The sequence below is a fragment of the Nelumbo lutea genome, chromosome 1 (assembly GCF_056320005.1).
Source record: "Nelumbo lutea isolate HS-2025 chromosome 1, American lotus-T2T, whole genome shotgun sequence".
Lineage (NCBI taxonomy): Eukaryota > Viridiplantae > Streptophyta > Magnoliopsida > Proteales > Nelumbonaceae > Nelumbo > Nelumbo lutea.
The window spans coordinates 118,910,400-119,017,584 of record NC_142684.1 but is presented as its reverse complement, the minus strand read 5'-3'; the positions used below and the strand labels follow the sequence as shown (position 1 = coordinate 119,017,584).

The following is a 107,185-nucleotide window of genomic DNA, read 5'->3' as shown; positions in this document are numbered from 1 at the left end:
GCGAGCTGGCTGTTCTGGACTGAAGTTCGGTGTGCCTTGCGACGCCTTCACTGCTGCTTCTTTATGGGCTCTGCATTGGTGCTGCTAACCTCGGTATGCTCTGGTACTGTTCTGCCGCAAGGTAGCTCTCCTGTTTCCTTGTGGGATTTTGGGGCTGGTTGTCATGGATGGAAGGACCTTGCCTTGAGTTCGCGGCCAGAACCCCGAACCGGTTACCTGCAAGCGATCCACCTTCTTGATGCGAACGCCGAGGAAGAATGACCCTATTGGACTGAGTGTCATCGGACCTGTTTTTGATGTTGCCTTGTGAAGCAGGCAGAGTGATCTGTCCATCTTTCCTCCTGTGAGGTGAGACTTGGCTCCTGAGAGGAACTGGGACCTGGGAAGTCTCCTCACTTCGATGTGAAGATCGAGTGATGCCTGCACGCGAGGTCAATTTTGATGAGTTGTTGGGTGTCGGGGTGGAACCAGTTGCTGGCTTTGTGACAGTGGAGGGAACTGTTGCTGGTAGTGCAGGTAGAGCATATACTGCTGGTATTGCTGGAACTACTGGACCTACTGCATTTGGACCTGGATGGCCTGCACATAGTGCACCAGGTCGTCGAACTGGGATTGTCCAACTCCGGGGGGAATCACAGACGGCTCAGTGAAGGTTACGCCTACCATTGGAGGGAGTGGGGTGTTCACCTGTGTAGTATTTTGTGGCATAGTTAGTGTTGGGACCCCAACCGCAGTAAGCTGTTGATCGTGAAGTTGAGGTTGGGACCCCACATCGAAGGAAGCTGAGGTTGCCCCCCAAAGACCTTCACCTCACAGCTCTATCCGGCATGACTAGAAGAGGCCATTGATTTCAGTGTGAAGCTGTTGATCATGAAGAAGGCTTTTTGGTCAAATTTCCCACAGGCGGCGCCAATTGATGTAACGTGATCTGACTACTCCATGCTGGAGGATGATCTGGCTTCCTATCGGACGATGAGCTAGGTGAATCTACAAGACAAGATCAAAGAACCCAAGGTGGCTAACCCGGCGAGGTCACTCCGATGCTTAAGTTAGTAATCTGATGCGAGCTTAATATCTTTGAGAGGTTAGAGAGCTAGAGAGCTAGAGAGCAGAAAAATCACGCGTACCTTGTGCCCTCGGGGTTGGAGCCTTTATATAGTCGAGTTCTCGCGAGTCTTGTAGATCGGTTCCGTGATCTTTGTCATGATGGGATCCGTTTCTACTTTAATTGGGGGATAACGCTATCAACTAATAAAGCTTATCAATTTCGCCCGAACCAGGCGGGAAGGAGATAAGGCTTGTCATTATGCGACGTGATCCCGCAAGGTTCGGTTTCTGTTGGAGAGATTTTCATGATCGTCACGTAGTGGTTCAGGTCGATATCCTCGAGCTGATACTTTTTAGTTTCCAAACTGGATTGAATGCCGAAGTGCCTTGAGGCTAGGGTGACCCTGTGCTGAGGTGGTTGAATATCCGAGCTCAACTATTGCGAACTAAGCGTGTCACGCTGAGCTGTCATCTCTTAGTCAAGTTGTGTCCATGCGTCCCCTTTTTACCTAGGTCGGGCCAAATCACCCTTCATCAAGCGGCTCTGAGTGAAGCCTATAAGAAGAAGAAGTTCATGTCGCTTGATCTTCATCATTGGTTTAGAGCTCCATTCAAGCGTTGTTCAGGCATAACTATATTTTTGAGTGTGAAACCGCTCTCTCTCTCTCTCTCTCACTTCTTCCTCTCCTCACACTCTCTTCACCCTGAATCTGAATACCCTTCCCTTTAATTTTAGGGTTTAGAGCTTCCGTGTGGCTTCTATATTTGAAGTTTAGGGTTTCCTCTGGCTCACCCTATTAGGGTTTATTGGATTCGTGCTGAACAAGCTTCAACATCTGGCGGAACAACATGCTGTTTTTTGTAGGGTTTCGTCTCACTTGTTCTTGTTTTCTCTAAGTTAACAATTAATTGTTTTTATATTTATTCATAAACCTGTAAATTCATTGGTTTAAGTGAACTCTGACTGTAGGGACCTTTCCTATAACAATCTAAGTGGTTCCTCGCCAAAAATATCCGTTAGAACTTTCAAGTATGATTTTCTTTTTTTCATTCTCTTGATTTTTCCATTTTTGGAGTTATGTTTGATTTTTAGCGTTATCTATTTATATCCTTCTTTAGAATTATTGGGAACCCTTTAATTTGTTGACTAAACGCTGAAAACAACTATTCTGCTGTGTCACTAGAGCCACTAACATTTTCTACCAGATGTTCTGTTGTCAATGTGTATTTTTCACAGAACAATATTGATGTTGAAATTAGGAAGCTGAGGCATGACCTTCCACACCATGAAGTGCAACAGTAATTAAAGTGTAATTAAATTCAAGAATTTCACGTTCCCTTTCCCTCCTGCTAGCAGTCTGAGTTTTCAACCTATGTGAAATTCTTGAATTTAATTACTTACCTCTCTTTTTCAGGTGATATGCCTACTATGTGGCATAGAGCAAGAGGTAAGTGTTATGGTATTTAAGTAACTAAACATCTATGATTTTTTTCCTTATTTACTTTCTTTGTGTAACAATATTTTGTTAAGGATGTGTTTAGATTAGGGTGGAAGTGGAAATGAGTAGTGGAAAAGAATTCATGATATATGCTCCAACCGTTTAGTTTTGAAAAAATGAGTCAAAGGAAAGAGGGAGCAGGGGGTGATTTTTATATGTATTTTTCATTGAATCAATGACCCAGGGGGTTTGTTGTTTTATCAATTGTAGCTTGGAATCCATGCTGCTTTTCCACTAGTACCATGCAATGCAAACACAGCCCAAGGGCTCCTTTTTCCCTAGCTTTGTTGTGCAGCTTCTCTATAGTGTTATATACCCACTATTACCCTGAAACCTTAAATTGCCTAGCTAGTGGTATCAGACACAAGACATACCTAATGTGACACACAGTAGTATGCTTTATAGAATTAACACTAAAGCATGTAAAATGCTTTGTTTAAACAAATTATACCATAGAAAATTTATATATGTTAGAAGTCTAATTAACTTCAGTGACAAATACATATTGAGAAATAAAACTTCGATATTGATAAAATAACTAAAAATAAAACTTCACTTCTAAAATTAGATATAGAAGCATGATATTGGCACACAAATGGGGTACCTATAGTTGTATCTGTGTTCAGGATCTTAGGCAATGGAGTTTATATATGTGTCAGTATCTTACATTTCTGTGGACTTTTTTACTTGATTGACAGGTCTGGCAAGTTTGTACAAACTGTGGTGTGTGCATGGGGAAGTATTTCTGTGAGACTTGTAAATTGTATGATGATAATGTAAGTTGCTAAACCTTAAAAGTTCCTTATTCCTCTGGTACCAGTATCATTCCAATGGCTGTGGAATTTGCAGGTATGATCCTCCAACATTTAAGAGCCTTTGTTTTCAGCTATTTGTTTGAGAAATTTGTATTTTGTTTTTGTTTTTCATGGGGATGTTTTAATCTATGCTTGCTTGCAGGATTCATGGGATTTTTTTCAATGGGTGTTTACAACATTGATGTGGGATTTCCAAATTTTCACCAAACATAAGAGGTTCACATCGGCCGACGCTACACATCACAACTGTGTAGTGGGAACATCTTTCAATGATAATATGGAAGATGTTCCTAATGCACGGTGAGATGTGCATGTGGGGGATGTTTTTTTTTTATTTTTTATTTTTTTATGTGGACTTATTTCAAGGGGCTGCCGGAAAGTTCTCCCAAAGAGACACTCAGTTGGGTTAATATTTGTTTCAAGTATGAATCTCATCATAAGAATATGTATGTATGTGTGTGTGTGTGTGTGTGTGTGTGTGTGTATATTTATAATTATATATAGATTTTCTTGATATTCAGATGGACCAGGTCCAATCCAATCTAATAAATATTTTATTTGCAAGTTTCACCTTCTTATTAAAACTCTTATACTTGAACTTCACAGCAGGTTGCTTGCAAGTCTTGTAATCATTCTAATATTTTTAAATTTCTTTCAAGTATCACTGCGTCGTCTATCCCAAATAGTAGAATGGTGCACTTACCTCTTGATTGGTGTGAAATTTCCCCTAGTCATTCCATATCAACCCTAGGCTTTTATTCTTGAATTTGCTTCAGACCAAATTCTGCGTAGATGGCATCCATACTCATGCCCTGTATTCCTTGAATATGTTATTCATTATGATATGTTCTCTGAGCGAATTTAATGGTTTGCCATTTGTTTTGGCTAAAAAAAAAAAAAAAGCTAAAGCAAGTTTTAACTAAGGCTATGTTTGGTTTGATACTTTGATAGCAAATAAGTTGAGGGAAAGTTCCTAGGAAGTTTCACAACTTTAATGTATATGGTACATAATCAATACAATTTGTACTAAGATCTGAGTTTCATTTTCTTCTACTAGCATCTATTAATCACTAACTCTTTATCCATTTCAACTAAGAACTGGTAGCTTGAGTTAAGGCCTCCTTAATTGGAGCTAAGGAAGCAATTTACTTCTAGTAACTTGAAAAAGCTTCCATTGGAACATCTTTAAAACGTTCCATTGACTTCAACTAGTGCACTGCTCTGTTAAAAGCCAACCTGAATGAGAGGTTCTTTGCTTCTCTCCTTATCTGAAAATACCCTTGAGTTCCTTATCTGAAAGAAATTTTGTTTTCATGCTATCCCCAAGAAATGGAGTTGAGGGAAATTTAACCCTAATTATTTATTAGCAGAAGTTGTCCTATTCCAGAGGCGTTGGAGTTGAAAGAAAATTTTGATGGTAGTGCCATAGGAAACCCCAGTTCAGCAAGGATTGGTGGTGTGTTCAAGAGGAGGGATATCAAAATTTGGTGGGTTTTTAGTGGTCTAATGGGTAGTGCCCCCACTAGGCTGTATGTAGTAAGTAAAGAAAGAATTTAGATATTTATCATTTTCAATTGAATCCTCCCAATGTTTCCATTGACGAAGCTAGATAATGATACAAAAATTAATATTCAATAAAGCTTTAGATGAAAAAGTTAGCATGGTTCCACATTCCGTTGATGTTTCCATTCCAAATTTATTAATTGATTAACACATTTCCTCATGTTTTTCTTATAGACATGTTCTAAATATTAGGGTTTCTCTTTTTATGGTTCAGTTCGGGACTCATGATGTAGTTATTTTAAAGTCAAACAAAGCTGATTTAGGATCTCCTTCCCTTTGACAGGGTGTGGTTTATCAATCACTATTGATTTATCATGATGTGGTGTGATTTTAAAGCCAAATAGGGTGTGATTAACACATTCATGCTATTCCCATTTATCTCTATACCTGTTCCTCACTTGGATGTTAACTTGTTGCCACATTAAACAGGATTCTTCAATCACTATTGCTTATGATGATATACCAGAAGAGGGATTAAACAGTCCTCTCCGTCTTGAGAAGGTCGCAAATGATGTATATGCTCTGCTACAAGTTTCCAAATCATTCAATTATTTTGTCTCAAGTAACTTGATGTCAGTATTGTGATTATGTTTTTCTTAAATTAGAGTGCAAGTTCATTTTTGCTTAGGATGTACATTATGGTATGGTTTACAGCTTATTTATTTGTTTTTGAAAAGTTTTCATTTTGTAGGATAAGGTTATTCACAAATTCAAGTAATGTTGATTGATTGATGATACTATGATGGTGTGGTTTTCCTCCTTTTTATATGTGTTTGAAACTTTACAGAAATAAGTCCAAGAGGGGATTGGGTACCATTTGGTTTTTTCTTATTTTGAAAATGAACAAACAACATGTCTTGTCATATCACAGAAATCTGTTTGTATGTTAGATCCTTAACATTCTTCTCCGGGATGGGAAGCTTAATTGTTTACTTGTAGGTAAGTGAGCTCAGGCCTAATCTCTATATATATTTATTGGTTTCAAGGTGAAGCGAACATGTACAACTCTTTCTCTTCCTCCTCTGTTCATCATAATTAACATTGGCCACTCCACATGACATGTTCTGGCTAAAATATTAGAAATTCAAACGTTGTAAGAACGACTGTCATCTGTGGACCCATCAGCTGCTCATACTATATATGCGTACATGTTCTCAAGCATGATATATCCTCAGTGGTTGGGAAATATCAAGCATGGAGATAGATGCCATGAATAAAGCAAATAATCCATTAGAGGTTGATCATCACAGTAGAAAAAACAGAAATGGGACATGCTTGGTGTGGGAGGATCTATCTGTGGTGCTATCTAACTTTGGGAAGGGCTCAACAAGGAGGTTGCTCAAAGGGCTCAGTGGCTTTGCTAAACCTGGTCGAATCATGGCTATTATGGGTCCTTCAGGATTAGGAAAATCAACATTGCTTGACTCATTGGCAGGTAAGTTCACTCTCTACTACCCAACTTCTAATTTTCTTTCTAGTTTTGTTGGAATGAGACTTCAGTACCAAACTCTAAACTTCACAGGAGTTCACCTTGGTTCATATGTTTATATCAGTATTTTTACAAACTTGCCCACCAACATTGACAACCCTTGTTGGTTATTTCTATCAAGTTAGATACATCTTTCACCCTTAGTGTTAGATTTTTTTCTTATGTTGGTTATTTCCATCAATCTAGAGACAATATCTAGGTTATTAGATTGGAGTTTGATTTTGGCGAGACTTTGTTTTGGTTATGTTTTCTTCTTAATCTAATATGGATCACCCTTTGAGGTATTTGGGATAATCTCATTAGTCAGTATGAGGAAAAAGGTATATGAGCCAAAGTGAACTCAAGTCTAAAAGAGTCATGAGGTTGCTCCGATGGCTTAGCAAGATATGTCACACACACAAAGCGTATAACAAGGATTATTAAAATTTTAGATTCAATGTAAACAGGCTCTACAGTATATATTCTTTTACCTTAGCTTTTGCCTAAGATCATGGTATCGTTAACTTGTGGTTTTTTTGATCCCCTATCAGCATACACATATAGAAGTATTATTATCAAGGGTAAATTGCTTAAACACACAGGTTTTTTTGTCTCATTTTTATAAGGGTAAATTGTTGAAACCGCCTCTGAAGTTTCTGACCATTGCTGAAACCTCCTTAGAATTTGGTAATTGCAATCACTCTCCTGAATTTCCTACTATAATTGCAAGTAGACCCTCTATTAAAATCTTCTAACAAGAGGCATGAAAATGTCCAAAATACCCATGCAGTTACTTTTGACCAAAATGTTTATTTTCTAAATTGTATCTTCATATCAATTGACAATTGTTACGCCAAACCCTTCCAATCTCTTTTTTGAAATTGATTTATTTTTCAAATTTGTCCTTCATATCAGTCACTCAAAGGTAAAGCTACAACTTTAAACTCTCTTTCTCTCTCTCTCTCTCTCTCTCCCCCTCTCCTCTATGTATGTGTTGTTGTTCATAAAGTTTGTATTGTTTTTCCATAGAAACCAGCTCAATAGTAATTGCATGGATTTTGGACATTTTTGTACTTCTTGTTAAAGAATTCTAACAAAGGGGTTCTACTTGCAAGTTGCAATTGGTTCAGAAAGTTCAAAGGAGGTGATTGCAAATACATAAACTTCAGGAGAGGTTTCAGAAAATTACCCTTATAAAAATGAGACAAAAGTCAAACCATCTTGAAATTAAAAGCAACTTGAGAAAAACTACAGGAATGTCTTTCTAATCCGATTTAAGCCTGTAATGCTAATAGAATTGGAAGTCAAACTATTAATAGGCTTCATGACATTCATGTCCATAGGAGGCTTCCCATCCTTCCTTGAAGAAATAAGGGCAAGTAATTATGAATCTTAGTTCCATCAAGATCAAATTGTTGAAAAAGAGAAAAAAAACATGAAGTTGGTTCTATTAAGCTTGTTCAATGTCTCATTTTCTTACTCAAACATGTCTTTTATCGTGAGAGGCTAAATGGTCACTATGGCAATGTTGTATACATCCTATCTAACTTTCACTCAAACAGGTCTTTTATCGTGAGAGACTAAATGGTCACTATGGCAATGCTGTATACATCCTATCTAACTTTCTCTCCTCATTCCCTTTCTTGCTGGGAATGTCTACTACTATTGGAACAATAATCTCATTCATGGTGAAGTTTTACTTGACATGTGTAGTTTCATGTCATTAGTTAGATAGCCAAGAAAATATCAGGTTTAAAAGATTGCACTTATTTAGTTTAATTTTCTTTTCTTTTTGTGTTGCTTTTCTTTACAAGTTGTAGAGGAAGGAAGGTTGCTTTGTAAGAAGGCCCTTCAGTTCAATTGAATGATTTGATGTCTTTATTAGCTTCAAGGGTTCTCGAAGTGTGCATATAAAAAATAAGTAAAATCATAACCTTCTCATGCTGTTTTACTAGAATTCTGTCTTTTTCTTTTTCTTTAAAAAAATCTTTTACAATTCCTATACCAAACCATGTTTTGAACTACTCAAATTTAAAACCATGTGTTACGGTTCCTGCTCGAATCCCAATTATAAGTGATGCAATGCTAGTATGCCCATATGGATGCTATAGAATATTTTTAACTACTATTGATATTCCAATTAATTGCTTAGAATTCAGCCCATGTAGATTTTAGTCACTATTCCTATATTTATAGTTCAAATACTTGAATATAATTCTAATATTTATATGTTTTGATTTGCAAGTTCAAAGAAGATGTGATACATTATTAGAGACTTTGATTATTTTTTTAAGTTCTTGTGCTATTTATATGTCAAATGGATATTGTATTTGAACAATGTCTTTTGGATATTTTAATATATAATCTTTGAATTAATAGATTTCATTTTAAATTAATTTTTATCAAATGGTTTTGTTGTATTAAGCAAGTATGAAAATGCTAAATCAATAAAAAATTCAGGTACCACAAAAATGCTAGAAAAAAAAACTAAGTTGGCAGTCAATAAACCACCATTTTAGCCACAAACAACACATAAGGCTGCGGTCATTTAGCATATAAGCCGGCGGTTCAGGCCACCACCTAAAAACACGAGGGAGTTTGACAGAAACCTAAGGCGGCAGTCTTTTGATATTTAAGTCGGTGGTCTAAACCGTTGCTTGATTAATGCTAAGTTGGCGGCTCGGTGTGACCGCTGCTTCAAAGCAATTTGAACCGACCACCTAAGGCGGCGGTCTTTTACATCTAAGTCGATGGTCTTGCCCTAAGTCGACAAAGGTTTAGGGGGCGGATTGAAGACCACCACCTTAGATCAAAGCCATCGGTCTTAAGGCCTAGACCGATTTTCTTATAGTGGGTTTATCTTATGAGAATGTCTGGCAAGAGAGGATACAACCGGTAAGGTGCCAACAAGGCAACACCAAATGAAAATAAGAACTTTAGGAGGTAGATTTTTGGATAAACAAAAAAGTTTCCATGTAACTTCACCAAAAGCATAAATGAAAGATGATGAGTGAGCATTATCTACTCATCTTCCAAAAGCAACCTATATGCAGAAGATAATGTTAAACGGCCATGGGGTGTACACATCCAAACTAATGTATCCTCCAAGTTATGATCAAGTGATGGAAGTGTTAGCACCCAATTTTTGCTTAACCCTTTCACCCTCCCCTTTTGCATTCCCCCTTTGCACTCCAAAAACTTGAAACACAACTATATCAATTTGAGACTTTCCAAATTCGAAAAAACCTTCATTTGACACAATCCACTGGATAAACAAAAATCTTGATCAGACATCATCCCTAAATTTTAAAAACTATAACTTAGTCACACATCAATTTTTATGACTAAACTCTAAAGATCCATCATTCATCACGCCAACATCCTTTCTAACAGCCCCAATCTACGTGATATCCAAATTCCAACTCCTCCAAAATCAAATCCAACATATCCATCACCCCAAGATTACTAGGAAGTAATCAACTAGCGACTTCCACCATGAATCTTCAACAACCAACTACAAAAACATTAAGATTCCATTTGGATGGCCTTGAATGATTACCAAGATCGATCATATATTTCCTAGATTATAACTATCCACTTGATTCCTCACCCTAATCCATGCCTACCTACCAAATTGTAGTTCAAAACGCCCTCGTTTAACCCTCCATCAAGCCTAGATCCTATTCCAAAATCTCATTAATTAGAGGCCATCATCCATCATCTCAATTTCACATGACAAATCAGACCTTACCACTGTGTTTGGAGACCCAAAAAACCCTAGCATGTCAAATCTCACGACCAAACACCTCCGTTCGACCATTGAAAAAGTAAGATTCCATTTTGAACCCTCTCATTGATTAGAAAACCATAAGCTAAGACCATGATCTGAACTAAATCAATCAATGTACACCTTATAAAAGATCCATAACTTCCATTAGATTCAGGATGATCAAAAGTGCCAACCCACCAAATTTCATCCCAAAATTCCCCCATTTGTCCCTTCATCAAACAAATATTATATTTTAGCAAATTTCATTGATTCGAACTTGTCAGCCTTAGATCTCAATCATCTGTTTGACCGTTAAACTAAAAAGATACTATTTCAACACACTAGATTAAATTGCCACATCATTTGTCCTAACTTGAAGCCTTAAAAGTGTGATTGCTGATGTCAAACCCATTCTTGACTCATTAAAACACTTGAACCAATGAAACAATGCCTAATAGGCTTAAAAAACTCAAAATATCAAACAAACCCCTACTTAAGAACAAGAAAAGACAAAATAGCTTTAAAAAGTTTATCAAATTTATATTTTTTGCCACTGTCAACCCAAAATACGGGGCTGTAGTGTTTTGCACGCCCCAAGCTCCCATTGGACACACAAAACCCATGAAAGCCACCCCCAAATTGAAAAAAGAGTTTCACCAAATAGGAAAGCTTGACTAGGCACCTATTTCTTTGAAGAATCTTTGCCTATTTCAATGAAAGAAGTCTGCTGAGTCTCAGACACTGTAGTTGGACAAGTTTCAGACCCATCTCCCTCAATTCTCTATAAATATTGACATAATTCGAGCTCAAAGAGGGGAGGAAAGCCCAAGGGGACTAGGGAAAAAAAAAGAGAAAAAAAAGAGGAAGGAAAACCAAGAGGGGCTCCTAAAGAGAAAGAGAGAGAAAAGAGAGCTTTCTCTCAGACCATATGTTGCCTCTTGTTCACCCAAAATCCGGAGGTGCTTTGAAAATCGGATTCGAAACTCATCTCCTCTACCTTCAGGTAGAGGTTGTTGCAACTAGAAACACTCCCTAGCTCTAGAATCCATCTAAACTTCGTTATGTTGCATCCCTAGTTGTTCAAAAACTCTCGTCAAGAAACATATGAAAGGTAAGTCTTCTTTAATTTTTCTAAGTTGCTTGAGGTTCTGAAATGTTGGAGAACCATCATTTTCAATTTCTTCTTGACTGAGGGTAGAGGCAGAGAGGTGAGGGTCTTAGGGAAATCTGTACCTAAGACCCGATAACATCACCTCAAAATCAGTCTTAAGAGGAATTGAAAGCATGTTCATTCGGATTTGAGAAATTCTTGCAACCATTTCTATTTTTCACCGAAAAAAGCTAAGCCTGAACAACTCCCATATTGGGCTGCTAAAGTAGCTTGGAGATAGGGGTGCCTAATACCTTCCCTTTCCCAATCCTTAGAACCCGAAATCTCTTGGTTGTGTGCCTTTCCCACGGAGGACAGAGTCACTATTAAAGACCTAAATTGAGTTTTTAAATATAAAAATGAGGGCCCATTTCCTCTAAAAAATGGGTGGCGACTCCAACTCTTTGAGCTGGCCATAAGCTTCCCGGAGCTCATAGGGAATTGGATTGAAAGAATTAAATTAACCACTGGTTCAGTAAAGAAGTTATGCAAGCAGTTTAGGCCATGTTTGGCTTGCTACTCAGGGACTTGTTTTTTTTAATTCTTGCTCCTTTTGGTGAGCAAGAATGAGTAACATTAGAGTGTTTGTTTACAAAATTCTTGCCATTGGTCTCATTCTTTTTAGAATGACCTCATTCTTTTCAAAATGAAAATCAACTCATAACACAAAAATTGGGGTAGCCTATAGCATGAAAAGTAATCATGCCCCATCTTGCCCATTTTCATTCTTTAAAGAAACTCTATGCCAGTGGTTAGAAACCACCAGCATAAAAACATTTTTTATGAAAACATTTTCTCGAAAGAACTTATACAAAAGTATTTTTAAAATAGTACTTTTAAAAAAGCACTTTTGTGAAAGTATTTTGTCAATACTTTTATGAAAGCACTTTTACAAAACTACTTTCATAAAACCACTTTTACCGAAGTACTTTTACAAAAGTGCTTTTATTCATTCACTTTGCACTGAATTGGACCCAATTTGGTCGATTTGCATTTTAATTAGACTGGATTGGATTGTAGTAGGTGTTTGTAGTTTTTTTTTATATATTTTGTTTGGAATTTTCATTTTATTTTGGTGTTTGATTCAATTTGGATTAGATTGGACCAAATTTGGTCCACTTTGCATTTTATTTGGACTAAATTAGACTTGATTTCTATGGATTTGGTTCAATTTATTTGTAAATGGACCAATATTGGATTGGATCAAATCTAAACCAATTGACAACCCTACCGGTAAACATCTATGCTAATGATTTTGAAGACCTAGGGCGGTGATTTATGATTGCTAACACAATTTTTTTTAAGAATGAAAAGGAGCACTGTAAGGCACTTGTTAGTTTGCAAAGACTTCATTTTTCAAGAAAAAAGCACTTGGTTCATAGCAACATTTTCTCATTTTACCCAAATTTACCCTTTTTTGTCCAATTTAAAATTTCATTTTGGGAAAAAATGAGAGTTGAACCAAATATATCCTTAATAGCCAAGAGTGAGAAATTGAATGAATGAAGTTAGCCACTCGAAGACAAGAATTAGTAGAACTTGGAGCTGAATTATGAAATTTTGGGAATTCACCCATAGGTAACCAAGGATCATTAGCACAATCAATAGCCCATCCATTACCTACCTGCCATTTGCAACCCTGTCTTAATGCTTGTTGGCATTTAAGCATACTATTCCACGTATGAGAAGAGCCATATCTGATTGGAACCGTCCAGAAATTCTGATCACGATGTAAATATTTTGAGCATAAAACTTTAACCCGTAATTGATGGGTATCAGTTAAGAAATGCCAACATAACTTCATAAGAAGAGCCACATCAAACATTCTGAAATCTTTGAAACCCAGGCCACCGTGCAATTTAGGCTCACAAAAGGAGGTCCATCTTTTAACATACAAGTGGTGTTTATCATCCTTATAGCCCCACCAAAATTTCCTAGTAAGAGAGGTCAACTAGTCACAAAATGATTTAGGAAGCAGTTTAGTAGATAAAACATAAATTGGAAGAGAATTAGGTGGTGTTCGGTAGTGTGTATAAATTACGGACGGGGCCGTTTTGGTCCTGTCCTTGGTAAGATATGGCGTTCTGCTATGTGTGGACGATCCCCGTCCACAAAATAGCATGGATAGGGACCAATCCACACCACACCTACATAACGCCACTGTGGGTATGGATTGATCCGGTCCACACAATCTATCTACAATTCAGAACAGTTATGGACTATGGTGTGGTGTGAATTGGTCTCTACCATAGGGCCACACCCACCAATTTCTCATCCACACTACATAACACCCCCTTAATAGTGTTGTGAATGACAACTAAACGACCAACATGTGAAAGAAAACATTCTTTTCAATTCTCCAATCTGGATTTGGTTCTATCAACTACAATCTTAGCATCCACGTTGCAGCGCCAAATTAAGGTGCATTTTGAGTATCTGTTGCACGTTAAATTAAAATTTCAATTAATCAAAATGGAGATATCACTCAGTCTCTTGACATTTCATTGGTTATACAAGATGTAATTCCATATTTCACAATATCTACTTACAATTAAAGACTTTAACAACATTAAATTGTCACTATACATTTGAAATATCTTTCAGCAATTTCTATAGAATGCACCATGCTAAATTTCTTTATTTTACAAAAAATTATATTCAAAGTGTCGAACATTTAATCTATAACTATTTTTGCTTTTTTTTTTCTTTTTTATTCATTTTACACAAGGAGGAAGGTGATCTCCTTGTTTTCACTATGCATGTTCCACCACTATTATCCATCTTTTTCCTACTTATCACCATGTGCATCTCATGCTTGTACCATTCAGAAATACATCTTATATTACATATATAACTAATTTTATGCAAGGATGGGTAGAAACACGAAAATCCGAAATAATTTTCACTTTGTTTTCTTTCATATTTTCTACCAAACCAAAAGGCAGTTGAAAATCATTTTACCAAAAAAAAACAGAAAAAGAAAAACAAAAGAAGAATAAGAAGAAAAGCAAAAATGTAGTTTGGGGTCCATACATATGGAATTTGAATTGGCTCTTCACAAAACACATCTTACAACACATTTCAATGTGCATTGGAAACATCTCTTGTACTTGTCGTGAGGAGATGTATTGTTCCCAATGCAATGTTGGGATGTGCTGTAGGGCATTTCTAAAGTGCACTATGTAGGGAGTTAATGTAAATTCTTATGTATGATAGGTATAAAAAGGGATGGGATGAGAAAATTTGAATGATTCATTTATCTATGAACAAAAATTGTTATATGTAAAAATTGATCATAAATAATAAATCAATACCAGTACATACATCAACGGAATAGAAAACCTAGACCTTGGTCTATTAAAATTGTAGATGGAAATAATGAAGCGGAACTATCAAATAAGAAAAAACCAATATCGTTGGCTTGAAATCCTTGGAGAAAAATGTGTTCAGATCTCCTACTCACACCTCACTGCAAGTCAGGCCGGGTTAGGTCGGGTTGAGGCCAACCTTAGCCCATCCCTAACCCTAACCCAATCCGACCTTCAACCCGACCAACCCAACCCTAACCCTAACTAAATTCCTTCAACCCTAACCCAACACAACCCAACCTGAAGTCAATTTTGGGTTAGGTTGGGCCCAACCCAACCTTCTTCCCATCCCTTAAAACCTCATAGAATTTCTTGATTTTAGATCTTAACTCAACTCTCACTACATATATTAATCCTATGTTTCATTAGTATTTGTTTGTTGACTTTTTTTTTTTTTGTTCTTTTGGTACAAAGTTCAGAAAAACAAGTATCAGAAATGACTATAGTTTATTATGGGTTATGACTTACGATAGATCTTTCTTAGGCGGCAAACAACATAGAGGAGATGAAGAATAAAATTTTCAAAAAGCATAAAATAATGTTATTAAGGTTTAGTTTTTCTTATTAGAATTAAGTGAAGTGATTATCTTAAAAGAAATACATGATACTATATGGTGGGGAGCTATACAAATATCATGCATATAAACAAATCAATGTATGTTATATATTACATATAACATATATTTATATATGACATGTACTATAGAGTCGGGTTTGGGTTGGCTAAGGGGTCAACCCTAAATCAACCTGAAGTAAAATTGGGTTCATGAATTTCAACCCTAACCCTAACCCGAACTTCAACCCAACCCAATTTAACTTTTTCGGATTGAGTTAGGGTTGTTCGGGCCAACCCGACCCAAGTTGCAGCCTTAAAAATAACTGAGATTGAAAAATTTTACACATTGTTTGTGGAAGGAAGAAAATAGCTCCTACAAGGGAGACTATGGTCATGGCACCTTCCTAGCTTGCTTTAAAAGGACAATCTGATCGTGCAAGGAAGCCATAGTGTAGATAAGGTGTTATCTTGACTCGCCTTTGGCATGAATAACAATTGGACATTTGGCAATTGGCAACAAAAGTTGATGAATATGAATAGATTACCCCATTCTTTTTATAGTGTTTGAAATCCAATATGGAGCTCAAATTGTTCTCCCTCTAGGTCAATAGGTTAAATTGTGATTCCATTAACATATTAATAAAAAATGAACCTAGTAACCCATTGAATGTGTTAGATGAATCAACAGGACTGGTTATTGATTAGTCAACGGGTTCTTATAAAATAGCAAGTTAGGTGATAACCAAACCAGTTCCATGACTAGTAAACTTGTTCATGACTTGAGTAGCCCAACCGGTGGGCTTGCTCTTAATCAGGCTTGGACATGAATTTAGGCATGTAGATTTGAGTTTGGGCCTAAAACACCAGGCCTAACTTTTCTAAGGCCAAATTTTGGCTTTCTCAAAAATAGCTCACCCTGAGTCTGAGCCTGAACTTGACCTGACAATGGTTTACATAATAAAAATATGTTTTATATAAAAAATATATTTTATATGATAAATATATATGCTATATTTTTGTTCATCTTTTTTTTAAGCCATAATGACATATTCCAATATTTTTAGGTTTTGAGGTCATTAGATATAAATAAATCAGTTTTGTTGTTGAGTATTTTTTTTTAAATTTTTTGGCCGAATTCAAGCTCGAGATCTAAGCTCAATAGTTGGACTGGGCTTGGGCTCAGGCCTGAATATGTTCTATTGAAATAAAAAAGCCCAATTGAAAACTGATCGGTTTCTTTTAGATTAGTTGAAAATGGAATTGTTTCTTTGGTTTTTAGGTTAATGAAATTGAATCAATCGGTTCAACTAACCGTTTTTTTCCATTTCATCGGTTGGGTTCAGTTTTTCAAATTTTCATAAATCACTCATGCGGATGAGATCTATCTTCCCAAGAGTTTAAAATGTTTTAAAATGATATATCGATGTATGCATGCTTTTCGGGTCCACCGATACGGATACGTATTAATATTTTAATCCTTGCCGCACAAGATTTCGGTCTTCACGATTTCAACCACATCATTTCCACCTGCAGGTGTGCATAACTCAGAAGCCAATAGGAGGAAAAGAGTAGGAGAGGGAAGAGGTATAAAACTTAGACACAGAGAAAAGTCAGCATCTTTCCAGTTCAACCGACTGGTGAAAGTCTGAAACTGTAACTTTTCGTTTCTTGAAGGTGAGAACTGTTTGTTTATTGTGGAGTTCATTTCCCTAATTGTTCTTACGGATTTGGTACTGCTCCCATTACCCTAGTTAGCTAGCCTATGTTCTTCGTTGCCTGGTTTTCCTGATTTGTTATACTCACTATCTTTCGTCTGCACTTCAGAATCATCTATTGGAAAAAGCCCTAACTATTTCATTAATCCCAACATTTTTCTTTGGAAATCTAGGGTTTATTTGGGGATCTCTTCGACGTACATCTGTTTTGTCTAGATCTACGTTCTGGGTAAGCAGAGCTGGTTGGATTGGCTCTTCGATATTAGGGTTTATTCGAGTATTAAGGATTTCTCCTTGCTAGAGATCTGCAACACAAGATTGTCGGACTAAGAGCAGGTACGACTTCTTCAATTCGTTGTCTACGATATTACAATCCTAATTTAGATATAAATTTTTATCACCCTTATCAGTATCAATATTTAATTGGTAAAATCTATGATGTAGGAAAGACATGATACCGGAAAGGCTAACTTTCTTATATGTATTGCTCCTTATCTATTTCTGCTTGAATTTATTAGAGTTTCATTTTGTTAGGCACGCGGGACGTATACAACTTGAATTTCATGGAGGGACCTGGAGGCGATGCCGCCTCTGCCGTGGCGCCTATCGCCAAATGGAGAAATGATTTCTCCAGGGCGTTTCAGTACTATCTGGATAGATCTACTCCTCATCCAGTCCAGAGGTGGCTGGGAACACTTGCTGTTGCAGCCGTTTATGTTTTGCGTGTTTATTATGTCCAAGGTTTTTACATAGTGTCCTACGGTTTGGGGATCTATGTCTTGAATTTATTAATCGGGTTTTTGTCGCCAAAAGTTGATCCAGAGCTAGAAGGTTTAGATGGGGCTTCACTGCCGACAAAGGGCTCCGATGAATTCAAGCCTTTTATTCGCCGCCTCCCTGAATTCAAGTTCTGGTAATTAAATCTTTAACATAGTTTTTCTTCCATGTTGTTCCATCCCATTATGGCTTTAAGCAAGGTTTGTCTGGTTTCTGTAAATACAATGGAAAATAATTTTCTCATCCGAGCATCTTTTGATTGTTTTGCAAATAGTAATTCTTTGTTGTTTCCTTTCTGTTGAGTTGTGGCTTGAGGTTTTGAACATTGCTGTTCCAGTCATCCTTATATTGAAGTACACTTTCTTTGTTGGTGAATGCTGCTTGATATTTCTTTATTTTTTGGGATTGGTAACATCCAACTTTATTGAATTTGACTAAAAGAATAATATGTTACAAGAAGGTTGTGCTGAGCACCCCAAATGATTCAAAGCTACCTACCCATATATACATGTTTCATGTGCATATTTCCATTATATCTCCTGTATCTTGGTTCCCAGTACAATTGACTACGATTTGCATCCTGCCTAGCTAAAGAATTAGATAGACTATTGGCTGATAATTGAATTGGTAACATCCAACTTTCATTTACTTTCTATGCTGCTAAGTTCCAAGTGCATTATGTTGGAGCCAGCCTATGATCACCTTTGAATCTCCTTATATCACAATGTTCCTGTACTGTAATTAACTTAGTCTGTGTAAAACAGCTAATCATTCTGCCCTGGTTCAACTTGTGCATGTCTAGAACTCCTTAGGCCACGTTTCGAAATGATAATGTACAATGCAAAAGTGATGTACACTGGTTTGTGAGAATGCAAAATCGATTTATGTTTGCACATATGATTGTGCCTACTTTATTTTTTTTTCCTAATGGTGCAACCACACAAAGAGGAGACAGAATCAGCCAATTGCCGATTCCCTCCCCTCTCTCATCCTCCTCCTCTTCTCTCTTTCTGCACCTATCCCTCCTTGTATAGTGCCACAGAACAGGGAAGATTTCAGACTTAACACGGTAGAGAATGAGCTCTGCTTGATTGGCCACCTCTCCCCTTCCCTTTATTGTTTCTTTGTTGCTCCTCCTCATCTGCGAACCTCTGTATTTGGGAGCCATTACTCATGTCACTGAACCTTGTCTTCCTCCCACCAGTAAGCATCTACATACTCATGGAACCCAGCTTACCCTTACCTTTTGTATTGAGGAATCACAAAACACTCAAAAGTCAAAACGTGTGTAGGAGATTTATACTGGTTGGATCCATGGAAACCTGATATTGCTGTGTTCCAATGTGGAAGATGTAAACTTACTGTTTTGATGGTTTACCAATGGCAGCTAAGACTCCTCTCCTCTGGCTTGATGAGTGCAAAGCACTCATTTACAATGTAAAGTTGTAAAAAATTGTAAATTCCTGCTGGCCAACGTTATAGATATTCCCTGTAACCAAATGCTTGCAAAACCGAACCGGGTTGCATAAATGCACTGGTTCTGTGCTTGAATCGCAAACAAATGCAGCCTTAGCGTTTCTCCAATGACAAAAGCATGGTCAAGTAAATGTGATATATCAGAAGATTGGTTAAAGATATTCTAAAAAATTATGATATGCACTTTGACATATTTTCTTTGTTAATTTATGTACAATATATTAAATGCTAGAAATATGTGTAAGGTGTATATACACATTCCCAACATCTATTGTAACTTGTATATGTAGTTATGTATTAGCTAAAATATGTGAATTTAAGAAGGTTGCTGATTTTAACATGTCCCATTTTTGAAATGGGTCCATTACAAGATTGTCCAATGTGGCTGCTCTCAAACTTGAATACCCATCTCTAGCTGACGAGCGTGAGGATGGGGTTCAAAGAGCAGCTACTTTGTGCAAAAGATACTAAAGGTTAGGTCTGTGTCTAGTCCACCCCTCTCAAGACCCTGGATAACTGGGACCTTCATTTGTTAGTGGCCCTTTCTTAATTTGAAAAGGGATGAGTATTAATCCCCATCTATAGCTGATAAGCATGAGAATGGAGTTCAGGTCTGAGAGCAGACACTTTGTGCAAAACATACTGAAGGCTAGGTCTGTGTCCAGTTCACTCCTATCAAGACCCTGGATAACTGGACCTTCATTTGATAATGGCCCTTTGTTAATTTGGAAAGGGAGGAGTATTGCGGGATCCATTCTCTTTCATTTGAACTAAAAACATTTTTTACTCAAAATTTGTTCTGAACATGAGTCTAGCCAAGTCACTAAGAGTAAAAACTCTGTGCAGGAGAACAACAATCACCTGTTTGGATTTTTCTTATTCATGAAATTTTGTCTCTTGTCTGTTCAACCTTTTTGACCCTTTTCTTTTTTGGCACAAAGTGGTTGCTATCAGATTGAAACCTGCACAAAGTGGTTGCACCAAGCAATAATCCTTATATATACATGTATACAAACATATGTATATATGTATGTGCATAAAAATGCTTAAAAATTTATTTGGAATAGCATATATTCATATCCTTTAATTTTTGGTAGCTATATGCTGAGTTTTTGGCTTTTTTTTTTTACTTTTATTTTTTTGGACTTTGAAACCCTTAATATTGTTGGAGTGAACCACACTCCCCTATCCAAAAAAGTGTTTTGCATTCATGTAGTCATGTAATTTAATGTATGTTCCTAATGATTCTATTTATTTCAATTTATATTACCCTTTTCCTACAATGTGCAATCTTATACCTTGCTTGGTGAATTGTGTTTGCTGAATGAATTTTGCTTAATTCCGCAGGCTTGCATCCATTATGTTGTTTTCTTTGTGATCAATTTAAATAACCTATGATGGGAACTCTGCTGAAATTTGGATTGATGGGAAAATTACATGTTCTGCTGTTTGTTTTATTTTTTTTGGGTGCTCTTGATGTCTATATATGGTCTTTCATGTATTTTAGAAATTGAGGTCCTTGAAATGTTCTCCCAATTGATTGAAAGAAATCTATGCAATCACCATCTGGAAGAAAATGCATATGATGCACAGGGGCTGCTGCGGGGGGGGGGGGTGGGTTGAAGTGGAAACAAAATTAGGGCCTGTTTGGAAGGGCTGAGCTTAAGATTCAGCTAAGCTGGTTCAGCTGCTTTGAAGCGCTCCATATAAGCTATTCAAAGAGACTGAAGCCGTGAAGCAAACAGCCCTTCAAATGATTAACTGACAACCGATTTGGGCTCTCTGGATCATGGTTCAAACTTCAAAGTATTGATACACCTGTGTATCAACAGAGACGTATCGGTACTTTAACTGATGTGCCTTTTATTTTTTTTTAGTTTTTTTGTTCAAATTTCAGTTTTAACTATAATTATATATATTTCATAATAAAAAAGAGTTCCTGAAAACACCTGTAAACAGGGTATTGGCACTCAAAGATATGATACAGTGCGTCCCGTATCGTGCGCATTGTGTTGATGCTTTGAACATTGGTTTGGATTTTTCACCAAACATAGCTTGATGGCTGTTTGTGGGGCCTACCTTGGAAAGGCAGAAGCTGCTGTGCTACAGACCTCTCTAATTGGTACTTAACTTTCACAATGATCTCCTTAGTGTGAAAGAGATCTATAGAATTTTTTGTCCACCTATCAAGAATCGAAGACTTAATTTCTTTGTGCAGTTGACTGATAATGGAACTAATCTAAGGCCTTGTTTGATAATTAATTAGAAGTACTTATTTTAACAACCACTTAAGGTTGTTTCTTGTTTGGTAATCCACTTTTCAAATCACTTATTATGTTTTTAAGGACTTATTGGGGTGGGAATGTTTGGTAAGCTACCTTCCCCATAAGTGCTTATATTGACACAAATGACAACTTTAGCCCTCACTTCTTTGAGTCTTGTCTATTCTTTAACCTCTCAGATCTCCACCTCTCCACTTTCCTTTACTTCTTTTATTGCTTTACTTTGCCTTCATCTGCTCAATTACTGTTATCCGGCCTCCACTGCAATGACGGTGAAGCTTTATTACAACCAGAGTCGGTTCACCGGCGTAGACATTCATATCCAAAATGAAGAACAGAGAGAGAGACCAGGGAGAACAGGCTGAAGATTAACCATAGCGATCACCCGCTGGAGAACGGGCACCGAAGAGAGAGAGAGAGAGAGAGAATTTCCAAACCGACTAACCCAAGAGAGAACAACAAGCAAGCAACCGAAATCAATCAAAAACCATCTCAGATTTCCCCCACCTTTCTACTGTAGATCCCAATCTTTCTAGGGTTTCATTCTTCTTTCTCTACTTTTCTCAGAAGAACAGAGGAAGAAATCAGATATGGTGGAGAGGCAATCCTTCTTCAGTCGGTTGCTGGAGGAACTAACGGAGAGGATCCTGGCCCGCCTCCCCATCTCTGTCGTGTTCCGTTGCTGCTGCGTATGCAAGCAATGGAACTCCTTGCTAACATCCAATTCCTTCCTGGACCTATGGGGTTAGTTCTCCCCTAGAGACAACCCTCGTTCCGGTCTACCACACGCGCCACATTGTCGCTGCTTACAACCCTCGTTCCGGTCTCTGGAACAATCTCCCTCTGTACGATCGGTGTTCTCTTGACTCCTCTCAGGTCCTCCTCTTAGCGTCCTTCGGTGGTCTCCTATGCTTTCGTAACCACAATTCCGATTACCCTACCTTGATCGTCTGCAATCCTGTCACTAGCACCCATAGGGTCTTGCCCAATATGCTTCAAATTCAATACATCGATATCGTCGGCATGGTCGCCGATGGGATCACCAATTCGTACAAGATTTTGGTCATTGGAACCCCTGAATCTAATTCAAACGAGAGCATTGCCGGAGTCTATGATTCTAGAACACAGCGGTGGGAACATCATTGTTGGTTCCAGCTGGAATTCTTGTAGTTTTGGTATGAAGTTCATGCGATTTGGCATGACAGACAAAGCGATTAGCACTGTCAGTCTCGTCACTACCACCGGGTTTTTCTCTATAATAGAGATGGAACAAATATTAGGATTGATGCTTAATGTAAGAAGGGTTGCTTGGGTGATGGTTTAAGGCTTCTCGAAGAGATGGAACAATTATCAGGGACTGGTTCGAATGAATGGAGGAGGTATAACACTCGTGGGGGTATTTTAGGCATTATAAAAAATGATCAGGGACTGGTTTCTTATTTTTTGGAGAAGCACTTCTTGAAGAAGTACTTAAAAAAAGCCAATTTGAAGTCACTTTTTCAAAGAAGTACTTTAAAAAAAGTACTTCCCCACTTTTTTACCAAACACCCATAAATACTTAAAAACCACTTAATGTGTGGTCCCATGTCTTAAAAGAAGTACTTTGAAGTGTGTTCTCAAACAGGGCCTAAGTCAGAGGTCACACAAGTGCTACCATATCATTGTGCGAAGTTTGCCAACACTTCGGCTTGTATTATCTCCATCAAGTAGAGTTCATATATTTTTGTATCAAATTAGGTGTGACGAACTGGCAATTTGGTTGCTATGAGTTGACCTCTCATATGGGGGGTGGGGGGTTACATGGGACTGGGTCAGAAATTGCCACCCCCATGTAGCTTGATTTTGTTGTATTATACTTGCCAGAGGTCAAATGAGAGAATTTTAATTGCTGAAAGTTGAAATGTGATGCAGTGTTTTCAACTGGTTGTTGACCTGAACGGTTAAGCCCTTTGAACTGTGACCCGGTTGCAATTCTGTTTTGGGTTAACCCCAAACCCAATAGTTGGCCAAAAATTGTTGACTTGGTCAGAGACCTATTGACCTGGATGGCTGAAGAGACTGGATCTAGTCCCACTAAGGGTCCCAACAGCAATTGCAGCTGTACATGGGAACATCTTGCCATGAGGACAAGGAAGATGTTCCCAATGCACGGCTGCAAAGGCTGTTATGACTGGTTGTTGGGACCTGATCCAAACTCATGGTTGAACTGTCAAGCTGCTTGACTGGGACAACAGGTTACAGGTTATAAATTACATATACTTCAGTTTTATTCTTTTTAGTATACCTATATATATACGCACATTTATCTATGTAGGGTATAAGAGGGTTGCCTCCACAGAGTTGGTGGTGGTCAAGCCTCTGAAGATTTGAAGGAGCGAGAATGGTCTGAGAGAGAGAGAGAGAGAGAGAGAGAGAGAGAGAGAGAGAGAGAGAGAGAGAGAATTTATTAAATGAAATAATTTCTAGAATCTTCTTGCCATGAAATTAGGTGGCCGGCCGGTTACTTGCCAGCTGGTAACATCGATCTATGCTCACTTTGCCCTGAATTGCCTTTATAAACTGGAAACTGGGTTAGCCATTGGGCAAGATGTGTGAAAACTTCTGGAGGCTATAACTTTGTGCTCAGTGGTTGGATTGCTTTTTCTCCCTTAAATTTGGGTAACTTTTTGCAATATATGTGATGGATGTAAGACACTGAAGGCGCCTTAGCCCACTGATTTTGCGAACAAAGTGCCTTTTTGGCCTAAAATCTCAATTTTTAGCTTTCTTATAATTTATATAAAGATTTGAACTCAAACTATATATACATATATATATATATATATATGATGCAGAATATAATAATTTATTCCGAATATATATGTATTAATTATATAATTATATATGCAGAATATATAATGATATCACAGGTTGACCTGTTCAAGTGGATGGTTGAATTTACCCATGACCTGGAGGGAAATGGGTCAGCTCTGGTTTAGATTTAAAACACTGATGCGATGCTTGAAGTGGTCTGGTACTTTTGTAGCAACCTTCTTAAAGGTCGTCTCTTATTTCTTTTTGATGAGCTGGTTGTCTCCTATTTCTATTAATTTAATTTTAGACTTACGGTTGACATGATGCCAAGCATGTTTTGAAATGCTTTGCTCTACAATCCAATGATGAAAATGTATTTCCTACCTGTTTCTTTTAACCACCATCATGGATTGATATATGTTATTTGGTTTATTGGTGATTAATACTTGTCAATATTGTGACTTCATTACTCCCAGCGTGCACAAATGATTTGTTTTTAGAAAGTTGGTTTTTTCTGTGTTGATCTTCATTTCATTGACAACTTAATGTTAGTTTGTTTTTAGGTTGCTTGTTTTATACTTTAGTTCATGTCATTGGAAGAGATTCTGCTCTTGCATGTTTCTTTTTTCACCTGAACCAGTGAAATCAAGAGTATATTTTTTAATGCATGCAGTAAAATCTTGACACTGAGCAACATTTCTTGTGTTATTATTTCAGGTATTCAATTACAAAGGCTTTCTGCATAGCTTTTGCTATGACTTTTTTCTCCATGTTTGATGTGCCTGTATTCTGGCCCATATTGCTATGCTATTGGATTGTTCTTTTTGTGCTTACGATGAAGCGTCAAATCCTACACATGATCAAATACAAGTATGTACCGATTAGCATTGGAAAACAGGTGAGCTTGAAACTTAATTTATTTATTTATTTCATTTTATTATTATCATTATTTTTTTTATTAAAAGCAACTTCATTCATTAAGAAGGTTCATACCATCCACCCTCCTTCCAAATGGCTTCCACTATAGCCTATACTAGAGCCAAAAGGACAGATTTCCTAAAATGTTCACCAGCAACGGCATAATCAGACTCCAAGATCACCTTTCTGAACAATTGCTTAGCCATTAACTTCAAACCCAAAAAGACAGCAAAAGATTCTGAGAAAAGAGAAGGCCGCCTCAGGATATCAGAAATATACAACCTGAAAAGGATCCAGATTCATTGTAAACAACGCATACATGACCTTCAACTAGTTATTACTTGGTAATCACCACAGTAGGTGGCATCGTCATGATATCATCGTTGTACTGTATTTCTCAACTTATTATTTTGTTTCATATTCTTACAACTTTAATGACAGAGGTACACCGGGAAGAAGTCTTCTCCAAGTGGCAGTGCCATGTCTAGGGATTAGTATTTTGGATTCATACTGGGGAGCGTACAACAGAAGAATGGAGAAGTAATACAAAATCCCCGTGAAGTTTCATGTTTTAAGATGTTTCCTGATGGAACGAACATATGTTTTATCTCGTTAATCGTTATGCATGCGTACGGACTCAAATTCACTTGGGCTTTCTTTTAAGCCCGCAGACAGTGGAAATGAAACTTGTGCATACATATATGATGATAAGGATTCTTTTATGTTCCTTTAAATTGCAGATGATGTAATACGCATGATTAAGTTCATACATTTTCTCATTTAACGTAGTTTAATTCTTCCAATGTAACTTCCAGCTTAGTGGATTAATATTTCCAACATTCTTATGCACTATGCTGCTATTCTTTTGGTGCCAGTGAAAGGAGTATCTGTAGATTTTCTTTCAAAAGGCTGTGTTTGGAAACAACACAAATGCAAATTTGTAGGAATTGACATTATACCGGTTTCAAAAAATACAATCCGGTTCGCTTGTGTATGTTTGATTTCCTCTCGTCTCATTTGGCAGTAACGATGTAAAACACCAGTGCATTTTTGTTGGTATTTTGAAACTTAAACAATATAGCTGTAAACCGTCTTTGTAGTTTATATCAAAGGTCATTTGGGTGAAGATGTCTTCGGTCAAGGTGTGGAACCAATCAGAAACTTCAATCTCCGCTTTGTTGGAATTAGACATTTCTGACCACTTCTCTTGCATCTCCACCACTCTTTCCCATCACTGGTATCAAAAGCTTATTAGAATAAGACAAACAGAGATTAATGGCATTTAAGGAAAAAATAAAGCGCTCTGAGAAAATGGGTGTTGATGGAAAATGGGTTAGTCATTTCATTTGTTGTTTCTGAATTCCTTCTGGACTTACTTTCAGGTTCTCTGTGGAAGCTTGGTGAGAAGATCTTTCTGTGGTGAGCCCATTTTTGGCCTTTCAGAGTTAATAATCCTTCGCCTTCAAGCTCCTTGACGAGTTGGTGGGAATCGTTTTTCTCGTAGAATTCTGATCTCAGGGTGCTGGTTTCTCAAATAAGGTCAAGATTAGTTACTGAGGCAAGGTGTAGGGCTAGGACCGAACCATACATGGAAGGTTGCAGCTGCAACGAGCCAGAGTTCCCATGTTAGATAAAATGGAAAAGATTACAGAGAACTGCAATGCACTAAAAGCAGTATACATTGCAGCAGAACTAAAGAAAAAAGAAGCTCTGCAAACAAAGTAGGGAACCTCAACAGCACTGGAGGTCCGTCGTTCTCTCAAATCTCAATCACCTAGATCTTAGATGCTCAAATCGGTTGATGAAATATTACTTATCAGATATCAAATCGGTGGAAAGGGCATGAGTATTTACTTCGTTAAAACCGAAGAGCTTTTCGCCTCAAGGTTGAAGTAAACTCTGACAAGGTTGCAAATTTACTTCGATCTTGAGGGTATTTTAACATTGTTCCCAAATACATGTAAATCAGGACTGAGGTACAATAATGCACCTAACTGGTATTTACACCGTCTCCAAACGCAGCAAAAGGGGCTCAAATTTGCATCCCAAACTATTTTATTTTGGCAACTTGAAAGATCGAAAGGTGCATTGTTTGCATTTTCTTGGTCTATTTTAGCACTCTGTGAAAGCCGAAACAAAGCAAATCAAGACTTTTTTGAGTCTCAGTCCCGAGTACCAAATATCAAATATGTTAATACTTGTACAAAGCAAAGAGGATACTTGACTTGGTTGGTTTGGGTGCAGGATATAAAGGTTAAAATCGCTCCAGTCGTCGGTATTGACAACAATATTTGGTCAGCATGGTAAATGCAATAGTGGCAAGAAAAATTGTACGTTCCTTTTTTTTCATAAAATATTTTCAAGATGGAATGACGGACAACTCCACTGGGAGTCGAACCCAGAATCTCTGGTTCCGTAGACTAGCGCCTTATCCATTGGGCCATGGAGTCAGCTTACTCTCAAACATAGTATATTCTTTTGATCAAGGTGGAGGTTCCATCATGCATTAAAAGTAACTGCAGCAATTTTATCACTAAATCAGGTTTGGTTCATTGTGTTGGTTAAGGTTAGGAGTGAAGGCAAATTAAAGGTTTAGGTGCTTTAAATTAAACCATGTTTAATCGGGGAACGTTCCTACCTCTACCACTATATTTATGAGACCGGAACTTCTGTTCATACAAGGCGCCCCACCGATCTTAGAGGCACATACCACCATGCATTGGGAATATCTTTCGTATTTATATGTTAATATTCTTGAGAGATATTTCCAATGTATGATGAAATGTGCATGTGAGGTTGGTGTGAGGTGCCCTATGTGAAGAGCAGATCCCAATTCTACATTTACTCAAGGTGCCAAGTTTCCAACCCATTGCTATTGGATTATGGGTTGGCTGGGAGCCTGGGACGTGTACAGTAAGTTTCACCTGGACCTTTTTCCCAGCCTAGTGGATTTTGTCGTTTATAAAATCATCAAACGTAGCTTCATAGGTTTATTCTCATTGAGTACACATAAAATATCATCGGTCATGACAGAGTTGTTGGATTTTAATCTCATAAGAGATTAAATCCAATGGGTTTGATTGGTCAATTATATGAGAAATTGCACTTGCACACTTGGTTGAAAAATCAGTTTTTCTCTTACAAAAAAAAAAAAACCAGTTTTGAACTTGTCGCACATTGGATAATTACAATGTTTGTTTTCAGTATTTCAATAGGAGCTGATTTACACTCCTTAAAATTGGTAGAGGAGAGTATGGGGATTCGATACCGCGCAACGCGCGCGCATGCGTGTGCGGCGCAATGAGGCGCACTTTGCTCGCACCCGCGTGGCTCACGATGGGCGGCTTTGGTTTTGGTGCATTGATGACTGTTGATCACCGTTGATGAGATCAACGGTCACGATTCGATCATGTGTGATCAAGAAGCACAATTCAAAGTTAACAGTCACCAACTGTTAACAACTTTTTAAGCAGTCACAATGGTTGAAATTGTGACTGTTCAAGGTGCCTTCCCTAAACCAACACCTACATTTTCCTCTTACCTCTTCAAAAATTATTTAAGAAGCATGAATGAGACTCCAAAACACACAATTTCGAAATTCACTATCTCTCTCTCTCTCTCTCTCTCTCTCTCTCTCCAATCCAGTCTGCTATAGTCTCACAGAAGGTTTCTTTGGAGACTCTTCAACTTTGCTGGTTGCAGATTCTCGCCCAAGGCTCTATTGTATCCTGAGAACAAATTTGCCTGTAACCCAACAGTAAACTCAATAAAACTGAGTGAGGGCAAATAACGTTCTAAAGACAGTGTCTTCAGACGCACCTTAAAGCTCTGTTTAGGTGCTTTAAATTAAACCATGTTTAATCGGGGAACGTTCCTACCTCTACCACTATATTTATGAGACCGGAACTTCTATTCATACAAGGCACCCCGCTGATCTTAGAGGCACATACCACCATGCATTGGGAATATCTTTCGTATTTATATGTTAATATTCTCGAGAGATATTTCCAATGTATGATGAAATGTGCATGTGAGGCTGGTGTGAGATGCCCTATGTGAAGAGCAGATCCCAATTCTACATTCACTCAAGGTGCCAAGTTCCAACCCATTGCCATTGGATTATGGGTTGGCTGGGAGCCTAGGACGTGTACAGTAAGTTTCACCCGGACCTTTTTCCCAGCCTAGTGGATTTTGTCGCTTATAAAATCATCAAACGTAGTTGCATAGGTTTATTCTCATTGAGTACACATAAAATATCATCAGTCGTGTTGCTGCATGTGTTTAGAACTGTGGACGTTTCGTGTTTATTAATTAAATATTTTATACTTGATTTATTTGGAAAGCTGAGAAAAGCATTGGTAAACCTGTTTATTGGCACTTAGGTGCTGTGACATTAGATGCCACTTTTACAAAATAGTGAATAAATGCCTATTTATTGGGGGGAGTACTAAAATGAAGTTTCTCCCAATGATAGGCGTGTACATAAACCAAAATCTATTTTTGCAAATCCCTATGGATTCACGTAATGAAGGAAATACTGAAATAATGCCTATTCAATAAACGCCCAGGATTCCAAATACACACTACATCTAACATCTCAAATCTACTTTTTCGCAAATAGTAAAAGAATTTTATCAGGCTAGTTCAGTGTTCGAATTCCACAATAATGGATGTCATTTCTTTAGCTGTACCTTTATATTCTTCTGATCTATAATATATTTTGACCTGACCCTATGCCATTAGGATTTAGAAATTTCATTCCAGGAGGGCAAGCAAAAACGTATTAGGCTGTTGGCCCCCAACAGCCAAAGTTTCTCCGGCTCGGGCTACCCTGTCCTTCGGCTTCTGTATCGGAAGGATCGTACCCACTTAGCCTCTGTCTGGGGCAGGAAGAGTGAGACTGAGAGGCTTTGCTGTTCCTGGATGGTTTCACCATCGCAAGCATCATTTGAAAAAAATGGGAAAGTGAAGTCTCAGCAGTTCAGCCTAGGATTCAGCAGGGATGATGGGAGGAGAAGTGACAGATTTCATGCACCAAGAGAGAGAGAAGAAGCTCGGATATAGAGTCGATATAAAGCTAGGGTTTCCGTAATAATGTAGTTGGATGTCGATAGACGATATACCTTTAGGTCAAGGACAAGGATTCCGTCATCTGTAACGAACTCAAAGAATGGAATTCGCTCCATGTAAGTCTGTAACCTCTAGGCGTGATGCCAATAATCCAGTTTCTCTTCTCTGAAAAGTAAAGCAGCACTATTAGGCTCAGGCTTGGGGGCAGGAAAAAACGAGTGAGGGAGAGAATAGAGGAAGGGAGTAGGGTTAAATATTAAATCTATCATTGTGGTTTAGCAAGTGGATACAAACCTACCCTATTATTTAAGAAATTATTTAAGATATCTTATACATTTTTGATAATGGATAAAATCCTCCCCTACCATTAATATGCCCTAATAATCCGTTGGCATGTAATGTCATGTGATAAATATAATTCCTCTTAATTTCAAAATTAATCTTTTGCAATCGATCTTGCCTTTTTTTTGTTGTTTGAATTTTCATCTACCCGAAAATCAAATTGATCTGAGGTATTAACCGAGGCGCATCAATTGCTGGTTGAAAACTATTTCCAAACCCCCCTTCGGCCTGTGTTTGGCCTTGGCCGTTGAGAATGTCTGGAAGGGCTCCCTTTCTGGGTAAAGCCCTAAAAAAAAAGTGCCATGACTTTCTCAAAGCTCTATGGGACAAGGTAGAGGATCCGAGATGAATCCTGATCCATGGGATTCTACAATGTGTTGTGGTGTTTCATCACCTCTTCAACCAGAATCATATTATAGGGGCGATGATGGAACTAGGAGAGGGTTTGTGTAAGCTTCGGAAGATGAACTTTACAAGTGGGCCTTTTTAATCAGTTCGAGATTTCTGCAGTTCTGGATTTTATATACCAGACTCAGTTAGAATTAGCAGCCTGTGCTGATAATTTTTGCATCACACAATGGATGGCTCAAAGCAGTCATATCAACTTCTTGGTAGCTTTGCTGCTGGGCAGTGCCTATATCATTTAAGGAGTGATAATAATGTTGCTGGTATACCTTTCTACCCCAAGGAATCTTACCACATCAGGAACCTCGTGAGGGTCAAGGTTCCCACTATTCATGCAACACGAGAACGTCTAATGGCCTGTTACTTCTGATGACTATCAGAAAAAAATATAGGCTGTGTTTACCTGTTATACCTGTAAAAGGTATCATTGTTTACCCAACAATATATTTCTGTTAGGCTGTGTTTGGAAATGATGCAATTAGAGTGTAAATGTCGGTTTAGGGTAAATTTGTATTCTAATTTACTTTTGCTTGTATTTGGCAACATTACATTTATGCATTGGCAAATAACAGATCAATGCATATTTACATTCATAATAAGATGTAAAAGTACATCATTAAATAAATTTGCATTCAAGTGAACTTTTGATAAAAAAACATATATTTTATTGAAATTCGTATTTGCATTCATTACATCTAAAAGTCTGTTTTGTAAAAAGGTAAATTTATCAGTACAAAATTAACCCAACTTTATAATTTATATAGACTGTTTTACACTACATATTTCATATCTGCATTCACACTAATTTGCATCGTTTCCAAACACAGTCTTAAACTTTTCCACGCTCGTCATTTCTCTTTCATACTCTTATTAGATTTTACTTTCTCTGTTACAGCCTCAAAGATCCATCTTTCTAATCTCACCCCTTTTCGTATCTGTCTTTTTTATTTATTTTTTTATTTTTTCCTCTGGTTACTGATTTAGGAGCTATAAGAATGGTTGTGTGGAACAACTTAGCAGGATAGTCGCCAATCACTTCCCTCATATCTGGGAATGTTACATTTTGAAAATTTAAAGAAAAATCGAGAGTAAAATAGTCTTTTCGATCTTTCTTTTATGGGTAACTAACGGTTGTCCATGTCTAGGGTACTTTAAGCAATTTCTTAAATCGTAGGGAAACTTTGTATCCATTTGCTAAATCATAAGGGTAGTTTAAGTATTTAACCCAAAAAAGAAAAATAAAATTGAGGGATTGTAGTGCTTCCTTGCGAGCGATCCAATTAAACATAGACACGCCAGGGTTGCAAAACTCTCTTGTGAGTTTCGACCACCCGATTCCAATTAAACTGTCACATGCCCATTAGTGGGTTTATATTATTTGGGGTGATGTTAGCTGGATTGTTAATTTGAGATTGCAACAAATTTGATACGTGTCTTAAGAGAATTCCCCCCTAAACATTAGCAGTTAGAGGGAGGGAACCCAAGCACATATGTACCACACAATAGTATTCCATACTACCGATGTGAGATATCTCACATTAATATTCTATACTACCAATGTGGGACAAAGGGATCGTAACATAAGCATGGACATTGTAGCCCTTTTTTGAAGTTCAAAACAGCCCTTCGTTTCATTTGTGGTGCGAGAATCTCTCTCAAATTCTCAAACTCTCTCTCTCAGACACAGCTATTTCCCACCACTTACAGCGACATTCTAGCTAATATTTGCTACTTTTTCCTTTGCTCAAGTGGGCAACTTCTTCTAAAAGTATTCCATCATTAAGAAGGAAATGACATTCATCCACCATTTTATTATTGTTGTCATCATAAATGATTGGCTTGCAAATAACTTTGTACAAAAAATAAAATTAACAAAAAGCTTGAGAAGACCTAATCTTCAAATTAGAAAGAATGAAAATTGTAAGTTGGGCTACCAAACCCATTTTTACATGCTTTGATGCAGACCAGAGTCGTTCACAACATGCACCACCCTACTTAGACATGGAAATGGAACTCTTGTATTCATGTTGGTGTTGGCTATGGGTGCATCCCCATAGGACCCAGACCCAAGCCATTGACAGCCCTAGACCACTGGCCATGAGCATATGCTGGTTAATGGTTGAGAAGATTTGAAGTCTATCCTGACAAGACAAGCACAATTAGATGGTTGGCACATGGAACTGAACCGGTGAACCCTTTAATTCACAATTAGATGGTTGGCACATGATACCGAACATCACCCATAGACCATCTCCTTCTTAGACCAAGTTGAATTGGGCCTGGTTGAATCCTTGGCACTGTAGGAAGTAAAGTTAATACTTGGAAGATAAAACGAGATAGAGCTGGTGAGTGACTCTGGTTTAATTGGATATCATAGTTTGAGCCAGGCGGTTTAGCTCTAAAGAAATAAGTTCATATTTTGGATAATTTTTAATGAGCCACATGATTGACATGGCTTTGGTTTTGTCAGTAACGATGATTAAAGTACTCATAATTTGATAGGTCGAGATGTGAGGATTAGGGAGTTGCTATCAATATAAAATTTGTGGACTATAGAAAAGGATACAGAATGTGAATTTCACATTCACGATACAACCTTCCAACTACTTGGTATCAAACCTAATGCTTATCGTAATAAATCTGACTTTGTTCAATAAAAAATCATATTAAGAAGCAGAGTGGTTTAACTGCTCAATAAAAAAATTATATTAAGAGCCAGAGTTGTTTAACGTTTAAATCATTGTTGTCCACTAATGGCCAGTTCATCTACTAAGAGTCGTCCTCTCCTCTTTCTCCACTATCATAATTCATAAGCAAACCTTGAGCCAGCTTTTCATCTGTCGCATGGTTCTGTCGTCGGAAATGAATGGGAGAGTCTTCGTTCTGATATTTTTCTTCTGGGCAGTTTTCACCATAGTTACCCCAACTCTTATTATCTTGTCTGCATCTGCAAAATCCAATTCGGACTCCAATGGTGAGTAAGATAGCCAGCCAGAGATTCTTCTTCTTCTTCTTGTTCTTCATTTGAGTACTCTTTTTTCTTACACTCTATGTAGATCATCCAGTAGCAGAGGGCTCTGTTTGATAACCTGAAACTAATAATTCTATGGTATATATGGCAGGCGAAGAAAGCGATGAAATGAGCTTGAGAAGAATGATGGGCTTTTTAGAGGGAGAAGATATGGTAAGAGTATTGTCAGCTCCAGCACCAGCGCCCACACCAGCCCCGGAAACCGCTTTAGGACATGGAGTAGTTATTTTGACAAAGTTTCGGCATCGAAAAACGATGTGAAGGAGTATAGGCAATGCAGTCAATGAAGGGCTGTGTGTGTGTAAGTGTATGTGTTCTCTTGTATATAAATGAAATTTGAAAAATCTGTTCAAAACTTACAATCTTTGATGGGAATTGGATTAGTGAGATCTGTTTATGACTCTTGCATGAGCATCAACATAGCTTCCCATAAACTGAAAGTGATGAGTTGATCAGTCGTCAGGGCCTGGTTCCCATAAATTAAAGATGTTGTGCAACGGAGACCGACGTCTTGCTTTTCTGCATCATCATCAGAGGATCTCATTCATGTAATGGTTTCCATGGGGCAGTTTGGATTCATGTATCTGTCTCAAGCCCCAAGCCCGAATAATGGAAGAGGGTTGCGTCGGGTTGGGATGCATATGACATTAAAATTTTTGTGTCATGGCATTCATGAAATGGTAGAACTGCAGGATTCATGTGGCGGACCCCAACAAGCTAGGTTTAGGTTTAGATGATAATAATGATGTAACGAACAATTAGGATGCAAGTCAAAAGATGGGTCCATGTGTTTCACAATGTACAGCTGCATGCAGTGCAGTGTGCCCTAGCCTCTTCAATTCCAACTTCCAAGTGACAATCTTCACAGCTCAGCTCAATGGCCCTTTGCCACATGGCTAAATAATAGTTTTCCATGTACATCCCTCCCATAGCCCTGCTTATTGCGTTAAGGTCGGTTAGGTGAAGCAAGACCATGAAGAGTTGGGGTAGTCTGGTCTGGTTACAATCATTAATTTGGTAATTAATTATGTTCTAGTTCCATATATTTCTTTCTTGCGCTATTCCATTTACATGGCCGAGTCAGTTTAAATCAAGATCAACATTAATGAAGTCGATTTCTTTCTTTTTAAAAGTCAAAAAAGCCAAAATCCATTTTTCATCAATCAATAGTCTCAAGGGCATGACAACCTGGAGGATTTGTACACCAAATGAGAAGGGTTGTTGGCTTATCAAGATCAAGAGAGTGACGTGCTCTAGAATATGAGAGACTTTACTAATTAGCATTCCGGCGTACCGAGGCGACATAGAACAGGTTGACTTGACTCCTGCACAAGGCTACCACTGAGTGGATGCGTCAATAATAAGAAAGTGGACAACGTCCTTAACTTCTGCTTCTTCTTCTTCAGAGGTGCAAACCGAAATGGGCTTTCTCAGGTTATATAAGTGATGGCCTCCATTGTGACGGTCTTATACAGGTTTAGCTTTGTATAAGATTGGCGGGCTTACGTTCGCCTCTAAAATTTTTGAGAGAATTGATGTCATCTTTAGGCAGACCTTTAAAAACTTAACGTACTCTTTGAGGAGGGGTGGTTGACCTCCTTGGATGCCTAACATTGGCATTCCTATACCAACTTCCCTTGCGGGACGACCCTGGTTAATGGCTAGCATGGCTATCAGGGTTCCTCATGGGTGCACACATGCTCATGGGGATAGTCATGGACCGACACTGTGCCTCCGCTCATTGAAGGGAGGCTTGGCATGCAGGTTTGGCTTAAGCATGTCCCTACACCTCGCTAACCCCTTGCCTAAACTGAATGAACTACCCTGTTGCCCATAGCGCACGGGTGTATTCCTGCCCAACGGTTGCCTATCATCATTGACACATCAGGTGCCTACATCATTGGCATACAAGAGTCCCTCTCATTGGCACCCAGTCGCCATTCATCATGGCCGTCGCCCTTTAGCACGTAAGAGGCGCCTCCCATGGACCGGCCAGAGCCAGTAGAGAGCCCCGACCATGCGAACTAAGGTCATGATCCAATGCTACTGAACTTAGTGGAGCCATCACATCGGGCAACTCCTAGCCCCAAACATACATAAGGCTTGTCCTGGCCTCCCTTGGCCTGGACACTGCACGGGTTTCTTCCACTATAGATCTACCCCCGTGACAGTTGGTATCAGAGTGAGCTACCCAACTGCTACAGCAGTTGGTATCAGAGAAAATGCATACAAAGCCAGTTGAAGTGGTGATCACGACAAGAAACACTTTGTGGGGTGCGGTCCCTAGGCACTTCCATTCGGGTTTAAGCAAGCAACTCTCATCAGGCCTGGCAAGAGGCCATTCATCGTGTCCCCATTCCAATGACTCCAAAGCAGCACTCATGGGGGGGGGGGGGGGGGCAGACGCATGGGCCATTTCATGGAAGGCATATTGTGGTGGTTTGAGTGGGGGAGTGCCATGCTTCCTCACAGACATTAGTTGCTGCTCATTTTGGTGAGTTGTGGGCGGTGCACCTACATCTTGGTTTCATGACGATGAGCCATAGTTTTGTAACTTTGTCTGAGGCACTACTAAGGCAGGGACAACAGTCCGAAATTTGTTGGTGTCGACAGTTGGTCAAGGAATATCACTGAAGTGGAAGTCTAGCACAAAATGGGTCCTCGGTTGAAACCACAATATTGGAATGATAGGGATGTGGGTACACTGGTTGTTGGAGCATGGCGGCCCTACACTAGCAATGCATTGGAAGACATGCTCAGCATTCAACAAGGTGGAACATGTGCAGCAACAATACACATCACAAAGGCGAGTGCATGTTCGAAAACATCATGGGTAAAAGTTGCCACCACTTACACACATTGTGGTCAGATCTCCTTGAGGCAGCAACACATTGGGGCCCCCTCGGAGTGAAGAGGTAGCCCGAGTCGGCGAGGTGAAGTGTAGTTTCGAGGGCCAAGAGAGCATAATCCATGGCCAGGTTTGAGTAACCTGAACACGACAAGGTGAAGTTTGCAGGCCAGCATGGTGAAAGGGTACCCAGGACACATCACCAACAGTAGGAGTAGATCTATCACATTGTGTTCAGTAGCACCACCGAAAAGCTACCACGAAGACGGTCGGGCCTTGAGGTAAAGATGATATATGGGGAGGACCTCTGCGAAGCACACACATTCAATTTCTTCGAGGGCCCTTCTTTCACGCAATTCAACGGCATAGCCATTGCGTAGTTTGAGTAACGTCAACACTGGCGGTGAAGTCTAGGCAGACCGACATGATGAAATGGTTTCGTCCCCATCAATGGACACCAACATAGGCGAGACTCGGGTTGACTAGGCGAGGCCAAAATTGGCACACAAGTGGATGGCACGGGACACAAACGCCCATTCACAAGAGGAGCCATTGTCGAGGACGACAATGGATTGAGTGGGGGAGCTTGTCACGGTTTGACACAGGCTTAGCCTTTCCTATGCTTGGCGGGCTTACGTTAAGGGACACCATCATCATTTTTGCCTGTAAGATTTTTGGGAGAATTGATGTCATCTTCAGGCTGACCTCTAAAAAGCTTAACGTACTTTTTGAGCAGGGGTGGTCGACCTCCTTGGGTGCCTAACCTTGGCATTCCTAGACTAACATCCCTTGCGGGGTTGGCATGCGGATAGTGCATGCTCATGGGGACAGTGCATGGACTGGCACTATGCATCCGCTCACTGAAGGGAGGCTTGGCATGTGGGTTTGGCTTAAGCATGTCCCTACACCTCACCGGCCCCTTGCCTAAATTGAATGAGATACCCTGTTGCCCATAGTGCATGGGTGTGTTCCGGCCCAGCGGTTTCCTATCATCATCGGCACATCAGGTGCCTACATCATTGGCATATAGGAGTCCCTCTCATCGGTGCCCAGTTGCCTCTCATCATGGCCGTCGCCCTTTAGCACGTAAGAGGCGCCTCCCATGGACTAGCTAGAGCCAACAGAGAGCCCCGACTATGCGAATTGAGGTCATAATCCAGTGCTACTGAACTTGGTGGAGCCATCACATTGGACAACTCCTAGCCCCAAGCATACTTATGGCTTGTCTTGGCCTCCCTTGTCCTGGATGCCGCACGAGTTTCTTCCATTGTAAATCTACCCTCGTGACACCATGGTATTTAATAACCACTCCAAAGACAGCCCCATCGGGTCATAGATGCATCAACGCTTAACTTCCACCAACCAGTTGGTAGGGGTGTCAATTGGACTGGATTTAGTCAAATCTGATATAGTCCAATGTGATTTCATTACAAATGGGCCAAGTCTAATTCAATCCAATTAATATTTTGAACCATTTTGGATCAGTCTAATTCAATGCTTGGACCATTCAATCTGTTTAAATTCGTTTTAATTTAGTTTGGTTCCAACCCAAACCCGATCCATCGACAAGTATATTCTTATCTTATATCAATGGATCAGATATTGGTTTAATCTAACCCAGTCCAATATAAATTCGTTATGGATGGACCAGGTCTAATCCAATCCAATAAATACTTTGGACTGGTCTAATTCAATATGTCTTGCTTGTCTGTCCAATCCGTCTAAATTGATTTTGGTTTGGACCCGTCCAAACCCAAAAGTAGTCGGCCCAAACCCAAAAGTAGTCCATTGACACTCTTGCCAATAGGGGGCAGCTTCCAATGAATCAGGTTCACATTGGGAGTGGGAGGCCTGAAAGAATTGGCATTCACTCTTTAGGCTTAGTTTGGAAAGAGTACAAATACAAATATGTAGAGTGCAAAATTTTTTATTTTGTATTATTTTGAATATGTTTGTAATGTACATTTTTGTATTTGTACTCCTTCCAAACTGAGCCTTAGTTTGGAAGGAATATAATAAATACAAATATGTACAATTAAAACCCATACAAAATAATACAACATATAAAGTTTGGCACTCTACATATATATATATATATATATATATATATATATATATATATATATATATATATATATATATATAAATGTAATGAAATCAGGCCAAAGTCTCCCCCAATACATCTGTCATTTCAAAGATTTAAACAAAATGTACACATGCCAAAATCTGAATAGTGGTAGTTTAAGAATAGAGCCCACAAGAAATGTATCAAATTCTTATTAGTGATAGTTCAAGAAAACAACCCACTAACATGCAGAGTGGAGCCCACCACCATGCATAGTTGTGAGAAGTGGGAAGCTCCCACTTTCAATCATTTCCTAAAAAAAAGGAAGTTGTGTTATTAATTACCGTTAACTACTAAACTAATTAATTAATTCCAACTACTAATTACTAATAATAATTACTGTTAACTACTTTTAATGAATTAATTACAACTATTAATTACTGCTAACTACTTCTAATTAATTAATTCCAGCTATTAATTACTAATAATAATTACTCACCGATAATAATTAATTATTGAAAACAATTTCTTATAATAATTACTGCTATTACTTAATTGTTGATAATAATTAATTAGTGATAATATTGCTCATTATTAATTCAGAAAAATAAATTCTTATAATAATTACTGCTAATACTTAATTGCTGATAATTTATTAATTACATATTGCTCATTATTAATTTGAAATGATAATTAATAAATATTTTCATAATGGTAATTAATAATTCAGAAATAATCATTTTATACTTATATTAACTCATATTAATTATTTTAAAAATAAATATTCAATGGTAATTATTTATATTATAATCATTATTAGAAATTATAATTCATACATTTATATGAAATAATTAAATATATTATTATAAGTAGTTATAATTAATAATAAATATTTTCATAATGGTAATTAATAATTTGGATATAATCATTTTATATTTATATTAACTCATATTAATTATTTTGAAAATAATTATTTAATGATAATTATTACTTCAGAATGTTAATTAATTAATGATAATTAATAAGTATTTTAATAATGTTAACTAATAATTGGGATATAATCATTTTATATTAATATTAATTCATATTAATTTATTTATAAATATATAGTTAGTGTTACTTATTTACATTATTATTATTACCAGTAATTATAATTAATATTATTATTATTCTCCAATAAATATTTCATTTTGTGAATGTTAAATTATAAAACTTTCAATTATTCAATATTTTTAAATTTAAAGAATTATAAAAGAAAATATTATTTTATGAATTAACTAAAAATTATAATTATAACAAATTAATTACTTGATAAAATAAAAATAAAATATTAGTAGTAGTAGTAGTAGTACGACTACTACTACTACTACTACTAATAATAATAATATACTTTATTATTATTATTGATTTCACTTATTAATATTATTAATCTATTAATAATACTGATTATTATTAAAAAATGTTAATAGAAAAATTTAATTACATAAAATTATTTGTTGAAATTACCCATTTTAATTCAGATAATTATTAATTATTAATTTCTTAAAATTATTATTTACAGAATAATTTTAGTTACTCTTTCATTAACGACCTTATTTTCGAGTAATTGTTTTTTATGTTCAATAATTTTCTTTTTCAAAAATCCAATTATGACCAGACCCATTGAAGAATAAATTAGAACAAATAAAACTTGTGATGAAAACAATGTCCTTTTGGTTCCATGGGCATTTATTGATGGGGTGTTTCTTAAACAAACGTTTAATTGAAAAACGTTATTTTAAATGTTTATTAGTTTTGATGTTTGGTTGGGCATTTCAAGTTACACCCCATATAGCTATATTTCACCTCGACTTACAATGTTCCAAGTAAGCATTCATTTCAATAATCATTGTGGCGTTGGGAGAAACTACAATTTGAAATTTCCCCTACATGCACATAAATCCAAGTGTTTCTGTTGTTTTAATGTTGCCTTTTTTATTTATACTGCAGAGGCAAAGTCTCTTGTAAACATTTGATTTGTGCATTTTTTTTCCTGTCTCTCCACTATTATCCAATGCTTTGTTCATCTCTTTATTTTATTTTATTTTTGGTAAATTTGTTCATACCTTGTTGGTTTCCAATTTGTTTTCCACAAGCTGCTACCTTAGGAAGTTTTACTGCAATGTGGCAAGGCATTTTCCGCAAACTCTATAGGGCTCACTAATCCGTCTCTAATTGGTTGCATTTAATTTTTTATTTTATGCTCATATTCTAATTAACTATTGTTAAACAAATCATAGGACAATTTCAATTCCACAACTTGACCAATAGTAGACCCATTCTCTACATCAAACACTTGGTGTGCATTGATCATGCCTATATCTTTTTCCTTAGGATGTGTTTGGAAACGATGCAAATAAGTGTAAATGTAAATATGTAGAATATAAAACGGTCTATATAAATTGCAAAATTAGGTTAGTTTTACACTAATAAATTTATTTTATTACCAAATAGACTTTTAGTTCTAATAGATGCAAACACGAATTCTAATAAAACATATGTCCTTTTTTTTAATCAAAAAACCACTTGAATGCAAATTTACTTCTTTTTTATTGATGTAGTTTTACATCTTATTATAAATATAAATATACATTGATTTTTCATTTATCAATGCATAAAGTTGGCAAAAGTGAAATAGAATAAAAATTTACACTCAATTTGTATCAGTTCCAAATACAGCCTTATTAATTACGACCACTACATCAGTATATTCATCATATACTGGCATACAATATGCAATGTCCTTATCATCAACATCATTAGTGCATTTTCCACTTTGCCTTTCAATTGAGATCTTATTCTTCCTTCTGGTGTTGGTTCTATGCATGCAAGAACCTATTTCCACCACGATTAGCTTAGAGGAATAGTTATAGTACTCTTCTTAAGATTTCATTCTAAGACTTTACTCTTTCTAGTTTCTTCTTGCATTGGTTCAACTTCAAAACCGTTCTAGCACGATCAAACAAGCAATTGGAGTGTACAGATTTCCCATTCAGAGTTGAGATAGGACTGCTTGTTGTTTCTCGGAGGTTAGTGGATAGGGATAGCAACGATGGGGATTGTTGGGCTCTCTCGGGTTTGACCGAGCAATGATTTTAACGTAATTAAACCGAACTATCTTAATTTAAAAAATATAAAGAATTTCTTATTTTCTTTTTCGAAACAAATATTATATGGCTCAACGTTCCCAAAGCCGGCAAAGCGTGCCCTCACACCAGAGCCCAGAGCCCAGATTTCCTATTCACTCTTAATTTACAATAGAGATGTGTGACTCCAATTTACGGGTGGAGAATTGATAGAAAAAGTGAATAAAAAAATCCGAAGTACTTACGCCATCTCATCTACCAAGTACCGGGTAAGGATGATCATGGGCCGGGCTTAGCATCTACGATTCGGGCCATAGCCTGGGCCCGACTAGACTTGCTTTAATTAAGCAAGACTACTTTTTTTGTGGAGGACCTGAGCTTCAATTCGAGGAGCACTCGTGGCATTATCGATGTTGCTTAGATACTTTGCCATTTGTTAAGCGGGGAAAATCATGAAAGGATATATAATCTTGCTACCTTTCTTGTCATAATGGCTATCTCCTGTTTACTTAGATATAAAGCAATTTTGTTGTCTGGATGTTGATTTTCCAAGTGAAGGGCGATGCCCGTTCCAGTCGACAACACCCGACAAATTTTCATTGGTTTCTGATCAGAAAAGTTTACACACAGCAATTCTCTCAGACACAAGCAAAGCAACCCACCTCTTTTCTTCATCACACAACTTCTAAAAGACAAGACTGCAATCGTATGTGGTACCATTTTATTTACTTTAATCTACTGCAACTGAACCAAACATTTTGGATAAGAGTTAGGATCTTAGACAAACTGATTGAGGTACTCGTCCACGCTGGTGTATTTCACATCAGGATAGAGCTCAGAAGCCTCCACACCAAACGAAGGCTCGATCTCGAAGTTGGTGTGATCTCCCTTTACAAAGACTGAGTGGGCAATGGACAGTACAACGTTGATTGGAATTGGGGACTCTGCATCAACAGGGAAACAGGGACACGTGAAAATCAACAGAGAGCAGGGTGAACGAGCTAGCATTATTTAGTTGTAAAAACAGAGAAAACTTGGATTATTCCAATTCCAAATCCAGTTTTTACATCTATGCCCGTTGTCGAGCCCATTTTCCTACCAACAAAAATCAATTTAACCCATTTTGATTTAATTACTGAAATTGACTGATTCGGCAACCTTGGCTTCCTAGCTAACTACTTACAGACTAGACTACAGTAAAAAGCTTCTCAACTGCTAACACGATCAAATTAAGTTGGGTCTTACTGACCTTGGATGTCCTTGAGAAGTTTCTCCTCTGGGACGTAAATCCTTTCAAGGGTCTTGCCGATCTTCTTTTCCCACAGGGATACAATGTCATTGAATGAGTAAATGTTGCCCGCGGGTCTCAGGTACAGGATCTTGTTCAAGGTTCGAGGGTCATCTACAGCTCTGATCGTATAGGTGCCAATGTCTTCTTCCTTGTTGAAAACAGCTGCCATATGAAAATATGAACAAGTTAAAAATAGAGATGCATATAAAAATTCTACTACGAATTAGATGTCTCACGAATTCAAATGCAACGCTTAAATTTGTTTGGATCTCCAATCCTAGTACACAAAGAAATACTCAATATACTCTCAAGTGGCTGTTCAACCTAAAATCTTGAGCTCACCTAAACCTTAGGTGAGAGACCTTTGAATAAGTTTTCATTTTCTAACATATTCCTTCATCAAACCTAAACAAGCATAGGCCCATCCATACCTTGTTTTAAAATTTAATTAATTATAATAGGGCCTACGAGATAGACCATTTGACAGACTGATACCATTTCAAAAAATTGTTCTAACCTAAAATCTAAAGCTGTTAGGTGAATTCCCTAAATAAGTTTTTATTTTCTAATAGATACCCCTAATTCCACATTTCCACCGGGTCATGGGAACAAAATAATGCCATGTAAATTGGGCTTGCACTGTTTTAGATAGAAAAAGAGTCAAAGATGTCCATCCACTTACCTTTTGGGTTTCCATCTCCTAATATGATGACTTTGTCCCTTGGAGGAGCAGTGGCTCCTGGCTGTGACAAGGTCGGGAGGAAAAAGCCAGCAAAGAAATTGGAGGAAACATAAGTGTAGGGGATCCCTGCAGCCTCAGTAGCACGGCGTATCTGAGCCTTGGTTGCAAATGCAGTCTTGGCTGGCTCAACAGCGTGAACACGATCCACGTCATTGCCAAATTCCGACGGGAAGAATCTCTGAGTAATGCACCACAATAATTACAAAAACATCATTACATTATCCAGTTGATCATTTGTACAATTGGGATGAAAAACATTAGAGTTGTTCACACCAGAAAAATTAAAAAGAAAACAACCTTTTTTTCTCTTCTACCTGAAGGTTCAGTCGTTCAAAAATACAACCCATCAAGTAATGCTCAGGAATTCACGTACGGCAGGCGTATTTACCATTTGCCCAGAAAGGCGATTACTCGGTCTATGGTTCAACTTCAACCCTTACTCTAACCCAACCCAATGTTTGACCGTTGTTCTGTTTACACGCAACTCAGATTATAAATCGGGTTGGATTAGTTGGAATGTGTGCAAAATTGCAAATGATAGGCACGATATTATTATATACTTTCGTCGTCATCCTCTCTCCTAAATAACTTTTTCCTTTCTTTTTTTTCCTCCGAAAAAGTGGTTTGAGGCACCAAAAAGAGAAATGGGAACAAGAGGAAAAAAGGAGAGCGTTTAAACTTTAAAGACAGGGCACGGGTCATTTTCACATTCGGGTAACTAAATATCAAGTAGTGCTAAATGTAAATGTAAGAAAGAAAACGATATCATTCATTAATGCACGCATTTGTAAGATTTATTAGAAAATATTGAATATGATTTCACGCGCATTTTTAATCCAAAACTCCAAAGAGCTGAACCACAACCCTTTTTCCCCCACAGATCGAAGGATTTCTCGGATAGCAATCAGCGTTGATCGTAAGAAGAAGAAGATGACAGGGCTCTGTACGACCTTCTTTTCACAGATCCAGAACACACGGAAAAACATTTTTACTTTATTTCCTTACTTTGTTTTACTGCAAGAACACCTCTCTCCTTCCATAAATAAAGGTGGTATTGAAGCATTTTCACAGAAATAGAAGTTTAAAAACCCACAGAGATGCAGAGAGAATGAAAATAGAATCTGGAAAAATAAATAAATAAACAAAAAAAAAGAGAATAAGAATAAATGAAACAATTGATTACCTTAACATTTCCAGCTTCCTTGATGGCAGCAACGATCTTCACCTGATCTGGTAACTGTACGTGACCTACAGTTGAGATTACTACATCGACCTGCTTGATCGCCTTCACTAAACTTTCATGATCGTAAAGGTCACCCTGATACATAACAAGGAAAACAGAGATCTCCGTCAATCGACTCTCTGACACGTAGATACCACAATTCAATCGTATAAACATTCAAGCCCCTCCAGAAAAGCGAAAAAAATATTATATAGAAGCTATTTTTTAGGGTTGGGGGAGGGGGGAGTGTTGCTTACATGGATGAGAGTGACGCCGGAGTTCTGGAAACCCTCGATGAGTTTCCCCTTGACAGGATCAGAAACTGTGCTTTGTCGGACCAAAACGAAAGTTGGATGTCCAGACTTGGCACTTGCTTCGACAATGTGTTTTCCGATATAACCGGTTCCTCCAATGATCAAAATCTTGCTTTTCTCCGCCATTTCGAACTCACCGGAAAACAACTTTCGAAGTTGTTCTGGTAACAGAAAAACGGGGCCGTCGGATCAGAAGCTCAGTCAGAGAGAGAGACCTGAGACGGTGAGACCTGACTTCTGAATTTTGGTTGCGGGCGCGAGTCCACTATTTATAACAACGTCTCGCTTTGGAGCTCCTCGCTTTGGCCTCACGTCAAGACGACCCCCTCTCTGTCTTTTCACTTGCCATTTACCGGTCAACCAAAATGAGTTCACGACGCCCTATTGGGATAACCAAGCCAACCGTGAAAGCCAAATTAAGATATTTTAATGGATCGTGGGTAGGAATGGCAACGGGGCGGGTTCGGGGCTGGGAATACATTCCCCATCCCCTAGCCCGACCCCGACCCCCTAATCACCCCCATCCCCGTCCCCGATCTCCAATGGGAAAGGAATTCCTCCTCTATCCCCAATTTCGACGGGGATGAATTTCCTATCGGAGACCCGAATCCCTGAAATTAAGAGAGAGAGGGAGGACCATTGGGACTTGGGAGAGTTTATGTCGATGATGATCGATGAGAGAGAATCCGAAGGGTGATAACGACGGCGACGACGGTCGGCGGTCTGTGAATCGACGACGAAGATGAAGTCTCTTCCTCAGTTCCCTGGCCTCTCTTTTGTTCGATGTCTGGCGGGCAAGTGGGCAGTGGCAACAATCAGCGACGGTGGTTGGCGGTCAGCTACTCGACGACGAAGCTAGGGTTTACTGGTTTTGTGGTTTAGTCGCCTCTCTTGAGTCTTCTCTATCGAAGACAAAAGAATGAAGACCGGTAACTGGTTTAGTCGAGGGTTAAGGGTTTTTCAACTTTTCAACTTTTCTTGATTTCTTTGAATTATGTTTTAGACTTTTAGTTTTTACTATTTTATAAATAAATTAATAATTATTATACTTGTATAATATATAATATAATATAATATATTATATAATATTAATTGGGGATGGGTCAGGGTGGGGATTGCATTCCCCATCCCCGTCCCCATTCCTGATCGAGGATTCATGGGTAACCCCATCCCTGACCCTGATCCCGACCCCGACTCGCCAAGGTACCTTCCATCCCCAACCCCATTAGGTCGGTTGGGGACGGGAAAAATTGCCACCCCTAATCGTGGGCCATTTAATCGTATATTATTTTCAACCTAAATAATGAGGAAGATAGAGGCCAGCCACTTTTTTTTTCCAAAAAAGACCTTTTTTTAAGTCTTTTTTTTTTTTTCCAAAACACCTTTCCGCTTTATTTTAATAGAATAGGCCAAAATTCTTTCAAAATATCATATCCTTTCAACATCATAGAGGCCCCCCGTAAATAGAACGCGTTATCTGAACCCGTGGGTCTACAGGATGCGTTAACCCGCCAATTAGATCATAAACTTTTATTTTGTCTCTACTCTCTACCCTACTTATTATTTATGATATTTTAATAGCAAAAAACTATTTATTTATTCACGAAATGTATGTGGTCGTGATTTTAGGTAGATCATGTACCTGTCCAGGTTCAAAGTCGAAATGATTGATGTGCCAAGCCGATGCATAGTTTTTTCTGAGTCATTTACATTAAACACCCCTTATGATTTCACATGTTTTATTCAACATCATAATTTGCAACTTTGCATATTGCTCAGACACCCCTATAGTTTCATACCGGTTTTACTATAGTTGTCTTGATCCTAACATCTGTTTAGCCAAATTAATCAAAATAAAATAACATTTTGATCTCGTCCAATGTTTTGCTTCAAAAAGGTTGATTTGAGTAAGGGTGCAATTGGTGCATAGCCAAGTTGAACCCCCTAGATATAGTCTGTATGGCCGTATGGGTGCAATTATTCAAGTTGGGTTCAACTTCAACATGTCTTGACTTGGTTCGATTAAAATATTTTTATATTTGAATTTGAATTAGAGTTCAATTAATCACATTCTAGTTTCTTCTTTGAATTCAGTCCGACTAAATATTCAATAAGTTTGAGTTTGGCTTGAAAGTACAAAAAACTAATCAAGCATGCAGGTTTAGGTTTGAGCCTAAATTTGACATATCAACCTTGCTTTTTCATATTTCAAATAAACAATAATTATCAATTAAACTTGCATAAATTGAATTAGAACTAAACACCAAATTCTCCAATAATTTTTATTAAAAATAAATAAAAAATAACGATAACTTTAAACATAAAACATGTATAATATCAATCTTTGTCTTCAAGTGCACATTAAGTCAATCAATCCAGAATTGCAAGCACTCGAGTCGAATATTTTATTAGTTGAATTCAAGTAAAAACACTATTTAGACTGCATTTGACATTCCTTACCCTTTTAATAGTTAAGATGCTTCTATAAAGACTGAGTTTTTAAATGCAAAAAGATATAAGTCCTTAAAATAAGGAATACCAAATGCAGCCTTAAACATATTCTCAGATTTAAATCGACATCCAACTCAAAATGAGCCTAATCAAATTTGAACTCAACATTCAATTAATGTTCAATTTGATTACACCCTTAAATATTTGAGTTATTCGGGGTATTTTTGGAATAAAAAATACACCCAAGAGATTTGACTATTCCCAAAAGAAAAATACAAACAAATCCTTAGGCTGCATATGTTTCATGTGTAAATGCTCTTTTACATCGATGGAGTTAAGACACGACGGTTCGGCAAGAGTGCAAAATATAGACCGGCCATTGTGTCGATTTACACTCGTCCTGTTTGGTTACATCAACGTAAATGGAGTTTACGTTTTCTGGTTTGTTGCAGTGAGAGATAGTGCAGAGGAGGAGAAGACAATCTATAGAGGAGTAGGGAGCAGGGGAAGAAGAAGAAGAAAAAGGAGGAGGAGAAGAGAGAACGAACAACTGATCCTCTCCGGCTGGTTGCAACGAAGATCTGCCTTGGGTTTCACGGACTCCAAGCAACAGAGATCCGATGCCCGCCATACCTTCAAGCACTTGCCCAAGGAAACGGAGTAGATTAAACCATTTCTGATGGCGAGGCCAGAGACAACGTCTGTGTGTTCAATCCATACTCGTTTCTTGTGACGTTTGACGTGGACGCAGTTCTTCGGTAGATGTCATCGCCATGAGTTGATGTCGTTTCAAACGACCAAACCGATCCTATCCAACCCGAGTTGGCGGTTTTCCTTCAGCACTGGTTTGTTTCGGGTTACAAAAAAACATAAACCAATGGTTCGGTTCGGTTTCGGTTTTCATGTGTGAAAGCTAAAACCGAATCGACCCAAACTAACTTAGATATATTATATATATATATATATATATAATATTTTAGATATATTATATATATATATCTGATATATTTCAGTTTTAATATCTATTTCAGATATATATATATATATATATATATATATATATATATATATATATATATATATATATTTCAGCTTTATTTCAGAAATATACATATTATATATAAATTTTTTGATATATAAAAAATCAGTTTTAATCCATCAAATCATTTTTAATTTCCAGGCATCCAGCCTTTGCTTTCTTAGTCTTGAATCCTTTACCATTCACACCAAGAGAATCATTCACAAAATCGACCCAAACCGATTCAAACCGACCAAGTCAGTTTTACTTAGTACTGGGTCAGTTTCGGTTTCATTTCTAGGTAAACCGACTAGGTTGGGTCGGTTGAAAAAATGCTAGTAAACCGATCCAACCCGACCCGTGAACAACCCTAATCGTTTGGCTAGGGTTAGCTACCAGACTCGGATCTTAGAGTCCTGGTGAGTGGTGAAGACCTTCATTTCTGAAAAAGCGAGACTTAACTGAACCCGAGGCAGCATAGAGTAGGTCATTGGAGACGGTGAGGCAACCAATATAATAGGTAACAGTTCGTTGCTTGAGAAGCTGAACCACATTCATTGCCGAAGGAAGGTCGTTAGCCTTTTTTACCTGAGACTTGAGACCCTGTTGAAGGGATGAGAGATCCATCATATGGATGGCCAAACCCTACAGGTAGGTTGGGCGAAATTTCAAAAATTTCTCTCTCTCCATTTGGGAATAACATTCATTGTTTTAGAAAATCTACATTTTCAAGGATCAATCTTGAACCAAGAACCAAACCAAATCTGAAACCAAAAGGTAGGAGAGGGATATACCTAATACAGAGTAGCAGTAACTCCCAATGAAGGTGTTCACTATTATGGGCACACCACCCAGCAGCACACTGTGCCGCAGTCATAGGCAACAGCACGCACCGCCCGACGACGCGCATCGCCTGGCAGCACGCAGCACACACCGCCTGGAAGCGCACAGCACGCACCGCCTAAAAGCGCGCACCGCACCACACGGCAGCAGCAGAGGCAGCGACGCACACCGCACAACAGCACGCACCGCGCACACGCCCGGCACCGCACGGCAGTGGCACCATGAGCCGCGCGCACCCACTACGCGGTAGCGGCACCGCACGCACGAACCGCGCGGCAGCGACACCATGAGCCGCACACATGCACCCGACAACAGCAGCAGAGCGGGGCCCACATGATAGCTCATAGGGGTGGGCCCACCCTTATCTGGACATGTCAAGCCAACTCACTGCCAGTTTATCTTATCCCTTATCCCTTATCCCTATCTTATCCCTTATCCCTTATCTTATCTTATCCTTATCTTATTTTATCTTCTTAAGTAAGAGTTATGAGTTTTAGTTTGAGTAGGAAATTAGGAGTTTTAGTTTGAGTTGGATTACCCTAGCCTAGTCGAATCCAACAAGGAATTCTCTTCTGTAATCTCCTATTTAAGGAGCTACGAATTGAAATAAAGCATTCAGTTTTTCGCAGTCAAGAAAGAGAGTAAGGAGAGTTTGGGTGATCTCTTGGACAAATAACCCATTAGGAGAGTTCAGGTGACCTCTTGGACAAATCACCCACGCGATTGCCGCAATAGGGTCTGCACGCAAGGGAAGGCGCTAGGAAAAGCAGGGCTTTCGCACCATGGACCAACTCGTGACGAGATCCTACGCGCGGGACCATAACAATTTGGTATCAGAGCCAAACATCACGGGCGATATGGAGCAGCTATCGGTTAAGGTCAACGAACTGGAACATAGGCTAGCAGAAACCAGCATGGAGGTTCGTGAAGTCAGGGAAGACGTCCGGGAGATGCGACGCCTGCTGGAAGCATTCCTCTCCAACAAAGAAATAAGTTTTGAGGGGATCGCCAACACCAACAAATGCCGTTCGGACTGGGCAGAGGCATCCAACGAACAACAGATCGCTGCCCCTACAGCCGCAATTATTTCCAAGGATCAGCGCACGGAGGATGAAACTGTAAAGTCTCCTCTTTTGGCTGGGGACAATGTCACGAGATTTATTGTAGAACCTGTAGAATGCGCTCCTTTTGACGAAGACAGGTGGGCTTGGCGATGTTGTTGGGGCTTTACCGAAGGCCTTGGCTCGGCGTGGACATAGAGTTATGGTTGCGGCACCACAGTATGGTAACTATGCAGAAATCCAAGAAACATGAGTGTGCAAGAGATGTAAGGTGGAGGGGCAAGACATAGAGGTAACTTTCTCTCAAGCTTATATTGATGGCATGGATTTTGTGTTCACGGACAGCCCTATGTTTTGCAATATGGCGGAAAATATATATGGGGGAGGCCGAGAGGATATTTTAAAATGCATGGTTCTCTTCGGTAAGGCTGCTCTTGAGGTTCTCTACTGTAAGCATAGCCAGTGCATTCTTGTGATCCACAACATAGCACACCGGGGTCGTGGTCTAGTACGTGATTTCTGTTATGTGGATCTTCCACAAAACTACTTCAAACTATATGACCCAGGAGGTGGGGAACACTTCAATGTCCTTGTGGCTGGCCTGAGTGCAGCAGAGCGTGTAGTCACTGTAAGCCATGGTTACGCCTGGGAGCTGGAAACTAAAGAAGGTGACTGGGGTCTGCATCAAATAATCCAGCTTTATGCACTGAGCTACGGGGCAGTCCTAGTTGTTCATGTTGTTGGTGGACTGAGAGATAGTGTGTAGCCGTTTGATCCATTGGCGGAGTTCCAAGCCATGTATCCGGAATTCGAGCTTGAGGACAAGCTCATAGTCCGGGAGGGGTGTGATGTTATGGACACACCACCTGGCAGCACACTGCGCCGCAATCATAGGCAGCAGCATGCACAGCGGGCCGCCTAGCAGCACGCACCGCCCGGCAGCGCGTAGCGCACACTGCCTGGCAGCACGCAGCACGCACCGCCTGACAGCTCACAGCACGCACCACCTGACAGTGCGCACCGCACCACACTGCAGCAGTAGAGGCAGCAGTGCGCCTCGCACGGCAGCACGCACTGCGCACACGCCCAGCACCGCACGGCAGCGGCACCATGAGCCGTGCACACGCACTGCAAGGCAGCAGCACCGCGCGCATGCACCCGGTAGCAGCAGCAGAGCAGGGCCCACACAACCGCTCATAGGGGTGGGTCCACCCTTATCTGGACACGTCAAGCCAACTCACTGCCAGCTTATCTTATCCCTTATCCCTTATCCCTTATCTTATCTTATCCTTATCTTATTTTATCTTCTTAAGTAAGAGTTATGAGTTTTAGTTTGAGTATGAAATTTGGAGTTTTAGTTTGAGTTGGATTACCCTAGCCTAGCCGAATCCAACAAGGATTTCTCTTCTGTAATCTCCTATTTAAGGAGCTATGAATTGAAATAAAACATTCAGTTTTTCGCAGTCAAGAAAGAGAGTAAGGAGATTTCGGGTGATCTCTTGGACAAATCACCCACGCGATTGCCACAATAGGGTCTAACACGCAAGGGAAGGCGCCAGGAAAAGTAGGGCTTTCGCACTGTGGACCGACCCGTGACGGGATCCTACATGCGAGACCATAACATTCACGCCCAAAGAAATCTCCAAAGACTGCTCCCACTGAAGATGACACAGTGTAGGGTGGAGTAGAATCAGAAGTGTTCTTCCCAAGAATCGAATCCTTCAGCAAGAATTCGATGGAGGCTGTGAGCACGACTTCAGATTAGGCTTTCTCCAAAGACTGATATCAAGAACCTTTCTTGATCGCTCCTACGGTGAAGATCGAACTGGCAATGGTGGCAATAAGAGGAGGACGTAGGGAGAAGATGGCGCAGTCACACTGTTGCTATCTTCTCTCTCTGTGATCTAAGATCTGATGATTTGATGATGTGTCTGAAGGTTCGCCCTTCTCCTCCTTTTATAGCCATAAAGAGAGCTCCTAATCTCATTAGGAGAGCTCCTTTTATAGCCATATATATATATATGTGTATGTATGTATATCCGTATATAAATATATTTTGCAAAATAAATTTCAATGATTAAAATCGGCTGCCGGCAGTCTTGGTTTCCATCAGAGAGAGTGCATCTCCGATCATTACCTTTGTCCAACAAAGGGGCTGATCCTGTCACTATGATCACCCATTCAGATGAATTCTCAAACTGTTCCAACATACCTAGGTTTTGATCCCCTCTAAGGATCTCACTGATTGGCATATCAGACAACCCAATCTGACACCTAGTGCGGTATCATAATCGAGTATATGGGTCAGGTGTAACTTTCTAGTTTTGCCCATCAATTTCCAAGGTCCAGGGAAATACTAGAAATCTAGTCCGGTTCATGGTTTCAAGTAAACCTACACTGCATGTACCTCGGATCTCACCCTAGCAGCTGAGATAGGCTACCCCAATCAACTTGGCAGCACATTAGTGTCAGCATTGGCAGGATGAATCTCCTCAGACTTATCCAACGGCTATGAACATTCTAAACTAACACGAGTCTCATATGTGTCCAGTTTAAGGGTATTACACAGAAACACACCACAGTAACATGAAACAAATATGTACTTTATTCATTTACAATAAATGTCATAAGGTACATCATTCTAATTGGAGCTAAGGGCATACACTGTCTAACACCTGCATTTGCACACGTTTTGGTAGCCTTTTTTACTTGCAAAAGAAACAATGGAGATGATTAATAGGAAGAAAGGAACCGTGAAACGTTTTATGCCTTGGTTTTGTGAGAGACAAAGCATGAATGAAGAAGAAAAGCTAAAACTTTCTTGTGGGTGGTTTTATTCTATTAAACGCTCTGCCTCAGGGAGGGAAGAAGAGGAGGAACAGGTGGGAATGAGTGAGGGTCTCCTCTCAAGGGTGAGTGAAGATTGAAGAGTTCAGTGAGGAGGGCGTCAGGGTATAGTGGAGACCGAAGAAAACATCGAGGCAAGTGGCAATGGTGGAAAGAGAAAAAAAGGGGGGGGGGAGAACCAGAGAAGAAGAGAGGAGAGAGAGAGAGAGTGAGCGAGAGAGAGAGAGAGAGGAGAAGAAGAAGAGAGAAGGAGAAGAGAGAGAGAGGAGAAGAGAGAGAGCGCGCGAGATATAGAGCGAGCGACCAATGTAATAAATACATCGATAATATCAATGTATTTATTACATCGATTCTTGATGCAAATTTAAATTAAAATGTAATTTACATCGATTCTCGATATAAAATTACATGTTTACCAAATGCTAGTAAAATCAAATTGGAGTGTAAAATTTACCCAAATTCAATTTTCCACTCCAAACAAATGTAACTTTATAAAAAGTCAATTAAGTAAACCAGTTGCAAAATATAAGAAGGTATTTTAGTAAATACATAAACTAAATACATAAAATTATAAGGGTATCAAAGTAAATAAATGTTTTTTTGCATAACAATAATGCATGTAGTTTGGGCACAATTTTAAAGCAATGTACTGAATTTGACGGCCGAACCAATAAATTGGTCATTCAATTAGCTTTTGTGGATACGATTTTTAAGGCAATTAATAATGCAGTAGCTAGGGTATCCACCAAATCAAACAAGTCTTACAATAGGTAAATTCATGGGCCCCACTATAATAGGTGCAGCCCCTATGTATTTTATTATTAGCGTGGAAGTTCACTGGTTCCACACCAACTGAACAACCATCGTCGTTCAGCCAAACCTTCCTCAAATTATCCACTTCCGTATTCTATATTACACTCAACCTATCCCTCAAACGGTCAAATCATGTTTTTGATGCCATTAACAAATGTTAATGGTTTAGCCTGGCCTTGCTAAAATAAACAGATATGAATGTCCACAAATTACTTCCCTATGTAGAAAGAAAGAAGATGGAGGGAGAAATGTAAAGGAAGAACGGAGAGTAATTGACAGATAAGATGGTTTCATGGTAAATGCTGGGGTGATTTGGCCCAACCTAGTAGGCATAGGATATGTAGATGTGACCGGCCAGTTTGACTGTGACACAATACGTCTTGTCATCTCAGCGCCACCTCTTATCTCGGTGGGCTAAGCCACTTCAGGTGTCTTGGGCACCTCGACAATGACCAAGGTCTGAGTATCTTGAGATTGCCTAACTTATCGAGGTGACACGTATCAGACTTCTAGAAGTATGCCAATTGTCGAGCTCTTCGGGATCAGGCTGCACGAATGTATGACTTATCCTCACTCCGCTCGGATCGGATGGATGTGATAGGCCTTATCAGCTAGCACGTTATCCACCTCCCAGAGCAGAACGGACTCTTAACGGTGTAGGCCGAGGATTTTGGAGGTGTTTTATAAGACCCACGACAATCTATCTATATAAGGGTATCAACCCCTAAGATCCAAGTATGCACGATTTTGTGCTTACTAGTTCTCTTGCATTCACAGTATTAGCTTGCTACACAACTAGCTATTGACTTAAGTATCGGAGTGACCCTGCCGGATTATCCACCCTGGGCTCTTTAAAGCCTTCTCTTCTTGCAGCTCGACTCTCCAACCGACCAATCGACATCCGAGTTGCCTTCAAACTAGGAGCTCCAAATCGTGCACCATCAATACACAAATAGGTAGACAAGTGGGACACAACTTTGGTCTTTTGGTTATGTTTTTATTTTTATTTAAATGTTTTTTGGGAGAATGATTGATCGGCCCAACTCAGAATTCTTTAGCCCCACCGTACAGGGGGAGATTACAGACAATCCCCGAAAGATCTCAAATGTTACCAAACTCTCCATTCCCAATGCATAGTGAGATGTGCATGTGGGGTGCCAATTTGAAATCCCCCTAGATCCAACAGCTTGTCAACATGTCTTTGCTTGTACGAGTCACAAGAAGTCTGTACCTCATGCGGGGAGAGCCTAGGGATGACAATTTCTATCCTATCCGTTGGGTACTTATTCATTCACGCTCCTATGCGGCGTGTCTTTCTCCTTGAAGGATTGATTTTGCGATTTTACAACCCATAGAGCAAGGTTTTTAAAGTCGAATTGGAAAATAAACTGGTCAGTGGTCTGGTTTCCGGGTTGAACGGTCTAACCATTTAAACAGAATGGATGGCCCGTTCTAACAAAAAAATAAAAAATTAAAACATAAAAAATAGCTAAAACCGTTGGACGATTCAAATGGTTTGTCCACTCAGGTCAGTGGCTTGGTGACCAAATCAACGATTTTTGGCAAAATAATGGTGGGATAAAACAAAACTGATCACCTGACCTATCCCCGGTTTTTCTGGTCTGTCCATCTGGTCCATGCCATAGAGTATGTATATGATACAGTATTAGGTTAAACTTGACCATCCCCAACCCGCATATTGCTGATAAACATATAAATTTTATGTGTTAAATATTGAATTTAATAATATTTTGAATTTTATGTGAATTATATATTTTTATATTTCTTAATCAACTAATTGAAATTTTCTAAACCAAACCCGGCCACCTTTGAGTACAGGTGGGATTAGGAAAGGTTTTACATTTTTATGTATGGAGAGTTTGAATTCTTAAAATGCAACCTGCTACGGATTTAAAAATAGATACAGGTCAGGAGATTTAGGGAGGCTGATAGGATTTGAAATTTACCAAACCCTCCCTGAACCCTAGGAGAGCCCCATTGACAGTCCAAGGCTATTGATCCAGGACAACCAAATTTCAATTTCCTCGATTGAACCAGTGGTCTGTCTGGTGAGATTTTTGTGGCAACACTTATATTACAGAAATATTAACAATTTCAATTAACGAAGAGTTGGTCCACATAAGTCAGAACGGACCATTATTGTTTCAGAACCTGTCTCCGCACTATACCACAATTGATGATGCATATTTGGATGAGTTAGACGTACGCTAGGTGCAGCTGGGATGTATTAGTCTGGCTAATTAAACATGTGAATTGGCTTCACCTACTTTTCCATTGAAAACGAAAGCACAAAGAAGGGTAAGTTGTTTCAGTTTCAGGCATATACAGTAGTACAGTGTGCTTGCTAGGCTGTTAGCCAAATCCTACGTACGTCTGCCACTCTTCGCAACTGATTCCATGTGGATCCTTTTCATTGACAAACTCATGGAGCCAAAAACCATATGTTGCTTAGTTTCTTCAAATTGAAGAAATTGATGAGGTAACTTCGAAATCATTCAGACCACCAAAGGCCGATTTATTTTTTATAACAAGCCCAAAGGCTAATTTTTATCAATCAAAATCTCGGTCACAGAGAAGGAATTAATAATTCAGGTGGTTGGTTGCAATAAATGAGTTGTTAGATTCCGAATCAGCTAAGCAATAATGGGCCAGTGAATGAGTAGGAAGCAAAATGATGTGGTCTCCACCTTATATTAACATCACTTTTTGGAATGCAAAATTTGCATTGCCAAATGTGAAAATGACACTGAGAATATAAATTTTGTATTAGGTAGGATGCAAATTAAAACTGAACCAGATACAAAATTTGCATCTGAGTTTTACTAGTTGAGTTGGTAAAATTATTCTTTTTGGGAGGGCTGAAGTTTTGGTTGAACTCCTTTGAGAAGCTATATATTAAAGCAAGTCTCAATGAAAGCTGTTTCTTTTAGGCTGAAGGACTTCTAGGCTTTTTAGATTTTTCACTAAACAATACTTAGTAGGCTGTCCCCGAAGATCACACATGATGCCCAAATTCGATGTCGTTCGGCCAAAAGAATGATTTTCAATTGAAATTTATAGCTTCTAAAATTTACGGAAAAGTACAGATACATGCGATGCAGAATTCTGAATTCCAGCCCCCCTACTATTAACCGTTTCCCCCCAATAAATCACATCCTGCCCGTGAATTTAACATCAATTCATGGTCAGGATGCATTCCCCCTATACTATGAATGAAGCTATAAAATTCTGATCTGGGCTGATTGGCCATTCTCCATAAAATTTATAATTTATGGATGGACTGAACAATAAAATCCCAAAATATAATACCTTTGTTCTTGTTAAATATTCCACGTGGACCATAAGATAAGATAGAAGATTAGAAGATATGGATTCTTACTGGCTAGAAAACGCGTGTGAAGTTAGTGGTCCAACTACCCCCATCTCTCCTCCCAAGATGTCATACCAGATAAATGCGAGATCAGATCTGCTCCTCACAATTGGCGCCTCACTAGCGCCCCAATACTCGGTGGATGTGCGTGTGAGACGCCCATTTGTGAGGAGCAGATCCCGTCACGACAAATGCAGGCTTGATGATCATTGGAAGATATGGATTCTTAGTGGCTAGAAAACGTGTGTGAAGTTGGTGGTCCAACTACCACCATCTCTCCTCCCAAGACGTCATACAGACAAATGCAGCCCTGACGATTATTAATTACAATGCTTGTAGATGAGAGATAAAAGGATTTCGTGGTTTTATTTATCCGTAAATGTAATTAGGTAAATTTTTGGTGGAAAATACTTATTTGGGTATCTGTATTTATCCATGTTTTTTTTATTTCTTAGGTAAATAATATAATGACTATTTTAGTCATAAAAATTTATTATTAAAAGGGGTATTTTTGTTCCATTCAAGTATTATCAAATTTCCTCTTAGGTGAGAAAATTATTTACCACGTGTGTAAGTGATATCCAAAAAAAAATAAACTTTCTCTGGTCCCTACATCAATCTGAAAAATGAACATGAGATTCTTGATCAATGGGAACCAAAATCCCATTGACCAACTTTCCCCCCTTTCAAAATCCAAAAAAAGAACGCTCCCTAAGCATTTCCTTCTTTTTATTTTTTCTCATCAGAATTGCACTTTTGAAAAGTCTTCACAACTTCATATGGAAACACAAAACTTCGCGTAAAAACGTATTTGCAGTTCAGTACTTTTGCAAGCATTTGGAATGAAAGCTTTCTAGATTGAAAATGATACAGTAAATTTGTTTGTTTGTTTTTATTGTTTGACATTTTTGCATTTAAAATGACAGTAAAATTTGCTTTTAATGCTGTATTTAGTTTGATAGATTTTTTTTAATCAAACTTTTGTACTCAAAATTAATCAAAGTAGATTTCAGTCTTGGAGTTAGGGTTTAACCCATCACACCTAATGGTGTGCAATCCGATCACTCCTAGCTGGCATTTGCATGGCTCCTGAAAGGTACCTGAGATGGAGAAGATGAAGAATCCCCGGGGGCTTGCCCGACGGGAACACTCCAATGCTTAAGTTAGAATTCTGTGAAAGATGCAAAGAGAATGTGAAGGCGAAGAGTGCAGATAACGCGAGTATGTGAAAGTTACCTCTATTCCTTGAGATTGGGCTCCTTATAACAGAATTCTACTGCATTAGGCCCACTAGCCTTTGACAGGGCAGGTATAACCGCCACTGTCATCCTGCCACAGCCGTTACTGGCAGGGTTGAGGTGGCACGCGCGGGGCCGTCATTGCAGGGTACGTGCCTGTCAAGTGTAAGGCACACTCTAAAGGTGGCAGGCACGGCATTGTTTGACGAGGGACATGGCTGCCCCCAAATTTTTTGGATACGGTGGTCGGGCAGGAGATCTCCTTGTGATATTCCAAATTGCTTTTTTGCGAGTTACCCTGTGCCGAGCTATCCCGCAAGTGGCGAGCTGCCTGTGGCAAGCTACACCAAGGTGTCTGGCCTGAGGTGTCTTTACCTCGGGGTATCTAGAGGCGGATTGGGGTGTTCCTGTTTGGGAGTGGCCTAAAATCCACTAGGAGGAGCTCAGGCATTGGGAAAAGTCAGGGGGCCCCGAACTTGGAGGTAGCTCTGAACGCCTTAGCCTCGGAGAGGAGGTGCAGGTCAGGCGGCACTCGACGGGTAGCCTATCCCGCTGAGTTTCCAGGCCGAACTCGGTGGGCCCTTCCCTCTGAGTTGCAGTTGCGCTTGCTGTGCTGTCATGCTGAGTCATCGCTTAAGCAAGGTCACGCCCGCGTGTACCCGTGCTACGAGGTCGGGCCAAATCACCCTCCATCAATTGCCCCCACTCCCTGTGCTGGCGATGTTGACCCAACGCTGGGAGTTCATGTCGTGCCGGGTGGATTTGGCTTCGGTACTCATTTTGCTTTGTCACGTGGCTCGCCTAGTTGGACTGGTCTAGTTCCCGGCTTAGTCAAAAGGAACCCGGGTCGCGTTCGGTTCACGCGCGGACATCACGCAATTCGGACTTCGCGGATGCCAAAAAATGCGCTAAACTAATTTCACCTCGAGGAACCCGTAGTCGATTTTTTTGAGAGCCGTTGGATCGTCTCCATCTTGACCGTTAATGCCCGGGTGCAACGACTATAAATAGTGGGGGACCCTCGGTCATTTCTTCGCCACCAAGTCTTCAACGTTAGTGTTGAGCTTGCGTTTGAGGTTCCCAGCTCGGGTCTTCTAGCTCGGTTATTCCCCTTAGTTTAGTTCGTATTTCTTGCGGTGAGTCTCTGAGCTTCCTTTCCTTTTCCGAATATTCTTTCCTTTCCGCGTTGTGATGTCGTCTAGTGTAGATAGCCTCATCGACGAGCCCGAGGTGGGTACCTCGGCTCAGGGTGGCTCTTCTACTGCCCAACCATCCAATGTACAAGTGGCTTCGGGTCATCTGGCATCCACCTCCCGCCGAGGTCGGGTGCCGGGTCAGTTCGGCCCTTCCACCATTACTCTGGAGAGACTCAAGGACCTCATACAGAGGTTCAACCTTCCTGGGGAGTACTCTTACAGTCTCCCCACCGGCAGCTTTCCATGAGAGCACGGTCCCGATGAGATCATGGTCTTCAGGGAGCAACTGGTCGCCGGGCTCCAACTTCCTCTTCACCCTTTGATTGTTGAGGTGCTGGTGCACTTTAACATTACCTTGGACCAGCTTCACCCAAACTCCATACAGAATGTGGTTGGGACCATTTCCCTTTGCTTCGACTGCTCCCTCCCCCTTGACCTAGATATCCTTAGTACCATCTTGGCAATAAAGAAGAGTGCTTCGGGCACTCTCCCCGGGTACAGGCGGGCTTATTATCTGTCTCCCCACCCGGGTTTGAAATTAATGCATAAGCTCCCGAGCAAAGTCCTAGCCTGGAAGTAGGACTACTTCGTAGTTCGGAGCAGCACGGGGTGGCCCTTCCCAATTGACTGGAGGGTGGTCATTCAAGACCCTGGTGTTATCCTCGATGGGAAGACCAAGAAGTCACTTCAGTCATGGACTCAGCTCTGGTTGAATTACAAGGACTTCACAGCCGAGGAGAAGCTCATCCAGGCTGGCTTGAGCCCGAGTAGGTTTTTCTTTACTCCGACTTTTTGTTTGCATGCTTACTTCGGAGTTACTAATGCCGAGCTTCACTACAGGTCCTATGGAGGCGGACAAGATAGATGGTCAGAGGCTCTTCCGCTAGATGAAGAGAGAGAAGCGCATAGCCAAGAAGGCGCGCATTGAGTCTCCGCAGGCTTCCGTCGAGGCTCAGCCTTCATAGGCCCAGGTTTCGGAGCCCGAGCTCCCTGGCGTTCAGCCCGTCATCGATCTGGAGGGGGACATGGCGCCTTAGGGGCCTAAGACAGTGGCAGAGCCCACCACTGAGCTTGCCGAGACTACTGCCAGGGGTGCTACAGAAGCTGCCCCTGAGGCACGCCCTGCAGAGGCTACACCTGCTCTGCTGAAGTCATCGCCGAAGCTTCTAAGGAGTCCACCCATGCGGTCGAGATGTCGGAATCCAGCTCGGGGAGCCAGGAGGGCCAGAGCATTTTGAACCCCCAGTGCAGCCTTCAGAAGAGTAAGGAGGCTGCGTACCTGGAGGAGGTCTCAGAATGGGCGGATCTCACTCTTGGTCAGCTCGGTGCTCGAGTTGCTTTTCATACCATGGTGGTGAGTTCCCTATGAAAGATTCTCTTTCTTTTTCTTTTTCTTTTTTTTTTTGACTAGTCTCCTTCTTGTAGGTGAAATCAGTCGTGCGTGCCTTGACCTTTCAATCTGATCGGCATTTGAAATGGGCTTTGGAAGCTGAGAAGTCATCCTGCGCAGCCCATACTGAACTGAGGGCAGCTCACGGTCAGATCCACCGCCTGTAGAACGATGCCTCGGCTCAGAAGAGCTTTATTGAGGTGTTGTTGGCGGAGAAGAGTGAGCTGGCCCGAGACAAGGACAGACTGAGGGTCGAAGCGAACGGGTTTAAGGTCGGCTAAGAAGCCTTGAGGCTTGAGGTTGACAGTCTCAAGGCAGACCGGAACAGTCTCAAGGTAGACCAGGACGGTTTCAAGGCAAATCGGGATGCCCTGAAGCTCGAGGTGAAGGGCCTCAAGGAAGCAAAAGGGAAGTTGGAGCACGAGGTGGAGTACCTCCGAGCCGACCTCGAAGAGAAGACCGAGTGCTTCGAGGATGCCCTCAAGGAGACTAAGGTTCAAGCAGTTATTGACTACATCCAGTCTTCAAGATTTGATGATGTGATGATCGAGGCCTACCACAAGGGCTTAAAGCTCAGTCAGTGGTTGATTAGACATCTCTACCCCGATCTTGATACAAGCGCCATCACTACTTCACAGATCACTGATGACATAATGCGCTAGTCAACGGATGATCCGGACTTTGAGGATGGAGGCGTCGATGATGAAGCAAAGGCCACTGGTCTGGTTATTGCCCCTGAGGAGGTCCTTAATGAAGGCAACGAGCCTCCAAAGTAGCTCAATCCTTGTATTTGCGAGCTTGATCTTTCTTTTTGTAACAAATTTCTTGTAATGAAATATTTGTAATGAAAATACACTTTGCTACATGCCATGCAGTTTACTCTCTTTACTTGCTGAAGTGATTATTTTATCCTGGACCGTTAAGCTATTAAACTAAGCACCCAAAGTGAGGGTTTCTCAACCGTCGTTACCCTGAACTGTCTTCCAACACTTAGTAGGGGTAACCTTATGTACACCGAGGCGAGTAACATAGTAGGGTATATGCCTGACCTGTCTGCACCCGGTTTGAGTTGACATCGGTTGTTCTTAACAGGCTCTACCTATTGCATGCCGAGGCAGGCTATGCATCACAAGGTTTATACCCGAGTTGCCTCTGCCTTAGGCATTACAAGTACTTAGCCTATGCCGATGAGGCGGTTAGGTCTTATGTGGTGCCGTGGTCTTTCGTTAGCTTGGTGTTTTAGCCCTTAGGCTGGGGGGGGGGGGCAGCTTATAGTCCTCTCTCCTAGAGTTCACTTGTGTCGAAGAGGTGACAGGGTCTTATAGCGCCGAGGTTATGTTAACTCGACATTTTTTGCCCTTAGGCTCTAGGAGTGACTCGTAATCCACTCAGTTGTTATAGGTAATACTATCTTAAGTTGACAATATTCCATGCCCGAGGTACCTGTCTCCCTTCGAGGGTTTTGAGCTCATATGTTCCTTCTCCGAGCACTTGTTTCACTCAGTAAGGTCCTTCCCAGTTGGACCCGAGCTTGCCAGCTTCGGGCTCAAGTACCATAACTTTACGAAGGACTAGGTCACCGACGCGAAGGTTTCGCTTCTTGACCTTGGTGTTATAGTACCGAGTTACTCTTTGCTGGTAAGCTGCAGTCCTGATGTACGCAAGGTCCCTTACTTCGTCGAGTAGATCAAGGTTGGTACACAGCTCATCCTCTTTCGTCTTATCATTGTATGCTTCCAGTCGCAGCGTAGGTACTTCAATTTTTGCTGGGATAACTGCTTCGGAGTCGTAGGTGAGGTTGAATGGATTCTCTCCTGTGGCAGTTTTCTTCGTCATTTGGTAAGCCCATAGAACACTGGGTAGCTTTTCTACCCACATCCCTTTACCTCGCTGCTTTCATTCCGCAGAGGATGACTCTGTTTGTGACTTCTGCCTGACCGTTTGCTTGAGGGTGTGCGACTGAAGTGAAATTCTGTCAGATTCTCGTGTCTTGGCACCAATTCTAGAAATTGATGTCCTCGAACTATTTTTCGTTGTCAGAAATCAGTACCTGAGGTAACCTGAAGCGGCACACAATGTTCTTCCAAAAGAAGTTTTGGACGTTCCGGGCTGTAATCGTTACAAGAGGTTCAGCTTCTACCCACTTGGTGAAGTAATCCACTGCTACTACTAAGAATTTCCTCTAGCCTGCCGCTGGCGGGAATGGTCCAAGTATGTCGATGCCCCATTGTGCGAAAGGCCATGGGCTGGTGAGATACTTGAGGTCAACAGTAGGTTGGTGGTGGATATTGGCATGCTTCTGTCATTTGTCACATTTTCTGACGAGCTCGATGGCATCTGCCTTCATTGTTGGCCAATAATACCCCTTTTGTAGTGCTTTTTGGGTGAGGGCCTACCCCCCAAGTGTCCGCCGCACATACCCTCATGAGTGTCACGGAGTACGAGCTCAACTTCGGTATGAGCTCATCTATTATGACGTATTTGGCTGCCTGGCGCTTTACCCTTTTGGCCGCATTGCGATCTGTAGGGAGGGTCCCATGTAGCAAGAAGCTTGCGAGCGGGTCAATCTAGCTCGACTCTGCTTGGACAATGGGAGCGACCTCCTCTGCCCCCCGAGAATGCTAGGTCGAGGCAGGTCCTCTATGTACACTGTTCTCATAGTGATATCGCTGGTGCTAGCTATCCGGGATAGGGCGTTGGCCTCAGCATTCTCCGACCTCGGGATTTGCTTGATGAAGTGTGATTGGAAGTTGAGCAGGGCCTCTCTTACTTTGGCTAAGTATGCAACAATGGTTGGTTCGCAAGATTCGTAATCTCCTGTGACTTGGTTGACTACGAGCTGGGAGTCACTGCAAATGACGATGTGCTTGGCTTTTACTTCCCTGGCTAAGGCTAGTCCAGCTATCAACGATTCGTATTCCACTTCATTGTTGGATGCCGTGAACTCGAAACGTAGTGCGTACTCCAACTTCATGTCGCTTGGGCCGTGCAGGACTATTCCGGCTCCGCTGCCCTACTAGTTTGAGGAGCCATCTATGTGAAGGATTCAGGGCTCCTCGTCCCAGTTCGCTTTTGGCCTAACTAGGAGAGATGCCACACTGGTTGCTACTTCACGGGGCCTGGACTCAACTGGCCTGGGAGCTCCGGGCTCTCCCGAACTGGGGGCCTCGTGCTCAACTGGCCTGGGGACTTCGGAGCTGAAAGTGCACTCGGCAATGAAATCTGCTAAGGCTTGGGCCTTAATAGCAGTTCATGACTTGTATTGAAGGTCGTACTCACTGAGCTCAATGGCCAATTTCATCAGTCGACCAGAGACCTCGGGCTTAAGTAAGACTTGCCTTAGAGGTTTGTCGGTGAGGACGACAATAGTATGAGCTTGGAAGTACGGGCGGATCTTCCGAGCTGCGATGACCAATGCGTAGGCTAGCTTCTCTATCTTTGGATATCTCATCTCTGCTCCCTGCAATACTTTACTAACATAATAGATGGGTCATTGGACCCGATCTACTTCTTTTATTAGTACCGAGCTGACCACCTCGTCACTTACCGAGAGGTACAACTCTAAAATATTGCCCTCCTTGGGCCGGGTTAAGATTGGCACACTAGCGAGGTATTTCTTGAGCTCGTCAAACGTGAGCTGGTAGTCTTGGGTCCACTCAAACCCTTTGCCTTGAATTGCCTTAAAGAATGGTAGATAGTGGTTCGCCGATTTGGACATGAAGCGACTCAGAGCGGCTATGCGGCCATTCAACCTCTGAACCTCCTTCAACTTCCGGAGTGGTCTCATATCTAAGATGGCTTTAATCTTATCCGGGTTGGCCTCAATGCCGCACCGGTTAACGATGTATCCTAGGAATTTACCCGAGGTAACACCGAAGACACACTTGTTTGGATTCAATTTCATGTTAAATCATCTTAGAATTTGGAAGACAGAATGTAAGTCTTGTATTAATTCATTAGAGAATTTAGTTTTGACAACCATGTCGTCTACATAACACTCTAGTTTTCTGCCAATTAATGGCTCAAATAATTTATTTACAAGCTTTTGAAAGGTTGCCCCAACGTTTTTCAACTCAAAGGGCATAACCTTGTAACAATATAGACCGAAATCTGTGATGAAGGCAGTCTTTTCTTCGTCCGTCGGGTCCATCCTGATTTGGTTATAGCTCGAATAGGTATCTAAGAAACTCAGCAACTTGTGCCCTGAGGTCGCGTCCACCAGGCAGTCAATTCTGGGGAGTGGGAAGCAATCTTTTGGGTAGGCTCGGTTTAGGTCGGTGTAGTCGACGCACATGCGCCACCTGCCGTTAGCCTTTTTACCAGCATGGGGTTGTCTACCCAGCTCGGGTAATGGACTTCTCTTATGAAGTCGGCTGCGAGGAGCTTCGCGACCTCCTCGTCGATTGCTTTCCATCGCTCCGAGGCTAAGTTGCGTTTCTTCTGTCTAATGGGCCTAACTACAGGATCAATATTGAGCTTGTGAGTTATAAGATTAGTATCTATACCGGGCATCTCTTTCGCGAACCATGCAAAAACATCTAAGTTTTGAAGTAAGAAACTTACCAGTTCGAATCGTAGGGGTTCCTGGACAGAAGCACCGATCTGAAGTGTCTGAGCTGGGTCTGCTGCTGAAGTCGGAACAATGACTGTGCAGCTCGTTCCTCGGTTGCTCCACAGGCCGCTCCAGTTCGAGGTCGTCGGCCACCTTGGTCTTCCCCTTTAGGGCGGCGACATAGCACTTGTGGGACTCGAGCTGGGCCCTGCGCTACCCACACATTGAAGTCTGTAGGGAACTTCATTGCCAAATGATAAGTGGAGACCACCGCCCGTAGGACATGGGTGATCAGCCAGCCTATTATGACGTTGTATGGGGAGGGGGTCGCGACCACCAGGAAGTCATGGTTGAGTCTGACTACGCAGGGCCATGTGCCAACTCCCACAAGTACTATTACTTTCCCAAGGGGCCTGATTCTTCTCTACTGAAGCCCACCAAGGGAGTGTTCGTGGGCCGCAAGTCACTTCCCTGCAACTGAAGTTGGTCGAAAGCGGCTTTGAAGAGGATATCTGCCAAGCTACTTGAGTCAACGAGGACGTGCCTGACCTCGAAATCATTAATCCTTAGTTTTATGACAAGCACATCATCGTGGGGGTAGTGGACCCCTCGCGCATCATCCTCCGTGAAGAAGATCGGTTCTTCTGTCTTCGGCCACTTCGGAGGATTTTGTTCTTCCCTGGCAGCTTCGTGAACTGACGTTCGAGCTGTTGCTGAGGTACATCCTGCAACGATCGAGCCTCCCACTATCATGTGGATGGTGCCCCGAACCGACCTCTCTTCTGGAGGCTGCCTCTATGACTGTTCGGCCGACCTGCTACTGGACTCGGGAACATCCTTACCATGCTCTCCTTGCTGACCTACCTTATTATTATTATTATTATTATTATTTTGTACGAAGTTCCTTAAATATCCTCGATAGATGAGCTCCTCTATCTCGTTGCGGAGGTTCTTACAGTTCTCGGTACTATGACCGTGGTCTCTGTGAAAACTACGATACAAATTCTTATTTCTTTCACTGGGATTCCCCCGCCGGCGGGGTGGTCACTTCACATACGGGGCATCCTTGATTGCCATCAGGATTTCGGTCCGCTTCGCGTTCAGTGGGGTGTAATCAGTTCGGTCCGCTACAGGAGCTCGGAATGGCTGACCCTGCTTTGCCCCCCGAGGTACGTCCTTCTTCTTTTGGCTATCTCCTTGGTTGGAAGGTTCTCCTTCTCTCTTTCTTTTCTCGGGTGCGCTCTCGCCCTTCTGGTTGATCTCTTCTTCCGTGGCTATGAACCTGTCCGCAAGCTTGAGAAATTCAGTTATGGTCACCAGCTGGTTGACAACCATGTGCCACTTGAATTCTTTGTGCATCACGCCCTTCTTGGCCGCTGCAAAGCGCACTACGGGGTCCAGGCGAGGTATGTGCATGCATGCATCATTGAACCGCTTGATGTAGCCCCGGATGGACTCTTCCTCTCTCTGGACTATGTTGAGAAGGCTTTCCTCAATTCGCAAGCAACGTTTGCTGGTGACAAAGTGGGACGTGAAGGCTTGCGCGAACTGCACCCAACTTCTTATCGATCCGGGTGCCAGGTTTCGGTACCATGTGTGGGCTACTCCTTTGAAAGTGGTGGAGAAGACCACACACATGCAAGACTCACTGGCCCTCGCTAGGTGCATCTGTGACTGGAAGGCGTCTACATGGTCATTTGGGTCGAACAACCCGTCATACTTGTCGAGAGAGGGAGCTTGAAGTCCTTAGGCATTGGAACAGCCAGGAGCTCGGGAGACAGGGGAAGGAACAGAGAGAAGGGGAGCTTTAACTTCACCCGAGCTTACCTCTTCCTTGCCTCCGAGCTCGGGCAGATTGTGGGTGGTCGATCGGCGAACTCGGCGGCGGCGTCTCTACTTCTTGGCTGGTTCCACATTGGTTCTGCTCACCTCCGTGCCTACCTGGAATCCAAGAAAGGTAATTTCAAAACTTGTGTTATAGAAACCAATTTATTGGTAGATTCTGCGTCCTGGTGTATTGACTCTGGGGCTTCAACTCATGCGTGTAACTCACTGTAGGGGTTCAAGGTAAGCAAAAGGCTGAGTGAAGAAGAAGTCACACTCTACTTGGGGACTACTACAACTGTTGCAGCCGCGGCCATAGGAACCGTGGAATTACTTTTTAGAGAATGAACAATTGTACTGAAAGATTGTCTTTATGTACAAAATTTAAGGAGAAATTTGATTTCTGTCTCAAAACTATGTGCAGATGATTATTCTGCCTTCTTTAGTAATACGATTACTATTAAAAGAAATAATAGATTCATCGCATACGGGGAACTGGAGAATGGTCTCTATGTTCTATATCCTTCTCTAGAAACTAACATAACTGAAACTACATCGGCTGAAATCCCCAAGAAGAGAGCCTGTGATACAGTTAATCCCACATGTCTGTGGCATTACCGATTTGGCCACATCGGTGCTGACTGAATCACAAGGTTGGTAAAGGATGGTCCTTTGGATTTTCTAACTGTCGAAGATCTTCCCACCTGTGAGCCTTGTCTACAAGGCAAGATGACAAAACGACCATTTAACGGTAAGCCTGAAAGATGTACATGCACAATTGACCCAATACATACTAATGTATGTGGTCCCCTGAGTGTTAGGACATGAAATCAACACGTGTATTTCATCACCTTCACACATGATTTCTCACGATATGGTTACGTGTACCTAATGAGACACAAGTCTGAATCCTTTTAAAAGTTCAAAGAATTTAGACAAGAGGTCGAGAAACAGTTAGGGAGAGAAATTAAAGCCCTTCGATCAGATTGAGGTGGTGAGTATCTCTTTGACGAATTAAGGGACTACTTAATGGACAATGGGATAATATCACAATTAACTCCTCCTACTACACCACAACTTAACGGTGTTTCAGAGAGGAGGAATAGGACCTTATTGGATATGGTCCGGTCACTTCTCATACACTCAGAGTTACCCACATCCTTTTGGAGTTACACATTAGAGACTGTGATTTATGTGCTGAATCGGGTTCCAATCAAACCGGTTCTGAATACTCCATATGAACTTTGGACCGGAAAGAAACCAAGTGTAAGACACTTGAAGATTTGGGGTTGTCCAGCACACGTTAAAAGAACGAGTGCGGACAAGTTGGAATCCAAGACCAGCCCTTGCCTATTTGTAGGCTACCCAAAAGGCTCTGTAGGTTACCTATTCTATGACCCAAGTGAGCAGAAAGTGTTTTGCAGTCGAAATGCACAATTATTGGAAATCGATTACATCTTAGACACCCATCGTCTGGAAGTTGTTCTTGATGAGGAGAGCTCAGGAGCAATGGGAGATATCCCACAAGTTCCAGGTAGTGACCAACCTAGAAGATCCACTCAGGTATCCAAGCCACCAGTCTGTTATGGTTATGACTAGGATAGTTACCTGGTGGAAACCTTGACTAGTGAGGAGGATCTCGTGACTTACGCGGAAGCTATGTTGGACTTACGCGGAAGCCATGAGAGTAGAGATGGACTCAATGGAGACCAATGGAGTCTGGACTCTAATAGATTCACCCTCTAGGGTAAAAGCAATCGGTTGCAAATGGATTTACAAGAGAAAGAAGGGCCCTGATGGTAGGGTTGAGACATTCAAAGATCATCTGGTGGCGAAAGGGTACACTCAGAAAGAAGGCATCGATTATGAGGAAACCTTTTTGCCTGTGGCCATGCTTAAATCCATTAGGATCCTACTAGTTGTAGCAACATACCATGATTATGAGATTTGGCAGATGGATGTCAAAACTGCATTGCTGAATGGAGATCTTATTGAAGATATCTATATGCAGCAACCACAAGGCTTAATTGCTGCAAGTCAGGAAAACATAGTATGTAAACTTAATAGATCCATTTATGGACTTAAGCAAGCTTCTAGAAGTTGGAACATCCGTTTTGACTCTACTGTCAAATCGTTTGACTTCTAGCAGAATCCGGATGAACCCTGTGTCTACAGGAAGTACAGTGGAGATAAGGTTACCTTTTTGGTTCTGTATGTAGATGACATTCTACTCATTAGGAATGGTGTAGGAATGTTAAATACGGTGAAAGTATGGCTTTCACAGCAATTCTCCATGAAAGATCTTGGAGAAGCTTCCTATATACTGGGTCTTCAACTCTATAGAGATATATCGAAGCAGATAATAGGATTATCACAATCTGCCTACATTGACAAAATAGTCAAAATATACAACATGGTAAACTCCAAGAAAGGAAATGCTCCTTTCAGGCACGGAGTCACTCTCTCCAAGAAGATGTCTCCCAAGACTTCTGAGGAGATTGATGGCATGAAAGACGTTCCCTATGCCTCTGCCATAGGGAGCATCATGTATGCCATGCTGTGCACTCGTCCTGACATTGCTCAGGCAGTGAGTATAGTAAGCAGATTTCAGGCCAACCCAGGGCAGGAGCACTGGACTGTTGTGAAAAACATACTTAAGTACCTTCGAAGGATAAAAGAGTTTTGTCTAGTATTCCATGGTAGCTCACTACAGATCCAAGGGTATATAGATGCCGATTTCCAGTCGGATCCAGATGATAGAAAGTCTACATCTAAATACGTTTTCACAATAGGATCGTGTGCTGTTTGCTGGAAAAGAAGCAAATAGGGGTCCACTGTAGACTCCACGACCGAGGCCGAGTACATTTCCGCAAATGAGGCTACCAAAGAAGCCGTGTGGATGAAGAAGTTCGTTCAGGAGTTGGGAGTAGTTCCATTCAGCACATCACCCATCCCATTGTGGTGTGACAACAATGGAGCAATTGCTCAGGCAAAGGAGCCACGAGGCCACTCGAAGTCAAAGCACACCGAGAGGAAGTACCACGTACTGCGGGAGATTGTTGGTAGAGGGGACATCCTGATTCAACGTCAACGGAAAATGTAGCAAACCCATTGACGAAGCCACTATCACAGAAAGTGTTTGAGAAACACGTGGAAAGCATGGGACTCCGGCTTGTACCTGATTGGACCTAAGTGCAAGTGGAAGCTGTTAGATAGTTTTGTATGCCCTTAGCTTCAATCAAGATGATGTACTTTATGAGTTTATTGTAAATGAATAAAATTGCATATTTGATTCATGTTCCCTTGGTATGTTTCTATGTAATACCCTTAAACTAGACAGTTAATGAGACTCGTGTTAGTTTAGAATGTTCACAGCCGGCGGATCGGTCTAGGGAGACCTATCCTGACAAGGCTGACACTATGGTGCCACCAAGTCGATTGGGGTGGCTTGTCTCAGCTACCGGGGTGAGACCCTAAGCACATACAGTGTAGGATTAATTGAATCTTTGAACTAGACCAGATTTCCAGTATTGCCTTGGACCTTGGAGATTGATGGGCAAAACTGGAAAGTTACACCCGACCCCTAGACTCGATTATGATACTGCACTAGGTGTTGGATTGGGTTGTCTTTGATATACTAATTAGTGAGATCCTTAGCAGGGGTCAAAACCTGGGTATGCTGGGACAGTCTGAGAATTCATCTGAGTGGGTGATCATAGTGATAGGATCAGCCCCTTTGTCAGACAAAGGTAATGATCGGGGATGCACTTTCACTGATGGAAACCAAGACTGTCGGCAGTCAATTTCAATCTTTGAGATTTGTTTTGCAAAATATATTTTATATGAGATATAAAAGTATATATATTATGGTTTCAAAATGATTTGCAAAAGGTTTTAATTCCGGGATCTTGCTGAGAGGGAGATGTCTCTCTTGTCAGGCAGTGTATGATCATTATGGGCTGAGAGGTTAAGTGTAAGACCATTTAAGATAATACCTAATGGGCTAATCTTGCATCTGCTCATAGTCCTTGGGTGTTACAAGGTGGTTTGGCCTAGGGACCACTTGGGGTAAGTGTTGGGCCCATAGAGCCCATCTGATGGGTTTCAGGGGGTGCACTTTCCATAACAGTGTATTCGGCCAGGCCTTGTAACAAAGGCTGGGCTGAACCCAAGTGGCTGATGTGTAGATCAATGTTTTGGTCCTACGCCATACAAGGAAGCCCAACTGGGTAATAGTTTGGAAGGCTAAGTGAATTTATAACCTTAAATGTGCCTTAAACCCATTTCGAACTGGGCTGATTTGATTAGTCACTTAAAGGGGCGAATTCTGAGATGGATCAGCTGATAGGATTGGGCCCAGACCCTATCCACTTAGAGAGTCCAAGATCTAAATGAGATTTAGAACTAGAAGCCTCCTAATTAGATTAGGAGATGGTTGATCTGATCTGCAGATAAGATAAGGGTTATCCCTTATCACTTAAAGGGACATCTAATCCAAATATGATTTGGATCACCAACTCCTAATGGGATTAGGAGCTGATCCCTTTAAGATTATAAAAGGAGGAGGGGGCGACAACCTTTAGACATGCAATACACAACTCCTGTTTTTAGAGCTGAAATCACAAGAAGAGAGAATTTTGCTCCCTACGAATACTCCCTTGCCGCCTCCTTCTTGCAGCCGCCACCTCTAGCAGTTTGATCTCCTCCTCTCTATAGGAGTAATCAAGATTCGATTTTGATACCAATCTTTTGGAGAAAAGATTGGTTGGAGCTGTATTCACAAGCCATCCAGTTGATTCTTCCGAATGGTCAAGTTCTTTTGGAAGAACACTGCTGATTCTGCTCCACCCTGCACTATGCCATCTGCACTCCACCCTCCATTGGAAGATATTGTTTCTCTGTATTAGGTATAATCCCTCCCTACTCCTTTTGGTTCAGATCTGGTTCAGTTTATGGTTCAAGAATGATCATTGGAAATATGATTTTCTAAATAGGGAATTCAATTCCTAGTTGAAGGGAGAGAAAAATTTTTGAAATTTGCCCCCTTATTTTGCAATCTTTGAGCGTCCATGTGATGGATATCCTATCCTTTCACTTGGGGAGGTTTTGGGAAGCTTCTCCTTGGCAAGAAGGGCATTCATCCTGGCAGCGAGACCTAGCACGCTATGAGGTTGGGTGCCGAGGAGGGAGCTAACGTTGAAGCTGAGGCTGAGCCAGTTGAGGGAATTGCTGCTGATAGTGGTACTGGGAGACATGGTGCAACACTTGCTACTAGTAAAGCTGGTGTTGCTAGAGCTGCTACACTTGGGCTTGCATGGCCTGCATGCACTGCATCAAATCGTCGAGCTGGTTCTGGCTGGGCGCTAGAGGGACAACAGTTGGTTTGGCAAAGGTTGTTTCAACAGAGGGGGGAAGGGAAACACCCACAGGCGCCGCTGCTCGTGACACGTTCAGATTAGGGACTCCGTTCACCGAGAGGGGAATGGTGAATCGCCCGATGCAGATCATGGGAACCTGGGGTTGTTCCCTGGTGTTATCCATCTCCATGCTACGTCCGGCATTGTTTGAAGAAGCCATGAATGCTGAGTTTTCAAAGAAGAAAGAACTGTGAAGGTTTAGAGGAAGGCTTTTAGAAGCGATTCCCACAGACGGTGCCAAAAGATGGTGCGCAATTCGATACTCCTAGCTTGCACTTGTGTGGCTCCTGAAAGGTACCGGAGATGGAGAAGATGAAGAATCCCCGGGGGCTTGCCCAACGAGAACACTCTGACGCTTAAGTTAGAATTCTATGAAAGATGCAAAGAGAAGGTGAAGGTTAAGAGTGCAAATAACGCAAGTATGTGGAAGTTACCTTTATTCCTTGAGATTGGGCTCCTTATAACAGAATTCTGCTGCATCAGGCCCACTAGCCTCTGACAGGGCAGGTATAGTTGCCACTGTCATCCTGTTGCAGCCGTTACTGGCAGGGCTGAGGTGGCATGCGCGGGGCCATTATTGCAGGGTACGTGCTTGTCAAATGTAAGGCACCCTCTAAAGGTGGCAGGCACGACATTGTCTGACAAGGGACATGGCTGCTGCCCCCAGATTTGTTGGGTACGGTGGTCGGGTAGGAGATCTCCCTACGATATGCCGAACTGCTCTTTCGCGAGTTACCCTATGCCGAGCTATCCCGCAAGTGGCGAGCTGCCCGTTGCAAGCTACACCGAGGTGTCCGGACTGAGGTAGCTCGGAACGCCTTCGCCTCGGGGAGGAGGTGCAGGTCAGGCGGCACTCGGCGGGTAGCCTATCCCGCCGAGTTTCCAGGCCGAACTCGGTGGGCTCTTCCCTCCGAGTTGCAGTTGCGCTTGCTGTACTGTCATGCTGAGTCATTGCTTGAACAAGGTCACGCCCACATGTACCCGTACTACGAGGTCGGGCCAAACCACCCTCCTTCAACACCCATATAATTTTGGTAAGAATGCAAAGTTTAAAAATGCAAAATCGAACCAATTTATATTTTCATGATGAATTATGGGCACTAAGAGGGTAGAGAGAGTCTTATAAAAAAAGTGGGTAGGGACATAGTTAGTAATAGTAGTAAAATACTATTTTACTAGGAAAAGATATTTATACATTGAAAAAAGATATTGTTTTAAAAAGTTGTAGAGAGATTATGGAAAATTAAACCACAAACAACTCACCTTAAACAATAGCAATAAACTCATGTCTGTGCAGAAGCTTAGAAAGCTGACGACTAAATGCTAAATGTGTAGGTAATTAACTCATGTTAAGATAGAACAGACAGAGTGCATATTCTAGCAGGTCGGATTTAAAAAGAAAACGCCAATACCCAATATTGGCCCCAGGCTCTCAGCTGGGTAGAGAGGATAATGGATACAGTCTATGTCGAATAACTTTTGGCAATATTAAATAAAGTGCAGGTCCTCTCAGACTGGAACCTGTGTTTCATGCCTCCATTAAAATAACCAAATACAAAGATGAGAATCTGATATAAAAGTATTCCTGACAATCGCTTCCTACCTGATGAGAGAGGGTAAGAGAGATGCAATTGCCACCTCTTTATTAAAAAAAAAAAAAAATGTCACTAATTTTTCTGCAGCGAGTGAAAATTGAAAATTCGCACAAACGCCACGTATATCTTGCATTGCTGATGGTTTCTTATGGCTTAAGCAATGGATGCCTTAAAGTCTTAAACGTCCTCTCAATGGCATAGTTAATATTTTATTATTATTATTATTATTTTATTAACTTTTAATAATTAATTCTTAGTATTTATAATGACATTTTTATTAATATTTTATATTTAATTATTATTATTATTATTTTATTATTTATTTATTACTTAGTGAATAGTAATATTATTATAACTAATATTTTATATTTAATTATTATTATTTATTACTTAGTTAGTAGTAATATTATTACTATATTAATATTAAGGTTTTTGGGGGGTTTTGTACAGTCCTTGGAGTCCGTGTTCTATGCACGTATGGGTGCACTAGACACGTCAACCCACCAATAAAAATGTTACAATTCAACATTTCAAATTGATCCTAAAGTTAACGGGATTTCATCCATTAGTGAGTTGAACCCAATCAAACTAGACACAAAAGGAATAACCTCTTTTAGGGGATTTTATTTGAACTTCCTTTCATCTCATCCTGTCCTTCGAGCCCTAATAACGTGAAGTCCACCAACTAGCAAGAAATCCAGTGGTAAGCAAAAATAAAAAGGTACTCTCACTCTCGCTTACGAACTTCCTCTTCTTCCAAACTTCTTCTTTCAACCTCCGTAATAAGTTTCCACATCACAGTTTCTGCAATAAGTTTTAGGGTCAACTTGTGTTGGTTGTGATGATGGATTGAGTGAATTTTTACTTGCTTCAGGTTGTGGTGGGTCAGACTTTGGTGGTTTTATAGGCTCAGGGGTATCTTCTGGCGGTGGTCCTGCAAGTTCTACAATTGGGGCTAGTTCATATGGTGATGGAATCACTGTTTCATCGGGCTTTACAGCATCGAGTTGAGGATTTGTTGGCAAGTGGGTTAGTCTCGGCAGGCCTTTCCGTCACTATTTCAACCTTGAAGGCATTTGCTGTTGTTGCCTCTGTAGAGGTAGGTGCTTCAATCTCTGGTAGCGGTTTCGATCTTTCGGAATCGCTACGTTCATCTAGAACTTAGAGAAACATCCCATTTTCCTAATTCTCATTTTATGTGGTTGATTTTACAACTCCATTTAAATGTGTAACACCAAAATGGACCCTCTTCCTTGCCTTGTATATTTCCCCTCATGTAGGGCAGAAATCACATCCTTTGTGTTTTGTCTTTTGGCTTGTTGTACTGAAGAGAAGAATTCTTATTGCTGTCAGTGGCTACCACGTTCACGAACGTTGATGGGTGATGAGTGGCCGGTGGTTGAACGAAATCATTCTATGGTTTTCCTTTTTTTTTTTTTTTTTTTTTTTTTTGGTTTTTGTGGGTGGTTCAACTGGACTTCTTCAGCTAATATCTGGACACCCGTTAAGTTATCAAAGTTTTGTAATGTTGACATGTAACATTTTTATTGGTGGGTTCACGTGTGCAGTGCACCCATGGGTCTACAGAATCGAAACCCTTTAATACATCACCCATTTCTCTCTTTAATAATATAAATGCTCTCCCTCTATTAATATAATATCATAGTAATAGTGTACAACTTTAAATATTAATGATATACAATTTTGTTGATGACAATAATTATTATTTTATATTTTTAAAACAAAAGAATAAGAAAAATACAAAGAAGGAGAAAATAGATAGATACCTATGCTGATTTTTGTAAATACAAATATAATTATTATTTTATATTTTTTAATAAATGATTATTTTGTTTTTTATAATTTTTAATTACCTTATTAATATTAATTATACTAATTCTTATAAATGGTCAGTACAAATTAATACTAATTTTTATTATTTTCTTAACTTTTAATAATTAATAGATAAAAACTTGCTAAATTTTAAACTCAAAACAAATTAATAGTTGATAGATAAAAACGTGTGATCCAAACCCATGTGTTTAAATCAGAACTTAAACTCAAAACAATGCACGAAGTATGATGAAACTCTTGATTCACATTCTGATCCAAACCCAAGCTGTCGAACATGGATAGCCAAAAATGTAATTCCATATTCCAAGATTATATCATCATCCTTCTAAAAATGATGGCATTACAGTCTATCATGAATTAAAATTAGGAACTTAGTGAAGGCAAGTGATAGAAAGAGAAACTAAGAACATTGAAAACTGAAGAAAACAATGACAGTGATATTGTTTAGTTTAGTTAGTGTGTCATAGTTTTGATTGTTTCATTTGCTTACTTAATTGGTCTAAGTTCTCTGGTTGATGATGTATCAACTGATTTTCATCCTCATTGTGAAGCTTTAATATAATTTTCCTTTTTCTTACCAAAAAATAAAAAGTGTGTTCCACTTCCAGGCTTCCTGCCATTAAAGTGGATTCTCCCACTTACATACATGCGCACCTTTTCGCTACACACTATAGTGACGTTAATGGGAGTGCATGGGGCAACCCTTTCCATTTGATCTGTGTTTCACTTCCACTTAGACTATGCTTGGTTTGAAGGAAAAAGTGAGGTCCCTCTCTTTCCCTTCCTTTCCCTACTTTTTCTTTAAAACCAAACACAGCCTTAGAGTAATGCCACAAAACAGTGATAAAAATCTCTGGTTCACAAAGTGGCCATAACCTCCCAACCCTGCTACAGGCTGGATTTGATCCCAAGTTTCCGCTTACCTATCAATAAAATGGTATTTAGTGTTTGCTCAAGCAAAATGAATGACTTTTAACTCAAAATTAATTGGTAAGCCATAATTGATGTTACATGATCTGGATGTAACATCGATATTATGCGATTATTTGCAGCCATATAATATGATTTTGAAAGCATTCTTTTATTTGTAAAAGATTTTTTCGCACCATGTAAAATGACTCAACTACCAACTGTAATCATTCCATCATATTGAATTTTGTGTCTCATCCATCCAGTATTTCGCTTTGATCCTCCATTCAATTTATTCACCTATCATCAGGCTATGTTTAGTTTGAAGAAAAAGGTAGAAAAACTTTTACAAACCAAACACAGCCTTAGGGCTTAATTATGGTTGTATTTGGTATTATTGGTGTTTTGGGTTGAGAGACTGTTTATACTTAAAACACAAGTACTATCGGGTTGGGGTCTCCTCCCAACAAAATCTGACCTAACATTGTTCCAACATAATCTGTGTTCACATATCTCATCATAAGACTAGGACCCACCACCATGCATGAGATGTGTGGAGACAAATCATGTTGGAACACGTTGGGACAGTTTTTGTTGGGAGGAGATTCAGACTCATTACCATCATTCATGGTTGAATCCTGTTTAATGGAAAATTGTGGTTCTTCCTAGAGCAAAAAATGTCAATCTTACGTTTCCTGAAATACCCCCTGAAATGGATTTCCCATGCAAAGAGTAAAGAGTTACAACATAAACTGTTTTGACTGACAATTTCCAGCATAAAAGAAAAATGCCTGTGGAACTCTTAAAACCTATGCGGCATTAAACTAGCACCTTGTCTACTACTCGAAACAATCACAACACCGAAAACCTCCTAAAAGTTGTTCGTTTTAGTTTAAACTTTTTGCTACGTCACAATTTCCAAATTTTCTTCTCACAACTTCTGTGATTTTAAAGTTATATATAAAAGGTCCAACTGCCGTTTCCTTGAGAAACCAGAGTTACTGTAACACTCGATGTTATAAATGGAATGAATATTAAACAACTGAAAAGCAAGATGTGCTCCTACCTATTTAAATGCTATTCGAAATTGAAATAGAGTTGATAACTTGATATTGTTCGACATTGTGTCAAAATATCCAATCCTAATTAGATTCCAGATCCTCAAGAAATAATGGTGGCCCAACTCTTCTGTGTTAATCCTGTGCGCGTACATGCAAAGGGAGATTGTTGTTGTAGGCGTTGAGTAAAGCCAAAATCCAACTATTTTGTGCTTAGTCACCAGTCTCTGGGTCAGCAGTTTGACCGACCAGTCCGAATAAATGGCCTATTTCAATTTAAAAAAATAAAATAAAATTTCGACCGCCCAGGTCAGCAGGTCACTGACCAAGTCAACATGTTTTGACAAAGGAATGGTCAGGGGTGAAATGGAACCGGTTGTCTGAATGGTCCGACTGTTCGGGTCAATAACAGTTAGAAAAACTATGATATCTAGTTTAAAAACAGTATAGAATGAAGAACGTTTTACAAGTTACAACCGAGTGTCCAAATATTCACTGACTAGTGTATCTAACATGTGGATAGAGTTCCGTCCCCTCCAAGCCACCGGGTGATTTAATGTCAAAGTAAGTATGGTCGCCCCTTATGAAAGCAGAATATGTAAAAACCATCTCCATGTTGTTAGGGTATGGAGTCTCTGCAATGCAACAAAAGGAAAGGTAGCACATTATGAGTGGGAGGAGATATTATAATGTAACTTGTGAAATAAACCTTAAAATTTTCCTGATTGGTCAAATCGAATAGAACTTAGTTATGATGGTGCTTGGCATTGGTGCGTTTTCCTACCATCATGTTTCTCCATAATCAGCAATTCACCCCAACACTGCAGGTGCAAATTATTTAAGTGTTCTACTTTTAATACAAAAAAAAGTGTACTACTTTTTTCACTATAAAAAATTTCTGTAATTAGGATATGACAACCCAGGAAAGTGTTCTCTTTTTTCACTTTTCAATAAGCCGCGCCAGAGAGGGTGTTGCTGCATTCTTATATAGAAATTGTTCCCGGTTAGGGGTGGGGCCGTTATTCCTTTTTGCAGCTCTCCTTAGTGGTTGTGGATGAGCCTCTTCTTGTATTCTACCTTTTCTTTTCTTATTAATTTTTACTTTAACTCTTCTCAAAAAACAGAATGTATGCAATATAAATTTAATAATAATTGGAATGGAATTCAAAGTGCATTTAGGATGGAGGACCAAGAGATATCTCAATGTGGCCTCTTTTGTGATGAGAGAATATCACTTATGTTAAAAGGAAAACAATGTTCTATAAAGTTTAGTGTTATGTATTTTGGCAAAATAAAATAAGTAGCTTTGTTTCCTTATAAGAAAGATTTACATATGGTTGAGTGGCTGACTTATAACTGATAATTTTCCTTATAAAAAAATGAGTGCAGTGGAAATGTGAATGCTGAGATGGATGAATGGGAAAATTAGAAAGGACAGGATCATTAATGAACTTATTCAAAGGAGCCTAGGAGTGGCTCCAATAGGTGATAAATAAAGTAGACTATTATAGTCTGGTCATGTGCAGAGAAGATCTATAGTACCAGTGAGAGGAAGTGATTATGTTTAAGTTGAAGGGTCTAGAAGAGCTAAGGACATACCAAAAAGGAGATTAGTTAAAGTAGGGAAAAATGATTTAAGAGACCATAATTTAACAGTGCACATGGCATTAAACAGAGTAGAATGGCAGAACATGATTCATATAGCCAATCCCATATATATACATACTGAAGGTATTATGCACCTTGAATATCCTTTAGAAGCTGCTCCTCTGGTATATAGACATTTTCTAGTTTCTTCATTATCTTAGTCTCCCAAATCCTAACCAGCTCGTTCATGGAGAAAACATTTCCCGGGGGCCTAAGATATAAGACCTTATTCAAAGTCCTTGGGTCATCCACTGTGCTGATGGTGAAGGCAGCAACATCACTTTCCTTAACAAAGACAGCTGAAAAGGAATTCCAGTAAGTATTAGCCTTGAGGAAAAAAAGAATTTGTTACTGAAAACTTTCCTGGTTCTGATGAGTCAGCAGATTATTATTTTGGAAAATTAAAATGATAAAAAAAATACAATGGGGAATAAGGGAAAATAAAAAAAACCGAGTGGAATTGGTTAATGGACCTCTAGTGTTTCCATCTCCATAATATCTTTACTCTGTCCATGGGAGGGGTCTTATGGCCCAGTTGAACAAGTGAAGGAAGTAAAAAACTAGTGAAGAAATTGCATGCAATGTGGGTGTAAGGAATGTTTTCAGATTCTATTGCACGACGGATTTCAGATTTCCTTGAATAGAAGTTGTAATCAAGATCAGATATCTGAACCTTATCAGGATCTACTCCAAATTCTGATGGAATGAACCTCTGCAACCATTGAAATATACAAGTTATTTTCTTGGAGACTTGGACAAGTAACAATTCCAAACAAATGAGAAAAAAAAGGAAAATGGGAAAAGGAACCAGCCTTTTAAATTTAATAGGACAATTTCAATAATACTTAAGGAGCATTGTGGAACTACATGCAATGGAATTATTACATTTTGGTAGCATTTTTGAACTGAAGTTCGTAGGTTCATCATTCAAAATGGAGTCGATGGGGTGAAATTGATGATAGAAAAGGAAATGTAATAAGAAATAAGATCAATTTAGGATTTCCAGAAAATGAATCATAGTTTTTATTGATATTTGAAGAATCACTTCATTTTAGAAAAATGAATTTGTACTGAAATGATGTCAAAAAACAAGATGAAATAGTTCCTACATATATTCTTCTATTAAACACATGCAAACATATGCAATTTCATCCAGACATAAAGTGAATTAGACTAATCCCTGATACCACAGGTTGTGCAGTAAGGTTGAGGGCTTCAGCAATCAGCAGTCCAATCTGACCTCAATGATGTATATGTTACCCTGTAAAAGTGAGCAGTTATCTATATCTTTAGTTCTTTAAATGTCTCTCTATGCACATGTGTGGAGAAAAGATTTTTAATCAGGTCAATTTGGAAATCTCTCTAGATGATCCAATTATTTCTGGCATGAGGAATCCTGTGGTAAATCCAGACGGCATCTGGTCCTCAGTATCTGCCATACATTCACTCGGTTTACATTAGTCCCTACACCTGACTTCCATGGTAGTTATGCTTGAGTAATAATAGCAGTCCAAATTTACAAATTTTTAAATTGAAAAATTCCAAAGCCCAGCCCATGATGACCTCTACTTTGAGCTGTCCACTGCCTTTGACAGGGAACAAAGTAACATGTAGAGAGACTGGGCCGAAAGGGCCCTAGTATCTTTTCTTGTAATATGTTATTTATTTATTTGTTAGCTAATGGGCCTATCTTTATGGGCCTGTTATTTCTTTTTTGTTAGTTCTCTTTATGTTACTGCCTAGCTGGCTGCCCACTTAAGGGCATACTTGTAATTAACCTAAGATTGAAGTTTAACAAAAGGATTGTTTTAGAGGACTGATTTACATCTTGGTATCAGAGCAGGTTTCTTCTTCCTTCTTTTTCTTTTTTTCTCTTTTCCTATACACCCTTCAATTAAAAGAGTGTATGGAGAGAGAGGTCCTCTATAGTTTAGAGGACTTTTTGCCTAGTTGGTAGAGGGTTTGGAGAGTTGAATTCTGGCCAGAAACTGCCAAGAAGTGATGTTGTACTGTTTCTGCCCAAAACCCTAGCCGATTAGAGATTTTCGAAGTTACAGGTAAAAGTGAAGCTTTGGGTGTGGCGCTCTGTGCTTGGGAGGTGCCTTTTGACTTCTAAAAGAGGGTGGTTCAGTTTTGGAAGAGATTGGGAAGCTCTGGTAGGAGTGGCTGCATCTTCTCTCTTTCTCTCCGATAGCCGGGTGTAGTGAAACCCTAGTTTTCAAGCATCTGGGTACTGGTTTGGCTTCAAGTAAGTTTATAAAGATCAAATTTTTTGGTTTTTTAATTTTCATTTGATTAATGGAGCAATACGGAAGTGAGTTCAAGCAGGTGCCGGTTTCTGGGCTTGGTTCGGTAGATTCCGTTAACTGGTGTGACCATAATTAAGCTAGATGGAACAAATCAACAAATTATCTTGCTTGGGCACAGTCTATAAGGATTTACGTCTGTAGTAGAGGAAAATTAGGGTATCTCACAGGCAGTAAGATGAAGGCCGAAGAGACATACCCTAAATTTGAGAAATGAATGCAGGAGAACTGTTGAACAAGAGAAGAGAGGAGGAAGAGAGAAAGAGAAGAGAAGAGAGGAGAGGCGAGAGGACTGAATGCCTCAAAAGAATGCTTCAGGTGAGTGAAGCAATTGTTATTTATACTATACTGGTTGTACAACATAAAGAATGAAAAAATTATAGAAATACCCCTACGGTACTAAACCTGTGTACAACAACATCTGTCAACACTCCCCCTCAAGTTGGGGCATAGATATCAATCATGCCCAACTTGTCACAGAGATCATGATGTCTGGAATAGTTTAGCCCTTTTGTAAAGATGTCTGCCAGTTGGTCTTTAGAGCTGACATAGGGAGTACATACTTCGCTTGTGATGACTTTCTCTTTGATAAAATGCTTGTCAACTTCGATGTGCTTTGTTCTATCATATAGCACCGGGTTAGTAGCAATACTTATAGCTACTTTGTTATCACAGAATAGAGTTATGGGTTTGTCCACTGGGAAACCCAACTCACTTAACAAATTCTTTATCCACATACCTTCAGCTACTCCATGGGCCATTGCACGGTATTCAGCTTCAGCATTGGATCTAGCCACCATGGAGGTTCCCTCCTACAAAGGTGCAGTAACCACTAGTAGACTTTCTGTCACTTTGAGATCCAGCCCAATCCGCATCTGTATAAACTTCAACTCTCAAATGCCCGTGCCTTTGAAATAACAAGCCAGCACCAGGAAACTTCTTAAGATATCGTAGTATCCTCTCTGCTGCTTCAAGATGAGTGGACCTAGGTGCATGCATGAATTGACTGAGGACACCAACAGCATATGCAATGTCTGGACGGGTCATAGAGAGATATAACAATCTCCCTACAAGCCTCTGAAATTGTTTCACATCTTTAAGAGGTTCACCCTGGCTGTCACTTAATTTATGGTTGGGGTCAATGGGAGAGTTAGCTAGCTTAACCCCCATCTTTCCAGTGTCCTGAAGAAAATCTAGGACACATTTCCTTTGGGAGATAAAGATACCCTTTTTTGATCGAGCAACTTCAATTCCAAGGAAGTATTTGACAGGTCCTAGATCCTTCACTTCAAACTGAGTGGCAAGGAAATCTTTCAACCTTTGAATTTCATCATTCCAGTCACCAGTAACAATTATGTCATCTACATATACTATTAAGGCAGCCATTTTACCTTCTCCCCTTTTCACAAATAGTGTGTGATCTGATTGACACTGCTTGTATCCCTTTTGTTGAACTGCAACATGGAATCTGCTAAACCAAACTCTTGGTGATTGCTTCAGCCCATATAAAGACTTCTATAACTTGCACACTTTTTGTTTATTGCCTTGAGCCAGAAAATCGGGGAGTTGAACCATATAAACTTCCTCTTCAAGGTCACCATTCAAGAAAGCATTCTTGATGTCAAGCTGATGTAGATTCCAATTCATCTTGGCAACAGGGGCAAAAGTTTCTGCATAATCAAGTCCATATACTTGAGTAAACCCCTTTGCCACTAAACGAACTTTATACCTCTCCACGGTTCCATCAACCCCATGCTTGACCGCACCCATTTACATCCAACTGGATCCTTTCCCTTAGGAAGATCAACAAGTTCCCACGTGCCATTTTTATGAAGGGCATTAATTTCTTCCTTCATGGCATTTGTCCATTATGGTACTGAAAGAGCTTCTGCCACATTCTTGGGAATAGGGCCACTGTCAATGGAGGTAAAGAAGGCACAAAATGACGGTGGAATGTTCTCATAGGAAACAAAGTTGGAAATGGGATGTTTAGTGGTGCACAATCTAACACCTTTCCTGTGGGCAATAGAAAGGTCAAGATCATTAGCAACAGAGGAGTCAGGAACATCATTGGGAGTCAAGTTACCTGAGTGGGTATGATCTTCCCTCGAGGAGTTTGATGGCACTTGAGGTACAACTTCTGAATTCTCCACAGCTCTTGAATTTGGTTGGCCTTTGTGACGGCGAGAAAAGACAAGGAAAGATGGAGGATCGAAAAAAGGAGGCTGAACCAATGGCGAAGTATCAGGAGGAGAAGGAAGCTGAACCAGTTTCTCCTCATGCCTACACTCCCCCTGAGGAGAAACAGGAAAAAAAAGCTCATCTTCAAAGAAAGTAATATCCATGGAGACATAGAATTTCTGAAAAATAGGATCAAAGCAACGATACCCCTTTTGAGTGAAAGAGTAACCAAGAAATATGCATGGGATAGCACGAAAATCCAATTTCCCACGGGTGGGAGACATATTTTGGACAAAGCACCGACAACCAAATACATGAGGAGGGATAGAAAGAAGAGGGACCTTAGGGAAGAGAAGCTGATGCGGGGCTTTGTACTCTAACCAACGAGAGGGCATCCGATTAATGAGGTATGTAGAACAAAGGACAGCCTCAAACCAAAATCGTTTGGGGACATTCATATGAAGTAGTAAACCCCGAGCCACTTCAAGGAGGTGCCGGTTCTTCCGTTCAGCCACACCATTTTGTTATGGTGTGCGGGCACAAGAGCTATGATGAAGTGAGCCATGTGAAGCAAAGAATTCCGTGAGATCACAATGAAAAAACTCTTTTGCATTGTCTGACTGAAAAATTTGTATCTCAGTCTGAAATTGAGTGAAGACCATCCGCTGAAAGTCTTGGATAATTTTTGGTACTTCCTCCCGGGTTCGCATTGGATATACCCAAGTATATCTAGAATAATCATCAATGAAGGTAATGAAGTACTTGTAGCCACTCTCAGAAGGTAAAGTAACAGGGCCCCATACATCAGAATGAACAATGTGAAAAGGAAACTCATATTTACTATTTTTCTGAAGAAAATGAGTTCTACAATGCTTTCTTAACTGACACGTTTGACAAGAGAAATTAGAAACGGACACCGACTTACACAGTTCTAGGAATACAACTTTCAAGGATTCAAAAGACAAATGACCAAGACGACAATGTCATAAGTACACTTTACTCTTTCTGAACTGACTCATAGACTCTGTAACATGAAGACCAGCCGTATTCTCCAGCATGTAGAGTCCATCAACCATACGTCCCCTACCAATCGTCATCCCCGAGGCCAAATCCTGAATCACACAATAAGAAGGGAAAAAGGTTACGAAACAGTTTAAGGAATTAGTAACACTACTAACTGAGAACAAATTCATGGGAAATTTTGGAACATGAAAAACATCAGGAAGTGTAAGACCAAGAGGAAGAGAGAGAGTTCCTTCACCAGCTATGGAAGTGTATGATCCATCAGCTAGTCTCACCTTGTCTCTTCCAGAAAGAGGGTGATAGGTTTGAAAGTAAGAGGACATACCAGTCATGTGTTTTGACGCTCCAGAATCAATGATCCATGGAGAGTCAAGGTTGTGAGAAGCAACATGGAAAGCTATGGCAAGGTTACTTGACGTGGATGCAAATGAGGTTGTGGGAGGAGCATCCATCTGACGAATTGCTCTACCATAGAGCTCTAGATGGTCACGAAAGGAGTTTACAATATCCTCCCTTGGGTCAGATCCAGAGAGATGTGTTTGAGTCACAGTAGGAATGGGGGGCTGATTCTCCCGAGTAACCATGTTGGCCATGTGGTGTTTCTTTGTACCTTGCTACCCGAACCTTTTATTCACATGTGAACCTTGCTTCTTAGTCAGATCTTGAGCCCATTTTGGTTTCCCATGGAGATCCCAACAGGTATCTTTTGTGTGTCGGGGTTTCTGACAATTAGTGCACCACAATTTTTCCTTATCTTCTGTTTTTTTTTTTTTTTTCTGGAGATCCCCTCTCCTGGAAGAAGATCCCACACTTGTAGAGACACCCCCTTTTGCTGTCAACTCAATTGCATTCCCACCATTGTTGTTCATCAAGTTCCTTCTTCTCTCTTCAGATTGAACAAGAGCATAGACTTCCTGAATTGATGGAAGATCCTTAGAACTGAGAATTTGTACTCTGATGGACTCATACATAGGATTTAGACCATGCAAGAAAGCAAACACTCTTTGCTGTGAGACAAGTTTCTTGTACAGTTTGGCATCCTCATCACACTTCCAATCAACATTCTGGTAATGGTCCAATTCCTTCCAGACAGAGGTCAAGTCAGAGTAATATACTGATAAACTTCTCTCCCCCTGTCGACAAGTAGATGATGTTGCCTGCAGTTGATAGATCTTGGCATAGTGTCGTAGTTCTGAATATGTGGATTTTGCTTGTTCCCAGATCTCATTTGCAGTTTTAACCCACATGAAGTTCTTTCTTATTTGTGGTTGCATGGAGACCAAGAGCCAAGACATTACCATACTGTTCTCCTGATCCCATCTATCATATTCAGCATTCCTAAAGGGTGGTTCTTTGATTCTTCCATTAATATAGCCTATTTTCCCCCTTGCAGTGATGTATAACTTGATCCCCCTTGACCATTCTAGGTAATTTAATCCATTAAGAGGAACAACAGCCACAGGGAAGGATAAGTCGCCACCCCCACTCATTCCATTCAGCATTGTGGAGATTCCAGATGTGGCTGAATCTTAACTATTCATGATTTCAGGTTTAAGAACACACAACACCCAAGGCACACTGCCTCACAGAGCTGCTACAGAAAAGGGATCTTATGTCCTTCAGTCCACAAAAGAAGAAACACTTGCTATTTCAGCATACAACTAGGTACTTCTGACCTACGGATTCACAGAGAGCCAAGAACAAACACTGTTGCTGCAGCACTTGGACTAGTCTGTATGACCTACAATTTTGTAGGAATCCAAAGAACAAACATACAAACACTGCAATTGCAATACATAATCAGGTCTGTATGACCTACGGTTTTACAGTTTTCATACAACTCCTTAGTAGAAAGAAAGATACAAGGTGATAGTTCACCACACACCTAATCGGCTGACACCAACTTCAGGGTAGCCAAATAGTCACTGAGATCAACAATGTAGCCGAACAGCAAGAACAGTCAATGGGAGAAAAAAAACTTCAGTCCATCAACAATGTAGCCCAATAGTAGTAACACACAAGAGGAGAACACCACATTCGGATTTTTTGGGCACCAAATCGAAGGGTGCAAGAAGAAAACAATCTCAGTTGAATACCAAGGCACCCGAACAATAGATGGACAGTACCTTCTTAAACACCAGCCTCTCTGCAAACCAGAACATCCTCTTCGTACATCAGGTGACAGCCTCTCTACAGCTGAGCAATCAAGGAAAACAACATCTGGGCTGGAAGATTAAAAGACTCTGTACCAGAGCTCTTTTCTGCGCTAGGAAGCTGAATAGTCAGGCCAACACCTTCTTCCTTCTTGAAGTCGAACATCAGGGATATAACTTCTAGGAGATGAAGAGGCAACCTACTCGGCATTGGAGAATGACCTCAACTAATTTGTTTTCAGGCCTCGACGAACCCGCTCTGATACCATGTTGAACAAGAGAAGAGAGGAGGAAGAGAGAAAGAGAAGAAGAGAAGAGAGGAGAGGCGAGAGGACTGAATGCCTCAAAAGAATGCTTCAGACAAGTGAAGCAGTTGTTATTTATACTATACTGGTTGTACAACATAAAGAATGGAAAAATTACCGAAATACCCCTGCGGTACTAAACCTGTGTACAACAACATCTGTCAACAAGAACTATACAGTCATAGGATGGTTGGTCGACTCTATACAGCCTCATATCAGTCAGCACTATCTCTGGGTGTTCTCGGCCAAGGAAATCTGGGACAATGTTACTGAAACCTATTCACAAAAGTTGAATGTGGCTAGAGCCTACAAGCTGAAAAGTGATGTGAAGAACCTAAGATAGGGGGAGAAGAGTGTGGCAATCTACTATGGTAGGAAATTGAGGTTACGGAGACAGTTGTATGGGAGAGTATGAAGGATGCAAAAACTTTTAGGAAGTTGGTGGAACGAAACAGGGTCTTTGAGTTTCTTATAGGACTCAACCTTGAGTTTGACATCATTAAGCAGAATATTTTGGCCAAAGATGAGGTTACTCTTGCCCAGGCATTATGCTATGGTAAGCAGTGAGGAGAGTAGGCGGTAGGTTCAGTTACAGAGTCCACCTACAGAACACTTTGCACATGCTGTAATAAAGCCGAAGGGTCCAACTAAGAAGGAGGAGCAAGTATGTTAATATTGCAAGAAACCGATGCATACTAAGGACACTTGTTGGAAGCTTCATCCTGATCTCCTACCTGACCGGTTTAAGAATAACAACAATTTTAAGAAGACCAGTCAAACAGGAAAACCTATGATAGCTAATGTTGCCACAGTACCCGAAAGAGGAAGTAAGGAGAGTGAAGAGAAGTCAACCATGGAACAATTGGCAGCAATGAAGGTAGATTTTGAAAAGTATGAAAGTTTGTTAAATCACTTGGAAACTACTATCTCTACACCTCACTCTTCAAGCAACACATCATCATCATCAGCATTTGCTCACTTAGGTATTTGTGCTTCTGCAAACCATGCTTCAATTTCAGGTAATCATAAAATCCCTTGGATCATTGATTCTGGTGCATCAGACCATATAACCAACTTGTCTAATCTTTTTTGTTCATACCACCTTCTCTCTAGTAAAGAAAAAATCTCCATTGCTGATGGGTCTCTTGCTCCCATTTCTAGCAAGGGGATATCAAGACGTCTGACACCCTTTATTTATCCTTTGTCTTTCATGTCCCTAAACTTAGTACAAATCTTTTATCTGTTAACAGCTTAACTAAATCCATGAACTATAACATAACATTCTTTCCCACTCATTGTGTCTTTTAGGACCTGCAATCTCAAAGGATGATTGAGAGTGGCCATGAGGCGAATGGAATATACTTGATGGATACACCTAATAGAGTTCTTGGACCACCTCATGGAGTTGCCTTGGAGTCAGTTTTGTCAAAGTTTGTTGACAAATTCATGTTATGTCACTTTCGGTTTAGTCATTTGTCTTTTTCTGCTTTGAGTCATTTGTTCCTAGATATGTTTAAGGGAGTGTTTTTATCTAGTCTTCATTGTGAGTTGTGTGAACTGGCAAAGCATTGTAGACAATCTTATTTAGTAAGCAATAAAATATCTATTTTTCCTTTTCATATTGTTCACTTTGATGTGTGAGGGCCATATCATTTGCCTACTATGGGGGGTTACAGGTATTTTATCCTTTTTATTGATGATTACTCCTGTTACACTTGAATTTATCTCATGAAATCCAGGGATGAAGTACCACTATTGTGCAAAAATTTCATGAACTCATTCTTACCCAGTTTAACACCTTCCGTTCTGATAATGCTAAGGAGTATTTTGAGAAAACCCTCTTAGCCTATCTTGAAACATTTGGGATTGTTCATCAGAGTTCTTGTTCTTACATTCCACAACAGAATGGAGTGGCGGAAAGGAAGAACCTGCATGTGGTTGAAGTTGCTAGATCCCTCCTTTTTGCATCCCATGTTCCTATAAAATTTTGGGGGGATGCTGTCCTTACTACTACTACTTTTTTTATTAACCGTATGCCTTCCCGGGTTCTTGGCTTCAAAACCCCCTTTAGCCTTCTTTTTCAGGATGATGATCTCTTCTCTCTTCCTCTTCGTGTTTTTGGATGCACCTGTTATGTACATGTTCACATCCATCAAAGGCACAAATTTGAACCTAAGTCTCGTAAATGTGTTTTTCTAGGATATGCCTTCATTTAGAAGGGATATTGCTGTTTTGGTCCGGTTAGTGGCACCTGCTTTGTATCTCGGGATGTCACATTTGCTGAGTCTACTCCTTTCTTTAGCATTCCTCCTGAAGGGGAGAAATCTGAGGAACCCTTTGCTATGTCTCCAACAATTCCTCTTCCTGTTCCTTTTGAGTCATCTGATGAGGTGTCCACTTCTCCCATTGGGCCTACCTCCAGTATTCCTGCTCCTCCTCCTCCTCCACCTCATCTTCCTGTAATTCCTCCTCATCTTGTTCTCCAAAGGTGGTCCCAAAGACACAGATTCAAACATGGGCAAGTTGTTTCCACTCCTACAAAAGAACCTCTTGCTCCTCCCATCATTACTGAGGTAACAAGTCAGCCTTCCTATTGCTCTTCAAAAGGGCAAGCGGAAGTGTACAACCCATTGTATCTCTAAACACCTGTCCTATAGCCTTCTATCTCCTACCTACTATTCTTTTCTTGCTTTTGTTTCTTTCCATGTGATACCCAGGTCTGTACCAGAAGCCCTATCTAAACCTAAATGGAGGGATGCTATGATGGCTGAACTGGATGCTTTGCATAAGAACCATACCTAGGATACTGTTGACTTGCTAGAAGGGAAGGAACCAGTGGGTTGTAAATGGGTATTTGGCATTAAATATCATTCTAATGGCTCTATTGAGAGGTTTAAGGCCATGTTGGTTGCTAAAGGCTACACTCAGATGTATGGTATCGACTAAGATGACCTCAGTGTTAGACAGTGTATGCCCTTAGCTCTAATCAGATTGATGTACTTTTGACATTTATTGTAAATGAATAATAGTACATAATTGATTCATGTTATATATGGTGTGTTTCTGTGTAATACCCTTAAACTAGACACTTATGAGACTCGTGTTAGCTTAGTTTCTGTGTAATACCAGGTTGGTTGCTAAAGGCTACACTCAGATGTATGGTATCAACTATTTTGAGACCTTTGTTCTTGTGGCTAAGATGACCTCAGTGTTAGACAGTGTATGCCCTTAGCTCTAATCAGATTGATGTACTTTTGACATTTATTGTAAATGAATAATAGAACATAATTGATTCATGTTATATATGGTGTGTTTCTGTGTAATACCCTTAAACTAGACACTTATGAGACTCATGTTAGCTTAGAATCTTCACAGCCGTTGGATAGACCTGTAGAGGTTTATTCAGCCAAGGTTGACACTAATGTGCTACCAAGAAGGTTGGGGTGACTTGTCTCAGCAACCAGGGTAAGACCTGAATCACATGTAGTGTGGGTTTGTTTGAAACTCTAAATCGGACCATTTTCCAGTTATGCCCTGGACCTTGGAGATAGATGGGCAAAACTGGAAAGTTACACCTAACCCCTAGACTCGATTATGGTACTACACTAGATGTTGGATTGGGCTATCTTTGATATGCCAATCAGTGAGATCCTTAGCGGGGGTCAAAACTTGGATATGTTGGGGTAGTTTGAGAATTCACCTGAGTGGGTGATCATAGTGACAGAATCAGTCCCTTTGTCGGACAAAGTGAATGATCGAGAAATGTACTCTTTGATGGAAACCTAAACTGCCGGCAGTTGATTTCAAACTTGTTGAGATTTGTTTTTGCAAAATATATTTATATATAGATATACATATATATTATGGTTTCACAAAATGTTTGCAAAAGGTTTTAATTCCTGGGATCCATGTGAGTAGAGATTGTAACATTGCACCTTACAGCCGAGGGAGAGGTTATCTCTTGTTGGGCAGTGTTTGATCATTATGGGCTGAGAGATTAAGTGTAAGACCATTTGGGATTATACCTGATGGGCTAATCTCACATAAGTCCATAGTCCTTGGGCCTTCATAAGGTGATTGAACCCAATGACCATTTAGTGTAAATGTTGGGCCTGCTAAGAGCCCATACTGATAGGCTCAGGGGTTCACTGTCTTCATTAGTGAATTCGGCCAGGCCTTGTAACAGAGGCTGGGCTGAACCCATATGGCTTTTGTGGAGATCAATGCTAGGGTCCCATGCCATACAAAGAGAGGCAAACTAGCCAACATTTAAAAGGGAAAGTGAGCTATATGACTTAATGGGCCTAAAGCCCATATCGAACTGGGCTTAAGTGATTTAGTTAAATGGGGCGAATTAAGGTTTTTAATCTGATTAGGATTAGCTATAGGATAAGATAAGTCTTATCCACTTAAGAGTCCAGATCCAAATACAGATTTGGATCAAGAAACTCCTTCCTAATTGGATTAGGAAGCTAATCCTGAGAGAGTTATAAATAAGGTGGCGAATTCCTCAATAGGTGAATTCTTCTTCTGCAGTTTTCTCCCTCAGCTCTTGCCACCCCTATCCAATTCGATCTCCACTCTTGGAATTGATCAAGATTAGATTTTGATATTGTTTCTTGTTAGAAGAAACAATCTGAAGTCGTGCTCACAACCCCTTGTGTGATTCTTGCTGAAGAATTAGGGTTCTTGTTGAAGAACCTCCTTGTTGATCCTGCCTCAACATAAGATGCGTCATCTTTAGTGGAGGCGGGTTTTGGTGACCTCTTTGGGCGTCAACACCTACGTTGGGAGTTATTTACGTTGATTTCGTATCAGGTATATCCCTCTCCCTCTTTGGGTTTCAGATTTGGTCCAGTTTGTTTCAAGAACGAACATTGAAAAATGCAGTTTTTCTAAATTAGGGAATACGATTCCCGAATGGGAGAAAGATTTTTTTTTGAAATTTCGCCCATCCACCCTGCATGGTTCGACCATCCATATGATGGATCTTCCATCCTTTCACTCAATCCGAGTTTTATTGTCCCTAGCTGCGACTTTTGAATGGCCTCTCCACCAGTTTGATGTTAAAAATTCCTTTTTGAATGGAGATCTACATGAAGATGTCTATATGTCTTTGCCTCTAGGAGTGTATGGAAAGGAAATGCAAGGGAAGGTCTGTAAACTACACAAATCCATTTATGGATTTAATTGGGTCTAGGGCTGCTCTTGTCTCATTTGGTTACACACAAGTTCAATTTGACCGTACCTTGTTCTTGAAAAGAAGTGGCTCTCTCTGGTGACCTTTCTGATAGTTTATGTTGATGATATTGTGGTCACAGTAATGGCACCCAGGAGGTCAGTAAACTCATAAGGTTTCTTAACTCTGAATTTGAAATCAAGGATTTAGGAAATCTCCGATATTTTTTGGGCATTGAAGTTGCTAGATCTAAGGATGGTATCTTCATTTCTCGATGTAAATATGTCCTTGACCTCCTTGCTGAGACCGGTAAACTTGGTGCTTAACCAGCCTCTACTCCTATTGATCCCAATCATAAGCTTTCTGCTACAGATGGTGAACTTTTTATTTGTTAGGGGACTGTTCCAGAGATTGCTTGGGAAGTTGTTATATCTCTGCATGACTTGGCCGGACATTTCCTATGTAGTTAGTGTTATTAGTCAATTTATGCATTCTCCTAGAGATACTCATTTAGCTGCTGCAGAAAGAGTTTTGTGTTACTTGAAAGGTATTCCAGGGAAAGGCATTCTATTTGCCAAACATGGACACATGAAACTGGAAACATACACTGATGCTGATTGGGCAGGATGTATTGATAATAGGAGATTCACCTCGGGTTATTGTGCTTTGGTGGCAGGGAACATTGTTTCATGGAGTAAGAAACAGTCTGTAGTTGCCAGATCCTCTACTGAAGCAGAATACAAGGCAATGGCACATGGTGTGTCAGAGTTACTGTAACTACGATCACTTTTAGAAGAATTGGGGGTTGACTATGAGAAGCCAATGATGCTCTACTGTGACAACCAAGCAGCTATCAATATTGCACATAATCCTATTCAACATGACAAAACTAAGCACATTGAGGTTGATAGACATTTTATACGGAAAAGAGTTTCCTCGAAGAGAAGTTTGCTTGCCATTCATTGCCTCAGAAGAACAGTTGGCTGATATTTTGACCAAGGGAGTTGCAAGAGGGAAGTTGACACACTATAATAAGCAAGGTGAGCATGATTGACATCTATGCTTAGCTAGGGGGAGTGTAGAGAGACTGGGCCGAATTGGCCCTAGTATCTTTTCTTGTAGTATGTTATTTTTTTATTTGTTAGCTAATGGGCATATCTTTATGGGCCTGTTATTTCTTTTTTGTTAGTTCTCTTTATGTTATTGCCTAGTTGGCCGCCCACTTAAGGGCATACTTGTAATTAACCTAAGATTGAAGTTTAACAAAAGGATTAGAGAAGGGAGGGAAGAGATATTCGAACTCTTCTTCTTCCTCTTCTTTTCTCCATCTTCTTCCTTTGTGTTGCTGTTCTCTATTTCTCTTCTTTTCTCTCTAAATTTTACCAAGTTGATATTAGTTTTAGAGGACTGATTTACATCTTAATGTATTCTATAATTATATAGAAATCCAAGTTTAAATTTCTGTAGACCTTTGAGAGAACCATTTTTGCAATTGGACCACCAAATCTAATGTTACTTTAATGAATTAGTAAAATCCTATTTAAAGGAAAACAGAAACCAATTGGACCACCAGATCTAATGTGTCTCACTTTCCCTTCCTCTATCTAAAAACTGATTTTTATTTCATATTTTTTAAGCATGATAGGCATTTTTTATAACTCCGCCTAATTGCTACCAACTATTGCTCTCGATATTTTCCTTTGTAAAAATGTTATTGGGGTTAATGATCAACCATTCCACATGGAACATTGTTCCATATATTAGAGCTAATCAATGAATTAAACACATGAATAATAATTTTTCTACAACCAACCCTCTACTATTTCAGTCAGACATGAGACAACAGTTATTTATACTAAATAAACTTTAGGTATCCGCTTCATTCTTAATGCATAACTAATAACCTCTAGCATCAATAAATTGAAAATTATTTATGGAGGTGCTAATGCATTTTTAGTTTAATAATAGATAAGCCTGTTCCATTCGACCACCAACATATCATCAAAGTACATTGGCTTCCTCCCTGATCAATTCTCTTATGAACAGAGGAGGAAGGGGTTGCCAAGAATCATTAGAATTGAACTCAACATTATGTTTAGCTAACCTATGAGTGACCTTTATTCCAACTATATGGGGTAGGCTACATGAATCCTGTTTCGCCAATCTGTTCTATTTAAAGCCATATCCACTATTAAATTGTTAATGCTTAATCATTTCTTAATACTTCTACCCATGTCAGTTTTGGTCTACCCCAAGCTCTTCTAGTCCCTTCAATGTGTAACAAATCACTTCTTCTAACTGGTACAGTTGGTGGTCTTCTATGCACGTGCCAAAATCATCTTAGTCTACTCTCTCATTTTATCACCTATTGGAGCTACTCCTAGGATTCTAGGGATAACTTCATTCCTAATCCTATCCTTTCTAGTTCTTTTCCATTCATCCATCTTAGAATTCGCATTTCTGCCACATTCATTTTCTGAACATGTTGTTTCTTGACTACCCAACGCTCTGCTCCATACAACATGGCTGCCCTTACAGTTTTGTAGAATTTTCCTTTTAATCCATAGACCTCAAAGAAGGAGACTAAAAATCTTTAAAAAAGATACAAAACAATGGTTACAAGGAGGCATTAGGACTATGTCCGGCATGCAGTAGAATTGTAGAATCCAATTTTCAAGTCTACCATTTGAAATCTTTAACCCCACAAAAATGCCAGATCACTTGATCACAACAATTTGATCAACAACATAATCGCAGAGATTCGGGGGAAATAATATACTCATACTAACAGCTAAAAGGATGGGAGAACCTTGATGCATCCAGCTTGTTTGATAGCTCGAATAAGAAGTTTCTGATCGAGAACTTGCTTCGCTGGAATTGCGCAAATTACAACATCAACTTGCTCGACCGCTTCAATGATGCTCGATAGGTGTTGCAGGGAGCCCTAAACAAACATATTAAAGAGAGAACTTAATTTCAGGGAAGATAAAAACAAAATCTTTAAAATTGAGAGAGACCTTGAGAAGTTTGGCCCCGGCATTGGAGAGGGTTTCGAGTTTGAGAGACTTTTCAGGATGAGAGAATGCCGACTCTCTGACGAGAGCGACTGTGGGATGGCCGTAGTCGAGGCTCGCTTTCGCTAGATGATAACCTAGATTTCCCGTGGCCCCGATTACTAAAATTCGGCTTTTTGCCATTGCCGGTTGCAGGAATTACTAGAATAGTACAACAACCGTCGTCTTGTTGTACTGCAGCAGATAAAGAGTTCGAGATTTTGAATTTTGTGGGGATTATGGATGCCCTGATTGCCCTCTACTCTACTCTGCAGTCTGCACTTCCGAAGAGGAGACAAGTCTGGCCGGACCCTCGGCGGCTTGCCTTGTGTGTTGATTTGGCCATTTGGGCCAACCGGCCAATGGCAATCTGGATTTCTTCGAAAAATGGACGGTACACCAACGAACTATGGTGGTCCCAACCCAATCAATGTAGATTGTAGACCATCCAAAATTTGACGGTTTTGTTTGTTACGTTAGCGGTAAGTCATTGAAATGAAGGGTTAACTGTTCAGGTACTAGATAGATCCCACCGTGAAATGAATCTGGGCTTGGAATTGGAAGTTTCTACTAGGACAAGTAGCAGGAAATCTAATCCCATTAACTGGTAAGCTAAGTATTTAACGGCATTCTTTTCAAATTTTCAAATTCGAAAGGAGAAAGCTGAATATGTAACCGTAATGAACAATCGCGATCCCTCATTTTACGTCTTTAAAAGATCGCAAAAATAGTTTAATCGTTCTAGAATTGCAGAACAATTGTTTCCCCTTCGATCATCAATCTGAAAACCCTTCAACCAACGAAAGAGAAAAGAAAATCACCAGAACCATCACTTCACAGAGTGGGGTAATCGTGTTCTTCAAGGTCTCGTCTAATCCAGCTACTCTGTTTTTTCGGATTGTTGCCCTGTGTTCGTGTGTCTCTTCTTTCATAAGAAAGATTGTACTTTTTTTTTTATTTATAATCATATTCGTCAATCAATATTCGTGTGTTTCTGCTATTATAGAACTCGACTCTGTTTCTTGACTCTGGTTGTTTGAATCTTTTCTACCGTTCCGATTCAGTTATCTTGAAGGAGAAGCCAAAGTGGAAGGAAAGAATATTTGGGGAGAGCCCAATCTCTCTTCTCTCGTTCTGAATTGAATTCGGGTATTCTTCATCAGTCTTTTCTTTACAGTTTAAAAGAATATTTGTGAATCTTCTTGTTTTACTTCTATCATCCGATTTCCTCCATCTTATGGTTTGTTGGGAATTCTTTGCAGGTGGTTCTTGCAAATTCTTGGAAATATGAATGATCTTATGACCAAATCGTTTCTCAGCTATGTGGAGTTGAAGAAACAGGCACTAGAGGACCTCGAAGCCGGACCCGACACTGAGATGGGGCGACTCGGCCCCACGGATGAAGAAAACCTTGCCCAGTTCTTTGAAGAAGTTGGTGCAATAAAGGATGAGATGGAAGTGATCAACAATCTTCTGCATGACCTTCAATGCCTAAACGAAGAGACAAAATCGACCCACAGTGCTAAAGTCCTACGTGGGCTCAGAGACAGGATGGATTCAGACATGGTGACTGTCCTTCGCAAGGCAAAAATCATCAAAGCACGGTTAGAAGCTCTAGACCGATCCAATGTAGCCAATCGTAGCATATCGGCAGCTTATGGAGAAGGAAGTCCTGTTGACCGGACAAGGGTCTCAGTCACCAACGGTTTGAGAATCAAGCTGAGGGATATGATGAACAATTTCCAGTCCCTGAGAGAAACTATCGTCTCGGATCACAAAGAAGGTCTCAAGCGAAGGTACTTCCACGCGACTGGAGAGGTGCCGACTGAGGAGATGATCGATAAGATGATTGTGGCAGGTGGACAAGTCGAAGTATTTGGAGGCAGAACAGAATTAAATTTGGAGAATCAGGAGAGGCAGGAGGCTGTGAAGCAGATCCAAAGGAGCTTGACCGAGCTGCATCAGGTGTTCCTTGATATGGCTGTTTTGGTTGAAGCACAGGGCGAACAGATGGATGATATCGAAGAAAATTTGGCCCGCGCTGGAAACTTCATAAGTGGAGGAACCGACCGACTCGTCTCTGCAAACAAGATGAAGAAGAAGGGCAAATGGGTGCGTTGGGTTTGGCTTTTGGTGCTTCTCATTCTCTTGGTTTGCTTCCTTGTGGCTGTCACTTGACGAGATGAAATCACTGCAATGACAACTAGCTATTTGGTATATACATTATGTAATTGCTGGTGTATAAGCTGTCAACTCGGATATTTCAGTTTTCCATTATATGCTAAAAGCCTGGAGCTTAATCACTGTTCATCATACTAAAGCTCGGAACTTACCCAAACTAGTTTTCCAATTTCAACACCACCGCATTCTAATGCTGCCGACTGTTGCCTTGGTGAATGGTGATGCCAAGTTCTCAGTCTATAAAGCTGAAACTGTTCTGGTTCTCTGATTTGTGTCCCGATTGGTAATTGGGTCGGGACAGGTTAGTTGTTACTATCGTAGATAGACTTCAAGTATAATTGGATTTAATTGGGTCAGACCAGATTAATAATTGGTTCAGTTTTCGGTCTATATTATAGAACCTATTAATAATCTTCTCCTCAACCATCCTCCAACATCTCCCATATTTGCAATGTTATCATTCATAGGAAGATGTTCCCAATGTACAGTTGTAGTGTCATGTGGGGTAGGCGTGGATAGGATTCTTGTGGGCAGGGATCTGAATTGGCTTTAAGCTATGATCTTAATTAATATATTCTTAAAAATAAAAATGGATAAATGTTCAAGGAAGAGAAAAGCAGCTTTAAGGCTTAAGGCCTGATTTTCATGTTAGGTTTGATTTGCCCAACCTAGGCCCGGTCCAAATAACCAAATTGAAATTTGACAGATCTGTGTTGGGCCTGTGCCAAGTTTGGGTTGGTAAATTGGAATTAGGCGGGCCTAGATTAAAATGTTGTATGTATATATTTTAATATTAATAATTTAAAGGGCAAAATTTTTAAACTACCCTTATGATTTAACTAATTGACTAATTCACTCTTACTATTTACATTTTGTCTCAAATATCTCTATTTTTTCTGACAATTGTCTAAAACCTTCACTAGTAACATTTTTAAATTCCTAAACTACCCTTCTCCTTTTCGTTCCTCTCTGTCCTTTCACGGTTTCCATTTTACTTCCATCTTCTTTTCCTGCTATAGGCCCTTTGATCGATGATTTCGTCCTATAGCGCATCATTTGGGGCTTCTGGGTATTGCTGGGTGAATTCGTCCATTAACGCATCTCTCTCTCTCTCTTATCGGTGATTTTTCAGTTTTTTGGAGAAGAGCCACGCCACAAGCTACTGATTCCTTCCTGTTTTGCCATCCTTGTGATGGCGTCAACCACACTCTTGTAGTTGTGTCGTTGGGCTGGGAGAAGAGCCACAATCGTCAGCTTGCATGCAAACCAATGGCAACGTCGACTAGGTTGCCGATTGTGGAAGGCATGTTCCTCGAACTAGGGTCAAACCATTTTTGTTTCATGATATCGTAGAAGGCCCATGCGGGTGATAGAGTAGAGCATTTGGATGGCAACAACCACAGAGGGGGGTGTTGAAAGCGAACGTGGGGTGCAAGTTTGACTGACTGGATTTGAGACATAGGTTTCACCCTGAAGCTGCATCCGGACCTTGATGAGGTCAAGTGGGTGGGTGGAACAGCCGACAACGATCAAGGCAATGCCTCCTTTGACGAAACCTTTAAGATCCATCTTGATCCCTGATTCACAGCCATCGGTGGGAAAGGAAGATATGCTATATGAACGAACACAGATTGAATTGAATTGGTTTTCACTACCTTTGAGTGATTCATTAGAATGTATTTATAATTTGTTACAAAAGTTAGAAGTTTACAAGGAGAGAGACTCTCTCTTAGATAAGATACAATAGAAAATAAAGATAGGATAAACAATAATTTAAAATTAAAAAATGCCATAGGTTTATCCCATGTGTTACGGGATAGGATGCTCAACACCCCCCTTGAAGCTGATGGTGGAGGAGACCACCCGAAGCTTGGATCGAAGAGCAGAAAACCGAGGAGAGTTTAAAGCCTTGGTGAAAATATCTGCTACTTGATTAGCAATGGAAATGTAATGAACATGAAGATTCCTAGAGGCAACTAAGTCACGCACGAAGTGGAAGTCAATCTTGATGTGCTTGGTCTGCACATGAAATACTAGGTTAGCAGCTAGGTAGGTGGCACCAATATTGTCACACCACAATGTGGGTGGTGCAGTCTGAGAAATACCAAGTTCAATGAGAAGAGAGCGTAGCCAAATAACCTCAGAGGTAGCAATGGCTAGGCTGTAGTATTCTATTTTTGTGTTGGAGTGAGAAACTATAGAATGCTTCTTAGAAGAACAAGAGACAATATTGTCTCCAAAATAAATGCAAAACCCACCATGAGACCATCGGTTGTCCGAGCAACCGACCCAATCCGAGTTAGAGAAGACATGTAAATTAGTGGACTGTGAAGAAGTGATGTTGAGTCCATAATCAACCGTGGTCATCAGGTAGCGAAGGATGCACTTCACAAAGGCCCAATGAGTTGTGGTTGATGCATGCATGGATTGGCAAGCTTTGTTGACTACAAAGGACAGATCAAGATGTGCCATCAACAAGTATTGAAGAGCACCGATGACCTTCCGGTATGAGGATGGATCAGTTAGTGGATCACCATCATATTTGGAGAGAACAGTTGTTGTCGACAGGGGAGTCTTGATCGGTTTGGCACCATCAAGGGAGAGATCCCGCAACAGATCAATAATGTATTTGCATTGGGATAAGAATAGGCCAGAGTTGGTGCGAATGGCTTCAATGCCAAGGAAGTAGTGAAGAGGTCCAAGTTCCTTCACAACAAAGTGAGATCGCATGCGTTGCAAGAGAGTGGAGATATGAGAGTTGCAGGATCCGATAACCAAAATATCATCAACATAAATGTGGACATATGTCACAATGGCATCCTTAGCATAGATAAAGAGAGATGAGTCCGGTTTGGAGTTGGTGAAGACTGAAGAGAGAAGAAAGTGATGTACTTTAGAGTACTAGGCCCGAGGGGCCTGTTTAAGCCCATAAAGTGATTTCTGTAGTCGACAGACATGAGATGGGTGCTGAGTGTCAACGAACCCTAGGGGTTGAACCATGTAAACTTCTTTGGAAAGATCACCATGGAGAAATGCGTTTTGGACATCTAGTTGATGAATCAGCCAAGAATGAGAGATAGCAATGCTGAGAACAACCCGAATGGTCGTGGATTTGATAACCGGACTAAAGGTTTTAATATAGTCAAACCATTCACGTTGATTGTAGCCCTTGGCCACAAGCATGCCTTAAATTTGTCAATGGATCCATCAGGGTTTTCTTTTGATGCAAAAAAACCACTTACGCCTAATAATGTTGGAGTTCGATTTAGGAGTCACAAGCCCAGGTTCCATTGCGAAGTAGAGCATCAAATTCATCACGCATAGCAGCACACCACTGTGGGTGACGATTAACTTCAATGAAACAAGATGGTTTAGCCGTTTGAAGAGAATAGCGAGATGTGAGAAGAGAGTACTTCTTATTGGGTCAAAAGATGCCTTTCTTGCCGCGGGTGACCATGGGATGAACATTACTGATGGGAATAGTGGTGGCGGATGACGAGCTTTGCTCAACATTAGCAAGAGACTGTGTAGGTGGCAACGTGGCTGAGGTGGAGGGACTGTCAATTGAAGTAGTAGGTTCCGGTGAGATGGTGGCAGGTGCGGTAAGGAGGGAATCAACACCAGAACGAAGAGGTGGAGCAAATTGATGGCTCTCGGCTGAGGGAGTGATGGCCACCAAAATGGGAAGAAGAGATGTGCTGCCGTGTGCTGGAGAAGGCTGCGCATGCTGAGAAGAAGCACCCATCTGAGAAAAGGGAAAAGATTGTACATTAAATATAACATGAATAGTAATGTAGTAACGACCAGTGCTGAGGTCCAAACACTTATAGCCTTTGTGCACGGAGCTGTAGCCAAGAAATACGCAAGCCTTGGTGCGATACTCCATCTTGTTGGAGTTGTAAGGGCGAAAATGAGGGAAGCATAAGCAGCTAAAAGTTTTGAGAAATATATAACTCACTAGTTTGCCAAACAAAATTGTAAATGGAGATTTTCCAGCAAGAACCCGGGAGGGTAGCCAAGTCAACAGAAAATAGGCTGCTTCAAAGGCATCAAACCAGTAGCCACGTGGCATAGACACATAGTCCATGAGAGTTAAGCCCATTTCAACAATTTGTTGATGCTTACGCTCAATTTTTCCATTTTGGGCAGCAACATGTGGACAGGAGAAACAATGTGAAATACTTTCTTGAGCGAGATATGATTTGAAAGCAATGAATTCCTTGCCATTATCAGTTTGAAGGCATTTAGTTGGAAACCTAAGAAGTTTTTCATCATGCTTCTTAAAGGAGATAAAAGTTGTCAAAGCATTTGATTTAGCAAATAGTGGAAAGACCCAAAAATATCTACTGAAACAATCCATAAAAGAAATATAATATTTGTAACCCTTGACAGATGGAATAGGACAAGGTCCCCATAGATCTGAAATTATAAGCTTCAATGGTTGCGAGAATGTGGTAGATGATGGCAGCAAGAACAGTTGATGGCTCTTCCCGTGTGGACAGGATGAGCAGAATGACAACTGCTTGGTGGAGGCTGGAAGAGCAAAGTCATAGACTATCTTGCGAACAGTTGTTGGCAATGGGTGACCAAGTCGATTGTGCCAAACGACTAGAGTAGTGGAAACCGTATTAGTGACTAGAGTAGCCTTATTTACTAGTAAGTGCAGGTTGTAGAGGTCATCTCGAAGTGTTCCGTGGAGGGGAGCACCCGTGCGTCGATCCTTAATAGTGCAACAAAAGGGATGGGATTCAAAATAGACATCATTATCTCTGGTAAATTGAGCAACAAAGAGAAGATTCTTGCTAATCGAAGGAACATGAAGAATATTGTTCATAGATAAATTCCGAGATTTGTAAGAAACAATAGAAGAGCCAATGTGTGAGATGTCTAAACCTTCACCATTACCGATTGTGACCTAATCAGGTCCATCATATTGGGAGTGAACTTGCAGCTTCTCTAGTTCAGAAGTGATGTGATTGGTTGCATCGGAGTTCAGGTACCAATAGTCTTCGAATTGGGTGCCATTAGGAACTGAAGTTGTATGAGCCGTAGGAGCAATGTTGGGCTTTTTTGAGTGAGGCTTGAATTCCTTGTTGTATTGGCTTCGGCACCAGAAAGCGAAATGATTTCGGCCTCCATAGATTTGGCAAGGATTGTTGGCATATTTTGACTTGTTTGTTGACTCTCTGTCTCTGCCATCCTTGTCAGTGTAGTTGAGGTTTTTGACAAAACCCTTGGTTGAATAGTTGGTCGAAGGTGGGATTGAAGCTGCAACAAGTCTAGACTCTATCCGAAGTTCTTGGTTGATTAGAAGAGCCTGCAATTATCAAAGCAAATTTCATCAGGACGAGTTTGTACGGAGGTAACAAATGCATCATAATCGGCCCCTAAACCATTGAGGGTATAGTGGACCATATCCGAAGTGGATAGCGGTGATCCAGCTGCTGAGAGGTTGTCCGAAATAGTCTTATTTTCTGGAGATAGATCTCCATGGAATCTCCTTTCTTCAAGGTGAGAAGTTGGTCCTTGAGTTGAGTGATGCGAGTTCGAAATCTGGGAGGCATAGAGTCTTTCCAGCGTGTGCCACACCTCACGAGATTATTTGCATCCCACCAACTGAGCAATAACAAGTTCAGTAAGGGTGGAAAGAAGTCACTCCATGAGTAGTTTATCTTGCTTCACCCAACTAGTGTAGGCGCAGACTTCAGCCAAATTATTTTCAGATGGTTGAGGAGGGCATTCGAAGGTTCCATCAATGTATCCAATGAGTCCAGATCCGAAGATAATTGGTTCAACATGAAATCTCCAGAGGACATAATTTTTCCCATCCATCTTAATGGAAATTAAGGTCGAGAGATTTCCATTGGGAATGATAGGAGAGGATTGAGGGTTCGAGTTTGTTGGAAAAGGAGTGTTGTTCGACTGGGTGAAGCTCGACATGGTGTGTTGGGTTGATGGCTCTGATACCATGAACGAACACAGGTTGAATTGAATTGGTTTTCACTTTTGAGTGATTCATTAGAATGTATTTATAATTTGTTACAGAAGTTAGAAGTTTACAAGGAGAGAGACTCTCTCTTGGATAAGATACAACATAAAATAAAGATAGGATAAACAATAATTTAAAATTTAAAAACACCATAGGTTTATCCCATGTGTTACGAGATAGGATGCTCAACACTATAGGATGCAAAGAGAGATAGATGGGAAGAGAGGAAGAAGAAGAGAAAAAAGGAGGAGGAGGAGGAGGAGAAGAAGAAGAGAGAGAGAGAGAGAGAGAGAGAGAGGCGGAGGGGGTTGCTGCCGCCGTCGCTCAGGATCGTGAAGTTGAAGAAGATGAGTAGTGATTTTGTTTGAATTCAGGAAAATGGATTTCAGTTTGACCTAGTTTTACCATATTGCCACCATCATACATTGTTCCAGATTTTCTCTTTGCTCAATTGTTAGGAATACTTTAAGACAATATGTTATCATAATAAGGATAGAGTTAATCAATTAATTAAACCATAAGGATAATTTAAGAAATTTGCCCTAATTTAAAGCTTAAATAGTAGATTTATATATTTTGTATACATACATATTACACATATATGTCTCTCCATATGCTTCTAGTTAAGGGTGTCAATGGACCGGTTTTGGATTGGACCCCATCTAGTTCAAAATTAATTTGGACGGATTGGATGGACCAACAAGACATATTGGATTGGGCTAATTCGGTCCAAAATGTTTATTAAATTGGATTGGACCTGGTTCATCTGTAATAAATTTATATTAGATTTGGTTGGGTTAAGTCAATATCTGGTCTATTGATATAATATAAGAAGAATATAGTCAATAAATCGGGTTTTGGTTGAAAAAGTCCAAATCGAAATGAATTTGAACAGATTAGACAGTCTAGATACTGAATTGGACCAGTCCAGAATATTCATTAGATTGGACTAGACCTGATCCATTTATAACGGATTCACATTGGACTGGATCGGATTGAACCAAATCCAGACCAATTGACACCCCTACTTCTAGTTGGGTCGAAAAGTAGAAAAGCTTAGGATTATAGGCCCATGCCCGATAACTAAAAAAACAAGCCAAGCCCAGCCAAGTTGCACCCCCTAACACCAGCGGGTTGAAATAAATTCAGAAATATCACATGAAGTGTTTTTTATTTTCGTATTCCGATGTATGAATAGGTAAATAAGCTCTGCATGCACCAAGTCACTAGCCCTACTAATCCACTAGGTGTAGTGTATATCAAAATGAGATATGCTTCTCACAAAGTGCTCCTTACACCGATACAACAGCCCGATCCAAGGGTAGGTTGGGGGTACTTCAGGGACTTGTAGATATCACCCTGCCCCCATTAAAGTTGAATCAGCGCACGCACACACAAACAAAAGGAAGAAAAGGGAACGCTATTTGCCTGGTTGTTGTTTTGGTCTTCAGTCACAGGTGAAGAAGTGAAGATCCATCGTCCACGTCTTCATCTCATGGTGCAACCAGAAAAGCGCAACAGAGGAAGGAAGATCATTCCGGCTTTGTTTTGAAGACAATGCTGAAAAGTCTCCTTCCAAGCTGAAAATGGGAGGGGAACACATGAACATTTTGAGTTTTAGACAATGCTGAAATTTGACCCCAAAACATGATCATACCATGTAGAGAATATTCAGAGAATTTAGATATTTCTCTAGACAACCCAACTAGGAAATCCCTTTCTTATTTTCTTACGCCTTCTAGGTTGTCATGTCACCCGAGTTGTTTTCATTCTTCCGGCGATGCTGACTACTCTAAAAATAATGAACATGCATGCTTTTGTCTACGGTACTACCTAATTTTCAGCTTGAATGATGCAATTGCAACTTGCAAGGTGGAGAAATGAACACGTGGTGAATGGAGAAGAGTATTGAGAGAGAAGTTTTCTTTCTTTTTTTTTATGGGTAAAATTAATAAACCTCTAAAATGAAGCTAAATGCTTATATTTATAAAAAGAATAAGAAAAACAAGCACCTTTCCTACATCTGATCCTATCGCTTTCCTGTATCTCAATAGTTTATT

At 40.2% G+C, this 107,185-nt stretch overlaps 3 protein-coding genes, 3 long non-coding RNA genes, 1 other non-coding gene and 2 pseudogenes across 9 annotated transcripts; 5 read left to right on the top strand and 4 right to left on the bottom strand.

The window, feature by feature from the left end:
* Positions 1-16,508: 16,508 nt before the first annotated feature.
* LOC148877089 (protein RER1B-like) lies at positions 16,509-26,045 on the top strand. Of its 2 annotated transcripts, XM_088981465.1 has the most exons (5): positions 16,509-16,909; positions 17,124-17,286; positions 17,485-17,863; positions 24,996-25,176; positions 25,638-26,045. In XM_088981465.1, exons 3-5 carry the CDS (start codon positions 17,514-17,516, stop codon positions 25,689-25,691), a joined length of 585 nt encoding a protein of 194 aa, XP_088837591.1. In that variant the 5' UTR covers positions 16,509-16,909; positions 17,124-17,286; positions 17,485-17,513; the 3' UTR covers positions 25,692-26,045. The 2 variants fall into 2 exon arrangements, with proteins under 2 accessions (XP_088837591.1, XP_088837601.1); XM_088981475.1 differs by lacking the exon at positions 16,509-16,909 and having other exon boundaries at positions 16,926-17,286.
* LOC148877090 (F-box/kelch-repeat protein At5g15710-like) lies at positions 21,948-22,847 on the top strand (annotated as a pseudogene).
* Positions 26,046-27,573: 1,528 nt separating the features above from the next.
* On the bottom strand, positions 27,574-27,646 carry TRNAR-ACG (transfer RNA arginine (anticodon ACG)). The gene has a single exon. It is a non-coding gene; the product is annotated as a tRNA-Arg (tRNA).
* Positions 27,647-33,695: 6,049 nt separating this feature from the next.
* On the bottom strand, positions 33,696-35,121 carry LOC148877086 (uncharacterized). Its single transcript, XR_016096744.1, has 2 exons — positions 34,405-35,121; positions 33,696-34,117 (listed from the first exon to the last, which is right to left on the bottom strand). It is a non-coding gene; the product is annotated as an uncharacterized LOC148877086 (long non-coding RNA).
* Positions 33,848-34,399, top strand: LOC148877087 (uncharacterized). Its single transcript, XR_016096733.1, has 2 exons — positions 33,848-33,987; positions 34,136-34,399. It is a non-coding gene; the product is annotated as an uncharacterized LOC148877087 (long non-coding RNA).
* Positions 35,122-42,598: 7,477 nt separating the features above from the next.
* Positions 42,599-46,057, bottom strand: LOC148877085 (NmrA-like negative transcriptional regulator family protein). Its single transcript, XM_088981483.1, has 5 exons — positions 45,595-46,057; positions 45,299-45,433; positions 44,056-44,293; positions 43,332-43,535; positions 42,599-43,026 (listed from the first exon to the last, which is right to left on the bottom strand). The coding sequence occupies exons 1-5, from the start codon at positions 45,775-45,777 to the stop codon at positions 42,860-42,862; spliced, it is 927 nt and encodes a 308-aa protein (XP_088837609.1). The 5' UTR covers positions 45,778-46,057; the 3' UTR covers positions 42,599-42,859.
* Positions 46,058-75,890: 29,833 nt separating this feature from the next.
* Positions 75,891-76,686, top strand: LOC148877084 (uncharacterized). The gene is made up of 3 exons (XR_016104465.1): positions 75,891-76,008; positions 76,162-76,386; positions 76,641-76,686. It is a non-coding gene; the product is annotated as an uncharacterized LOC148877084 (long non-coding RNA).
* Positions 76,687-79,484: 2,798 nt separating this feature from the next.
* LOC148877083 (putative pinoresinol-lariciresinol reductase 3) lies at positions 79,485-97,308 on the bottom strand (annotated as a pseudogene). Its single transcript, XR_016110848.1, has 5 exons — positions 96,920-97,308; positions 96,712-96,846; positions 81,229-81,467; positions 80,851-81,054; positions 79,485-79,743 (listed from the first exon to the last, which is right to left on the bottom strand). The product of XR_016110848.1 is annotated as a putative pinoresinol-lariciresinol reductase 3 (transcript).
* A 298-nt stretch (positions 97,309-97,606) lies between these two features.
* Positions 97,607-99,268, top strand: SYP112 (syntaxin of plants 112). Its single transcript, XM_088981395.1, has 3 exons — positions 97,607-97,819; positions 98,020-98,104; positions 98,218-99,268. The coding sequence occupies exon 3, from the start codon at positions 98,243-98,245 to the stop codon at positions 99,131-99,133; it is 891 nt and encodes a 296-aa protein (XP_088837521.1). The 5' UTR covers positions 97,607-97,819; positions 98,020-98,104; positions 98,218-98,242; the 3' UTR covers positions 99,134-99,268.
* Positions 99,269-107,185: the final 7,917 nt, after the last annotated feature.

Excerpts from the sequence above, each read along its gene's own strand:
- LOC148877089 (XM_088981465.1), top strand. The coding sequence starts at position 17,514 with ATGGAGGGACCTGGAGGCGATGCCGCCTCTGCCGTGGCGCCTATCGCC. Across the intron at positions 17,864-24,995 it reads CTCCCTGAATTCAAGTTCTG|GTATTCAATTACAAAGGCTT; the intron begins GTAATTAAATCT and ends TTATTATTTCAG. Across the intron at positions 25,177-25,637 it reads CGATTAGCATTGGAAAACAG|AGGTACACCGGGAAGAAGTC; the intron begins GTGAGCTTGAAA and ends CTTTAATGACAG.
- LOC148877085 (XM_088981483.1), bottom strand. The coding sequence starts at position 45,777 with ATGGCGGAGAAAAGCAAGATTTTGATCATTGGAGGAACCGGTTATATC. Across the intron at positions 45,434-45,594 it reads CCGGCGTCACTCTCATCCAT|GGTGACCTTTACGATCATGA; the intron begins GTAAGCAACACT and ends GTTATGTATCAG. Across the intron at positions 43,027-43,331 it reads ACTTCTCAAGGACATCCAAG|AGTCCCCAATTCCAATCAAC; the intron begins GTCAGTAAGACC and ends CTGTTGATGCAG.
- SYP112 (XM_088981395.1), top strand. The coding sequence starts at position 98,243 with ATGAATGATCTTATGACCAAATCGTTTCTCAGCTATGTGGAGTTGAAG.